Source organism: Arvicola amphibius, chromosome X (assembly GCF_903992535.2).
Source record: "Arvicola amphibius chromosome X, mArvAmp1.2, whole genome shotgun sequence".
NCBI classification, from domain to species: domain Eukaryota; kingdom Metazoa; phylum Chordata; class Mammalia; order Rodentia; family Cricetidae; genus Arvicola; species Arvicola amphibius.
In genome coordinates, this window is record NC_052065.1 from 111,765,537 (window position 1) to 111,909,715 (window position 144,179).

The 144,179-nt window shown below is 43.0% G+C and overlaps 2 protein-coding genes across 2 annotated transcripts; both read right to left on the reverse strand.

Moving 5' to 3' along the window:
- Positions 1–25,507: 25,507 nt before the first annotated feature.
- On the reverse strand, positions 25,508–28,550 carry Zcchc12 (zinc finger CCHC-type containing 12). Its single transcript, XM_042054387.1, is given in 5 exon segments — positions 25,508–26,455; positions 26,457–27,195; positions 27,589–27,722; positions 27,921–27,980; positions 28,340–28,550. Coding segments are annotated over 2 exon segments (1,266 nt in total). The 5' UTR covers positions 27,093–27,195; positions 27,589–27,722; positions 27,921–27,980; positions 28,340–28,550; the 3' UTR covers positions 25,508–25,825.
- Positions 28,551–49,264: 20,714 nt separating this feature from the next.
- On the reverse strand, positions 49,265–108,806 carry Il13ra1 (interleukin 13 receptor subunit alpha 1). The gene is made up of 11 exons (XM_038316580.2): positions 108,627–108,806; positions 94,463–94,602; positions 90,428–90,566; positions 87,573–87,693; positions 79,482–79,666; positions 76,793–76,944; positions 70,315–70,362; positions 69,907–70,039; positions 65,804–65,900; positions 63,279–63,363; positions 49,265–49,898 (listed from the first exon to the last, which is right to left on the reverse strand). The coding sequence occupies exons 1-11, from the start codon at positions 108,703–108,705 to the stop codon at positions 49,806–49,808; spliced, it is 1,272 nt and encodes a 423-aa protein (XP_038172508.1). The 5' UTR covers positions 108,706–108,806; the 3' UTR covers positions 49,265–49,805.
- Between the last annotated feature and the right edge of the window lie 35,373 nt (positions 108,807–144,179).

The following is a 144,179-nucleotide window of genomic DNA, read 5'->3' on the forward strand; positions in this document are numbered from 1 at the left end:
ATCTCTTTGGAGACAGGCTATCCTCAAAATCACAATACACCTGCCTCGGCCTCCAGAATGCTGAGATTAAAGGCATGTGCCACCACCTAGCAGGAGGTGGCCTTTTCTGTACCTGTATACTCCTAATATTTCTTCCTACTATAAGGCTCCACACTTATGAGCTCACTTAACTCTTTAAAGGTTCTACCTTCAAATACAGCTTCACTGGTGATTAGGACTTCAAGATATAAACTTTTGAAGGCACACAGTTCAGCCCATAGCACCCATATTTTGTCCTTCTACCCTTTCCTTGTGGCTGTAACCAGAAATGCAGTAATACATAAATAAGCATAGGAAAGTTCCTTTGTGCCTGGCTATATTCCATTTGAAATCTCTTTGTCTGTATTAATCCGAGCTGGTGGAAACATGTATATTCTTTAATTTGGTTATCCTTCTGATAACATGCCCCCAAGGGAGCTACTTAAAGGAAGAAGGATTGTCTTGGCTCACGGTTGTAGAGTTCTCAGTCCACAGTGGTGGAAACTCGTCCCATGGCTATCAGATTAAATGGCAGAAGTTCCTTCACTATGGTAGACCATGAAACAGATGATGGCTGTGATGTGGGAGAGTCTTCTGTTTGTGTTGATTTTATTCATTAATAAAGAAACTGCCTTGGCCCATTTAATAGGCCAGCCCTTAGGTGGGTGGAGTAGACAGAACAGGAAGAAGGAAGTGAGGTAGATGCCTTGGGCAATCACCATGCCTCTCCTCTCTGAGCCAGTCACCATGACTCTCCTCTCCAAGACAGATGCAGGCTAGAATCTTCCCGGTAAGACACCACTCGTGGTATTACACAGATTATTAGATATGGTTTAGTCAAGATGTGTGTAAGAGGTTGAAACTAATGGGCCAGGCAGTGTTTAAATGAATACAGTTTGTGTGCTGTTATTTCGGGTTTTAAGCTAGCTGTAGAGGAGCCAGGCGGCCGGGAGCCGGGCGGAACAAAAAGCAGGCGCGTGCCTGCTCGCCTCCTCACTACAGAATGGCGCCCACGTGGATAACTGGATCCACAGAAAGCCTGAGAAAGCTTGGGAAAGACTAGAGCAAAGCATGTTTTCTTGGTAGCAGCAATTTCTCGGGTCTGTTCTGCTTGGTAGAAACAAGCAAGTGCTCTCATCTAAGAGAAGCTTCCTGACTCAGCTTCAGCTACAAAACTCTGCAGCTTTTTAAGAGGTCCTGCCACAAAACACTTAAATGGTGTTGATAAAAAACTGAACACGTGTTTTTCAGTTTTCAGCTGTAGGGAAAAAAACTGTACCATTTTAAAATGCTGGCTTTCTGGGCCGTTTTGCCAGGACAAACTCTGATTCTTTCAAGCAGGCGGTCCTGGCTATGGAGCTTTTGATTGTTGTTTAACACTGGTGCAGCTTGCTTGCTGGCAGGGACCGTGAACCGCCACAGAGCTGTGGTGATAAACATGGCTACAGCGGGTACCTCTGCCATGAAGCTGGAAAGCTAAGGAATGGGCTGTATCTAGCTGTCAAAGTCACGGCTTTAGTCCTACCAATATTGTTTGGTAAATTAAAGACTCATGTGGTCACAAAAAGAGAGATATACAGTAAAAGAAAGATTCAAAGTCGAAGAAAATGTCTAAATGGTTTACAATGTGTTAAAAATATATGCAGGCTAAAGGTTAAAGTAAAAAAGAAAAAAAGGAAGTAGCTAGGGTGTGGTGGTACATACCTTTAATCCCAACACTTGGGAGGCAGAGGTAGATTGACCTCTGTGACTTCAAGGTGTGGTAGCACACACCTTTAATCCCAGTGCCTGAGAGGCAGAGACAGGAAGATCTCTGAATTCAAGGACAGCCTGGTCTACAGAGTTATTCTAGGTCAAAGATATAAAGAGAACCTGTTTCAAAAAGCAAAAAGTTAAAAGTAAAAGTAAATGAAATCGAGGTTAAAATAAAGCCACACAAAGATGGAAAATACACAGAAAATCTTGATACTGTATGCTATAACGCTCTTTTTGAATTGTTTGAATGCTGAGGAAGGAGCAATAGCTGCTAAAAATATTTGTTTATAAATGCTGCTGAACTAATACAACATAGATATTTTGAAAATACCTCGACTTCAGAATTTAGATCTAAGGACATGATACTTTGGAAAAGAGATTCTTCTTTTGTTTTTACAGAAAATAAGACCCTATGGATTGCTTCTATCCCAATATGGTATGATAGACCACGCCCTCCTGAAAGGTTGCTGTGAACACCTTCAGAAAATCACTTTGCTCAACTGCCGACTGAGAAGAACCTAGCATACAGGTTACACCATGAAAGATCTGATTAACAGTGCCCCCCATTCAGCAGGAAGCAGTTTGGAGAGAAATAACTGCACCCATGTCCCCAAATATTGTTTATGAATGTTCTTTTATATTTAAAGGGGGATATGATACAGATATGAATAATTTGCATTGGTATGGATTTTAAGGTCAATTTTGTTATATGTATATGTATTTCTGATCTTGATTAAGGTACTGTGATTGTGTAGTTCATTTTAAAATGTAATGTATAATTAGGAAATATAGGTTGTTAATGGATAATCATCGATAATAGTCAAGCTTGTTGTCATGTTAGTTAGATTTTTCTAGATATATATATATTTCAGTTAGATAGGCATTCTTCATATCTTCCAAAGACTATAAAATATAGCATTAAATGTTTTAATAACTTAGGGATTTTCATGACAATAAGACACATCTGCTACTGGCAGCACCAATCTACTTCAAGAGAAAGATGGGCATCAAAGAGGCTCCTTACGGAGTTTGATAACCATTTGGGCAAGAAACTGCTCTTGCCTGGACTGTTGCATAAACTGGACACAAAGAACCTGCAGAGAGAGGACTGCTGAACTTGCCTAAGGGTGAGATGATTCTTTGGGATTCCGGACTCATAAAAGAGTCTGCGAGACATTCTGCAGGACACAGCAGATAGTGACTGAACTGCCTTTGAAATTTCCTGCTTCATGGAAAAGTCTGCTGGATACTATGGGCCTGTAGGCCGAAGATGGATGCCCCAACAGTACAAAAGAACTTTGGGTGACTGTCCAGGCAGCAAGATGTCTCTGTCATTTCTAGAGTTTTGGAAGTAGCTTACTTCTTGTTCACCTAGGTAATATTGTGTCCTTCTGGAGTCTTTGATGGAGTTGAAGAATAGATAGTTATAGTTTTCCTTAGTTATGATAAAAGATAAAGTAGATATAAATACTGTAACTGTAATTCTTACTTGATAACTGTTTTGTTATATGTAATTTTGCTATGTTAAAGTTAAAGCCTTTTTTGTTTAAACAGAAAAAGGGGGAATGATGTGGGAGAGTCTTCTGTTTGTGTTGATTTCATTTGTTAATAAAGAAAATGCCTTGGCCCATTTAATAGGCCAGCCCTTAGGTGGATGGAGTAGACAGAACAGGAAGAAGGAAGTGAGGTAGATGGCTCAGACAGTCGCCATGCCTCTGCTCAGTGGGACAGTCGCCATGAAGCCAGCCACCAGGTCAGACATGCTGAATCTTTCCCAGTAAGCCACCCCTCATGGTATTATACAGATTATTCGATATGGGTTAGTCAAGATGTGAGTAAGAGGCTGAAACTAATGGACCAGGCAGTGTTTAAATAAATACAGTTTGTGTGTTGTTATTTCAGGGCATAAGCTAGCCAGGCGGCCAGGAGCAGGGCAGTGGGAACGCGGCCTGCAGATCCTCACTACACGGCTGGAACTGGAGAATGCAACAAGGGGTGAATGGGAACTTCAAAGTCCAACTGACTGACCTACCACGAACAGCAGGGACCTTTTCCTAAAGGCTGTGCAGCTTTTGTGCTGGCTAACTTTATGTCATCTTCACCCATGCTAAAGTCATTTGAGAGAAGAAAACCGCAATTGAGACAAAGCCTCCAGAAGATTGGGTCATAGGCAAGCCTGTAGGGCATTTTCTTAATTAGTTCTTGATAGGGGGGACAGCTCATTGTGTATTGTGCCATCCCTAGGCTGATGATCCTGGGTTCTATAAGAAAGCTGGCCAAGCAAGCCATGGGGAGGAAGTCTGAAAACAGCACCCCTCCATGGCCTCTGCATCAGCTCCTGCCTCCAGGATCCTGCCCTGTTTGAATTCCTGTCCTGACTCCCTTCAATAATGAACAGTGAGTGATACGGAAGCATAAGCCAAAGAAGCTCTTTCCTCCCCAACTTGCTTTTGGTCATGGTATTGTGGTGATATGTACACTCAAAAATGTATACTCAAAGTATATACTCAGAAACGCTGTCATTAGGAAGCTGGAGTGATGTCTCAGTAGTTGAGAGGATGGGATGTGCTTGCAGAGCCCCCGAGTTTGACTCCTGGAACCCTTACCAGGCACCTCACAACCGCCCGTAACTCCAGCTCCGGAGAATCCGACACCCCTGGCCTCCAAAAGCACCTGCACACACACACACACACACACACACACACACACACACACACACACACACACACATAATTAAAACTAAGAAGACCTTCTCCCATTCAGTAGGATGCATTTTTGTCTTAATGACTGTGTCCTTTGTTTTACAAAAGCTTCTCAGTTTCAGGAGGTCCCATTTATTCATTGTTGCTCTTATTGTCTGTGCTACTGGGGTTATACGTAGGAAGTGGTCTCCTGTGCCCATGTGTTGTAGAGTACTTCCCATGTTCTCTTCTATCAGGTTCAGTGTGGTCAGATTTATATTGAGGTCTTTAAAACATTTGGACTTGAGTTTTGTGCATGGTGATAGATATGGATCTATTTTCATTCTTAAACAGGTTGACATCCAGTTATGCCAGCACCATTTGTTAAAGATGCTTTCTTTCTTCCATTGTATAATTTAAGCTTCTTTGTCAAAAATCAGGTGTTCATAGGCTTGTGGATTAATATCCGGGTTTTCGATTCGATTCCATTGGTCAATGTCTCTGTTTTTATGCCAATACCAAGCTGTTTTCATTACTGTAGCTCTGTAATAGAGCTTGAAGTCAGGGATGGTAATGCCTCCGGAAGTTCCTTTATTGTATAGGATTGTTTTGGCTATCCTGGGTTTTTTGTTTTCCCATATAAAGTTGATTATTGTTCTCTCAAGGTTTGTGAAGAATTTTGTTGGGATTTTGATGGGGATTGCATTGAATCTCTAGATTGCCTTTGGTAGAATTGGCATTTTTACTATGTTGATTCTACCAAGCCAAGAGCATAGGAGATCCTTCCATTTTCTAGCATCCTCTTCAATTTCTTTCTTCAAAGCCTTAAAGTTCCTGTCAAATAGATCTTTCACTTCCTTGGTTAGTGTTACCCCAAGATACTTTATGCTATTTGTGGCTATTATGAAAGGTGATGCTTCTCTGATTTCCCTCTCTGCTTCTCCATCCTTTATGTATAGGAGCCATTTTGGGGTTGGCAAGAGGCTTGGCTCTAGATGGGTTCCCAGGTGTCCATGGGGATGTCCCCAGCTAGGACCCTGGGCAGTGGAGGAGAGGGTGCCTGAACTGGCCTTGTCCCATAGTCAGACTGATGACTAACTTGAATATTACCATAGAACCTTTGTCCGGCAACAGATGGAGATAGAGACAGACCCACATAGGAGCACTGGGCTAAGCTCCCAAGGTCCAGTTGAAGAGCAAAAGGAGGGAGAAGATGAGCAAAGAGGTCAGGACCACGAGGGGTTGGTCCACCCACTGAGACGGTGTGACTGATTTAATGGGAGCTCACCAAGGCCAGCTGGACTGGGACTAACTGAGCATGTGATCAAACTGGACCCTCTGAATGTGGCTCACAATTGGGGTTGACTGAGAAACCAATGATAATGGCACTGGGATTTGTCTCTACTGCATGTACTGGCTTTGGGGGATCCTAGTCTATTTGGATGCACACCTTCCTAAGCCTGGATGGAGGGGGGAGGGCCTTGGACTTCCCACAGGGCAGGGTACCCTGACTGCTCTTAGGACTGGAGAGCGAGGAGGAGAGGGAGGGGGGAATGGGAAAGAAATGGGAGGAGGGGATGAAGTAGAAATTTTGAATGGTATTATTTATAAAGTAATTAAAAAAGAAAAAAAATAACAGGACAAAAAGAAAAAATAAGAAGACTATTGTTGTTAACTGCCACTGGAGGGGGCTAGAGAGCTATCCCAACGGTTAAGAGCACATTCTGTTCTTCCAGAGAACCCTGTTTTGCTTCCCAGTAACCACAGCTCCAGCTCCAGGGGATTCAATGCACCTGGTCTCCGTGATCTTGTTAATACACACACACACACACACACACACACACACACACGCACGCACGCACGCACACTAAAAATAAATATTTTGGATTGTTTTCTATCCCTCGGTTCCACTTCTACCCTGCCCCTCGGCTCTCCACTCCTCTAATTCGCCCTTTGGGTTGATAATCACAGCAGGTTTGGGTTTCTCTTTCCACATTGAGCTTCTGTAACAGATCGCCCCAAGGTTAGAGACTCAAAAGAGCAAAGACTATTCTATTTGAGCCCAGAGGGTCAGACATCTGAATGGATGTCACAATGCCTAGCATCAAGATGTCAGTCGGGCTGTATGCCTTATGAGGGCTACACTGGAGAATGTCGCACTTTGCCACCAAGATGTTAGCAGGGCTGAAGCCTTTGCCATTCTCGGAAGGTTAAGTACATGCCCCAGCTTATAATGCCTTCATCCATCTCCAAATTTGTCTCAAGCGTTCACCTTTGCTTCCGTCATCCCATTGCTTTCTCTGACCCTGGACTCTTCCACCTTCCTCTTATACTATGCCCACCAGAACAATCCAGATTTTTCCCAGCTCATGATCCTTAATCAGATCCACAAAGGCCTTTAAGTCTTGAAAGGTAATGTATTTATGCCTTCTGGGAGATCAGGACATGGGCATCTTTTATGGCCCTTGGTCTATCTGCCACTTACTATGTAGATCAGGCTAGCCTTAAGCCCACAGTACTCAGGCCTCTGCCTTTGTAGTACTATAATCATAGCTGTATATTTCTATTGTTATAAACAGTATATCCAGATGTAGTGACACTCGCATATAACCTAGGAGCTGAGACAGCAGGATCACAGCAAGTTTGGGGATAGTCTGGTTTACATTAGTTAGTTCCAGGCCAGCCATGGCTACACAGTGAAGCCATGGCTCAAATTAACTAAACAACAATACCAAAATGTCCACAGTCATGCCCATAACACTATCCCGCTCAAAAGTCATAAATGGATTTCCCATTGCATCTAGAATAAATCCAGTATCTGTAGTCTTTGAGCTTCCCTTACCTTCCTTCATCCATTGAGCGTGTCAAGTCCTTCCTGACTCCAAGGCATCTACACTTCATCATTCTGTCTAAGACATCCCTTTTCCAGCTCCTTGAATAGCTGGCTCGTTCTTTGAACCACATCCCAAAATTTCACCTCTTCCAAGAGGCTGTGTGTCACACGAGGTGGTCTCTTCCCTAAATAAGAAGCATTGGTAGGACTGAATAAGTAAAATACACTCACTGCCAACTTGAAGAACAGAGATTGATCCCCATAGCTCATGTGGCAGAAGGACAAACCAACTCTCACAAGCTGCCCTATGATGACCACACCACACACACACACACACACACACACACACACACACTGTGACACATGTACTTTCATTAAGATGCATTCTTGCATACACATACACAACACATATATAATAACTGTTTTAAAGGCATAAGTAGATTTTGGCTAGATGAAAGGAACATCAAATTGTCAATTACTGATAAGGCTCATGAGGTAACACACACCTTGATGGGTTTTCTAACCCTTGGCATAGTCTGGCCTTTTCCTAGGCCTTGCAGGACAATTAAATGCAAATTGCAATGAGAATACAGAATAGGAAAGAAGGAAGCTTAGAAATCAGAGCATCAGTTTGCTCAGAGAAACAAAGGCAGGCAGTCATTCCCTTTGGGAGTGGCAATTGGGGTCTGAGAATTTTTTTCTTTAAAGTCACATAGTAAATGTTTTGTACTTTGTAGGTTTTATCCGATCTGCATCATAGAGATTAAAGTCTACAAAGTCAGTGGCACACAGTATGCAAACTAGTAAGTATAGCTGTGCCCCAACCAACCAACTTACTGATGCTGAGCCAGATATGGTCCATGCTGTGGTTTATTAATCCATAGCCTAGAATAAGAATGAGAAAAGTAAGTTGGGTGGTGGTGGTGCACACCCTTAATCCCAGCACCTGAGAGGCAGAGGCAGGCAGATCTCTGTGAGTTTGAGGCCAGCCTGGTCTACAGAGTGAGTTGCAGGACAGCCAGGGCTACACAGAGAAAAGCTGTCTCAAAACAGTTTTTGAAAAAGAATGAGAAGAGTAGAAACTCAGACAACGGCTCAGTCAGTTCATGCTAGGCAAGCGTGAGGACCTGACATGGATCCTTAGATCCAACCTAAAAGGTCAGGCATGGTGCCGCATACCTACAAGGCCAGCACTGGGAGGCAAAGACAAGTCCATCTCCAGAGCTCCCCAGCCAGCCAGCCTACTAACTCCGCTGGGCTTCAGATTCAGTGAGAGAACTTACCTCAAAAATAAAGGTGGAGAGCAACCGAGGAAGACACCAAACAGTCTGGTCTCTGGCCTACACACACGCATGCATGCGCACAAGCACTAATGCTTGTGCAAATTGATACCTCCATACCTACACCCATAGCAAGTACACACAGCACACTGACACGCAACATAACACACATACAGGCATGTGAACCGGCATGCCTACATGTCCACTGCAATACTCAAAAGCACACACTCACAACACAGAAGTGAGAATGAGATTCACGTGGTTAATTCATGTGATTCACGTTAATCACATGTGATTCATGTGATTCACATGGTTAATTCATGTGATTCACGTGTTATTCACATGTGATTCATGTGATTCACGTGGTTAACTGCATCAGGTGTTGGAAGCCTGATATGTCCTCAAGACCACACAGAGATACATAGTGCCGGTAGCAGAGCAGGGATCCTTTCCTCAGCATTGTTTTAGATGGACACTATTGACTCCCTCTAAGGTCCTCCTCTGTGACTCTGGCCCCCACAAAAACACACCCAAGTTAAAGTTCTGCTTCCCACCAACAGCACCAGCACCACCACCACTACCACCAGCACCATCAGAACCACAAGCAGCAGCAGAACCATCACCAGCACCACCAGCAGCACCAGCAGTACCAGCACCAGCAGCACCACCATTACCACCTGCACCAGCATCAGCACCACCAGCACCACCAGCACCACAAACACCAGCACCACCAGCACCACCAGTACCACCAGCAACAGCAACAGCAGCACCACCACCAGCAGCACCAGCACCACCAGCAGCAGCACCACAACTAGCACAAGCAAAACCAGCAGTACCACCTGCACCAGCACCAGCACCAGCAGCACCATTAGCACCTGCACCACCACCACCACCAACAGCAGCAGCAGCACCACCACCACCAGCAGCAGCAACACCACCACCACCAACAGCAGCAGCACCACTAGCACCAGCACCACCAGCACAAGCAACAGCAGAGCCACCAGCAGCAGCACCAGTACTACCAACAGTATCAACATCAGCATTACGAGCTGCAGTAGACCCAGTGTCTCCACTAGCAGAAGCAGTACCACCACAACCAGAAGCACCCACAGCAGCACCAGCACCACCAGCACCACCAGCAGCACCACCAGCACCACCAGCACCACCAGCACCAGCACCACCAGCACCACCAGTACCACCAGCACCACCAGCACCAGCACCACCAGCACCACCAGCACCACCACTACCACCAGCACCATCAGAACCACAAGCAGCAACAGAACCATCACCACCACCACCAGCAGCACAAGCAGAACCAGCACCAGCACCAGCAGCAACACCAGCACCAGCACCACCAGCACCACCAGCAGCACCAGCAGCACCACCAGCACCACCAGCACCACCAGCACCACCAGCACCACCAGCACCACCAGCACCAGCACCAGCACCAGCAGCACCACCAGCACCACCAGCACCACCAGAACCACCAGCACCACCAGCACCACCAGAACCACCAGCACCACCAGCACCACCAGCACCACCAGCACCAGCACCAGCACCAGCAGCACCAGCAGCACCAGCAGCACCAGCAGCACCAGTACCACCAGCAACACCACCACTACCACCAGCACCATCAGAACCACAAGCAGCAGCAGAACCATCACCAGCACCACCAGCAGCACCAGCAGTACCAGCACCAGCACCAGCAGCACCACCAGCAGCACCACCAGCACCACCAGCACCACCAGCACCACCAGCACCACCAGCACCAGCACCAGCACCAGCAGCACCACCAGCACCACCAGCACCACCAGAACCACCAGCACCACCAGCACCACCAGAACCACCAGCACCACCAGCACCACCAGCACCACCAGCACCAGCACCAGCACCAGCAGCACCAGCACCAGCAGCAACACCAGCACCAGCACCACCAGCACCACCAGCAACACCAGCAGCACCACCAGCACCACCAGCACCACCAGCACCACCAGCACCACCAGCAGCACCAGCAGTACCAGCACCAGCACCAGCAGCACCACCAGCAGCACCACCAGCACCACCAGCACCACCAGCACCCCGAGCAGCACCACCAGCACCAGCCGCACCAGCACCAGCAGCACCACCAGCACCAGCAGCACCAGCACCAGCAGCACCACCAGCAGTAACACCTGCACCAGCACCAGCACAAGCACCAGCAGCATCATTACCACATGCACCAGCACCAGCAGAACTACCATTACCACCTGCACCACCACCACCACCACCAGCACCACCACCACCAGCAGCAGCAGCAGCAGCAACAACAGCAACAGCAACAGCATCAGTTGAGCAAACAATCTATAGCTACTTTACAGGTAATGATGACCCTTCATCACCTGCATTGAGGAGTTGATAAGAGGTAGAACCTGAGAGGAGAAGGAGAGGGAGGGGAGAAAGGGTGTACTAATATTTTAAACAAAAAATCTTTATAAAAGTCACTGCCATATAAGTTCATGAAGAGAGGATTCTTTTTAATTGGAAATAACTCTTTATCTATGTGTTCATTTATTTGCTTACTTACTCAACTACAAAACTAGTATAGCATTGTCATCATTAGGGTCTCTACTGCTGTGAAGAGCCACCATGACCAGGGCAACTCTTATAAGGAAAACATTGTATTGTGACTGGCTTACAGTTCAGAGGCTTAGTCTATTATTGGTCGTGGCAGGAAGCAAGGCAGCGTGACCATAGACATGGTGCTGGAGAAGGAACTGAGGGCTCTTCTGTCTTGATCTTGAAGGCAACAGGAAGTGATGTCTCACTGGGTGTGACTTGAGAATATATGCGACCTCAAAGACCGCCTCCACCGTGACACACCTACTCCAACAAGGCCGTACCTCCTAATAGAGCCACAGCCTTTGGGGGGGGGGGCATTTTCTTTCCAAACACCACAAGGTTTATTTTAGGAAATCTGAAAATAAACCAGGCACAGTGGCACATGGCAATAACTTTAGTGATTGGGAGGTAGAGGCAGCAAGGTCATCCTCAACTACACAGGGTTTTCAGGCCAGCCTGGGCTATATGAGACCTTGTCAAGAAAGAAACAGGGAGGAAGGGGAAGAGAAAGGGATGAGGGAAGGAGGAGAAGAAGAAGGAAGTGTAAGAGGGGAAGAGAGGGAAGGAGAAAGGAGAAACGAAATAAAGCCAAGACAATAGAACCACCACCATGCTCCTAGTGCCCACAAAGCACCCTCAAGCAGTTTACTATACATGCTTCCAAATCTTTTTTCAAGTACTTTTTAAAATGAGGTTTTGCAGTTGCTTCTCAATTAATGACCTTTGCCATTTCTTACCAGTTTCTACTTTGTCTGATACACACTCATATTAAACTATGCCTAATTTTCTCCCAAACATTCAAACTAGTGAGCTTGTTGAAGCCCAGATCCAATCTCAGGCTGCATCTTACAACTTACGTCATCTTACATTTGAGCTCCTCCTTTTGAAAATTAATTTAGTCTTAGGAAAATGTTTCCTTACAATGTATTTTGATCATATTCCTTCCCCTTCTCTAGCTCCTCCCCAATCCTTCCTACCCCCTTATCGATCCAATTTCAAGTTTATTTTCTCCCTCCCCTTCCACCTTCTCTGTTCCTTCTCTCTCTAAAAAACGAAAAAACCAAAATTAAAATCAATCAGTAAGACAGAAAAAAAAATAAAGCACACACAAAAACCATGGACAGACAGACTCCTCTTCTTTCTGAGAGCAGGAACTTTGTTTCTTATTTGTGAGTTACTATTATCACAATGCCTTTAAGATGGCGTAGCACATAATAGAAGTGAAATAAATATTTTGATAACTAATTAGTTAAAAACTTAGGGGAGATCTGGAGAAGTGGCTCAGTGGTTAAGACACTGGCTGGACCTACAGAAGGCTCAGGTTCAAATTCAAACACGCACATGGCAGCTCAAGATCATCTGTAACTCCAGCTCCAGGAGGTCCTCTGACATCCAAGGGTACCTGCGCCCACATGCACATATGCCTGATTTTAAAATATACTGGCCAGGTGTGGGGGTACATTCCTTTAATCCCAGCACTCGGGACACAGAATTGGGTGGGTCTCTGTGAGCTCGAGGCCAGCCTACAGAGTGAGTTCCAGAACAGCCAGGGCCACACAGAAAGACCCCGTCTAAAAGTAAGTAAGTAAATAAATAAATAGAAAATAAAACGCCCCTAGAATCTATTGCGTTGACCTATCATCTCAGCTCCATTTTATAAGTAATAAACACAAAAGCTTGGCAATGCTCTCCATTGTTCCTTTCATTCTATTAAGCAAAAGCCAGTAAATCTTTCTGTGAAGGCCAGAGTAGTTTAGCACTTCGAGGCCAAAAGGCAGAAGCACTGGCATAATGCAGGGATTCAGACACTGGGAAAGTCACCCAACCCCTTGGCACCTCTGATTCCTTGTTGCAAATAGCCCTCCAGTCTATTTTCCTGTCGTACATATTCTATTACTTTCTTTTTTGTTATCTTTCCTCCCTTGAGATTACGTCCTCCTATTTCATGGTCCTTTTCTACTTTCATTATACACACACACACATACACACACACACACACACACGAATGCATGTACACATGTGAGTGCACACATACATTTTCTTCATGAACCTGTTGGTGGGCATCTAGGCTGGCTTTATTTCCTGCTTCCTGGCCACTGTGAATAGCTCAGCGCTAACTGTAGGGCACACATGCACACTGCTGTGGGAATGCAATTACTATAAAGGTCACTGGAGATGTTCGAGAGAATAAAATGTAAAACTACCAAAAGAGATTCTTTCAAATGAACAAAAAAGACTAATGTTATAGAACGGTTGAACTTAATATGGATGGTTATACCACATCGCATCGAACACCCTGGAGGCTGGATCAGGAAGGTCACAAGTTTAGGGCTAGCCTGGGCTACATAACAAAACCCTGTCTCCAAAGAGGGAGTTATATTTGAATAGCTTTGATTAAAATAAAATTTTAAAATCATAGGCAGATTAAGACTCTTTCTAGAAAAGGCTTACTTAATACTACTTAATACTGTGGTCTCCCCAAGCTGGGCTGTGTGTCTGTTTCCCACAACATCCCTTCTCTGTTCTATGAGAGTACTTACCAAGCAGAGTCCTTGTTTCTGTCTCCCTGGTGCGTCCATAGTACTCCTTGCAACCAGGGACAATTTCAGCTCCTAATGTGCAGAATGTTAGAAATGGCATTCATGAAAATGGAGTGCAACAAGACAAACCAAACGACCAAAAATGACTCCGTCTAGACAAATAAATATCCCACTGAAAACATGTCGGAAGGATTAGGAGAAATTGGAATGTATGTCCACTTACTCATGAGAACAGAAAATACTGTGGCCACATAAGCAAACAGTGTGGAAGTGCTCAAAAGAGCTAACCATATAGCTCCTGTATGAGACTACAACATGATTTTATATATATATATATATATATATATATATATATCCACCTACATCAATGTTCACACATTCCACAATAACCAAAAAGTGACAAAATTCAGATGTCTTTCAATTGATGAATGGAAAAAAACCAAATTCAGTATTTTTCATATAGTCGAATATTAGTATGCCAGATAAAGGAACAGATAATCGGTGATACTATAATATGAATGAACCTTGAAAATCATGCTATGGATCCTACTGGGAAAAGGAAGTAGACAAGATCACTTGAGTAAATTGAGAGTGCTGGGGAGAGGGGGAGGGGGAAAGGGAGGGGTGAAGAGAACATGAAGGAACGAAGGAATGGGATGGACAAGTTGGGGAGAAGGACAGAGAGGGGGAGAACAATGAAAGAGCTATCTTGATAGAGGGAGCCATTTTGGGGTTAGAGAGAAAGCTGGCACTAGGGAAATTGCCAGGAATCCACAAGGATGACCCCAGCTAAGACTCTAAGCAATAGTGGAGAGGATTCCTGAACTGGCCTTCCAGTGTAATCAGATTGAGAAGTACCTTAATTATCATCATAGAACCTTCATCCTGTAACTGATGGAAACAGATACAGAGGTCCACAGATAAGTACTGGGCTGAGCTCCCAGAGTTTCGTCAAAGAGAGGGAGGAGTGATAATACGAGCAAAGGGATCAAGACCATGATGGAGAAACCCACAGAAACAGCTCACCTGAGCTAGTGGGAGCTCACTGACTCTGGACTGATAGCTGGGGAACTTGCATAGAACCAAACTAGGCCCTCAGAATGTGGGTGACAGTTGTGAGACTTGGGCAATCTGTGGGGCCACTGGCAGTGGGGCAAGGACTTATCTCTAGAGCTTGAACTAGCTTTTTGGAGCCCATTCCCTATGAAGGGATGGATCCCTTGCTCAGCCTAGTACGGGGGGAGGGGGCTTCGTCCTGCCTCAAGTGATGTGATAGACTTTGTTGACTTCCCATGGGAGGCCTCACCCTCTCTGAGGAGTGGATGGCAGGAGAAGCGGAAGGAGGGGAGGAAGGAAAGAAGGAGGAACTGGGACTGGCATGTAAAATAAAAAGATTGGTTTTAAAAAATAAAAATAGAATAAAAACCACAGTGGTGGATGACAGAAAGCCCAACACAAAAGACTACATTTTTTATCAGTTTGCTCTAGTGAGGCATGCCCCTGGAAATGTTGAGACTTACACACTGCCAGATCAGCCAAGAGATAGAAGTCCACACAGGAACACCAATTCCTCGACAGAGGGAAGTCCTGCACTTTGAGGGTGATGGAGAGGTGCCAAAAGATGCAAGCGCAGCTCTCTGACCTAGGAGAAAGGCAGAGAGAGACTTCTTTGTCTTAGGGGAAGCATAAAAGGCACCACAACCTCCAGGGTTGGTGTCTCCTTCATGGTGTCCAGAAACTGGTGCAGTCGCTCCTGGAATTGTCGTTGCTTTCTCCGCTGTAGTGTTATCCTCCTGCCACCACAGTGTAGGGGGCGAGGTCGATTAATAAATAACCAGACCAGCTCTATTCAAAAGATTTTAATAATTGAGGAAAAACTTACACGACCAAAGATCCCGCGAACGCCAGGAGTGCAGGAAATCAAAGAGAGAGCAGAAAGCACACTCGCAAGTTTTATAAGTAATTCTTAGCCTCAGGGGAACACACCCCACAAACAAGGTGATTGGCTAAGGATCCCCCTCACCACAGAGCTACAGAGACTTATGGTGGGGGACAAAAAACCTGCCTGTGTCAGCGGGACAATGCCTGGCCATTCTCTCTCAAAACAGCTCTCGATTATCTCAAATCTTATTCCATGATCCTCAGCGAGCTGAGAGCGACTGAACTGAGCACACCGATCCTAGCCTAGTCTAGCCCAGTAAGGTCAAGTCCAACCTAGTACATCAGAGCCTTTCTGGCCTCAGGCGAACCTATCCCAGCACTGTTAAAGGCAGCCGAGGCAACCCAGTGAAAGGCCAGCAAAGCCAAAGCCAGCCAAGTCCCTTTTGAGACCAGCCAAATCACAGTCCTGACCCGCCCAGACGAACCAAGTGGAGCTTTGCCGAGCGTAACTGAATTTAACTGAGCCTCAGCCAAATCTAAACTAGCACAACCAAGTCTAGTTGAACTGAGCTAAGTTCCAGCCCAGCCAAGCCAAAGCCAACTGAATCCAAAGTAGGCTAGCTGCACTTTGCTGAGAATAGTCGAACGTATCGCCAAGTCCCAGACAAGCTGAGTCAAGGCCAGACTAGGCTAGCCAAGTTTTGCCAAGCCGAGCCGAGCCAGGCCGAATCTAGTCAAACACAGCTAGAGCTTTCCTTCAAAACAAGCTGAGACATGAAGGAGGCCAGTCAAATCCTACTAAGGAAAGTGTTTGGTAACCTAGCCGAGTCCAACCTGGGCTTAGAAGAACTAAGTGAGCAGCTGAGCAGAGTCCAGCCAAGCACAGCAGAGCCATTTTGATCCTGGGTCCCAGCTCCTTGCAGGAGAGAAAAAGTGTTTTGTTGGATCTTTCTGAAAACGTGTGCGCTCTGAGCCTCTCCGTCTTCTCTCAGGCTCTTCTTGGCCTTCCTGTTTGAGATTCTCTGCCACAGAGACATTATGTGTGCTTCACTGTGATTTGAGCTCAGATTTCTCTCTTGCAGCTCCCAGTTGCTAAGGACAGTAGCAACTATGCGATGGCCCCACATATGAAAATCGAGACTTCCTAGTTTCCAGACCTCTACGCTCCACTGTCCCACGGGATCATCTGCTCCAGGGCTCTTACGTACTTGCTTTAGTCCCTTGGCTACTGGACACAATGGTAACCCTAATGGGGGAAGGGATCTCTGAACTGTCCTTGTGAGGTGGCTAGCACCTGGAGATTCTAGAGCGATGTCATCCCCTCTGTTCTGGCTAGCACAACCACGGCTTCCAATTAAGATGGCTTTTTGTTCTATTCACGCAAGCACTTGTGTACATTTCAGAAGGGTTTTTTTAAAAAATTTTCTTTCCCTAAGTTATTCAGATTTCGCCTTAATGCCTTATTCTTGTATCTTTAGACATATTTCCATCAGTTCTCTTGTTTTTTTCTAGAAAACAAAAAATATAATTTATGACCAGCGTGTGCCTATAAATAAGTTTATTTCTGGTAGTTTTTGTTGATATGCTCTATATTTCCTAGAACTTTTAACCTTGTAACTCCTTTTGCTAAATTATCTTTTCATTTTGTTCTAGAAATTATTACACTTATTAGCAAAAGAATAAAAATAATTTTTCACATGCAAAAAACTGTATAGGGAGTACAATCTCAGCAAAGCAAATTCTACATGTATCTGCACTCATAGAGTTAGAAATACATGTTAAAAGAAATGTGTTAAAGTATATAACATTTACCTACAGCTTGTTTTTTCTATTTCTGCATACTTTTCTGACTATTTAAATATATAATATATATATATAATATTTTCTTGCTTTGCAACCTTTCAAACTACTGCTTATATAACAACTAATCTTATTTAATAAATAATTTTATTTACTAAACAGAGGTTAATTTTATTTAATAAATAGAGGTTTCACAAAATACCCTAGCAAAGAAGAAAAAATTTACTTATCACTTTTGAAAAAAGTATTTCTGTATATGTGTGTTCCTTTTTATCTGTACCGTGTCCCGTGTGTCTGCAGGTGCTCAGAGAGGACAAAAAGGTACATTAGGTTCTCTGGAACTAGATGCCTGATGTATGTGATGGGACCCAAACCCAGGTTCTCTGAAAGAGCCGCAACTGCTTTTAACTATTGAGCCATCTCTCCATCTCCTTACGTTTTCCCCACAATATCTTGTGTATACCAGACTGGCCTCAAACTTGCTAGGTAGCTGAGAAGGACCTGGGCTTCTGATCCTGCTGCCTCCTGAGCACTGAGATTACAGGTATGTGCCACTGTGCCCAGTTTATATGATGCTGAGAACAGGGGATCCAGGGCTGTATGCATGTTAGCCAAGTGCTCCATCAACCGAACTCTATCTCCAGCCCTATGCATCATTTCTTTAGTTTCAAAAATCAGTTATGCTAAGCAGTCTATTTTTTATTATATTTTCTTGGATTTAGATCATTCCATTGAGAAAATACCCATGGTATTTTAAGTCAATTCTGGGTTTTTATTGCTACCAGTAAAAAAGCAAGGCTGGTAGCTGGGAACATAACTTAGTTGGTAAAGTTCTTGTCATGCATGCATGAACCTCTGAGTTTGGGTTCCCGGAACTATATAAAAGCTGACTGAAATGTATCATCCTTGTAGTTCTAGTGTTGAAGAGGTAAGACAGACAGATTCCTAGGACTCACTGGACAGACAGCGTCACCTACTGATGCGCTCCACTCAAGTAAGAGATCCTGTCCCCAAAACAAGATGGATGTTACTTGAGGAACAAGGGCCAATGTTATATTTGGTTGACATGCATACAAACTCACCAATACAAACACACTTTCACAAACACACACTTGAGACATAAACATGTACACACATAAAATTGTGGGTAGAAATCTGTTTTTATAAATTGTTTATATTGTTCAAGTAGTTTATCTGCACCAATTCAATTTTTGGAACTTATGTTGCTGGATCCAGAGGTTTTCCTATTTTAACCATTGCTGCATTCCATAACTGGTCTGTCAGCAAGAGTATGCCAGTGCCCATCCAGTCTTACCAGTGGGAGAGAGAGAGAGAGAGAGAGAGAGAGAGAGAGAGAGAGAGAGACTATTCCCAGAAATCATATTCACATTTAGGAATGAATATGAGATAAAGATGTTTTCAGATTCCAATAAGGGACTTTCTGAAACAGATCACTTTTTTTCTGTCTTGTTTAATGACAGAAATGAGACTGGGACCATGCTACTGACTGACTTGATATGTAAAAATTAGCACAATGATAATATGACCAATAGAATGATTACAGATTTGAGCTCATTGACCTAGAAGAAACATCCACAATGATTCTTTTGAAAATATGTATGGGTATCTTGCCTGCAAGTACATCTGTTAACTTTATATGTACCTGGAAACCTTGGGGATGAGAAGAGGCCATCAGATCCCCTAAATTTGTAGTCACCGGTGTCTGTGAGCCGTCATGTAGGTGCTGGGAATTAATCTGGGTCCCCTGGAAGAACATCTGCTGCTCTTAAGCACGGAACCATCTCTCCAACCCTGTGATGACTTTGGACTCCAGAGAGGCAGATCTGAAGTTCAGGTTCAGCTGTAGCCCATACTGGTTGTGTGACGTTCCAAACCTTGATGTCCTTGACTGTAAAGTAGAGCTCCAAACAGAGTAGCTATCTAAGGGCAGAGCTGTGGGAGCCATAGTGGTGGGAGCCATAGTTGACAGCCAAGAAGCTGTCAGCCCTGGTCAGAGATGAACTGCTGCAGGAGGCAATCCATATATCCTTTCAGGATGAGGCCCAAGACCCAGATCTGCATCCTCTGTCACACCCAGCCCCACTTTCAAATTCTCTTTTTATTTCTTCTTTGTGTCTTTCACATCATGTATCTGTATTCATTTCCCCCCTTTGTTCACATCTGCCCTCTGCCCTCTCAATGTCCAAAAATAAAATAAATTTAAGAGAAAAAAGGAAAAATCTAATTATGGAAGCTGCAGTGTGACCCAGTGAGTCAGGCAGAAAACCCTTTTGTCCATATATTTTTACTTGTAAGTGTTCATTGCAAAGAGTCATTGGCCTGGTTCGAGGCCTCTGGTTTCTGCTTTACACTATTGATGCTGGGCCCTCAGATATCCTGCTGTTGCCATGAGTCATGGAGATCCTGCAGCTTTAGGTCTGCAGGAACAGCCCCTTCCTGTGCTCCAGCAGATGATAGTTGGGGTGCACCAACTGGTAATCCTGGTTCTGTGGCTTGGTAGTTGCAGGGTTAGTCAGCCTGCCAGCTCTTCCCCATTCTTACCACAAGAGTGAGCTCTTCAGCTTTGCCTGGCTAGTTCACTCCTTACAGCTTGAGCAAGGGCGAGTCCTACCCCTTTTAATGGCATGCAAGGTATAATTAATTTGTTCTACCGAAGTTTTCAACAAAACAGGACAGAAGAACAATAGCCAAGCAGTGGTGATGCACACCTTTAATCCCAGCACTCGGGAGGCAGAGGTGGTGTGGGAAGTCCTCCTGTATATGTGTTGCTTTTATTGGTTAATGAATAAAGAATCTGCTTTCAGACAATGACTTAACAGAATATAGCCAGGCTGGAAAAGTTATATATACAGATAGTAGGCAGAGTCAGGGACATGAGATGCCAGCAGGAACCTTCCCGGTATGCCACGAACCTAGTGGTAAAATATAAAGTAATAGATATGGGTTAATTGAAGATATAAGAGCTAGCTAGCAATATGTTTAAGTGATTGGCCAAGCAGTAATTTAAATAATATAGCTTCTGTGTGATTATTTCAAGTCAGAGCAGTCAGGAAATGAATAGTAGCCTCCCCCAACATAGAGGCAGGTGGATCTCTGTGAGTTCGAGGCCAGTCTGGTCTACAGAGTGAGTTACAAAACAGGCTCCAAAAGTTATACAGGAAAACCCTGCCTTGAAAAGCCAAAAAGAAAAAGAAAAATCAAAAAGAGGAGGGGGACAATGGCATACTATAAACACCTAGTATAAAATGTAACCTACGAGGACACCATCATTTCCAGGTGGGTGTTTATAAATTAAAACACAACTCTCTCAGTGTGCAGACGACTGCTTTACTACTCTCTTCTACTCCTTGATGCTTCCTTAGTTAAGGCCTACAAGAGAAGGACTCTTTGCACTTCATCAGGCCATGTATGCCTGCAAAATCTTTTAGCCCTAGCTAGCTAGGATTCTGCACTGTCTTAGCCTGTCCCTGGGATCCCTGGTTGTGACAACACATACTTAGCTGGTTAGTAAGGACCCATCAGACCCCAGCCATGCCTCCTTCCTGCCATGCACTGGGGAAGTTCTGGGTCACTCTAATATCAGTCCCCCCCACCCCTGCCCCCATCTCACACTGCTGAGAGTAACGGCTTCAATGGCTTAAGCAGTCTAAAAGTACACGGGAAGCCTTTAACATGCAAGAAAAGGAGAATTCACCCACGGATGCACAAAACACACCTCCTGTCATGCATGGAGTGGGGGGCTAGTGTTGGTTTGGCCCAGGAAATCCACCCTGTGGCAGTCAATCAATACCATCTTATCCTCCTACCATGCTCAGCAAACCTTAGGCATTCCTGAACAGACTATCAGTGTAGCTTGAGGAGCCTGACTGTTACACCCTCAAATGAACAGTAAGCAAGCACGAGTGGATAACAGGGGCAACTTTTCATTTCTTATGTCCTTCCTTCGATAGCAGATTAAGTATGTATTCGAACCCAGCAGGTTGTCATTTCTCTAGAGCCTGCCCATGGGTTAACCCTGTGTTTAATTTCATGGTCAAAGCACAGGTGCTAACAGCAGGCCTTACAGACCTACATTTCCTTGTATGTAAAAGACACACCACATGCCAGTGTGCTGCGGGTCCCACAAGTCAAGAAAGGGTCCAGGCTTTGGATGTCAGCCACCCTAGAGCCGAGATTCTCAACCTTCCTGAGGCTGTGAAGCACAGTCCCCTCATGCTGAGGTTGACCCCAACCATTTCCATTGCGACTTCATAACTGTAAATTTTGCTACTGTAGGAACTATAATGTAAATACCTGTGTTTTCCAGTGGCCTAGAAAGGCTCATTCGACTCCCAAGTTTCCCAACTTGCAAGCCCCACAGTTCCAGGTGAGTTTCTGTGATGTTCCGCCTGTTTTTGTCATTAAAGAAATGAGATCACAGCCTTGATTGTTTTATAAGATTGGTGTGAGATTGCATCGAGTGGATGTAGTTTAAAGGACTTGAAATTGCTTTGCCATGGCAACTCTAAAATTGCCAGTGGTCATGGTGATTCAATTTTTATTGCAATTATGTAAAGGTCAGGAAGAGGGAAAAAAAGCAAAAGAAACAGAGAAGAGAGCACCCAGAAAGCCAGAGAGGAGGGAGCTAGGAAAGAAGGGTACCATGGAAACCAAGGGAAAGATTCCGGGAAGGAGTGAGACCATATAAAGGCCACTTAGAGGCCAGGTGCTTCTGACAAGACAAAAGCCATTTTCAGCCTGTGCTGACTGGTGAGGGTAGTAGATTTCTTACATAAAGGAAAGGATGGTGTATATAAGATGAAAAGAGAGAGAGGGGGGAGGGAGGGAGGGAGGGAGGGAGGGAGGGAGGGGAGAGAGGGAGGGAGGGAGGGAGGGGAAAGGAAGGAAGGAAGGAAGGAAGGAAGGAAGGAAGGAAGGGAAGCAAGAGTGGGAGGGAGGAGCAAAATGAAAAAATTAAGCAGTTGCACAACAGAGCCTGGGAAGTGCATTCTATGAGAAAGGACAAAGGATCGCAGAGCAGATTTCTTTTTTTTTTTTTCAGTTTTTCAAGACAGGGTTTCTCTGTGTAGCTTTGGAGCCTGTCCTGGGCTGTGCTCTGTAGACCAGGCTGGCCTCGGAACTCACAGAGGACCTGCCTGCTCCTGCGTGTGCCATCCACCACTCAGCGCACAGCGGATTTTTTTTTAAAGCACTGCTCTAGCTGCAGTGCGGAGGGTCATGAGGAGCCAGGACTTGTTTCTTTTCCTTTTCTGGTTTTTACCCTGCCTGGGGCCCAAAACAATGCTGGCCAGCATAAGCTATGCCTTTGGACCAATCATTCAACAAGTATTTGAAGAGCGGAGTTGAAAAAAGTTGATCTGCAGCATAGAACTATTTTGGAACTGTGCTAGACATTGGGGACAGGTAGGTATTCAGCAAGGGACAATGTCATGCTTAGGCTTCATTGTCAACCTGACTGGATTTAGAATCACCATGGAAACACACGTCTAGTTATGTCTCTGACTGGGTTTCCAGAAAAGTTCAGCTGCAGAGGGAAGACCCATCCTGCTGGTGGGCATCGCCATCCATCCCATGGGCTAAAGTCCCAAATTAAAAAAGAAAATCAGAGGAGTGACAGTCATCACCTCTCTCTCTGCTTCCTGACTGAAGGTGCAGTGGGACCAATTGCCTCGGGCTCCTGCTGCCATGTCTTCTGCACTGTGGTGGACTGCACTGCCACACTGTGAGCCAAGACAAAGTATTCCGCAAGTTCCTTTGATCGAGTGTCTTGGTACATCATTAAGGGAAGTAATACAGCAAGTGTCCAGTGGGGCAGGTGGAAAATGAGTTAAAACTTGTGCAAACTGGAGGACATTGGAAGCTCCAGTGGCTTAAGGAGCAACTTTCTCCTAGGAGCACAGGAAGTCATCTCTCTGGCTCTGAAGACTATAGTGGCTTCCAGGAACTCATGTGTGCTTTGGAGGGAGGCAAATGCTGGCCCTCTTTGTTCAAAACTGACTTCTAAACCAAAGGGTCAGAAGCAGTAGTGAACCAGAGTGCCCGAGGCTCAAGGATTTTGTTTGTTTGTTTGTAATGAATGCTGGGGAACATGGCTCCAGGGGCACAGGACAGTAGTGATTGTAAGAACAGACTGTGGGGTCATGAAATGGAGCAAGGGTGAGAAACTAGGAGGTCGGTGGTGAGGTGGCCATTCTAGAAAAAGTCAGATTCTGGACAAAACCTCTTATAGGCAGCCCTTGGTGCCGGCTGCATCCTCCAGGTCTCAGCTGGGACCTCTTGCCACATCTAAGTGGACCATCAAATGCTAGCAAATGGCATGCCTGATCCCTGCCCTCAGAGACAAATCTGGGCCATCTTGGTTCAGCGAGGACCAGGTTTCTAAATGAACCCCCATGTCTGCTATTCCTACCAAGAGTTCTGTCACTACCAATCTCCACATGAGTTCTTCCTAGCCCCCTTCCCTCACCCCTGTTCCCTGGCCCATAAAGCACTGTGCATACTTTTATTCTCTCAGTTCTGTGGGACCCTTATTTGAGTCCTCCCGGGACTCAAATGCATGAATCCATTTCACTCTCTCCATACTGCCTTGCCCTGACAAGGAGATTGCTGACCTTTGACCTTTGCTCTGTATGAATGAATTGGATTGAAAGTGATCTACGTTGAATTGGGGTTTGGGGCTCTTGAGCTCCTATGTCCTATAGTTCACAGGATAAGGATTGGGCTTACTGTCAAGGGCAGACCCTGCTGATGCTAAGCTAAGATCAAATGCTCTCTTTTTTTCCCTTAATCAGGGAGGAAGCAGGGAGTAGTACCAGCCCACAGAAGAGAGCAGGATTCCAGCAATAGAAATTCAAAGATGCCACCCACAGGGAGAAATGCCCTTCCGGACCTGAGCAGGATCTGAATCACTAGAACTCCCACGTTAGGCTCCTCCTGAGCTCAGCACTGGACTTCTCCTCCTGCAGCCATCTCTGGAGTATTCGAGAAGAAAGCAGTGGAGACTTGTCAGTCAGTATAGGCCATCATTTGGCTCCACGGGGAAGGGGGAAACCTGGTCAGCTGTGGCAAAGGGATCCTTTATTTTAGGGGATTTATTTAGCCTATTTCCTTTTCTTCTTTCTTCGTGTGAGTGTACACACACACACACACAACACACACACACACACACACACGCTGGTATTGAGCCCGAGCTGTATGCTTCTGTAAACAAGTGCTCTGCATTTATTGCATGGTTTGTTATCTTTCTTTGTGTGTCCGCGTTATGTGTCTGTGTGTCTGTGTGCAGTGGGAATTAAACCTAGAGCTTTATGCAGCTAAACGTGTTCTGTATTTTTTCTTTCTTCGTGTGTTCGTGTGTGTGTGTGTGTGTGTGTGTGTGTGTGTGTGTGTGTGGTGGGTATTGAGCCTGGAGCTTTATGCTTGCTAAACAGTTCAGTCCTCTGTATTTAGTTTTCTTTCTTCGTGTGTGTGTGTGTGTGTGTGTGTGTGTATGTGTGTGTGTGTATGTGTGTGTGTGTTTGTTGGGGATTAAGCCTATATCTTTATGATTGCTCATTAAGTGCTCTGTCATTGAGTTACAGCCCCAACTCGTTTCTTTTAATTTTAAGACAGCTCTAAGTGACTTTCCCAGTCTGACTTTTGAGCTTCACTCTATTGCTCAAGGAGACCTTGAACTCCAAATGGCCTGCCTCAGGCTCCCAGATAGCTGCCACTACAGAGCTAGGCCACCAAGCCTGGACTTTTTTCTCATCTGCAAGTCAAAAGTTTATTAGAACAGAACACTTCAGACTATGATTCCGCCCTTGTATACCTTCTCACTATATTTTTCCTTTTTTCCTTGGCTTCCTAAAATAATACCGCCAGAGACATTAAAGTAGATGCTGACACAATGTATATATTTATTGACAAAGAAGGCCACACAACATACACTTTGTGTGAAAAAATACAGCATATAGAACAACACTTCTATTCTGATCACTTTTGTCTATGCACATATCTATCTAGGAATATAGAGGTACAGAGAAGTATCTAGCAGGATAGTCACCAACAGGGCTGACAATTGTTACACAGCGGTAGCAGAGTTATGGGTAAGTTTAGGTTGTTAAATAGCTTTTCTTTCTTACTTGACGATTTGAGCAGAGGACAATAGCATTTTCACAAAGAGACGAATAAGTTCACCAAGGGGATCGTGCACACAGAAAGTAGATTCAGGCAGTGGGGAAAGGGAACACGACCCATACATAGATCAGGCCCATTTCTCTCTACCTGTCCTGGTGTTGAAGATCCTTCTCTCCACCCCCAAAAGAAAGCCACTTTGTGGATTTCTTCATGTATTTAGAAGTCTGTCCCCCCCCCAACTTTTCCATCATTGAACTCTGAATACAGGTAAGGGTTAATTCGAGGCTGGAGGAGAGCATCTTACTGTGGTTCATAGAAGAAAAAGGGTCCTAAAATGGCCTCTCTTGGCCTCTGTTCCCCATTGTGTGCCACCTCCTGCAGGTTGAAGACCAGATTCTCATAAACCTGGGCTCTTTGGGCCTCACACGTTTCTCTGGTGTGGCCCTCCTCGCCACAAATGGAGCAGTGAAGTGCGTGTTTTCGCTTCCTGGTTCTACGCAGCTCCACAAAACTATTGTTCGGACGCCCAGAACCACTGCTGGTGGAAGGAGACTGAATCTCAGAAATGTCGGGGGACTCAATGACCAGCACTTGGTCCTCGGATATAGCCCTGCCTACGAAGGGGGCGGCACTTGAGGACGGCAGTGGTGGGTCCTCGGGCTCCACCAAGATCACATCCTCATCTGAATCATCCTGAGAGTCTTCTATCTCCTATCACATTGCGAGTCATTATTGTTGATCAGTATTCGGATGGGGCCGGGCCTGAAATGACCACTGTGGCACTGGGTAGCCCTACTCCAACACCTGTACTTCGATCTTTCGTGGGCCGCACTTCTGTTTAATTAAAGTGTCCTCCCATTCCTCCTCCTCCCTTATCATCCCTGATATTAGCTCCAGGAACTCGGGGACGCGCTCCTCTGGCTCATTTGCCATAGATCCTGAGAAGCCCCTTAAGCCTGCGTCGAAGCGGTCACTACTGAGCTCAGCCCTCTACCAGGAGCCTGCGCCTTGCACGCCTTCCCGTGCTTCTGTTATGCCCCTCCGCCTCAGCAAAGACCCCTGCCTTGGGATAGCACTTCTGCAATCTGCCCGCCTCCCAACGGTATCATAAACATGGATGGTTTCTCTCCAAGTGTCTTGAAACAGTGTTTAAACATTTACCATAGCCGGCCTGCCTCACACTGCTCTCAGTCTGTCCCAAAGACCAGTTTTCATCGCCTGCCAAAAATTCTACCACAAGTTAGGCTGGGATTGGGCCATCATGAAGTAAACGCATGACCTCACGAGCAGGGCCCATAAGGGTTTTCATTAGGCGCCCGACCTTCTCCTCCTCAGACATATGCCAATCAGGCAGGACCCCAGTGACTTGGCTCAGCCAGTTTTCAAAGGTTTCTTCTCCCTGGGCTAGCTCTGCCCTCCCAGAGAAAAACCTCATGTTTCTCTCTGCCATGCTGGCCATTAACGGACCGATACTCCTGCCCAGGGACCTAAGCATGGAATGAGCCCAAGGGGGCAAGGGTGGGTTCTGCCCCCGGATGTGACCCAAACGAGCAAGGATGCTAGTCATGCCTGACAACGGCGATAGGATATCTTAATATGTGATGCACAGGGCGTTTTAGAAAAATCGCTTTATCTTCAGTCACGCAGCAGTCTCCAATCTCAGTAGGGGGCTGCAAGAAATAAAATGAGAGTGGGATTAATAAAGGAACAGGCTATAGTTGTAATTATCGTACCTCAATAGCCCATATATATCTCCACTGTCCTTAAAATACTGGGGAGGAGACCAATTGCAGAGCCCTGGAGCTAGCTGATTTTTCTGTACTGACGGAGTGCTTTTTACAGTCACGTCATCCGTACCCTCCTGCCAGTCCTGGAAGAGGGAGGGCAACTGTTGCTTCAACTCTAGATTTAACGGTGTGTGGAACTGAGGTTGGGCTCTCAAAATAAAGCAAATTCACAGGGGTTAAAATGAGATCTCATGATCTTAACCACACTGCCCCTCTCAAAGCTCCCAAACCATTACTCCCACCCTCCACCCCGTGATTTCTCAGATGCTTACATACTAGCTAGGACACTGGAGTGAGTCTGTATTTCCGGCCTCTGCAACCTGTGTCCTTCCAGGAGAAAGCTGGCCTCCAGCGTACGGTAGATCTCGGTCCACAGGGGCTCAGAGATCCTGGAGCTCAGGACATCAAGACTGCGCCACATCAGAGAAGGGAAGTGTCAGAAACAGACTCCATCGTCATCGTCATCCAGATGCACCCTCCCCCTCCCTCTTCTCCCGCCCCCTTCTGCTATCACCAGGCAGAAAATTCCCTCTCCCATTTCTGAATACAATCTAAAACGATACCCCCTCCCCAGACATGCATTGCACCCCAAGACACCATTAGCCTACCCAGCTCTAACAATACAGCTGCCCACCGAATTCAAGTCAGATTTCTGCTTTGATGAGCTGCTACTGAGAAAGGGAACATGAATTGGACACCACCCACCCCCACAGTGCCAGGGAAATTAGAGGAGATGAATAAGGGGTTCGAGGCAAACATAATTCCTCCCCCCCCTCATCTTCCAGGTGGCCCTCTTCCCTCAACGCCCTTCCCCAGCCAGACAAATCCTACCAAGTGTCCATACTATCCAGGTGTCTCCCAAAGCACTCAGGCCATGCAAATGCACCTTCCCAGGCTTCGCAATTGCTGATTCTCCAAGGCAGGAGCCACCTAGGACCCGCGGGCTTCCCCGCCCCCCTTTCTCCCACCTCCTTACTAAGGACTCGCGTACCCCCCCCCCAACACCCCGGTTTTTTTTTTTTTTTACCTGCGATCTGCTGCTGGCCAGCAGCTGTTGCAACGTCTTCAGCTGCGGAATCGGCCTTTCAGTCGGGTTACCCTGCAGGAAAAAAGGGCTGGCGCTTCCAGAGCCGCTAAGCGACCCGAAGCTACCAGAAAGAGCAGCTTCACCCAGCCACCTACCCAGAGGTAACCGGATTCAAGTGGCGCAGTTCCGAGGTCCGCTGCAGCGCTTTTATCAGCTGCCTACCGACACACAAAAGAGTGTGACGAGCGGGCCAACAGAGCCAATCAGTGGAATGTGGGGGCGGTTCTTAGCCCAAGGGTCGGGCTGGTGGGGCGGGGCGGGGAGGGAGCGGGGGCGGGGGAGAAGAGAGGAGAAAAGACGCAACAGGCCTAGGCAGCCAGTGCTGCCGGGCTAGTTTAGAGAGCCAATTTGCATTGTACCCCAGAGTTTGTGACTCCCTCCACCCTTGCCTTCTGCCTCTTCCTTTCTCCCTTGGCTCAGTATTGTGTCTTGAGGCCAGATGTGTATGTATGACAAGGTAGAACCCAAATCAGGTAAACATTAAAAGGGGGTTGGTATGAGGTTCCTTAGCTGGCTGCCTCAGAATTGCTTGGGGAGTTGTGTAGGGTGACGTACATCTGTAGTCCAGCTCTCTAGGGAGGGAGGGGCAAGCGAGCCAGAAATTCGAGGCCAGTCTGAGCTACATAAGACCCTGTTGAAAGAGCTGTTTTGAAGCTACCTGTGGTGGTTAGTGCTTGCTATTGCCGCACTTGGGTGGGGGGGGGGGAGCTAGGAGGATCAGGAATTTAAGCCCAGCCTGCGATGTACATGAGACCCTGGTTCAATGTATATGGGAAACAAAACAAAACATTGCTTTGGATCTTGATAGAAACTCAGGCAGATTCTTGGATCCAGTCTCTGGGGATTGTGGTTTACTTAGAAGCGTGGGGCATGCTTTTGTGTTTTATAATTTTAACCCATGATGTAGCTGATTCTAAGGTTTAAATTATCAGAAGGGCCCAGCTCTCCCTAAGGGCACGTGGTTAGAGTTAGTTATCGTTTTATTTTTATTTTGTTTGTTTGCTTTGCCGTTGTTGTTGTTTTGAGACAGGGTCTTCCTCATACTATATCCCAGGCTGGTCTGGAACTTCCATCAGAGCCCAGGCTGATCTGAAACTAGAAACAATCCTCCTATCTCAGCCCTCCCAATTATCGCTATTACAGGGCCAATGGGCTACGATGTCGCAGTTAAACATTGCTTGCGATATTACTACAGAAATGTTAATATTCTTTGATCTGTATCAATAAGCATCTTTTAAAGTTTGCTTGGTGCAGCTATCAGTTCCCTGGGATGACAATTGTCAGATCCTTCCCTTCTACCTGTCTGCCTTAATGAGGGAGCTCTCAGCCAACTGGTCCCTTTGACAACAGCCAGCCTACACCAAGGCAATTCATCTACTTTGAACAGCCATGGCCGTCCGTGGAAACCTCACTCCAGTTGCAAGGATGCTGCAGGCCATAAGGTACTTGGGGGGAAAGTCACTTCTCCTGCCTCTGTAACCACAGCTTAACTCCCGAGACACCGGCTGGCAGGGATTCGGAGGGCTTGCATCCCTTCTGTGAGCAAGAATACTTCACTCTGCATTTGTTTTAACTTCAGGGGTGGGGAGTGGAAATACCCTGTGATTGCCTATACTACAAAGTTTTTAATAGTTTCCTAAACAGATCCTGCGGTCATTGCCTATGTCATGAATGGTAGAACTGAGAGCTTTGAATATGCAAGGCTGTGGTTGGTTAGAATTATACTTCAGGCAGGGTGTGTCATGTGCCTTTTCTACCAATAGCATCAGGCCTTCTCTGTTTTGTCAGCGTAACCCCGGACCTTTCTCTGGGGTACTTTTCCTGGTTTGGCAGCATCAAGTCTAATAAATGTTTCCCCGGGTGGTCTTGTATTGCCGACTTAAGGTCTTTGTCACAGATACCAGACTGAGCTGGTAACACCAAGGGCTGCTAAAACCTGGGCTTCTGGGCCCAGACACCCAGCTGCTGTTGCAGCTACAGCAGCTGGAAGCGATTCCTGATACTGTAAGCCCTCAGAATCCTGGAGTTATGAGCCCTTGTCCCACTAAGGAACCATGACGTGGCCTAAGAGCTCTAGAGACTGGTCAGGAACCAGAAATGCAGACTATGAAGGACTGTAGAAATATTACTATAGGCTGCATATTTTTCTAAGGCATACATTTTTTAAACTGGTCTGGGTCACATGATGTGCATGTGTGTACCTGTGTGTGAGGCACATGATTGCGGGTGTCCTCAAAAGGCAGAGGTGTCGGAGCCCTGAGAGCTGGAGTTACCGGCAGTTGTGGTTGCTGGAAATCAGACTCAGGTCCTCTGCAACAGCAGGAAGCACTCTCGAACCGCAGAGTTTTGGCTCTCACACCTCTAATCTGCTCTTTTTTTAAAAGTAAGCTTTCATAAAATGAAGATGTCAACAAGAAGGGCAGAAAGAGAATTCAAGTTTTTTTTTTAAGAACCTTGTATCAGAAATGTCTTTGGCATTTATAGGCATCACAGTCTCATAAGGTAACAATGAATAATTCAGAATATGGCTATTAACATGTAATTATGTGGATAGCAAAAGGATATAGATTTCCAAACAGGTAGATAGGGGAAATTTTTGGAAAATTAACAACAAATCCTGCCAATTGGGCTGAAGAGATGGCTCAGTGGTTAGGAGCACTGCCTGCTCCTCCAACGGTCCTGAGTTCAGTTCCCAGCAACCACATGGTGGCTCACAACCTTCTGTAATGAGATCTAGTGCCCTCTTCTGTCCTGCAGGCCTACATGCAGACAGCATATTAAGAATACTGTATACATAATAAATAAATAAATCTTAAAAAAATCCAGCCAATCCTTAGGCCATTGGTTGCTTGTTTTAGTGCTGGTGATTGAAGCCAAGGCCTCACTGCACAAGCTAAGCAAGCAAGCGACTGCCCAACTACAGCCACAGTTCAGTTCCTTCTATGGGTTTGGTTAGGAAACGTGAAAAGGAATATAGACAGATTATGAAGCAGAGATACTGAAAACTTTGAACATGCAGGACTCATAGCTAAAGCTATAGCTAATGCACCAAACACGTGTAGACCAGCAGTACAGGGACACACATACAGAACATTCACAAAACATGACCATTTATGAAGGCCAAAAAGGAAGGCTCACAACTTGGTGATATGAGTTGTGATCATAAAGTGTAAATAATTTCAAATTAGATTAATAACAGAAAGCTAACAGGGGAATCTTGGTATATCATTGGAAATCAAGACACATACTCAGAAATAACTGGTGAGTCAAAGAATAATAGTAGAATTTCCAAATATTGTTTTTTCAACAGAACAGCAATCAAGAGCTTGGGAAAGAGCTGTTAACACTGGGGGCTTAGGTGGAGGAAGTCTTAACGTGTGAAAACAGGCCAAAGAAGTGTCAAATATCCATCTCAGATGCAATGAGAGGAACAGGAAAGAAGGATAACCTATCCTATTTAAGAAGGATAGAAAGTAATAAAATGCAAAGGAATGAAAATAACAAAAATGTCCTCCTTTGGGCCTGTGAGCTGGGTTAGTGGGTGGGAGCACTTATTGCATTTTAGGTATTAGGATTAATAATTTCATCCTTAACTTGACCTTAAAGTCCATCTTCATAATAAATGGCTATTTTGAGGGGGGGGGCATGTTAGTGGCTCGACTCCTCAGCTTTTCTAATCTAGATTGTAAGGCAAATCCTACGGTAGAAACTGGCATGATTTTTTTTTTTTTGGAGTTTCTGTTCTCAGGACTGAAACCCTGCAGCATGCGGTTGCCATGACAATGTTTATCAGTGCATTTAGCTAGGGCAGATGAAGGGTAAGTGCTGTAGCAGGACAGGAACTGGGGCCCTGGGTCGGAGGCATTGGCTGGACTTCTGATGATTGAGTCCAGCCTCCCCCAAGGCACCAAGTTTACTCTTTCTTCCTTCGCAGTAATATCTCTGGGACACAGCAGCTGTCATTCAAACCCAGGCAATCTCTTTCCAGAGCGCTGTGACATTTAAGAGAGCAGACAGAACAACTTGTTAAATGCTTGTGCAGGCTTCCGTGCCCTTCCTCTCCGCTAAAGGCTTTTCATAAAGGAGTGTTCGTCTCTTTGGCTCGCTGCCCTTTGTATTATTGTAACTGTGGATTGGGGGGCCATTTGACAGTTCCGGAAATGTCAGCTAAGCACTCTCAAACCACCTCCCCTCACATCCATTCTTCCTCCATAGGGGTATCATTTATTAGCATAAAATATTTTTTGAATAATTGGATTGTCCACAGGTAACTGCGGTGATATTTTATTTATAATCTAACAAATAAAGCTTGCCTGAAGATCAGAGTGAAGAGCTAAGCCACTGGTTAGCCATAGAGGCCAGGCAGTGGTGGCACACACCTTTAATCCCAGTACTTGGGAGTCACACACCTTTAATCCCCACACTAGGGAGATGGAGACAGGAAGGGATATGGCTGGGTGGAGAGAGGAATACAAGGTAGGAGGAGACAGGAAGTCACCACATTCAGTCTGAGGATTCGTAGAGACAGGATCTTGCCTATTGAGCATTGGTAGAGGTAAGAACTAGTGGCTAGATGCTCTGTTTCTCTGATCTTTCCGTTTTCAACCCCTCATATATGTCTCCGGGTTTTTATTATTAAGATCAATTAGAAATTCATGCTACAGGTAGTTCCAGGAGACACAAGCATAGACAGACGAGCTTCTTCTGGGACATATCCACAGTGCTCAGCTCTGGCCCTGGCATGGAGCACTCTCAGCCAATATTGGTTAAGAAGTGAAAGACAAGGAAAAAGTGAGTCCGTGAGAGAAACAGAACAGTTAAGTAGTCTTAACTCATAGTCAGGCAGAGTCTTTATAACATTGGACTTAGGAATTAATTTCAAAATTACTGATGAGCTTCAAGATGAGAACAACGAACCTCCACGTGTCTGTCCAAACCTCATCAATTTTGAGCAAGCTGATAGATTTATCGCTCCGTCTCCCTATTTTCATATCAAGGATTTACTCAAAGCGGTGCATAGATCAGTTTCATATATCATGCTGCTTCAGTTCTTGGCATGTCTGTATACCTCCTAGGTAAAGGGATATGTTTGTAGGTGACTCCAGGATGATGATCAAATCCAGGAAATTTAGCTGAGAGATATTGCGATCTCCAGTCCTTCCTCCGATTTGAGCTGTCACGGGCAGGGGGTGTTCCGTTTGCTTCTCCAGGGCAGAAGGAAGATTAATGGGCAAGCATATGAGAAATATGATAGATTGATCAAGAAAATTAAAGCTGTCTACTGCTGCATACATTAGCTTTTATTTAAAAAACAGGGGACGCTGTTTTAGTGAGGCAGGGACGAGATAATTTCCTGTGTGTGGTGGCGCACACCTGAAGTCCTGGCACTGAGAAGTCTTGGGTAAAATGATCGGGAATTTGAGGTCAGCCTGGGCTAGACAGCAAGACCTTAGAGAGATGGGGAGGGGAGAATCTTTTACATGTATGGGCTACAGAGACAGTTTCTTTGTGTTTGCGTGGGTATTCTACAATCCAGGCAATTTGTAAGGCATTTATGGAGCACAATTCTTCCATTTCTCATTTTGCTAACCATTTCTAATGTCAGGGTGAGCATCTGAAGTGTCACCTTCGTCATGACACACTGTATTGAAAAACCTCATGGTTCTATCAGTCTGATGCAAATTTCCCTAGCTCCTTATATAAGTGGGTAAGAAGAGTGATATATATTATGTGCTTTCTGTGCACCAGACTCTAATTGAAATGTTTTTCAAGTGGTAACGCAAAAATGCTCTCTATGGATGGAGCTATTATTTTTTTTTCTGCTGCTGCTGGGTCATGTGCATATGAGAGAAGCACTCTAGCACTGAGCTACATTCCCAGTCTCTGAGCCTAATCTTCTCATCTGTTCACTAGTGAAGAATCTGAAAGGCAGATGTTGGTATTTTGATTTTTATCCAGAATTAATGTGTTAGAAGATTTAAGGAACTGTGTTCAAGCTGTTCAAATGAATATGCAGGACAACAATCAACTGGTCCACTTCAAAACAAACATGGTTAGGCAGGCTTGTAATCCCAGTACTTGGAAAGCTGAGACAAGGGGATCATAAATTTGAGGCCAGCCTAGGATATAAGGTAAAATTTCTGGAAAGAAAAAACAGAAAAAAATGGCTTTATTCTTTCAAATAATAAATGAATTAAAGCATAGTGTTTTGAGTTCATCGTCTTTGTTTGTTTATTTGCATTTCTCCTGTTCTGAATGGGCAGTCTAATTTCTAGATATAAGATGTCCTTTCAGGAGATGGTTTCCTAATTTCTGTGGTTGTTCTAATTGCTATTTTTATTTTATTTATTTTGTTATCCTTCTTTTAGAGATGCGCTTTCCATTTTAGTTTACAAGGCGATGCAGAAGTGAAGACCTTCGGAGGAACTCCCCATGCGAAGGGGTTAGTCTCTCTAATGCCTTGTATCTTAGAGGGCAGAAGACTCAGAAAGATGGATTCTCCTTTACCTGGACTTGGGCTGTTTGGATTCTTCAGAACAGCTAGCTTCTGCCTAATTCCCACCAAACCTTCACATTTTGGTTTAAGAACTCCATCTCTGAAAACTTTTTGCTTTCCTCCGTAACCAGTGAGACTCCCCATGACCTGCTCTTGCTGCATCATCCAACTTCCCCTAATGACAGCGTCTGCACTGAAAATGATTGGAGGTCGGACGTGCCAGTGGTAGAGCATTGCTCCTGGCAGGTGCAAGACCCTTGTTCAAGCCCTCCCTCCAACACCACCTCTACAGTTACACTGAATACAGCTTGCTTGAGGGATGCATGTGGCTTTGCTCATTAAAGTATCCCTGGTAGCTCAGCACACTATAGCTACTAAACCAAAGTTTCTTGAATGAATATAGGAATGAATATGAACAAATGAACAAAGGCCTACCTAGTTTCCACTTCACAACAGGATGTTCGTGAAAGGAAACATAACTGAGACATAAAATCATCCTAGTATTTGAAGAGCTAAAAGTAAGAGTCAAGAGTACTATAAAAGGCTCTTGAGAGGAGGAGGGGTCATGTCCTCTCGATTATGTCCTTTCCAAATAGGTTTTCATAAAGCTGCCATCACAGTTTAGAGGCACAGCCCCCAGGTGGCAGTAATGTGCTACTCTTGAGCAGCAAGTGCCTGCTAAGCTCTGCACTATCCCACTTCCCTCCCCAGGCTGTGCAGCAAGCTGGGTTTGGGGTTTCCTGAACCTGAGCTAGAAGCCATGCAAAGGGAATTCCTGGGTAGTTACCTCCTTGGTATTACTCTGGGGAGTAGCTCCCAGAGCCTCTCTTCTCAATGGTATGTGTTGCAGATTATAATAAAAATACGGTCCATACTAGCTCAGGATGGAGTATAATAAAGGTTCTTTATTTAAGGGTAGACTCACAGAGCAGAAGTCCTCTGTGTGAGCGGGGAACTGGAACCGAATCCAGCAGTCCAGGGGCCGTGCATGCTTTTACATCTGCATATATAGTACATGTGACCACACCCAAAGTGGTCAGTAGGTTAAAGGCTCTTGGCCGAAGGAGCGCCCCCCCCCCCAGCAGTTATATTTATTCGTTTATTTGTTTGTTTATCCTGGGGAGGAGTACATGGGTGCCATGGGGTGCCTGTGGACGTCAGAGGACAACTTGTGAGAGTTGATCCTCTCATTCCATCCAGTGGATCCTGGAAATGGAACTCAAGTTGTCCTTCTTGGCAGCAAGTACTCAACAGCCTCCCTGCCCCTCCTCCCCCATGTATGTGTGTGTGTGTGTGTGTGTGTGTGTTTGTATGTATGTAAATATGTATGTATGTATGTGTTTGTATGTAAAACAATAGAATACATTGTGACATTTCATATATGTATATATTAAATCATATAAGGTAATTATACTTTGCTCTCATACCTCTCTCTGCCCCTTGCTGTTTCTCCTCCTCCCCTCAAATAGTCCCCTCTTCTGCTTTCATAGCACGTAGATTCCAGCACTCTCTCTTGCTATTCCCTTCTTTTTCCCTTTAGGCTTCTTCTTCACCTCTCTTGTTCTGTTCCACCCTCCACACAGTCACACTTACATCTGGACTCCACACACCAGAGAAAACACGGGCTGCTTGCCCTTGGCTTTTGAAGTTGCTCTGCTCACAACCATCCCTGAGTGCCTGAACCGTGCTGGAAAATCGTGCCTAAATGATTCTCTCTAGGGCCCTACAACACAACCGTCTGAAATAGAATTCGGGTTTGCATCCACTTCCCAACTCAAGCCCGTGGGTTTTATATCTGCACTTGTTTAGACAGCGCCTCAGTATGTAGCCCAGATTCTAATGTGTGGCCCTCCTGCCTCATCCTCCAGAGAGCTGGGATCCCAGGTGTGTGCCTCCAGATCCTGCTCCATTATTTGGAGCCCCTCTACCTCCTGTGCATTAAGTCCTGAAGAAACCATCTGTGCTGGCTCCTTTTTATGTCAACTTGGCACAAGTTGAGAGTCATTTCGGAAGAAGGAACCTCAGTTGAGGAAACAGCCCCATGAGATTGGCCTGTGGGCAAGCCTGTGGTACATCTTCTTAATAATGGATTGGTGTAGGAGTGCCCAGTCTATTGTGGGTAGTGCCATCCCTGGGCTGGTCATCCTGGGTCCTGTGAGAAGGCAGGATGAGAGTGAGGTGCAAAGCAGGAACAGCACACACCCATAGGGCCTCTGTGCGAGTTCCTGCATCCAGGTTCCTGCTCCGACTCCACGGTTGACTGTGAGGGGGGATAGGGGGACATGTAAGCAAAAATAAACCCTTTCTTCCCCAAGTTGCTTTGCTTTAGAGTGTTTTATCACAGCACTAGAAGTCAAAGACACCATCTCTGAACTATCTCAGATCTGTGCCTCCTCCTCCACAATGCGGGCCAAGGCAGATTGTTTGGAAAGAATTCCTGAAGTTGAACAAGTTGGAAGGGCAAAAGGGAGTGACTTTGGGGGGGGAGGGTCACCTCTTTTCAAATCTCCTACTTTATCTGTGCACCTTCATCATCTTTCTTTCGCAGTCTACACTGCCAACAGGGCCCAGGCCCTTGCACAAACTCCTCCTTTTAAAAACCAGCGATAACTTCCTTTCATGTATCTGTTCAAACGATTCTAGTGCATCGTGGTGCATTTTAACCAGCTCCTCCCCGAAGACCACTTTCTCGGTCTTTTGTCTGGTCCCAGCAGCCACATTTGTAAACAGCACTTACCTGGGCCCTCTTTTTCATGGTTGTAGTTTTAATTCATGATATTCTCTCTGTAGTTTTTCATATATATATATATATATATATATATATATATATATATATAATGTAATATATATTATATCTAGATTGCATCTCTTTTGATTCACAGGTTTTGATTAGTATTTCTCAGCTGCATCTGAGGCAGCAACTTACTGCAAACTTCATTATCAAGTGGAAATGCAGCAGACTGAAGTTGTGCACACATAAACTATATGTCATTCCTGCCAACCTAGATCTCGTTTTTCCACTTGGTTTCAAGTTTTTCTGCACACTTCAAAAAATATGTGTTGAAAGGCTGAAAGTCTTTGGCTTTGATAATTCATGCATAAGTGTGCTGTCCTTCACTAGCACATGTCCAACTACTTATGCTGATCCTTACCCTATGGGGTGATGATAAGAACAGATGTGTTCTCTGCTTCCTTTGCCAAAGCAGTCCCTGGACATACCAAAGTTGGCATTTGTGCGTATGGGTGGGCATTCGTGCGGATGAGTCATTTTGTCTTGGTTTGAGTCTTGATGCTGGGGGTAGAACCCGGGGTCTCTCACACACACTAAACCCATGCGCCAGAGATAGACCCACAGCCCAGGTTGGTTTATTTTGAGACTATGTCTTTAGTGTGTACACATTTTAAAATTTCAGAACCAAGCTTTGTTTTTTCACTTCTTTCCTACTCTTCCAGATGGCTTACCGTGTTTGGGAAGAATTCCTGAAACGAAACAAGCTGGAAGGGCAAAAGGGAGTGACTTTGTGCTAAGAGGGTCATATTCATTACTCGATGCTGACATAGTATGCTTTTGAAAGCCAAATAATTCTTTTCATCAAATTCTTGCCTTTTTAATCATAAAGTATTAGTAGTTTTTTAAGCCAGCATGAGCTTCATTAGATCTTGATTTAAGAAAATTGTAGGAAAACCAGTCATGAGACAATTGAGGAAATGTGAGCACGAACCTGATATTTGTCAATGTTCAGTATTTTTTGTTATTTTAAACAGTGTTACAATGGTACTGAAGGTATACATACATATTTTTATTTGCCTATTGACTTTAGAATTTGCAAAAAAGTCTATGTTGCCCAGGCTGATCCTAAACTCCTGGGTTCAACCAATCCTCCCTCTTCAGTCTGCCAAGTATCTGAGACTGCGGATGAAATAAGCTTTTTAAAGTTGTGTGTTTTTCTTTAATAAAAAAATGTTACTTTGTAGAGATATGCATTGAAGTATTGGCAGATGACAGTATATGATGGCTGGGATTTGTCTCAAATTATTCCATTCTGTGGGAAATAGACAATAGATGAAGGCAAACAGGATACAAGAGAAAACAAATTGATAATTATTGACACTGGGTGATGAATACGTGGTCATATATTGTAATAAAATCTCTAGTTTTTTATGTATTTCCATTTTTTCCCCAAAGAAAAGATGTTTAAACATCCTCCATGAAAATGGTAACAGGGTTTGGGGAGGCTGCTTATAAAAGGAATCTTATCCAAGAATGGTAACCCACAATCTTCTTTTGTCTTTTTTGATACAGGAATTAACTGAGGTTATACATTATGAGGAGGCAGATGCTGAAAGAGCAGGAAAAGAGGCAGTAAGGGAAGTGTAGAACATAAACTCTAGCAAGACTTACCAATCCACTGTTAGCCAATCAGCAAGAGGCTTTGGAGTGGCAGCAGCTGGAGAGAAAATGCTAAAAGAAAGTCGTGCGCACCGAAGGGGGTCAGTATGTGTATATAGAGACTGGAGTGCGCTTTGTATGTGTCCCTTATTCCACCATATCTGTCTGTATATTTCTGTGTGACAGGAAACATGGGAGTTGCACATACATGTGGGGTTCAAAGAACGGCCTTGAATGTCAGTTCTTAGGCAGTCGCCTACCTTGTCATTAAGACAGAGCCTCTCACTGGCCCTAGTGCACTCCAAGCTAGGCTGGATGGCCAGTGAGCCCCAGGGATTCACTTGGCTCTGCTTCCCCGGCACTCAGATTATAAGTGTGCACCGCCACCAGGCTTTTTTTGTGGATTCTTGTGATCAAACTCCTATGCTCACGAATTCTGAAATCAAATTCAGGTCCTCAATGCTTTCATGGCAAGCACCTTACCAACCAACCAAGCCAGCCCTCTAGGCTCAAACTCAGCTTCGGATTAGAGCAATTTCTGTCCTGTCTCTAGTGCCTCTGACAGGATTATGGGGAAATCATGTAGAATTCATCCTTATCTCAGTTTTTATGTCAAACAACAACACATAGAAATGGTTTTGTGTTTCTCTTCCTCTACATTTTAAAACCTGTGATTCTTGGGTCATCTGCAATTTTTCCATTAGCTGCTTCCATTACTTTCCTAAAAATAATCAAAACTCATCATTTGGTTTACTGTGACTACTGGACCTGTAGGGGTTCCTGTTTCCCACTCTGCTTATCACAGATGAGAAAATTGAATCTCAGAGGAAATGAAACCACGCCAAACAGCATGCAGTGCCGAGCAGAGATCTGACACACAATAAGCAAGAAATATCGGCTCTGAGTGATGCTGGGGATTGAACCTAGGAATGTATACACATGAGGCAGGAGCTTGATTACTAGGCTACATTCACATCCCAATAAAAAGCTGCTACACCCAAGACTGCAACATGCATACCAAGGAACAGGAACTGGAATCCAGTCTGATTGCTTGGTGCCCACGTCATTTGAATGAATGAATAAAGTGGCCAGACTAAATTTTGCATGTTCTTCTTCTCTGATTTTAATTCTGGTCTCAATTGGCTCCTAAATACAGGGAGGACCACATTTGTACCAAACCTAGGTCTTCTCTGAGTCGTGAGCTTTATGAGCTGCTCCTTAGCTTCTTTGGTACCCCAGGTACTGGCTATATGACAGAGTATGTGGCAACTTTCACATATTAAAAGTTTAAACTGTCATCTCATCCTGAAAAATTAGTGCATTTGCACCCCCAAACTAATTTTTTTTTTCAATCAAAGACCAGCTACTCGGCATCTGTTTTCCAGTTCACATCTATTTCTCAGGGGTGGGGGAAGGTGGAAAGAAAGAAAAGAATTTAAAAAAAACTTTTGATTTCAAGAGTCTTTAGAAAGAGAGTTAATAATGATAATTTGATTTATGCTATTCAAGTTTTCCAAAAGCAGTGCAATTGAAAACTGTCATTATAAATTTGGTACCACAAAGGAAGAAAATACTATAGTATGGTGCTGTGAGAGCCAGATGTGGGTTCCACTCAGATGGGCATGTTCATGTACCAAGGGACAAGGAACTGGCTCCTAACTATTGCTCATGGCAGCTCACCATATTAAGCACTCTCGACGTGTCATTCGAACCCTCGCTACAATCCTAAAATGTAGGACCTATTGTAAACTTCTACCGATAAGAACTGAAGTTCAAGCTGCATGAAGGTAATTTCTCAGAAACTAAAATCAAAGGCCAAAAATAAGTGGAAAATGTAAGAAAAATATAGAAGTTAGGAAATCAGTCCAGTACAACCGATAGCTAAGTAATAGGTGTTCTAGAGACACAGACAATAGAAGAGGAGATGGTTGTAATTTTACAAAAAGCAGCATGCGAGAGAAAGATGCCGTGCAACAGAATTTACATGGAGGGGTATTGATTAGAGGAAAGGGAACATAAAAAATGGAAGGGGAGGGAGGAGACAGACCTCTGGGGATAGGAGCAATAGAAGAGAAGAGAGAGGCAGAGAGAGAGAGAGAGAGGAGAGAGAGAGAGAGAGAGAGGGAGAGGGAGAGGGAGAGGGAGGGGAGGGAGGGAGGGAGGGAGGCAGAGAAGCAGAGAGAGAGACAGAGACAGAGAGAGACAGAGAGAGAAAAGAACAGAGGGAAGAAGAGAAGGAGATGGGAGGGGCAGGGCCCTTTTAAAAGGGAATGTAGCTAATATGCACAGAAGGTGCTCTTAGTGGCTGCATCTGAGGATATAGCCCGTCAGAACCCCAAGGGTAGGCCGGTACAGATGCCTGAATCCTAACAGAGATACAGGTGAGTTATAACTCGATATGCAACAAATGAAGAGCTAGTTCTTACACTGAACAGTGCACACCAAATCCCAGCTTACTAATGAAAGCTCTGCACCGAGGCATATCATTAGATTATAAGACACTATGGACCAACAGACAGTCTTGAAGAGAAAAACAATTACATGCAGGATGATGGAAATCATGGAGGGCTGATTCTATTTTGGAAGCAAGAACATATTGGAAGAATATGCTCAATTTGAAGAATGCATTCCACATCCCGAGAGGAGATTGTTTCCAATGAAGACTTATTCACCTAGCAGAAACTTAATCATGTGTGAGGATATAATCAGACACAGAAAGGTTTTTATTGAAATCACCTCTGGAAGGGCACACCGTTAGAAAAATAATCAAATAAAAATCACCTCTGATGAGGACATCTTTCTAAGGAAGTTAGCAAAGGGTGTGGTCCAGAAAGGCTAGAGGGTAAACCAAAAGAACCTCGGGTCTACAGAATGGATGCTAATACAGAAGAGGAATTCCCAGGATGACAGCTTGGTAACAAGCCTAGAAAATAACCGTTCCAGAATGAATCAGAAGGGAGAAAACTCCCAAGAGCGAATTCTCCAAGAAAAATAAATGGAACGCATGAATTACTTAGTGTTTGATAATACTGTGTAGAATTTTATGGCTTTGTCAGAAAAATTGATGGTACGGAGAAAAATAAATTTTAAAAAAGAGGGTTTTTGAGAATAAAATAAAAATATGAGTTGCAGTCTGCATGCATCAACTATGAGCAATACTTACATGATATAATACAGCTAGTGAATATTGTCATTAAAACTTTTATACTTGTAGAAGTGTGGGCATGTGTGTGAGAAACAGAGAAAGACAGAAAAGTGTGTGTGTGTGTGTGTGCGTGTGTGTGTGTGTGTGTGTGTGAGAGAGAGAGAGAGAGAGAGAGAGAGAGAGAGAGAGAGAGAGAGAGAGAGAGAACTAGCATTTAGTCATGGGTTCAATCTCTAGCATCCAAGAAAAAAATGCGAATTTCTTATCTTACATAACAGAAATAAATAATAAATCTCTAAATTTAAAAATGAGAAGTAACATTAGCTACTGTGTTATTCCACAGTAAGTATACTCTATAACAAAAGAAGGAACTAAAAATGTTTTTAAAGCTATTTAAAACAACATAAATTTATGAGCTCACACTTCTGTTGGTGAGAAGTTCAACACTGTATGGCTGAATTTTCTCTCCTGAGTCCTCTAAGACCCAAATCATGGTATATGCCATGTCTTACTCTTCTATGTGGGCTCTTGGGGAGAAGCTGCTTCCGGGCTTGCTCAATTTATTGGCAGTAATTAGTTCCATCCCACCCTTTCAACGTGGACCCTTAAATCCTCAAGCTGGCAACAGAACTTTGAGTCTTTTTTACTTTGACATGCTCTTGCTCTTCTGCTTCCAGGAAAGCAAATTCTCACTTCTGAGAGCTCAAGCTTCCACAGTATTTTCTTGTACTGGGGATTGAACCCAGAACTCATGCACACTAGATAAGCACTCTTCTCATGTGGCCAAACTCAATCATTTAACCCAGGAAAATCCTCTCTATTCTAAAGCCTGTGGCCTTAACCACATTCACAAATGTCTTTTGTGTAAAGTTACACATTCCTGGATTCTGTTCTGAAAGTAGAAACCAGGGGTAAAGGGGTAAGGCAGAGGAATACGTGGTTCTACATTATGAGCCGTGTGTTAGTCGGCTTTCTGTTATTATAACAAATGCCTAAGATAAGTTATGAAGAGAAAAGGCTTATTTTGGCTCATAGAAATTTCAGGTCATGGGGCTGGAGACATGGCTCAGTGGTTAAGAGCATTGCCTGCTCTTCAAAGGTCCTGAGTTCAATTCCCGGAAACCACATGGTGGCTCACAACCATCTGTAAATGAGGTCTGCTGCCCTCTTCTGGCCTGCAGACATACACACAGACAGAATATTGAATGCATAATAAATAAATAAATATTTTAGTAAAAAACGAAAGAAATTTCAGTTCACGAATAGCTGGCCCTATTACTTTGGGTTTATGGTGGCACATTATGGTAGGAGCACCTTGCTGGGAAGAGAACAGGAGAAATGGGCTGGGGTCCCATTTATTGCCTCCTTTGACATACTCTGAAGTAACCCTCATTAACACAGAGGCTTCCAATAAGTCCCCAGCTCTTAAAATGCTTCCATCACATCCTGATGACACCATGATAGGAATGAATCCACATGTACCTTTGAGGAACACAAATACAGACCACAGCATCCTCTATAATAAGCCATGAGTTTAGACGTTTTGTGCATGCATGCATTATTTTGTGCAAATAAAAAAAATAAGATGGCTGGAGATGTAGTCTAGTGGTAGAACACTTGCTTGGCATGGGTGAAGCCATGGGTTCAATCCCCAGCACTGTCCAAAGAAATAAAAAACTTAAGCTCATCTCCCAAATTTTGCTATAATCGAATCGAAATGGACCCTGTTTTAGATACTATGTCAAATCAAGTTATTATGGAAACAATGTGTATTATACATAGTCAGCTTTGTGCTTCGAAGAAATATGCTCTAGAATCATCTGACGGCTTTAAGAAATATTTGCTAGTCACAACCTTGGCTGGGCCCCAGCGAAAAGGCTTGACTTGGATAAACAACAGAGATCCTCCAAGGTATCAATTCCTTTGTTCTTCACATTCCATTAAAGGGCCTGCTCCTCTGGTTGCTTTTGGCATTTACCACTTATAGCAAGCTAGAGTAAATGATGATAAACATGTTTTCTTGATTTATAAGGCTAAAATTGTATTAGTCCCTATTGCGTGTCAGAAGTAATATACTAAATGTAGTGCAACCTCTTAATTTCACAGACGAAAACACTGACTCCTCAGAAAGGAAGCAGATCCAGAAAGGGAACGCTATCTGCCCAGCATCCTTGGGAACTCCAAAACATTAATTCAGTTTATTTTTTTTTCTCACAGAAAGTAGCCTGTCCTTGACTAATCAGCTATGGACTACAGAGCCAAACATTATTCACTTCCAAATTCCTTTTCTTCAGCACACCCTACCTGGCACAATGATAAATGATTGCACAATGAAGCTTGAGATCTTGCAAATGATCACTTTATAATGGAATGATCTGAATTCTCAAAGTCTTACAGTTAAAAAGCAATCAGGCAGTAACGTGAAATAAGGTGTCTCTTCTTTTAGTAGCTGCTGCTTAGGGACAAATAAATGCACCACTGCTGGCACCACACAGCCTTACAAGACGGGTGGACTTGTTTTCTTCTTCTGCTTCACGACCCCACAACCGTATGCGTTTCCAGAACTCAATCAGCCTCGACTGTCTGCGTTTGTAAAGGGCAGGTAACGCAGCCAATCTCAGGAGACTGGTATGGGGAATCAGGGAAACAGCACTTGCGTTTGTAACTTGAAACAAAGTAGAAACTACCGATTTTCTCTTTTCTTTTACTAGGCTACCGTACAAATGTTGAGAACCAGCAGTGAGATAGCTTCCTGTTGCTGAAGATGCAACCACTGGGAAAGATGGTTAGAGGCCAGAGAAGTTAAGGAAAAAAATCATCTTAAGAATTGATGTACAAAACAAATAGCATATCAACATCAATGAAATTTCTCCCTTAATGAAACTAAAAGCATTCCAAGATTTTAATTTTAGTTGAGATATATATATAGCGAGAGATATATCTATATCTATCTATCTATATCTATATCTATATCTATCTTTACACACACACACACACACACACACACACACACACCATAAGTGTGGAAGAAAAACATTTCTGAAATAAAAGGGTCTTTAAATTTTATTATTCTTGCTGGGCAGTGGTGGTCCACGCCTTTAATTCCAGCACTCATGAGGCAGAGGGAGGTAGATGAATCACTGTGAGTTCGATGCCAGCATGGTCTATGAGAGCTAGTTCCAGGACAGACACCAAAACTACACAGAGAACCCCTGTCTCGAAAAAAACAAAACAAAACAAAATATCATTGGGTGGGTGGGGTGAGCGCGCATGCACACGGGCACATGTGCAGAATGTGGGTATGGACATGCATACTACAACATGTGTGGCAGTCAGAGAAAAATTTTACGGAGCCAGTTTTCTCCTTCCACTTTTGATTGGGCTCTGGGAAGAGAACTCAGGTCTTCAAGTCTACAGGCACCTTCATTTTACATGCCGAGTTGTCTTTCCAGGCGAAAGAAAAGTGTGTGTTTCCTTATTTTCCTCTCAAAGTGCTAATACTCACTTTCTAGTGAGTCTGCCATGGTAGTGCATGTCCGTAATTCCAGCGATCGGGAGGCTGAGCTAGGCGGATTGAGAGCTCTGGGCAAGGCTGGGCTATGTAATAAACTCAAGCCACCCTGGGTAATATAACAAGATCTAATCTCACAAAAAAACACCCCCCCCAATTAAAGAAAAAAAAATAAAATCACCAAACAAAGCAAAACGAAACCAAAAGCCTAGTAACACAATTCACAATTCACGTAAGCATGACGGTGCACTGTTCAAAGAGCAGTTCATAGTCACGATGAGATGGCAAACAAGCTGAAAAGCAACCACGCATAGGTCATTCTGGCTTCTCTCTTTCTGAGATGAGGTGAGCATGCTTGTGGCTACAGGAATTTATGATTTCCATGGATCTCATATAGATTTACAATCTCAACTTCAAATCGCCAGCCGTCATTTTAGAAAGCTAGGAAGAGTGGTGCCCCATACCTCTAACCCCAGCAACGTGAAGGCAGAGACAGGAGGATCCCTGCAGCCCATGGACAAGTTAGTCTTGCCCAATTGGTGAGTTCTAGATTCAATGAGACCTAACAACAAAGGAGGAGGGCAGTAGAGAAAGACTCCCAGCACCTGACTTCTGGTCTCCATATACATGTACACACAAGTACACCCTTGCCCTAAGCATGCAGACATACATAAGCATGTACACACACACACACACACACACACACACACACATCACAATACAAATAAAAGTTTAAAAACGAAATTATGAAGCTTATAACTAAGCGGCTAGATAGATCTTTAGAGGTTCGCTATTGAAAAACAGTTTTCTTGGTCTCAAAAATAAGCAAATATTCATAACGTAACTAGAGGTCTACTATGACAAAGGCAATGATAGCTGTGTATAATATCATGTGCACATTACATATATGATGACAGTAAGTGCACTGTGTTCTATTTCCTGGCTGGATATCGCAAAAGATCAGATCGGTTTCCCTTAATTTTTTTAGATAGCTTTTTATTTGTGTATGAGTGCACACATCCAGCTGTATGTGTGGGCACTCTATGTGTGGAGGTAAAGTTAGAATAACTTGAGGGAGTTGGCTCTCTCCTTCTACCATGTGGGTCTCGGGGAATGACACTCAGGCCATTAGGCTTGGCAGCAAGCATCTTTACCTGGTGAGTCATCTTGCTGGACCACCATTCATCTTTGTAGTTACAGTTTATCAAATACTTCAGTCTTTTCCAAGCTGATGCCTGGAAAGGCTGCCCTAACGTAAAACCAATTTTATATGTGTGTCCTCTTCAGAAGACTGACACAACCAGACAACAGGGAAACTCGTAACAAATGTTGGTTAAGATGAAATAGCTGCCTTGGAATTAATTGTACAATGTTTATTGTTTCAAATGTCATTTTCTCTACCATCCACTCCCAACAACACGCTCCCAAAAACAAGGTCAAAAGAACGCATTTAGGTGACATACAAAAAAAAAAAACAATATTTATTTTACTTTCTTATAAGAAGTTAAACAGAAAGACTCCTAGTTGAAGACATTGCCAAAAACATTAACATTATTTCATGTATCCCTTCAGTGCCCAGATTCAGAAAAAGGTTATCTGAATGGAAGAAAAGAAATGGTCCTCCTTACACTGGGTTTACTTATATATGTAGGTGAAAACAATCCATATACCTTAGTCAAAATAATATATGAACCTACAAGTTTCCAATAAGCAATGTACTGATTAAGAGTTCCTAAGTCCTGGAGATTACTCTTGTTCATTAAAACAAAGGTATTCCTATCATTTAACATCCTCTTTCCCCTCTGCTATTGCACCTGCTGAAAGAGGAGGTTGGAAGGAAAATATGATGTCCTTGTTCCCAGGCTGCATGACTAGCAGAATGGGTGCTCTCGGGGCATTTCAAAGCACCCTCTTCATCACCATCCAAATAGGCCAGCAGTAAAAGTGGCCCTGTGCAAGGCATTTAGGTGCTTTCCTTCCCAGAACTATGAAATCCTGGGTAAGGAGTGGTTTCACTCTTCTACAGGAAGCTAGGTCTTCATTCTAGTGAACAGTAGGAGAAACTGGAACACCTCCAAGGCCTGTAGCCCAGCAGCAATCTGACACCCAAAATAAGAGCACCAGGAGATGACACCCATGAGTCAATCACATCATGCACCCTCATTTCCTAAACTGCAAGGGCACAGTGCTCCTCTCCTGCCACTACTGCTACGGAAGCAAGACTCACTTTGTCCCAGCCCGTGGAGAGCAGGGGTCTCCTATCTTCCCTGCTTAAGGACAAGAGATGCAAGAAGCATCATTTTATTGATATGAACTGGTAAATGCCTGAAGAATTTGTGATATAAAGTTCTTCAGTCCTTGCTAGTGATCTGTAGGTATGAGTAAGAGAAGTGGGGTACCTCTTACTGTTTTGAATTTACCGGAAGCAGGCGGGATGGGGGGATACACATATGCATATATTGTGGGAATGGGGCAGAATGGAAACCCAACATATGCAAAAATCTAGTACATAGTTGGAGCCCCACTTGGTTCCCTCTCAATAAAACACAGAACATTTGAGTGGACAGAACCATTTGCAGCATGGAAAATAGCCATCCTAAGGCCTATCTTACAAACAAAGAAAAACAGACACTAATCTTTTTTTTTTTCCACTCAAGCAAATGGAGCCTAAATTCTAAGCGAAGAAAAGACATCATCTCTCTTAGAAAATACACAAAGAAACACCAATTGCTCGAAACCCTCAACTAATTGCAGGCTGGCTCACAGGGAAGTGGCAAAACCTGTATAAATTAGTCATTGTTGTTCAGAATACTCATCTTTTACCTGAGATGCAAATTATTCCCTGCTCCACTAGATAGTCTAAGCAAATTTGTACCCTCACTTTCGCCGAAAGTCGAAAGGCTATACGAAAGAGAATGCGGGAGTAGGCATAGCAGGGAATAAGCATGGGCAATGAGAAGTTCAAAAGTTGGGGAAATGGCTGGCTTTATCTGAAGATAAAGAAAGTACTAAGAAATAAGGAGTCCCAAAATTATATAAACCCAGGAGTGGGGTCCCATCCCTCACACTAGATACAAGTACAAGCTAGATGCATAGTCCATACTTGGTTTGAGTAGCAGAAATGATGTGGGGCAGCCATCTTTCCAGACTCCCTGACTCCAACTCTAATACTAGGTCATTCTGCCTCCACTATCCTACAAAATCCTGCAAGGACATAAAACAGCCTTGGTGGAGAAGTTGCCTCTGTGTTTTTGTTTTTTTTCTACATGTCATCACCGTGGCCAAGATGACTTCTGGGAAATTCAAGGCAGAGGGAAATGCTATTGAAGTGGATAATGATAGCGCATTTTAATAGCCACAAACATTACTCAGTAGGTTCCCAAACAATAGGCAGCAGATTGTATCAGTTTTGTTTGCTAGATGTTCTCTGGGAATCATGTTCAGCACTAGCATACACACCCCAAGTGAGTTTCCTCACAAGTAAAATTTCTTGGTGTTATTCCACACAAAGAATACAGAGCAAGCAGAGATTCCTTAAGGAAGTCATCACGACTCCTGATAAGATGAATCCATGCTCATTGTCCCCTGTTCTTTGTCCTTTAGTTTGGACACTTGGCAAAGGACATCTGCTTTTAAGATTCAGCGAGAACGAGAAAGGCTCTGCTCTCGTCTTGAAGAGCTCCATTAGTTTGGGTTTTTCGGTGCAAAACTGACATGAAAAAGCCGTGGCTCTTAGAAGCTGCCTGTGCTTCAAGGGTCCAGTAGTTTCGATTTCTATTTAACAAGCCCTCGGATAACAAACGGAGAGTGCAGTGAATCTTCACAGGGTCACATTGAAGGAAAACCAGAAGTCAGTTCTCCCCATCACTGAGCAGCTTTCTTCAGATTTTCGATCAGCACTACAGAATCCGTTTCCTCTTTGGATTGCTTCTCATAGATGTCGTACTTCTTCCAGTGCTGCAAGGAAGAACAAGAATACGCCCGGTGACTTCACAGCCACATTCTCTCCCTGGGTACTGGGAGTCAGCGCTTGTTTGTAAGTTTGTATGCACAAGAACCGTAAGTGCAATGCTTTCCTGCTTTGGGTCTTCTGATCTAAGAATACTCATCAAGTGGGACAATTAAAGAAGCCAAATAATCAAGAATGAACATTAAAGACAGGAAAAGCATGGGATTGTTACATAACGGTTAGTGCCTGTTTGAAGAGATATACAAATTGAGATATCTGCCAAACTAGAAACAGTCTTTGGGAAATAAACTAAAGGGTGGGCCACTTTTCCAACTGTCTCACTTGGGATTTTACTTTCTTACCACTCAAATTGGACCACTGCTCCAGAAACATCACAGGCTCCCAAAAGTTAATTACCATCTAGTTAACAAGACACTGAATGTCTTGAAAGTCATAGTCCTAGAAGCTGTGAACATCTCTATACTAATCCTTCATTTAACATCATTTGCCAGACGGACCGATTTGTTAGACATTATGTGTAATGGACTCATTATACAGAGCTTCTCCTGAATGGGAGTCAAGCATATTTTCATAGTAAAAAGCCAACATTCTGGTCCTATGGCTATCTTTGTCAGTCTGGGGAAAGGGTGAACTCTAAACTCAGTTCTGTCACCTGTAAAAAAGCTGCCAGAGAAAAGTATAGGCATAGTATGAGGCACAGACGAGCCTAGCTAACTGCCTGCCTGCGTGAGGAAATCAAGTTTTATTGAGAGAGAATCATGTGTTTCTGTATTGCCTATAGCTGTTTTCATGCTGTAAGCTTTAAATTGTTGCAGAGAGTGAATGACTTTATAAATAAAACAAGAACCCTTTGCAGAAATAAAGTCACACCACTCCCTGCCCAAGCTTGGGGCTGGGCTCCCTTTCTCCTTTGTGCTCTACAGTTCATTAAGCTTGCAGGAAGACGGGGAAGTCAGAGAGACAGAAACAAGAACAGCCTGTTTAGCTGTGGCGGGCTGCGGCACTGAGGAAATAGGACCGTCTAGCAGTAGTGTATGGAGCTAAAAACTGGGAGATGCTGTTTAAAATAGCCATTTTTTCCTAAATAAAATATTTAACCCTAGCATACCTGACAGAGTTGTGAAAGTTAAAAATATCGATAAGTGCAAGCTCTGCCGAGGATGCGGAGGAATCGGATCGGTCATGTATTTCTGGCGGGAATGTAAAATAGTAGTTACTCTGTGAAACAGCCTAGTTATTGTGTAACTCTGAGCATACACTTAACACAGGACCCTAAAGTCCTGCTCCTGTCTATTTACCCTGAAGAAAGGAAAACATGGCCATACAGAGACTTTATTTACAGCACCTTAACTCCTAACAACCCAACGAGATCTAGTCCTGATGTCCTTATACAAGAGAATGTTAAATAAACTATGGAGTATTTCTTAGCAATAAAGAGAAGTAAACTGTTGTTGGCATATGCAATGATACGAATATTTTCTTACTACATCATTACTAAGTGAAAGAAGCCAGACTCAGAAATCTATGTATCCTAGGATTCCATTTGTTTGGCACTATGGAAAAAGAAAGATTCTGGGGACAGAAAAAAAATCAGTGGTTGCAAGGGACATGACCCGTGGTTTTCAACTTTCCTCGTGCTGCAACCCTTTAGTACAGTTCCTCAAGTTGTAGTAACCCAAATATTTTTCTTTGCTACTTCATAACTGTAATTCTGCTACTGTTATGAATCATAATGTAGATATATAATATGCAGGATATTTGATATGGGACCCCTGTGAAAGGGTTGTTTGACTCCCAAAGGGGCTGAGACCCACAATTTGAGAACCACTGGTCTCAAGTGAGGGCTGGAGCTGACTCCAGAGGGACACATAAGGAAATGACAGAAATAGTCTATATTTCTACTGGAGTGGTGGCCACAAAATTGCATCTGTTTGCTAAAATTCTTCTAAGTGAACACTTAAAAAAAGGAAACATTTTGTTATTTGTAAATTGGACTTGAAAAATTCTATATTTTAAAACATGTGAAATGTTTGGACTTCTAAGAAAAACCATCCAAAAAGTTAAGATAGCCTTAAAACAATGGTTTACTCAATAAATGGCACCATGCCAACTGGCGAAGCATTTGAAAAACAAAGCTCAACACTCCCTCATAGACTCCACCAATAAAGCCCCAAGCATGAAACACAAAGTCAACTAAACACACAGGGAAACAACTTTATAAGTTTCCCATGTATAGACTTTCTGCACATAAAATATCATTTTTGAGAGGTAGTTTTACTGCAGAAAAAAAAGAAAAAAATCATTTGTATTTAGATAATCACCATAAACACAATAAAAGGCAACAATGGCTACCAAGCCAAAGGATGATTATTTAATATATGAAGCTAGAGAAATTGTTTAGTTGGTGGAGTGTTTGCCTTGCATGAATCAGGCCCTGGGTCCTATCATCAATGATGATACCAGAAAAGAAAATCTGGTATATGCAGAACCTTGTAAACTACCAAGGAAAAGAAAAATACTGTAGGGGATAAAAGGGCAAGGAACAGGAATTTCACAAAATAAAAGGTTTAAGCCAATGTACTGATAAAAACATATAAAATGCGTTGTGTAAAAATTCCTCACCTATTAAAACACCCATTGATTTTCAAAACATTACTTACCAACATGTTTGCAAAAGTGTGTCCAAACAAGTATTTGAACCCTGCTACTGGTAAATCTAGAAATTTGTACACCTTAGTTTTAATATATACTTCCTGTGAATATAATTATTTGAATTCTCATGCTTTGCCTAAGTAATATGGATGTTTTGTTTAGCAACATATGTTATAAATTCTCATAAACTGGCCAAACAGAGCTATTTCACTTCCTTTAACTTCCAAAAGCAATTTCACGCATGGATAAGCATAATTTATTCAAGCCATACAAGCTCCTTGGATAATAATTTGTCACTTCAAATCCGAAAATTTCTAAACTAAAAGCTACTTGGGGAGCAGGTCAGTAGTATAGCATGTGAAAAGTTCCATCAATAGTATTAAAAGAAAGAGAGCGAGAGATATCCAAAGGTCTATTTTTAGATCAAAGGGTGTACAAAAAACAAGTGGCAGCCAGCAGGATTTGGCTCATGGTTTGTAATTCGCAGAGATATGAAGGCAGGAAGGTAGTTTGTGGCAGCATGGGCTGGTATTTGCCTCTCTATATAAATGCAATCATTAAAAAAATAAGAAAGGCAAACAGCGTGATTGGTAAAGCAAACAAATAAATAATAACCCAAATAAGTGTTTATGGGGACGAAAAAGTGACGGTTATGGGGAAGAGGTCACAGAAAGAATCCGCATGTATCCAAGAGGCCTAAGAAGTTGGTGGGATCTCAAACATCAGTGAGCGAATTTCTGAACATTTTAAGGGTCTGCTAAGTCACAAAATGTCCAAGACACAAGCTCTCTAAACTGAGTCTCCCTCGCAGGATGAAGCTGCACTCCGAGGAGAAACTAGGGGAAATAGACTCCAAAGGATTTGCATGGCAGGAAAAAGAAATGGATAAAGAAGAAAAGAAAATCCAGATAAATGTAGAGATGGACGTGAGGGAAGGAGAGCTGGAGGAAGAAGTTATAAAAAGAAAAGGCCAGGTATATTGGCACATGCCTGGAATCCCAGCACTTGGGAAGCAGAGGCAGAAGGATAACTACAAGTTCAAGGGAAGCCAGGATTACAGAGGAAGTTGCAGGCAAGTCAGGACTACCTAGAGAGACTGAGTCTCACCACTAAAGAGAAATAAAAGGACGCAGAGGGGAAGGCAGGTCCTTCCAAAGCCATTTTTTATAATTTTCAAAACTTCTCAAAGTGATAGAAGAGAGGGCTGTATAATCATGAAATTAGTAAAGCGGACCTGAGTAAAGCCTCTTTTTTTTTAAAGTTTAGGAAACCAAATTCACATACAAATAAACAACAGAATAATAATATCTCCACAGAAGTAAAAGTCGACAGAAATACGTCCATGAAAACAATACCCTAATATATGAAAACTTGATGAAGAAAAATTTACACAGAATGAGAAATTATAAATCCCATGAAGGAATGTATAAATATTCAGAACAGGATTCAGAAAATTAGATGAGAAGAATTCAAAAATTAAAGGAGAAAACTCAGTAAAGAATTAGAAATAAAGGAAAATAATTATTTCATTTCAGAAATGAAGACTAAGCTGGGGGGACCATGGGTGAGTAAGCACATCAGATCGTTAGATGATGTCTTCAGAGAACAAGCGCCTGAGATGGGGATTTAGACAATTATCTCAGAGGGCACGACAAATGGAGAAGGAAGGCAAAAGCCAAGCGTAGACTAGGTTAAACATCCCTTACACAAAATGCTCAAGAGTAAAAACGTTTGTGGTTTGGGAAAGTTTTTCAAAATTTGGAGATATATTGCAGATGGGACCCAAGTCTTAACTCAAAATTCTTTCATGCTTCACATATAGTAAATAGTCATAACTCAAGAGAAGGCTGCATAGCACATTGAAGTTTTGAGCACAAAACAAAATCCTAGGAAGCAGAATTTTCCATTTGTGGCATTATATTAGCCCTTAAAATAGTTCAACTATTCCAGCATTCGGGACTTCAGATGTTTACTTTAGAGGTATTCAACCTGTACCTGACAAAAACCAACCCAAAATGGCCAACATCAAGAATGGGTCTGGTAAGATTATTGGATTTTGTGAAGAAAATATTTTTGAAAATCCCAGGAGGGAAACTCAAATATTTTAATATGGAACAATATTATATGGTCAGATGTCTTTAACAATATTTTATACCAGAATGAACACATTTAAGATAGTCAAAGCAGGACATATGTGTGTCTCTGTGTCTGTGTGTGCGTGCACGTGCGCATGCACACGCTGTGTTGCTTTTGACATCTTGTTTTGTTTTAAGGTCACTGCGAGTTCACGTGTGCAGCAGGCCTGCTGTATCTGGAAGGCAGGTTTTCCTTTGATCACCATCAGCTCTTACACTCTTGCTGCGGCCACCTCTGCAATCATCCTTGAGCATTGGTAACCGTGCGCCAGAAAGACACATGTCACATGCGTGTTTCACTTGGAATACCCATAAGGGCAGGAACTTACTAAAATCCCATGGGAAACAATACTAAAGGGAAAGGAGACAGAATGCACTAATATAAAGCGTTCAAAATTAATAATGGGACAGAAAGGGTTAATGCAGGTAGGGGATGGGAAAACAGGCTAACGGAAGGGGTACATGGAAGGAAAATTAACACTAAAGACATTTAGAAATGGTTATAACCTACTACTGTAGAAGCTTCCTAAAATATATACATACACAATGCTATGTTGGATAAGAAAAAAAAAGTGATTTGTAAGCCACTAGTGATGGTTCATGCCTATAATCCCAATGCTCAGGGAGCTGAGGCAGGAGGATTGCTAGGAATTCTAGGTTACCCTGGGCTACCTAGGGAGCTAAAGGTCAGCTGGGGCTGAGGATGAAATCCTGTTTTACACACACACACACACACACACACACACACACACACACACACACACACAAAACTTTAATTGTTTCATACGGGGTCAGTAACAACCTGTAAGGACAATCTTTACAAATAACATTTTTATTCCAAAATAAAACTTGGATTACTCTTTTAAAATGATTTTTAGACTCATTTTATCTTATGTGTCTGTTTTTCTTGCATATATGTTGCCTATGGAAGCCAGAAGAGGATATGGGATCACCTGGAACTGGAGTTTCAGAGAGTTGTGAGATTATGCCATGTGGGTGCTGGGCACCAAATCCATATTCTCTGCAAGAGCAGTGCTCTCAACCTTTGAGCCATCTCTCCAGTCCCAACACTCTTAATTTTTTTATTGACTAATTTTATTCTTTGACAGTTTCATACATGTATACATGAAGGAAGGACTCAGGGGTTCTTACCCCCCCCCCATGGCTTACCATTTCCTACTGATAGATTCACGGAGAGGGGAGAGTCATTGCTTTTAATTGGCCACTCACAGGTGACCCTACCATGCGCTAATGAACAGTCCCAATCCACTGATCACACGGATGGCACTGGTTAATTCAAATGGGTCACAAGACAAACCCCAAACTTACAAATCCAGGAAAGGGAATGGTAGGAAAAGGGGGGAGTGTAGTTGACTGAGATGGGAAGAAACATGGGAGGATGTAGGGGGCTAACTGTAATACAGAGCACATGGGGCCATTGTAATATAGACTATATTATATACTCTTTTCTAAACCCTTTATCAGAACCATGGCCTTTCTCTCAGCACAGCATGGAATATGCCCACATAAAGGAGAAAGAATGAACACAAAGCCTTAGTATTCAATCTTACGAATTTTCTGCCAGCCTAATTTTAAAACCCCCCAAATCACCAGTCCACAATTCAATCCTTAATCTGTCATTTAAAATAAAAGAAATGGTCCATCATCAACAATAGAATAGTGGACAGAGAGCAAAAAAACCATCACGGGTTTTTATATTGTAAAGCAAAAAATACAGGAACATTATGGAAAATCAAGTCTCAATTTAACATTTTTTTCAAGTTTGATTACAGTATTCCCCACAGTGTCTAAAAGCGAAGTAAATTTCATGCAGCTAAGCACCATGCAAAACCACTGGTCTTTTGGACACAAATCAACCTATTTCTTGCCCCAGTCTTCGTCAGAATAGTAAAAAACAAAAGGCTGGACAGAACAAATTGGAGAGCCCCACATCTAAGAGCCCTGTCGTGCGTGTCACAAAAGGGACTAATTTGAAACCATTTGTGGTGGTCATTAACCCAACGCCTCATTTTATAAGCCAATAAAGAAAAAAAATAAGCATGCATTCTGTCCTGTTAGCAGGAATTGAATTTCGGAACAGCCAAAAAGCCGAGCTGACAACCAAAAAGCAATGCTTCACAGAAAGGTGCAGATTTATACACGGAACTGAAAGGACAAAAGGAGAAAGGAGAAAACTGTCCTTTAACAACACCTCAAGGCTGAAGAAGGCAATCCACTGGTGTAAAAGCATTAGCTGAAGGTTTGGCAGGGTGCTACACGATACCCAACTAAGTATCTCCAGTGGCACGGGTCGTGGGTGGAGGGAGGAAGTTAAGTAACCAGAGGGAGTATGCTGTTAGCGTCTTAAACACAGGGATCATTCTTAGCCTCACCAATGGTGGGCTCATTGGATGGTATCTATCTCTAAAGAACTGGGACTACTGGCAAAATTCAGGCAGGGCCTGAGCCGTAGATCATATTAGGAATTCTTAATCTTTCAATCACCGTGATGTGATGGTGTCTCGGTTGCAGAGGAAAGCATAAATACTGAAGTTAAAAAAAAAATCAAAAAACCCCAAAAAACCCATATATATATATATATGGATGCAAGAAATACAGATACAGAAGAGAAGCAATTGCCTTTCCAGTCCCCTCCCCCACCCCTGAATGTGGCCAGCAGCCCAATTAGTCACATGGAAAAGGCAAAAAGCAAAGCAACAGGAAGAAACACGGGTGGCCAAACTGTTACCATGGTGACGAACAAAACAACATCAAAACACTAGAAACCTTAAGGAAAACTACGCCGAAGATTTATTTGTGGCCGCATCTAAATGCATTTTTAAAGCAGTACTATGGATGGCGTTGGTGTGGAAATAACAGGTGTTTCAAAAACACATGGCTTCTGTCTTCAGATTAGGATGTGACATCTTTGGGATACTGGGATCTAGTCCAAGTAGTTTTGTAGTCACCTCTCTACCTCTGGAGACTTCTCAGTGCCCCTCCCCCCAAAGTCCCCATCTCTGAAGTGACGATGTTAGGAAGAGCATCTAGGATTTTGCAAATTTGTAATTAAAGGCAAGAATTTGGCACATAACCCTGTGTCTCCTCAGCAGCATCCAAGATGACGCTCATTCTGTGACTGAAGGATTCTAGAAGGGAATTGCTGTCTCTAGTGCAGGTACATCACTTTCTGAGGACTACTTCTGTGTAAAGAAAGCAGACAACGGGGCCTATGAGATGGGCTCAGGGGGTGCAGGCTCGTGCTACTCAAGCCCCCAGACCTGGGTTCAACCACCTAGAACCTACAGACTACTAAAGGAAATAACTGACTCCCCAAAGTTGTGCACTCCCACATGCACGTCCTCTCCCAACACACGGAGAATACTTTTTTAAAAAGTGGATTATTCATCTGCTTAAAAGCACCCAGAAAATTGTTCCCTGACCCTTGCCCACCGACGGCATTATTTTATTATACTTTTATTTTGAAAGACCTGGTTTTGTTTAATGATCTGCAGCCATCATGGGCGAAAATGTCCCATGCTTTCAGCGGCCCATCTTGTCAATATATCCAGCTCACGAAATTACAGAATTATCTGACTCATTGGGACAAAAAAACAACATATTATCCTCTAGACAGCAAATTGAAAAATCCCCCGCAATTTTCCCGTCTCTGAGAAAGATAATTGATCTGATTTTTGCCGTCAGTGTTGCCATTATTCACTCTATCACCCAGAGCTGAAAACTCACAATTATTTTCTATTCTCCCTACCTTTCCTCACCCACACAGAGTCACCAAGTCAGAGTGCATTCCTTTAACAATGCGCCCTATTATCAGTCTCCTCTGCCACCATGTAAGTCCAAATCTCCAATATCTCCCAGACCTGGACGACTACAATAGTCCTTCTTCCTTGTTAATGATTTGTACATGGCTTCTTTCATTGTAAAAGTAATGCGTGCTTATTACAGGCAATTTGGAAATTTCAGGGAGATAGACAGAGAATATCAGCTACCCATAATTCCTCTGACCCAGTTTCTTCTACTCATTGTTCTATGTGTATCTAACATAGTTCTCTAAAAATTGGGATTGTGATTTACTAGATATTTATAATTTGTTTTGTACTCTTATAAGTGAGGTTTTCTTTCTTCTTCTTCTTGAGATACTATTCTTTGAAACCTAACTTTTTAAAAAAAAATCAATTCAAGATGTTATTCTCTAAGTGCTGTAGATAAAAAGTCTGACTACAGCAGTCTTATTTTATAAGTAAACTATTATTCTGTCTGAAAGCTGTTAACTTTTTACTTTCCTTAGATGTGAGATACCCCCAGTTCACTTTAGATGCTTTATCAAACTTTTCTGACACTTGGACAGTCATATATGAGATTCAGATAGTTTCATCTGCTCATGGAAAATTCTATTACTTCATTAATTTTGCTTCTCACTTATCTGTTAATTTTTAATAAGTCACTATTCATATGTTGACTCAATTTATCTACTAATTGTCTTACAATTTTCCTCATAGCATATTTTTGTTCTAGAAAATAAAATCAATTCTTAATTGTTGGTAACTCATTGTTTTCTAGTTTTCATATTAGAACAAAATGAGACATGGGTCAATCTTGTGCCATTGTTTGGTTATTTCCTGAATGTTTATTTCCAAGAGCATGCTTTTCATGATCAAAGATGTTTATTATATTGTTGTTAAGAAAGGACATATAGGTTAAATACTCCTGATCCAAAAAAAATAAAAAAAAAAACAGTTCTGAAATGCGCCAAAATCTGAAGCTGCTTGCGCAGTGATAAGGTGCTTTAAAATTTCAGAATCTTGTCTGGGTGTGGTATTATATGCCTTTAATCCTAACACTAAGGAGATAGGGCAGATGGATCTATATGAGTTCAAGAGTAGCTTGGTCTACCTAGTGAGTTCCAGGATAGTCAAGGACCAGACCCTGTCAAAAAAAAAAAAAAAAAAAAAAAAAGAGTTCTGAAGTTTGGATTTCCGATTTTCAGATCAAACAGTAAAATCTATGTAATATTCTAAAGTCTGAAAAAATACTTTTGTTCTCAAGCATTTTAGATAAGGGACACTCAACCTGTATGGAGGGCCACCAGCACTGCATGACAAGTGCCAATTTCTTAGCTACTTGTTAAGAACTAGTTATTGTTTCTTTTTAGAAATGCATTAGATAGGCAGATAATACCTTGTCTTAGTTACCTTCCTATTGCTGCAAAGAGACACCATGACCAAGGCAACTTACAGAAGAAAGTTTCGAGGAGGCTTACAGTTCCAGAGATCAGAGTCATTTCCCATCATGTGGGGGAGCACAGCAGCAGACAGATAGGCAGGCATGGCACTAGAGCAGTAGCTAAGAGCTCATATCTCATCCACAAACATAAGGCAGAGAGTTAACAGAGCCCAGTGTGGGCTTAGAAAACCCAATACACTCCCCCAATAAGGCCATACCTCATAATCCTTCCCAAGCAGTTGCACCATCTGGGGGCTGACTATACATTTGAGCCTATAGGGACCATTTTCATTCAAACTACCACATGGCTCATCAATGCTTGGTTGGCATGTGCATTTGGCCTTTGCCCACAGACACTGGGCATTTGCATTGCGGCATTTTAGGTAGTCTCCATCCTGCTGAAAAGAGAAGTAAACTCAAATGCCTTCCCGTGGCTTGGCCTTGAGGCCAATGTGTGACAGCATGGTGGAACTGGAAATGGCAGAGTGCAGGTGAATTGGAGAATGCACACCCTGCTACTATTCCAAATGGAACGATTGTAAGTCACACTGGACAAACAAAGGCATCTACGGTTGCAAAGCAGGCCTACTTCCAGTTTGATGGCAGGCATGGTCCTCCTTTCTCGAACACAACCCCTAGGATGAGAATGCCATTCCTCATTGCCAATACTGTCTCACTGCATGCTAATCGTAATAGGATCCCGAGTCCTTTACTCATAACTCCTCCATCCCAACCCTCTCTTGTCAAAGCAACCTTGTAGAAGACAATAAGGTACTGGAGGATGAGCATCCTATCATACAAGAAGCAATGAAGCACAGGGGGGAAAAGCAAGGAAGCTTTAAAATCTCACTCCCCACCAGATGTGTGACTATGGCCAAGTTTCTAAACCTCACTGAGTCTCTGTTACCTCATCTGGAAAAAACTATACCAACAGCACCGTCTTAATTGCTTTCTCACTGCTCTGATATAATACTCTGGACGCAAGCAATTTAATGGAGAAAGGGTAATTTCAGCACAAGGTACAGTCCATCATAGCAGGGAAATCAAGGCAATCGGGGCTTGCAGCAGCTGATCACCTCGCATCTGCAGACAGAAAGCAGATGAACACATGCTAACACTCGCTCGGCTTGCTATCTCTACCCAATACAGTCCAGGATCCACGGCCTAGGAAATGGTCTCACCCACAATTAACAGGAGCCTTCTCACATCAATTAACATAATCAAGGGCATGCCCACAGGCATGTCCAAAGGCCCATCTCCCAGGGGACTCTAGATTCCATCAGGTTGACTGAACTGACCATCCCAAGCACTTACACTATGTGGTGGGGGTGGGGGGTTGGGGGTTGGGGAATGGGGGGGTTCTTAAGACTCAATAAGGTAACACAGGCCAAGCACTCACTGCCCTCCCTGACATACCCTAGATGCTCAGCAGCTGCTTCCAGCATCAATTGGAGTAGTTGCTGAAATGAAGAACAGCATGCTATACAGGTTGTTTTACCAGGACAGGAATCACCTCTGGCCTCTTTTTAGATATGCAGATTTATAGGATCCACTCCTGACTTGCTGCCAGAAGTTCTGGAGACAGAGCCCAGGAACCTGTACTGCTTGCAAGAATTCTAGTTGATTATGACTCAACTAGAGTTAAAAGACCACACTAACCTTACCTAAGTTACACAATATCTGTTGTATAGTGCTGGATCTACCTGCCCCGTGGTACCCTGGCCTGGGCATTACCACACTCTACTAAAGTGATCTGCTTTTAAAAATTAAAGTGCTCTACCAGAATCCTTCCTACTTCTTATCCCTAGCTGAATCGCATCACTGCCAGTATGAGCAATCCGTTATTAGGAGAGTCAACAATAAATGTATATTATTGTCCAAAGCACTACTCCCTGCTAACATGAAATGAACATGTCTGAAGTGTGAGGTATGTTAACTAGTTTTTATTATTACTGTGCTCTGTATGAATTTAATCCACATGAGACAGGTGCTACTCCTACTACTACTTTAGAAATGGAAAACCAAGTTACAGAAAGGCTAAGCAAGCGACCTAAGGTCAAAAAGACAGTAAACGACACAGTGGATATCTGAGTCCAGACATCGTGACTCCAGAAGTCAGACTATTATCTAGTACACTACAGTGCGTCTCTAAATGAACCGCCCCATGCCTGGTAGTACTAATTTAAGCTATCTACAGTGCTATTAATATTTATTTCATACATGTTCTTCATTATCTTATTACAGCGAAGGCATTTATCACAGAGATCTCAAACTCTTGTGTTCCATTGTCTTAAGTCTCCAGCCACAGCATGAAAGTCTGCAGGAGACCAACAGCTGGGTGGGTGTGGTCTCTTTTTATGTGCTTAGGGCCCATCTTTCTAGAGAAACAAAGGGCATCTTAACTGTTAATTCCTCATCAACATTTGAAAGGTAACTAAAAGTTCAAGGCCCCTCCATTAGGTTAATTTCCCAAAGGAGGCTCTTTCTGCTATGTGTTTAGACATGATATCTCATTCCTCAGAAAGAGGATGGAGTCCAGTGACCCGAGACAGACAGGGTATTCTGAGAATTTCTTAGCTGGTATGCTTGGCCAGATACCTGACATTTTAAATCAACTCTTTCATCTTTTAGATCAAGTGTAGGCTAAAATAACCAATTTTGGCCTGGGGCAGGTGGCTCATTAGATGAGACCATTTGCTGTGTAAACGTGAGGATGTGAGTTTGAAATATCAGCATCTATTTTAAAAAATGGCCATGGCTGTTGATATATGTAACCCCAGAGCTCCGGGGGACAAGAACGGGGGATCACCTACTGCCCACCCACCTCACTTCAGGCTCAGTGGTGATCCCTTTTGCAAAGTAATAAGGCAGAGATTGACAGTGCAAGCCCCCCCCCATACATCCTCCTTTGGTCTCAACATGTGTAATCCCCCCACATGCATGTATACATACAGTAACCAATCTGAAGAATTCTGATACATGCTACAGTATGATATACCTTGAAAACATGATGCCAAATAAAACAAGCCAAAATCAATGAGGCAAATATTGCATGATCCCATATACATGAGATAACCTAGAATAGACAAATACACAGAGCAGAACATAGAGTAGTAGTTGCTGGGGGAAGGGATAAGAGAGCAAGAAGTTAGAGTTTGGTGAAGTACAGTTTCTACTGAGGATGGTCGCTGTAAAACACGGAAAATGTGTTGGGTATTGAACTATATACGTAAAATGGTTGGAATAGTTAATTTCATGTTATGTGTATCATGCCCTAAGTTTTCCAGTCTCATACCCTACACACCCCATTTCAATCCCCATGGAGGTAGTGCTTACCAGGGTATCATCATTCTGGTCTCCAAACATTTCTTTAAAAATCTTGCCAGGATCAGGAATTGGAGGAAATATAATGATCTTGAGCCTTTAAGAAAAGAGAGATTTGTTTGGATCAAACTTTTCAGTGCACAGGAGTCTCTCACATAAAGACAGCTCTATCAAAAATAGGCACACAAAAGCCACAGCACACAAGTCACTTTTAGAAAGTCACCTTTAGTAATAAGGGAATTGCAAAAGATATGTTTAAATGGCTACGAGAAATCAGTGTCCCAAGACCACCACATCTGGATAGAGGAAAAAAGGCACCAACTTAAATTACTTACATCATTCAGAAATAATGAGGGCCAGACATGATGACACCCATCTCTAATCTCAGCACTCAAGAGGCAGAGGTAGGTGGATCTCTGTGAGTTCAAGGTCAGCCTGGTTTACATAGGGAATTCCAGGCCAGCTATGGCTACATTGTGAGGCTTGTCTCAAAAATAAAATAAAATAATGGGGCATAATTTTAGCAAATAAGAAGCTTGCTTTTATAATTTTGAGAAATATATATATACATATATATACATATATATATATATATATATATATATATATATATATATATATGTCTAATGGCACAGGCCTGTAATCTGAGTTAGTCAGGATCTTGGGGGCAAGATGGTTGTAAGTTCAAATCCTGGCTGAGCTATAGAGTAATTTTAAGGCCAGTCTAAAAAACTTAGAGCCTGTCTTAAAAAGTGAAAAGTGGGTTGGGGGATTATGGCTTAGTGGTTTTAACGCTTGCCTATAGCATGTGCAAGAGCTCAGGGTCAATGCTCAGCACTGTTTTTTGTTGGTGTTTTGTTTGTTTATTTGTTTGTTTGGTTGGTTGGTTTTTGTGTTTAAACAGCATATTATGTTGCTCAAGCTGTCCACAAACTTGTTATACAGTTAAGGATGGCCTTGAACTCCTTATTCTTTTGCCTCTACCTCCCAAGTGCTAGGATTACAGGCACGCGCCGCTTCACACAGCCAAAAGCTGATCATTTCTCCTTTCTTCCTGCTGCTCTCCCATTGTACTCAATCCTAGTGATACACACACCCACGCCATACTTGATCCTATCTGCCAGCTTCTCCAGCCTTATCTCTGGCCACTCTCCCTCACCCCATCTCTTCCAGGCACACACCACAAGCTCATTTTAGCCCCCGAGCCTTGGTACTTGCTTTTTCCTTAGTCTGGGAAAATAGCTGAATAGCTCAATGCCTTTATTTTATGAGTCTCTAATCAAATTATCATCTTCTTGGAGAGGACTTCCCTGGCCTCCTTATGTGAAATGAGGCTTCTATCATTGCCTTCCTCTACCTCCTGCCTACCTGAATTCCTGCTATGGATGTGTATTATCCCCTCTAAAAATATAGATAGGGCCTGTGTTCTATCCGCGCCATAAGCCTGGCACTTTGAATACGAGCTAGCATATAAATAGATATCTAACATCTAATGTTGAAATAATGCTAAAGCATTGGTTTGGGGCCCAGAACAATACTTTCATTCCAATCTTGAGCATTTACTAGAAGAGCAGCAACTACCTCTATACTGCTAAAGAGAAATAAAGCGTCCTTTCTCTTTTTTGACACATGGTCTCCTGGAACTGAAGGTGGCCATGAGTTTGGTGTGCAGTTGAGACTATTTCAACTCCTGCCTCTCCTTTTCTCCACCTCTCAAGTGTTGGGATTACAGGTGTGTGGCACCATGCTCAGCAATAAAAGCATCCTTAAAGAATGAGTAGCATATATTAGTGATAATCTGGCAAAGAGAGTTCTCTTTCCTGTGGCATCGAGTAGTGGCCTGCCTTGCATTAACACCAGGTAAGTCATTTTATTAGCAATAGATTTCTTTTCTTATTTTCCTTTTCTGTTGGTGCTGGAAATTGAACCAGAACTTCAAACATGCTAACTATTTGTCCTACCACCAAGCTCCACTCCCAGACCCAACTTCTTCTTTTTTTTTTTAAATTGTGCATGGGGTTTGGTAGGAGCACACACGTGGATGCCACTTTATACGTGCCACTTGTGCCCTTTATATGTGCACAGGACAATGCTGTGGACATGATTCTTTCCTTAAACACTGACATCGGTTCCAGGGATCCAACTTACATCACCAAGCTTATTCAGGAAGTGCCTTTACCCAATGAGATGTCTTGCGAGCCCCCTTAACCCCCTACTTCTAAAAGCTCATTCCAAGAGTTGCCAACTAACTGTGGATAAAGAAGGTACTGAAAAGAGTCAATGAAAATAGCACAGGGTCTCTTTAGCAATGCTAGTAATGTACACAGAAAGCCATGCCAAAGCAGTACTGTGGGAAATTCACTTGATGCTTCCTTTACTACAAAATGGGCACAATGATTTGCCCATCATTTCAGCATAAGTCATGTCTGAATGCAATTGTGCAAAAAGTTGCGGCCAACAATACACCAGCATGAAGAGTAATAAGCATAACACACAGGCTAGCAGGGACTGTAAAATCTGCCTGGGCAGCAGCTTACCTTTTCAGGTAAAGAAGAAGGACAATGATCGCACCTGCAACAATGACCGGAATGATGAGTAACATCGTTATGTAGAATGTGGAGTTCGACTCCTTGCCTACAGAATAAAAAGTTAAGCACAAAGACATGAGAACTACAAATTCTTTTTTTGTAATGAGCCAGGCAACAGTTCTATTTGTTAGTAAGATCACAGTGATTTCTTTCCTATGTCACAACCCATTTTCCCCAAATTCTCCAATTATCTTAATAGTTTGAAAAATTATCCTGTTCTGGTGCCTGAGCTTTCAAGATGAGTAAGTACCTTAAGGGCTGTTAGCAACCAGGGCATCTTAACCTGTTTTAGACAGTATTAAATAAAAGATTGCATATCTGACAATGACTGTCCTTTCTTTTTTCTTCCTTCTTTTTCTTCTCTCTTCTTTCTTTCTTTTTCTTTTTTTTGGGGGGGGGGGGGATTTTCAAGACAGGGTTTCTCTGTGTAGCCCTGGCTGTCCTGGAACTCACTTCGTAGACCAGGCCAGCCTTGAATTCACAAAGATCTGCTTGTCTCTGCCTCCCAAGTGCTGGGAAGAGGTGTGTACCACTACCACCAAGCTTGACTGCCCTTTATTATTATTAACTTAAAGGCTTACTATCATTCTTTCTTACTGCCACTATTGAATACTTAAATAAATCCTAACAACTACCACCATTATGATTCTTAAAGAGTGCCTCCTGTATATGTCTAGTACCATATCAGGCGCTCTGACATATTTATCTCTGAGCTATGCTATCTGTTAGACAATATTATTGCAGAACTATGCAGGGATAAGGCTCAGGCAGGCTTCAAACAGAACTGTCCAATTCCAAACTTTGTTTTTCTACACCTAAAACATGGAAGGCTAATTATATATTTCTATGTTCAACACAAGGGCATGGGGTTCTAGAAAACATCATCAGGACCTAATGACCTTGTCTTAGGGAACTTCAAATGTGACCCTAAATGATTCCTGCCTCCCAGTGATCATACTCTTGTATAATTCCCTGTCTAGACATGGGCTGCACTGATTGACTTTCTTCTAAATAACAAAACAGCACCAGTTCTGGCCTCTCATTTCCAAGATAAGTGATGGTGGACCATGGTTTTTACAAGGCTGTTCTTGTAATGGACTGTCCTATCCCTTTAAGAGATAAGCCCCTCCCACTACCTTCCCCACCTCTACCGCTGAGGCAGGTGGATCTTCCTTCTGCTTCCAGTCTTAGCCCCTTCCTTTCTGTCTCTCTCCCAAGAAGTAGCTGCTGCTGTGGCTCCTCTCCCCCGTCTCTCCTCCTCTTCTTCCTCCTCCTCCTCCTTTTCCTCCTCGTCCTCCTCCTCCTCTCTCTCTCCCTTTCTGCTCTTTCCCCTTCCCCCTTTCCCTTTCCTTCCATAACCCACTAGATAAATGCCCACTTTCTCTGCATGGCGTGCCTATCCATCTCAGTCTCCCTGCCTGGGACTGACTGCTTCTGTGGCCCACCACGGTCTTGGGATCCACTGCCCACTGCTGCCACTCAGGGACCTGCAGCGTTTCTGACACTGTGCCCCTCGGGGAAACCACAGCTTTTATGTTTACCATAACAGTTCTCTGATAAAGCCTTTCTTGCTAGGATTGCTCACCTGGGGAAGCCGATTTCTGTGTCAGAAGGGAGCCCTGTAGAAAGGCCTAAGGGGACAGGGAACTAAAAACATATATTTCTATTAGATTCCCACTGCAGATTACAGAAAGCTAGATGCTTGAAAAAAACAAAACTTTTCTTTCATGGTCCTGGAGGTAAGAAGTTCAAATTCAAGATACCAGCAAGGCCATGCTCCTTCTGAAGGCTATAGAAAACAGTCTCCCACTTTTCCCCAGCTTCTCGTAGCTCCCACAGTCTTTGGAGTTCCTTGGTTGTGGCTACCTTACTCCAGTATCTTCCTTCATCTTCATATGACTTTCCCCCTAGCAGCTCTCTGCACATCCTCTTCCTTTTACCCCTTCAGTATACCTAGAAGTGGACTCTTCAGTCCCTGCCAAGCCTTTGGATGAGATTACAGTACCACTTGCGGTCCTGATGCAACCCTTGTGAAGCCTCTAGCTAAACTCCACTAGACTCTTAGCCGGGTGGTGGTGGCGCATGCCTTTAATCCCAGCACTCGGGAGGCAGAGGCAGGAGGATCTCTGTGAGTTCGAGACCAGCCTGGTCTATAAGAGCTAGTTCCAGGACAGGCTCCAAAGCCACAGAGAAATCCTGTCTCAAAAAAACCAAAAACCAAACAAACAAACTAAAACTACACTAGTCTCCTGACCTTGAGAAACTGGTGTGTGGTAGGTAGGTGTCTGCTATTATAAGCTATTGAACTTTGGTGTCATTCATTTTGTTTTTATGGTTTTTTTTTTATTACTGAGACAGAGTTTCACACTGTAGCCCAGGCTGATTAATGATTCACTATGCAGCCACGGTTGGCGGCAAACATGCCAATCTTCTTGCCCCAAGCCCTTGAGTACTGGAATTATAGGTCTTAGCCACCATTCTTAGATAATGTTGGTGTACTTTGTTCTGTAACAGCAGATAACTAATTCGACCCTATCTGACACACAGCTTGTTCAGTCTCTCAATGAATAGGGGATGACATTCTTCAAAATCCCATTCCTCTGACTCTTTTAACAGCTGTTTAAAAGCCGGGCAGTGGTGGTGCACGCCTTTAATCCCAGCACTTGGGAGGCAGAGGCAGGCGAATCTCTGTGAGTTCGAGGCCAGCCTCGTCTACACAAGAGCTAGTTCCAGGACAGGCTCCAAAGCTACAGAGAAACCCTGTCTCGAAACACCAAAAAACCAAAACAACAACAACAACAAACAACAAAACAACAACAACAAAATCAGCCTTTGAAAAAGTCTCATGTTGGTTTTATATTGCCCCTAGTGGCCAACAAAAGAAAAGCCAATTTCCTCTTCTACCCAGCAATGCCTTAAATTTAAAAATTTAACAGTTCTATCTTCTCAAATTTACTCCATGTACAGTTCCCTATTGAGTTTGAGGTTCTTCAGTATCAATGACAGATTCCAGGCAGTCACTGTATCTCTTACAATGTGATGTTCCACACACAAACTGGGAAAGGTGTTGCCACAAACTCTCTCTGTCTCTCTCTGTCTTTCTCTCTCTCTCTCTCTCTCTCTCTCTCTCTCTCTCTCTCTCTCTCTCTCTCTCTCTCTCTCTCTCTCTCTGTGTGTGTGTGTGTGTGTGTGTGTGTGTGTGTGTGTTTGCATGTAAATAAGTAAAAACCAGAATTAATGTCAGGTATCTTCCTCTGTTTCTTTCTGTCTTATTTTTAAAGACAGAGTCCCTTCCTAAACCTGGAGTTCACCAATTCAACTAGATTAGCTGGCAAGCAAACTTCAGAAATCCTCTTGCCCCTACCCCCTGAGTACTGGGATTACACGTGTATACCCCATGCTAAACTTTCTCTAAGGAGGTGCTAGGGAATGAACTTAGGTCCTCGTGCTTACAGGGCAAGCACTTTACCAGATGAGCTATGTCCTTAGCCTGACTTCATATTTCCAATGGGGATGAACCACGGATGCCCTACCCTGCAACACTATCTTGACCTGTGAGCTATACCAGCACTGTTAGCCAAGACTGTGCATGCATTTTTCTCTGGCACCCAACACAAACAGGTCTTTCTCATGCTTTATTTGAGCATGGCTCACTCAGCATAGCTACTAACAAGGCTTACCTCTATTAAATACCACCAAGCTCATTGCTACCCTCCTGAGCCTATCAACCAGCATACAGGACAGTCCTCTGGCCTGGTACAACCTGAAGATTTGATGGTGCTTGGCTTCTGTGTTTTTGTTTGGGTTTCTGATAAAGATGGAGATGGGGCAGAGGTGAGGATAACACCCTATGGATTGTGGTCTTCCAAAGAACTGTATGCTGCCTATCAACCCTGGGCGATTTGATAACAATTAGATGGAAAGGAAACGTGCATTTTAAATGTTCTCTGGCATCAAGAAAGAATGGCAGCCCCTTTCCCAATCTATTTTGTGCTTCAAGTTAGTTTCCCGCCATCAGTGGTTTACCCTATAATGGCACTGTGTTCTCTTACCGATGCTCAGGGCTTCGCTCCAGTTACTCCACAGGTAGTTGTCATCAAAGCATAACCTGTTTGTTTTGACTCTTACTCTGACGGTGTAGACAGTGTCAGCGAGAACACCAGGGAGGATGAAACAGCCTGCGCCCTTTGAGACAAAGCAGAAATGCACAAAAATATCATCAGTTAATTCCTCTTAGCTCTGCTGTTGAATTATAATCATTGGTCATATTCTGTATGTGATTAAGACTTGGATTACAATTCAGATTATCTGATTTTTGACCCCTGAAAAACATTGGCAATAATCCACAGAAGAAAACAGTTTGCTTTTCACTAAGCATTTCAAATTTACGCTGTGCCTGACCTGCCCCACCCCTGTTACTTGGTGTCTAAGCCCAAATAACAAAAGCTGAATTAACTGACCTCCATGTTTTGATCGAATTCTGAATTCTGGCATTTGTCCTCTTCAACCTTGAAAAAAAATAGTTCCAAAATTAAAAAAAAATGTTTTATGTCTTTTAGCCACTTCTAACAAGCTTTCCTCGCATCCTATTAAAAGAACATGTGGGCTGGAGCGATGTGTCAGCAGCTAAGAGAGCTCGCTTCTCTTCCAGAGGACCAAAGTTTGATTTTCAGCATCCATGTTAGTTAGGCAGGTCACAACAGTCTACAACTCCAGTTACAGGAAATCTAACACCTCTGGCTTTCTCTGTCACCTTCGTTCATATGCACATACCCGTACACACATACACACACACACACACCCCCCAAACATAAATAAAAATGATGCAAAATTTAAAGAAATAAAAGAGAAACATTCAGTGGAGAAATAAGCAGTGTTGTGTATATTACATATCCCTGCGAATAAAAAAAGTCTTTCCCTCTACTTCACACTGTTCACAAGACCAATCTCAAGTGTGCTGCAAATGGAACTCTGGAAAGTCAAGTAAATGAACAAAGGGACCGTGGAGATGGCTCAGTGGCTAAGTGCCAACCGTGCAGGCACAAGGACTAGAGTTCAGAGCAGTAGGACACATGTAATACTGCGTGGGTGGGTGTGGCATTCACCTGTAAATCCAGCTCCAGAAAGATGGAGACGAGAGCATTGCCCACAACAATCTGGAGACTAGCTGTATCAGGGAGGCAGAGGATTGCCCATAGAAATCTGAAGGCTAGCTATATCAATGGGTTCTATGTTTGATAGAGAGATCGTTTTCAGTGAATAAAGTCGAAGCATGATCATGGCGGATTCTCAAAGTCAACCTCGAGCCTCCGCACACATGTAAACACGCCCACACCACACATAAGTGAGGGGAAAAATAAATGAACAGACATAAACACATAAATATAGCAAGCCATCAGAGGACCCATCTTTATAGCTTTGAAAGAGAAAAAGACGTGTCAAGCAGCACCTATGAACCATAAAGAAATATTTTATAAAATGTTAACACTGAAAAAAACCCCACAACCTATTAGGGAAATAAGCAGGCAATGTAAAGAAGAAGAAAACATATTGTATAATCCCTAACGAAGGCTGTGAATACATTCATCCTCTAAATATTAGTGAAAGACAGCTCAATAATTGGAAAATGACCTGAAGAGGGAATTCATGAGAAAATATGTACATGGGCAATAAATAAGAAAAAGTTCTTAACTTCATTGGACATTCAAATGAAGTAGAAATAACAACACACACACCTCCCAGAAACTATTAAATGTTGATGGGTCACAAGGTGCCTGCAACTCTCAATTTCTGCTAAATGTGCAAATTGGCACAAACATTTGGGAAAATTGTCATTTTCTATAGAGGCAGTCATCTGTAACCTCTGGACATCCCACCCCCCACATAAATGGAGGCATGCCCACAGAGAGTTATGCACTTACGCACCAGGAGACAGGTATGCAAATGTTTGTAAACCGCTATTCATTGTAGCTTAAACTGGAAATTTGCCCAGTCAATGAGAAAATCCATTAGTAGAAAGTGATACAGTTACACAATGGGATGCAGATAATGAAAATTAACCATCTACATGTATTGGAAAAGTCTTGTAAACTTTATGTTGAATCAAAGATGACAAACCCACAGAAAATATGCTGTGGCATTGATGGTATAATGGTGAACATAGCTGCTGTCCAAATATTCATTGATTGAGAGAGAGAAAGAGACATATGGAAACATAAACTTGTTCCATTTCCTGGGGTGATCCCAACCCCCCTGGGTAAGCTAGTCTTCTCTCAGCCCTCTAGACTAGAAAGGCTAGAATGCCTGAGAAAGTTTAAATAGTAGCAACAAAACCAATCTACATGATTAGAAGTCCTTATCACAGTTTTCCCTTTGGGGTATAGCGCCTAGAATAGATAATGAGGGGCTTCTGCGGTGTTGGCTATACAGGTGAAAGGTAATTTGTAAAATTCATTTCTAAAGCTGTTTGCAGAAGTACATGCCTATAATTTCAGCACTTGGAAGGCAGAGGCTGGAGGGCCAGGAGTTCAAGGCCAGCTTCAGCTACACAGTGAGCTTGAGACAAGCTCTATGAGACTCTCTTTCCTAAAAACAAAAACAAAACAAAAACTCAAATAAATTAAAATCACTCATAAAAAATTCACCGACATGTACATTATGACTTACGCAATTTTTTTCTAGAGTGAATTATAGTCTATTACAAAATATTTAAAGTTATTTATTTAATGTGTTTATCTGAGTGGATGTATGTGCACATATATAGGCACAAGTCAGAAGAGAGCATTGGATTCTCTAGAAGTTTCGACAGTTCTGATCCCTACCATGTGGGTGGTGGAAACTGAACACAGGTTCTCTACAAGAGCAATAGGTGGGCTGTATCACTGAGACATTTCTTTAGCCCTCCACCACTAATTTTTTTTAATATTTATTTATTATGTATACAATATTGTTTGTGTATGCCTGCAGGTCAGAAGTGGGCATCAGACCTCATTACAGATGGTTGTGAGCCACCATGTGGTTGCTGGGAATTGAACTCAGGAACTCGAGAAGAAGAGTAAGTGCTCTTAACCACTGAGCCATCTCTCCAGCCAACCCACCACTAATTTTTAAGAGACTCATCTTCCTTGTTGAATAAATTTGAATTGTTCAACAACAGTCAAACAAATCAAGCATGAAAATCTGTTGCTTAGTCTTAACAGTCAAACTTACATCAACAAACATTTTAAAAATTTCCAATAATTTACTTCATTTTGTGTGCAATGGTGTTTTGTCTGCATGTGTGTCTATGTGAGGGTGTGGGATTTCCTGGAACCGGAGTTACAGACGGTTGTGAGCTATGGCTGCTAGAATTTGAACCCCAGGCCTCTGCAAGAGTAGCCAGTACTCTTAATCGCTGTGAGCCATCTCTCCAGCCCCTGTCAAAGAAACGTTTAAACATGGAGCAAGGACCACAACATACCTCCATTAATTTTGGCACTCAATGTCATTCACTAAATAGTCCATACGAGCATTTCTGAAGAGCTAAAAGGCCAACAGAACGAGAAAAGCCTATCGTTCCAGTAGTACATACACAGGCAGAGAAAAAGCAGGTAGCCTCGGTGTCCTATTTCTGGAACCAATGGCCTTCTGGGAAATCACAAGTGTCAAGTGCCACTTGAGGGATCAAGCTGTAGACTGATGTCACTTCTTTCCTGGACCATTTCCCAAACATACAAATGCTAAAGTCAGCAAATCACTGTGTAGATTAAGTCTAGGCTCTCATTCCACTGGGAATCCTCACGTATGGGTCAGCAGCTGCTGCTGTCTCTGAGACGAGGAAAACGAGGGCACAGAACACCAAGCAGACAGTTGTCTGGGAAGGACTGGGGATAAGAAAACAATTCCTATCTTATTTCATGATTCTGTCCCAAGCTGTCTCTGAATATAACGCCCCCCAGTATGATGGTAGGAGCCCATGATCCAGTTTACCCATTGCCAGACCTGCAACTCCAACAAACAACTATGACTCCTCAAGTAGTCTGTCCGAAAGGAAAAGAAGGGTCTCATTAGCAAAGCTCAAACTTAGCACATGAAGAGCTGATGGCATTTTAGGGTGGAAGCAGCTGGTGAACATCTGCTTGAAGGAAGCATTAAACTCAAGCACATAAACAGTCATTCCAGAGAGACTACAGTCCGGTCTATGTATATAACATCCACAGCATACATGGTTTCTTTAGTTCAGAAGCGATATATTTGTTAATATTTATTAATTCAACAAGACTTTAATTAGTATGTTTTTTAAGGACTGGGGATTGAACCTAGGCCCTCAAGCATGCTAGGCAAGGGTTCTAACACTGAGATACAGACTTAGCCCTCATTTATTGATGATTTGCATATAGTATTGTACCAAGTAATCTTGGTCTAAGTCGAAGACACAGAGACTGGCCTCTGAGTTCATACTGACTTACAAGTTGTGTGAAAGTTCTTCAACCTTGGTTTCTCAAAAATATGGGTTCCCATACTACCAGCTTCATGGGTTATTACGAACTAGTCCATCAGACGCCCTTAGACGAGCGTCTCTGTAGTATGTTCTAGACAGCTAATAAATGGTAGGCATTAGTGTTAAGAGAGGTAGTAAGGTGGTCTCCAGGGGCTAAAAACACAAACTTGGGTTCAAGACTTTTGCTTCGGCCAGGCGGTAGTGGCGCATGCCTTTAATCCCAGCACTCGGGAGGCAGAGGCAGGCGGATCTCTGAGTTCGAGGCCAGCCTGGTCTACAAGAGCTAGCTCCAGGACAGGCACTAGAAACTACAGGGAAACCCTGTCTCGAAAAACCAAAAAAAAAAAAAGACTTTTGCTTCAATCTCTTTGAGTTTTTATATTACACATGAACATTTTGCTGGCATGTATGCTACATGGTGCCCTCAGAGGCCAGAAGATGGCATCAGATCCCTAGAACTGAAGTTACAGTCAGTCTTGGGCCACCATGTAGGAACTGAGAATCAAAGCCAAGTCTTCCAGCAAAGCAGCCAGTTCTCTTAACAACTGGACCATCTCTCTAGCCCCGTTTGCTTAAATCGTGATTCTTTTACTAGAAATATGGCCTTAGGTGTAACGAAACTTTCCCAATGTAAGGCAGGGATCAAATAACGGGACATAGGTCCCTAGGCTTAGTGTGATCTCTAAATGAGAGAACTGAGAGAGAGTACTTAGTAATAAATCTAAATAGTCGCCATTTGGTGGATATAAGTTGTTAGCACCAAGGACAGAATGAAGTCGACATGACCTACTGCCTGTTACCTACTTGCAACAGAGAGAAGAGGCCTAAGTGTGATCAGGCTTTAGAAAGCAAATGAGCTCAGAGAAGCAGTACCTGTTTTGGCATTTCCCACAGAAGCACCAGGGGAGAGTAAAGGCTGGAGTGTTTGAAATTCTGACTTTGCTTTCAATCCCAACATTCTCCCCTCCCCACCTCCAGAAATAATTTCTTTTTGCATGGGGACATGATGCTTTCTAACACTCACAAGGACTGAACATTATTACATGGCTTCATTTGCAAACGCCCTGAAGGGCTCTGTTCTGCTGAGGAGCTGGGCTCTCCCTGTGGAGTTAGAGAATGTCAACATTGACTTATTTTAGTAAGCATTTGGAGAGTTCCATATTGAGTGAAAACAAGTGGACCCAGGACTTTTAGCCACATGCAAGATACTGGGCTCCTCTAAAAGCAATCTAACACAGTTTAGTACAGACCTTCTAAAATAAAAATGCACAAAGGACCCCAACCAGTAGCAAATAAGAGAGCAAGGTACTGTCGTGGTCTTTAGGCGCCACCTTATGGAAACACACACCTAGGATGGTCTGACTTTAAATCTGGACCTACAAAGGGTTTTTAGTTATTACATGTAGTGTGTACCTGGGCATGTATGCATGTGTGTGGATGTGTGACTGCTATGGCACACATGTGGAGGTCAGAGGAAAACTTTGCAGGAATTGCTTCTCTCCTTCCACCCCTGTGGATCCCAAAGACTTGAACGCAGCTCATAAGGCTTAGCAGCAAACCACTGAGCAATCACGCCAGCCTCCCCACTCCAACTGAAATTTACTAAGCAAAGCAACAAAGTCCTCACAAGAATCTATAAAACAAATAATGGGACCGATGCCCTAACGTTACACCATATTTCGGTGAAGGCCCCACAGAGACTTTCAATTTGTATGTTTTGCATCGGTTTTTGGATGGCAGATATGTGTATAATCCAACAAGCACTGACTATTCCAATTTGACTACATTCCCGCCACAAACTCCAAGACAACAGCGTGTCCTTCCTAGGGCCTCTACACACCTGCACAGTTTTGTCTCTGCCTATTGCTGAAACACTGCTCCTGGCTTGTTCTGGCTATACCTGCACCCTCCATTCTCAAGCACATCCAGCCCACTCTTGACTCAGGTTTTCTCTCATCTGCTGCCCCTTCTAACCCCAATTCCTCACACGGCTAGCTCCTGCTAAGCATTCCGCTCTCATCTCCAATACTATTATTCCGTGTGACTTCCCTACCTAATATTCCTCAGGCCCTTCTACTCCTTCTACTTATCAGCCCATTTGCTTTTCCTTCATAATACACTGGGAAATGAGTTGACTATGTCACATACTTATTTTCAACCAGCAATATCCATGAGGAGAGAGAGAGAGAGAGAGAGAGAGAGAGAGAGAGAGAGAGGTGTTAGTCAGCTCTTATTTTCATTGCTGTAACAAGCAAAAGTGTCTGGTACATGGCAGACAATAGCAATGTTTTAAGCAATTTAAACCCTGCACCCAATACTACTGTAAGCCTTAAAAACTTGCACTATGCCTTATTTTTAATTTTTTTATTATCTGCTGACAAATTTTAAGAGCTACATTTCATTATTATTGTAGTAAAAGAACATACTCCACAAAAGACCTACCATCTAACAAAACTTACAGAGAAAGGAGAATGTAGTCTATTTTGACTGTTCTTGACATCCACTTCAGAAGATAAGCATCTGCTGCTAAAATTCTGAGGATTCTTCCACTGCACAAATAAGACATCATTTTTGAAGAAAAGATGTTTAATACGTGGAGGACCAGGTTTCACTGAAAGATAGAAGAAAGAAAATTAGTTTCTACAAGTTCATTTAATTATGTGCATATAAGATATGATTATATATGTAAACTGGATAATGAAGGTCCACAAGTGAAATCAAAATAGGGCTGATGGCTTTTAATGGCCTCACATGATCTGATATAGAGTTTGAGAATTTCTGATTACCCACAATTAGCAGAGGAAGTGTATTTAAAACTGCCCAGTAAAACGGATTTAAAGAGAGCCTTTGGGGTTATCTGGTAAATGGCATGAACTCTGATCTGAGTCTGGTCAGAAAGTGGTCAAAGCAGAATCAGGACATCTAGATACCACACAGAGGATAGCAAAAATGAGTTCTTGGATGCACAGGTACTTCGGCCACATGGGTAAGAAAATACTGGCTACCAGAGGCTTCTCTAGCTCTCCCTCACTGATGCCACTCCAAGATCATGATTTAAAAAAAAAATACCCTGCTCTCCACTTACAGGCGGTAACGTGTCTGTACTTTGAGAACATTTTGTTAAGAGAAGCAAGCTGACCTCAAACAAGAGGAGTACAGTGATCCTGCTCGTGTGAAATACTAATGGAGCTGCAGTCAAAGGAACCGACTGCAGAGGGATGCTGCCAAGGGCTGGAGGGAAGCAGAACTCATGCTTAATAGGTAGAATTTCACTTGTGCGTGATAAAAAACGTATAGATGCTGGGCAGTGGTGGCACACACCTTTAATCCCAGCACTGTGGAAGCGGAGGCAAGTGGGTCTCTGCGAGTTTGAGGCCAGCCTGGTCTACAGACCGAGTTCCAGGACAGCCAGGACTTTTATATAGAGAAATTCTGTCTCAAAACAAGAAAAGAAAAGAAAAAAAATCTCTTATAGAGATCTGCTGTACAACAATATGAATGTACTTAGCACTACTGTGCATGTACGATGATAATGATGATTAGAATCCCAATTAAGAATAAAATACTTTCAAAGCATTAGCTTTCAAAGGTCATATTACTTTTGCAGGAATGAACTGTACTTAAGAATAAGGAACAGAAAATAATGGGTAATTAACAGAAAACATATAGAGGCCAACTTCTTGTCAAGAAGAATTATTCTTTACAGTACCATTAATTCCAAAACGACCAGTAAAATAAACCTTAAAACCTTACCTAAGATAGTCTGCCAAAGAAGTAAGAGGGAAAAGGAGGACTTTACTTCAGCCAACCCCATGTGATAAACTATACTGACCTCACTCTCTTGGCCTACAAACTAGGCTGCCTTTGGTCCCCTGCTACAGTTGACTTCCAAGATAATCTGGTGGAGTGGTAAGTAGTGTTTTGCTTACAGATTTAGATAAGCCTTTGTCAAAAGATGCCTCTTTTCTATTAATCATTTAGCCAGAATCTGAGTTCCCGACATGCTGACATTATTTTCCTTTGGAGATTTACAAAATGCCTTTTGATACCTCATGCCCTTTGGCTCTTACAATTCTTTGTGGTCAAAGTGGACTATATATTCCATTTTACAAATAAGGAAACACTCAAAAAGGGTCTATATGCTTTGGCAAGAGGAGGCACTAGGTCCTCAACCAAATATTGGTTGTTCAAGTTAAGGCCTTGTGCTGGTTAGTTTTGTCATTGAAACAAGCTGGAGTCCTGGGAAGAGCAAGCCTCAACTGAGGATCTGTCTCTATCAGATAGACCTGCAGCCATATCTGAAGGGCACTTTGTTGGTTGATGATTGATGTGCCAGGACCTAGCCAACTGTGAGCAATTCCACCTCCAAATAGGCTGAGCAAGCCAAAGGGAGCAGCCGGTAATCAGCCTTCATCCACTGTCTCTGCGTCAGTCCCTTCCTCCAGTCTCCTGCCTTGAGCTCCTTCCTCAGCTTCCTTCAACAATGGTCCGTGACGTGGAACTAAAAGACAAATAAACCCTTTCCTCCCCAAGTTGATTTTGACCAGTGTTTTATCAAAGTAACAGAGAAGTAAACTACTACTTTCCACTCTAACAAGTTGACACTTAGCCAATATGGCCAGATCTGGGTGTCCTAGACATTATGACTGATCCATACATGTTCTCTGTGGAGTTACGCAATTCGAATACAGTGGTAAGTGCATATGTTTAGCGGTAGAGCACTGCTCAGCATTCGCAAGGTCCAGCACTCCACCCCCAGCACTGTATCCCAACCAAGGCTTTCTAGCCAAAAGATTATTCAGAGACTATAACATCTGAAGAGCATCTCTCCAGAGTACCAAAGTGAAATGAGATCTCTGAGTCAGAGAGCCCAGGTTCCAGTCTTGGCCGCACAACTGGCTGCCCTAATAAATCTCTGCCTGTTTCTAAGTCAACAAGGAGAAAGCATGTGGTACTCATGTTCCAGAAATACCATTTCTAATCTGCTTCTTAAAGCATCAATCAAAGAAAAGCTCGTGTGCATGCAGTTTCTTGGTTCAGGAAGATCTTCAGACTGAAAATTATCATCTTCAAAAATTATTTGCTTTAACCATTCAAAGATAGAACGACCTTTTATCTATGCTGTCCAAGAGGGCGTTGCAAACTTACCACGGGAAATTAAAGACACTATTTTGAAGGATGGCCTGATTTTCCCAGCAGTGTCCTTGACCATTATTTGAATGTTGTGCTGCTCAAAACTCGAATCTACTTTAGTCAGTTTAAAGGAACAGCCCATGCGTTGACCATCTCTATAGATGTTTTCACACTGAAGAACTTTCCCCAGGCTGCTGTACCTACAAGATAAAATGAGACAATGCTCCGAGTTATTTTGAAGAAGGTCAAGAGACAAAGGGTAATCATTTAAAAAAGTGGCAGAAAGAAATCTCCATGAAAAACAATATATGCAATAAAGCATGATGGTTTTTAAGAGCCTGCTTTCTAACGTGGCTCATTTCATATTCTAGGAGAAAAGATTGTCCTTTGATGATGGGCATTAGTACTCACGATAGCCATAGGCACTGGAACTCTCCCATTGCTCTTCTGTGTGAGGGGAGAAGTTCTGAAGCCAGAATGAGAAGGTTTACCCCTTCTGAAACGGCATATATACTGAACCTCAGTGGCTTCCCTCTGCTCCACTCTGTCTCTTTTTTCCTTGCTTTCTTTGATTGTTCCCTCATTCTTCCCTGTTCCGGCAAGGGGGGGGGGAATAGTCATAATGACATTCTTCTCTACTTCTGTTTTATGTGTGGATGTATCCATGTGTGTCCGCACATATGCATATAGAGGCAAGAGGGAAGTGTTGAGGTTTTCCTCCATGGCTCTCCACTTTGTATCTTGAGACAGGGTGGCTCACTGATATTTTGCTTACATTTACTGATCAGCAAGCCGCAGGGATCCTTCATTTGTCTCTATGTCAGTACTAGGATCAAAAGCCTACACCACTACACCCAGCTTTTTTTTTAAATATGGGTGCTAAAGATGTGAATGAAGATCCTCATGGTTACAAAGTAAGCAGCATATGTACCAAGAAGGTCATCTCCTCAGCCCCTCCCTTTCTGATTTCCTTATCCACACATTCTGCTGGTTACCCCATCCTTCTACTTTAATATGTATTCTGGGCAATTCCTAAACTTGACCATTCACCTCAGAATTCCTCCAAGATTTTGTAGGCTTTGTTGGTTTGTTTGTTTATTCCAGACAGGGTCTGGGTGGCCTGGAATTCACCAGGCTTGCCTGGAAATCACAGATACCCACCTGCCTGGGATTAAAGGTGTGCGCCAGCACCCTGCTCATCCCAGACTTTAATGATTCTTCCCGTTTGCCTCAGTCATTGACTAAAGATACCATATGTACCCACCCTATCCCTCACCAAACTGCCATTTCTGCCATCTTCCCATTTCTCCCACTCCGAGATCATTTTCTTGACGTTCCTCAGATACTTTGAAATAATGAACCATTTTTTTTTCTTTTTTCTCCATATCCTATCACCAAATTCTGTTTGCCAACTCTCTCGGAGTCTCATCTTCTGCAATATTCCCACTGGTCACCCCCTAATCCATGACCTCACAGGTTCAGACTTCATACTTGACCTCTCTGATCCTCATTATTAATGCCTTCTCATTACCGCCAGATCAGCATTTGAGCACACGGTGACTTTCGAAGTGTTCACTCTACGGTCCAGCTTTAAGAATTAGTGCTGCTGGCATTCTAAATCCCATTTCATCTCTACCCACACCTTCCCAAGTGACCGTGAGCACGTAGACAATGGATACGATGTGTTTATTACTCTCTGTCTCTCTTTCACACCAGCTATCAGAGAAGCCTGTGTTTTAGGAACTGGAACAAGACAAGGTCAAGTCTTACATCATCTGCTACAGTTGGAGTTGTGCAAAGGTTCTGTAGAAAAAATGAGCAAAGAGCAGAGAGTCTCGAACCCTTGACCTGTAACCTCAGGATTATCTGTAGTTCTTCCTGAGCTCAGAAAACGTAAAATCCTGCTGCAAACCAGGTTTGTTTGTTGGTTTGTTTTAAATGAAAATGTAATATATTTACTCCTACAAATACTACAAATAAGTGTTTGGATACAGAATGTCTGTCGAGAGAAAGTTCATCTCTTCATGTTGCTGTGGTTGAGAAACGGGGTCTTGATGGCCAGACTGGCCTCAAACTCACTCTGTTGTCAAAAGATAAACTTGAACTCCTAGGATCGTCCCGTCTCCACCTCCAAAGTGCTACTATGATCATTTAAAAGCACGGAATCTTTCCTCTTAGTTCTAAGTCTCTATGGATCATAAAAGAAAACTTCCAGAATCTTAAATTACGGCCATGAGCAGTTTTGGGATTAGACAGTCCTGGAATGTTTTCCAACCAAAACAGAAACTAACACTACTAATGACATTGTTTTCTTACATAACAAAAGCTAGTGATAAATGTGACTTTTAAAATATAATGAAAGGAACTCCTGTTATGTACAGTCTTCTGGGTTCATCGTTCATTTTGTCTTCCCCCACAACAGTTCATAGATAACCCGTGGACTCTGAAGGTGATTAATGTGTGGGGGAAATCCCTACAATTCATCAAGTTGACCGGACTGGAGCTGTTCAGGTCAGGCTTCTTCCAATCCCAAACTACCCTGCTATGATACAAGTCACCGCTCTGGCTTTACAAACCATGATTTTGAATAAAAAAAAATAATCTCCCCATTTTCTGACTGGGGACTAGGGCAAACAGTCTGGCAATTAGTGCAATGTGATCTACATGGATACCTAGGCCATTGTTCATGTTTGCTAACCAATAACATGTCTGGACTCCCTTGCCTTTGGAGTTTTGATTGAAAAGAATCCATCTAGGGAAGTGAAGGGGAAGAGGAAGCATGGGCTTGATGCCAATTCCAAGTGGAAGGAGAAGCGAGCATCACTGAGTGGGGACTGTATCTGCAAGGGAGCACAAATAACCAACAAACATCGGTATCTCCAGCCCTCATGAGCTGTCATGCTGACCGTCAATCACAATTCCAAGCACTTTTTGTATAACAGCCCCCAACTTCAGAAGTAGTTGTCATCACTATCCCCATTTCACAGATGATAAAACCCAGGCTCAGAGATAAGAAAGGCTCATTGCAAGTAAGGATTTGAGCACACACACAGTCTGGCAAACGAAGGAGTGGTGGAGTGGTGAGAGCAGACAACACGGGACAACACTGTACAACAGAAATGGGCCGTCCAATACAGCAGTCACTTGCAACCTCTGGAACTGGCTGGTCAGACGGAGTCACCAAGGTTTTAATTTTGTTTAAATTAAATTGTAAACAGCCTGTGGTGGTTTGAATGAGAATAGCCCCCATGCGTCATATATTTGAATGCTCCGTCCCTAGTTGGTAGAAATGTTTGGGAAGGATTCAGAGAGGTGGCCCTGCTGGAGAAGGTGTCACTGGAGGTGGATTGTGAGTTTTGGAAAACCCATGCCATTCCCAGTTAGCTATCTTTCTGTCTCGTAGTTGAGGGTCAAGATGTGGGCTCTCAGCTACTGTTCCAATGCCATGCCTGTCTGGCTGCTGTCTCATCATGATAGTCATGAACTCTAACCCCCTGGAACTGTTAGCCCCAAATTAAACACTTTATTTTATAAGCTGTCTTGGTCATGAAGTCTTAGTACAGCAACAGAAAAGTAACTAAGGCACAGGCATACATAGCTAGCATCTCCTGTACTGAGCAGCCAAGTCCACACTAAGTAAACCATGGCAAGAGCCTCTGTCAAATGACCAGCACTGGAAATACACTGACAAGAAGTAGTATCTTTGATAACTGACCACTGGGGTGTCAGCAAACCACCACTTTCCAGATGACTCCTTGAGCCATGTCCAGTTACAGATTGTGCTCTGTCAGAATGCTTCAACTTGGGGCCAAAGGCCAACTCAAACACTGTCTGTTGTCAACTGTGACAAGAGCCTGCATCATCTCAGAGAAGAAGAATGCTTTCCCAGATTAATCCCAAGGAGGCTGTCTTAGTTACTTAGGGTTTTTATTGCTGTGAAGAGACACCATGACCATGTCAACTCTGATAAAGGAAAACATTTAATTGGGGCTAGCTTATAGTCCAGAGGTTTAGTCCTTTATCATCATGGCAGGACATGGCAGAGTGTAGGCAGACAGGGTGCTGGAGAAGGAGCTGAGAGTTCTACATCTGGATCCTCAGGCAGGCAGAAGCAAATATGTGTCATACTGAGTATAGTTTGAGCAAGGAGACCTCAAAGCCCACCCCCACAGTGACACACTTCCTCTAACAAAGCCACACCTCTAAAAGTGCCACTCCCTATGGGAGCATTTTCTTTCAAACTGCCACAGGGACACTGCATGGCTTGCACTGAGTCTTGGTTTTTGCTAGCCTATCTCCAGGGCGTGCGCACCTCCCATTTTTTACTTAATAGATCCTTAAGGACTAGTTCACCCCAATTGTAAAACTGGATTGCTTTCCTTCAGTCTGTTGTAAAATGAGGTAATTTTAAGACTCCCCCTCACTCTCTTTCTAATCCCCTCCTATAGACATATTTCTAAAGGATTTCCCTGTGTTTCCAATCATGATAACTCTGGGGTTAACAGCATAATAGACACAGGCATGTTACCAATTCCTAAGGTATCTTTCAAGCCTATACTAACATCTCTCTATGCTTTTCACTGCAGCACAGAGCCAGGCGACTCCTAAAGGCTTAATTCTGTTTGTTTCCCTGCTACCAAGTCTTGGAGAGCCAGATGTACTCAACCCTTCTTTTTTACTCCCGGACTATAGAGATCCTGCGCCACTTATACTGCTACGTCCTCATCCTATCCCCGACTGTTCTGTAGTTTTGGATCCTACCAAGAATTTCACAACTGATTTATGGAACACGTACCCCAAGTGTCAAGTGCTGGGGGAAGCACAACACTGCCTCTGCTTGCAAAGGAGATTGCAGCCTGGAGAAGGGAACTTCCACCAAGTAAACAGGAAATGATGCTACACTGTGCAGAGCATCGTGACACTCAAAGGTACTACTGGGGATATGTCTCCAGTCTCAAGAGGTTCAGGAAGACAGTCTGAAGAGGAAATTGCATCTTAGCAGAGCGGAGGACAAACAGGACGCGTTAGGTCAAAAGGAAAGGTACAGACTGCGAGAGAAGGTAGAATATGTTCCCACTGGTCTGAGTAAATAGCCCTGTTTGAGTACCATTATTCTGGGTATTGAAGAGACTGTGTAAAGAATGGAAATAAATTCAGTGTAGGCTGTAAGAGGGGCAGAGGTCCAAGGAGGGGGGACGAGACACGCTAGACAGGTTGCCAATAGCCAGGTGATAAGGGGCTTTGTCTGTCAGGTTGAAGAGTATGGGCTTTACCATAAAGGTACAAGAGCGCCACACGATGCTTAAGAAAAGGTGATCCAGTGGGTACCAAGAATGAACAAAGGGAACTTTTACATGGAGATGGAGGATTGGGAAAAAGAAGCCTACAGAGTTGACCACATGATCTTAGGACCACCTGGCTTTACCTGTGGTGTGTCTCAACCTTATCAGGCTAACCCTCCCACCCAATAGGGAGGAGGGTGATTGCAATGCCCCGGGACATTTAGGAGGATCTCATTCAACAATTCAAGTGATTTGAGGGGGCTGACCTGCCGAGCCTGGTTTATATATAGTACACACATGCACGCACTTAGATATTGAAATATCACGTGGTAGCCCATAAGTATGCAAGATTTTTATGCCTCATTAAAAAATAAATTTAAATGAAAATCCCATATGGGGGGGGTTTGGGTTTGCACTCTGCTTCATAATCTACCCATACCCATGAGTGTTTTAATAAAGTATGAATATCTTCCATGATGTAAGCAGGCAAAATGGTCACTCTAAGATGACTTTGTTTTCTTTCCCTAAGATCTGGTGCATGTTGGGCAAATCCTCTACCCCTGAGCCACAGGCACAATCTGATATTCCAGAACATACATTTTCAGAGCTGTTAGACATGGTCCCACTCTCAGAGATGCTTTATGAGACAAGTGAGGAGAGCAAGGCCATGCAGAGGACAGATTCCCAAGGTTGGACTCCTTTCTCCAGCCAGCTGTCACGGTGTATCAGTATCGGTGCCCTGGTTAGATTTTGCTTTTGTCAACTTGACATAAACCTAGACATATCTGGAAAGAGGGAAGGAGTCTCTGTTGAAGTATTGTTTCCATCGGGTTGCTCTGTGGGCAAGGCTGTGAAGAAGCATTTTCTTCATTAGTGACTGGTGTGAGCGAGCCCATCCCATGGCGAGCGGGACCACCTCAGGGAGGGTAGTCCTAGCCTGGGGAAGAAAACTGAGTATACCGGGGGGTGGGGGGGAGCAAGTAATTAGCGCTCCTCCATGGCCTCTCCTTCAGTTCCTGCCTCCAGGTTCCTGCTTGAGTTCCAGCCCTGAATTCTGCTCAAGAGGAGCTATAAACTTTAGGTTAAAAAAAACCCTCTCATCCCCTGGATGTTTTTTTTTATCATTTTATATAGAAATATAACCATGACTAATGCAATCTTCATGACTGGTAGAGAGATAGATAGAGGAAGGTGGGCAGTAGGTACGGTAAGGGGGTAAGGAGTAAGTTCAGTGTTCTACAGCTAGCAGGGCTATTAGCGCCCATAACAGCTAATTACGAAGACAGGAAATGAGTTTGAAGACTTTCAGAATACAGAAACAACAGGTTGTGAGGAGAAAGATATGGTATTTAGCATGACTTGGTCACGGCATATAGCTTATAAAAACCAAATTATAATATAATATTCCACAAATATTTACAAATATCAAGTCAATAAAGTCTTTTGGGCCTTTATAAAGCATAAATAAACCTGCTTATAAAAATCCCCCAGTTTCAGGCAGGCATGATGATCCCAGGAGTATTGCCACAGTTTGGGGCCAGCCTGGGATACACAGTGAGCTCCAGTCTAGCCTAAGCTACAGTGTGAGAACCTGTTTCAAAAACAGAGAAAGGAATGTAGTGTGTGTGTGTGTGTGGGGGGGTGTGTGTGTGTATTATGGCTCTTGGGAATTGTGCTGCTTTTTTGAAACCCATTTTATATGGTATGTGCTGTAGAATTTCATTCCAGTGACATTCGTGAAATAACAAAATCATATCGACAGAGGACAGATCAGTGAGTGGCTGCCAGAGGTTCGAGACTTGGGCGAGAGGAATGAAAAGGAGGATGGGACGGCAGAGGCTGTGAAAGAGCAACTGGCGGGAACGTTGTCATGGTGGAGCCATGTGGTGTGATAAAGCTACATAGAACTCTACACACAAATACACCCGAAACTGGTGTCATATGACAAGGCCACAGACTGTCAATACCAATTTCCTGGTTTTTAGATTGCTCTAGAGTTGACCACTGAGAGGAAAGGAGTGAAAGGAGTGTGGGGTCTTCCCAGATACATGTTGCACTAGTGTGTGAATGGGCATATCAAAACAGGAAGTGCTTTTAAGTTGATGTATTTTCTAATCAGCTGTCACTTCTTCTTTTTATTTTATTTTTGGTTTGCTTTTTATTTTTGTTCTTTGTTTTTTTTTAAGGGTGGGCATTCTTTTTTCCTTTTTATACTTTTTAAATATTGTATTACATTTATTTATTCATATGTATTTATTTAGTGGGAGGTACACATGTCATCGAGCATGTGAAGAGGTCAGAGAACAACTTACCAGACTCACCATGTGGGTTCCAGAGATCAAATTCAGGTCCCAGGCCTGGCAGCAAATGCCTTTTACCTGCTGGGCTTTCTTAATGTGTCTTTCCTTTTCTATTTTTTCCCAGATTAGTTTTTAAGTTATCATACCAAATAATGTGTTTCATTATTAATTACTCGTCTACTGCCTTCAGAGATAAAGAATAGCCTCATCAGGCATTTGCAAGGCTCTGGTGGTTTGTTGTTTTTTTGTTTTGGAGACAGGGTTTCTCTGTGATGCCCAGGCTGTCTTGGAACTCACTCGTAGACCAGGCTGGCCACGAACCCACAGAGATCCACCTGCCTCTGCCTCCCAAGTGCTGGATTTAAATGTGTGTGCCACAACTGCCAGGCCAAGGCCCTGAGTTTTATCCCCACCATCATATATAAAGAATAGGCTATTCTTCTTTCAAATAAGGCTGACCTCAAAGGCTCCCAACACAACCACAATGTTCCAGTTAGTCTGTTGCACCTGCAGTGCACACTCACCAGTAGTAAAGAGTATAGTTTGTGTCAGGGCTTGTATTCCTTCCAGGAAGCCAGGAACACTTCATATAGCTCAGGTTGTGCGAAATGCACTGAAGCTCAGTCACCGCAGACTCGGGATCACCTAGAATGTCCAGGCAAGAGTCCTTGTCATGGAAAGTCGTTATCGACCTAACCCCTAATCTCACCCCATTTTACCCCGAAGTCACTTAGGAGAGTAAAAATCCAAATGTAATTCAGCCACAGCTTTCCTTCTCACCTCTTTACACAACAAAAGCATCTTTTGTGGGGCTTTTGTTTCTTTGTTTTTTTTTCCTTTGTCTTAAAATTATTCATTCATTTATGTTTACATGCCAATTCCAGATCCCCATCCTCTCCTCCCACTTCCCCCCACCCCACTCCTATCCACTCCTCAGAGAGGGTAAGACCTCCCCTGGGAAGTCAGCTTAGCTTGTCCCATCCCCTTGTTGAGACAGGACCAAGCCCCTCCACCCCCACGCCTAGGCTGAGCAAGGCATCTCTCCATAGAGAACGGGCTCCACAAAGTCAGTTCATGCATTAAGAAACCATCTTTTGTGTCTCTAAAGGAGCTTTACTTTTCTTCTAACTAGAGAAATTGGTGAACTGTCAAATAATATTTCAGCCATATTCAGTGACTACGGAATAACTGAATAAATGTAAAAATACAAACAGCCCCTATAGTCTATCATTTTTATTAGTTGTTTTAATTAAAATATAATTATGTCACTCCCCTCTTCTTTTTCTTCCCCCCCTCATCACCCTCACATCCCCTTTTCTTCCCTTCGAATTGGTGGCCTTTTTTAAGATGGCATATGTATGCAGAGATGTATAAATTCAACCAGATGAGTCTGTTTTTGTCGTTTGCTGCGTGTACGATTTCAGGGCTGACCAGCTGCTATTGTGTGTCTGTATATGGGTATGTGCATGAGGGACCAGGTGCCTGCAGAGGTCAGAAGCATCCAGCACCCTGGAGCTGGAGTGAGAGGTGGCTGTGAGCAATGTGACACGGATGCTCAGAAATAAGTAGGGTCCTCTGGAAGAGGCAAGGCTTTTTATAAAGACAATTTACCTGCCTTTCTTCTCGTCAGTACTGACATCTAGGGAAGTTCTAGGGGATCATAAGCATAAGCTAAGCTTGTTGTATGCTGCGTTTTTAGGGGCTCTCCTCCTATCCCCCTTCTCTGACATAGTTTCCTAGGATGACCTGGAACTTGGCATGGAGCACAAACTGGCTCTGAACTTATAATCTTCTTACCTCATTCCCCTGAGTACTTGGATTAGAGGTGTGGATCCCTAAGATGGCCATCTTTACCTTTTGTTATTCTTTATGTTGTTACTCCTTGTTATTCTCGCTGGATTTTTTTTTCAAGAAACTGGCTCAACCTCCTGGCTCCAAACAATTCTTCCTGTCTCACTCTCACAAGGAATGTGACTACCGGCACTTGCCACCGCATGTGGCCTGAAATCATCCTGATATGACATTTCTCTTGATAAAGAGGTTTCATTTATCATGTCCCTACATTAATTTAATGCCCGTGTTTAAAATGTCAGCCTTTAACCTTCATGCTCCTTGAAGGAATACTCTACTGAGCCATCATGAACCATTTTATGTCACAATATAACTGCTTTTCAAGTTAGTGAACTTCCAAAATTACAAATATGGTAGGCCAAGCTGGTTTTGTTTTGGTTTTGCAAGACAAGTTTTCTCTGTGTTGCCGTGGCTGTCCTGGGACTCACTCTATAGACCAGGCTGGCCTTGAACTCACAGAGATCTGCCTGCCTCTGACTCCTGAGTGCTGGAATTAAAGGCGTGTGTCACCCACTGTCCATCATGGTCACACTGGTTTAAATCATGATCTCAGTTATCTGAGTTATCTCAGTAACTTTTATACCTTTAAGAGCAGTGCCTCATACCGTTTTTCTTTTGATCAGTGCAAATCAGAGAATGCCTTAAATAACAAGCCATGCAGTGCTAAGGTTTAGAGGCTGGAGATGGGGCCTGGCTCTGCCTAACAAAGGGCGAGGATAATATGAAAAGACAAAATGTGCAAAAATATTTATTTATGTCATCCTCTCAATCATTGTAGGAGGTAGGTGCTCCCATTTTATAGATGAGGAAAATAGGTGGGGGCAGTAATCTAACCAAGGTCACACAATCAGTAACTGGCAGAACTGGGATTTTTAAATGTTGATGGCTGGGGTCGGGGAGCATTTCTTGTAATTAATGTAGGCTCCTCCCTGGACATAATATAAGACACAGAAGGATTGTGGGTAAAGTGCAATAGGGGACCAATGATCCTCACCACCCAAGAGCTTTTCCTTTGACTGAAACTAAGCCAGCATACTTATTCTCCTTTGGCATCCCCCCATATATATTCTGCATAGCAGACTAATTTCCATATGGCATAACCACAACAGTGCTATAGGTTCCCTAAAGTGCTGAGCCTGAAACCTAGAGCACGCCCCTTCAGCCTCTTCTCCATTGTGCAGCACTTCCGGAGAACAATGCATGCCTTGCTTCCTTCAGATCAGTTTGTAAAGCACATTTTAGGGAGGGAGGGATGGGAGAGGGAGTGCGTGTCAATGTGTGTGTGTGTTCATTTTTCAAATTATAGAAGAAAGCATTCTAACTATGTAAACATTACTATTATTTAAACTGTCTGAGCTACTTGAAGCAGCAACATCCTCAAACTTATCAGCATCCAGTTACAGGGCCTGACCGTTATTTGACTCAGCAAAACTCTGAGAATGAAATGAAGCCACCACCCATGAATGTGAGCACACCAAGCAACTGGCTACGCTCTTCACTGGCAAGGGAGAACATCTGGATCTGTTACCTTCAGGGGGCGAGATGCACTTTCTCCTCACCACACTAGGCTTCTCGCTTTCATTGGTACTACATTGGGATGCCACTTGCAGACAGATCTTTTCATTTAGGGGTACTTCCTTTAAACGACGAGTTTCTGGAGCAATTATCTGAGATTAGGAAGGTTAAAAAAAAGTAACTTCTACAGCAAACAAACAAAAAAAGGACACTTAAATCACAAAGTCTTAACAGACCCAAGTGTATATAAGAAAAATAATACGTTCTTAGATAGTGTGGGTGAGTGGTTTTGAAAGGGTTATTCTGCTCTTCTGCCATGTCTGTAGACCTACAATAAGGTCTCAGTCCTAGTTTCGGTTGTCAGAACTTTGAAGCGGGGAAGCAAGACACTATTGACATTTAATAGACAGAGGCCAGGAATGATACCTGACACCCTGTAATGAACAGGTTAGCCCACCTTTCTCCTACAATAAATAATACGCCTGCAGTAGGCACTAGTAGTACCACCTGCCACTGAAAACCTCTAGTATAGATAAAGAGATTCCCACATTTAAAGGTATAACCATCATAAAATTTACTTAGACGTCTACCATGATAGCTAGCATCAACTCTCTACAAGGAAACTGACAGGAAGCAATTATCAAAATTCCATCAAGACCTAGCTTTAAATGGCCACATCAAAACTCCAGTCATTGTGGTGATCTCTAGGGATCGAGGGCCAAAGAGACCCTTTTCATTCAACACTTTTCTGTAGTGTCTGAGCAAGTTTCGACCATTGCTATATGCACTTACACACTTCATCTGGAACACAGAAAAGGATAAATAAGCTTTGTGAAACCACAGATTCCCAGACACTGCAGAAATCTAAGACTAAATCACAGGGCTGCTTATTATGACTTGGAGCAACGCTCTTAAAGGGCTCTCTGGGAAATTAACATTTCCAGAGGTGAGAGGAATAAGTCAGAATGAAGCGAAGTTTAATCAGAGTTCCAAAGAGCACTTCCTGTTTTGCAATAGTTTCTGACTCAAGTTTCCCATAGTATTTCCTTTCATAATTTCCTGGTAGCCATGAAAAGAGGGGAAATGGTCACGTCGCTTAATCTACCACCTCATACGACTAGTGTGACATTTTGCATGCCTGCTGCTGGCTGGGCATGAGGGAAACTCCAGTCACCTCTGAAACAAGGACATGAGGATGCTCTCAGGAAGTCGTCAACAAACCAGTGATGAATATACCAGAGAAAAGATGTATATGGACACAGAGTAGTTCTTAGCCACAATTAGGATAGGACTCCGAAAAAGTGGGGCCAGTAGGTCAGAAAAAAAAAAGTTTCTCTTCAAGTAAAATCCCGGCTCAGAGAAAGGAGGTGTTGACTTGATGGCGTGGACATGGAGAATCCAGCAAAATTATGGTTATCCTCAGCGGGGCCTCCGGCTATGCCTAGCCAAGGACATTTTTTTTTTCCACAAGGAATTCTTGATTCCTTGCCAAGCAATCTACTTATCATTTGGCTTCCCATATAAGCTGTCCCTACTGGGATGAAGAGTACAGTGCTGACAGAAGTCTTCCTGGAATGCATCATCAGTTAGGATTGTCCCTTTAGGAACGAGTGCAGGCTGAGGAAGCGAGGTCTCTGACCCGGCCCACGGAGCTCAAGCCCAGCTCTCGAAAGTGCAATAAAGGTGGCAGGAGGACTTCCAATGTAACTCTCACCAACTTCACTCCCTTACTAAGTCCAAGTTGCTGGATGAGCCTGGCCAACTCGAGGATTCTTCCTAATTCTCACCTGGGAGATGTGGTCCCTCTCTGAGGATGCCAAGGGACAATGGATTGGCAAACATCATAAATGAGGGCACAGTACTTATCTCAAAAGTGTGACACTGGGTTCGGTCCCCAGTATCTTAAGTTTTGATGTTTTTTGTTTAAAATAATTTTTCTAGTTTAAAAAGAATTTCTTAGAAATCATAAATTAGGATCATGGGCGGGTGGGAGATCTCCATTGCCTCATTATCTTTAGATACTGCTCCAGCTAGAGAGCTAATGAGTTTTATCAGCCAGGCGGTGGTGGCACATGCCTTTAATCCCAACACTCAGGAGACAGAAGCAGGAGGATTTCTGTGAGTTCGAGGCCAGTCTGGTCTACAAGAGGTAGTTCCAGGACAGGCTCTAAAACTACAGTGAAACCCTGTCTCCAAAAACAAACAAAAAAAAAAGAGTTTTAGTATACTGGCATTTTTAAATTAAAAAATGCTTTCAAACATAGATTTGAATCTTATCTTCTAGGCATATGAATAATAAAACAGATATTTAAAGATAATAGTTTTGAATTCTCTTTCTATGGTGGTGCATGCCTGGATTCCCAGCACTTCGGATACAGAGGCTGAGGAATCGGGAGTTCAAGGCTAGCCTCAGCTCCATAATAATGCTGAGACACAAAAGACCCTGCCTCAAAAAGAAAAGCTCCAATTCCAAGCTATGTAATAGCAAATTGCTATGAATAAAATAGGAGGCTTAATTAGTAATGATCACCAAGTGAAACATTCGTCCCTGTACCAGACAGGAAACGCAGTTCTTCCCAGCAGAATCCCTGCACTCTGGTAGCTGCTATGACAGTATGCTCCACCCCTCTGGGAATCTGGCCTTCTTGTAAACCGTATCCAAGCCCAAGGCTGCAGTCCTGGATTTGTCCATCTCCCTGACAACGAACACCCTCTTGGCTCCATCACACCTTTCCCTGCTAAAGAGTTCTTTCTGAGCAGGAAAGGGAGCCAGCCTCAGCTTAGGCCTCCGTGCATGCCTGGACCGAAGAGCCTTTGATTTATTCTTCCAGCGGGACTTCCCTATCCTTCGGTGATGAAAGATAACCTAAAATGCATTGCCAGAGCTGCCTTCTACTTGCCAGATTGGAGACTTAATGGACATGGACAAAACAATGGTAGAGGGATACTAGTGATATCTATCTTCTGCTTTTTTTATATAAAAAACCCCTGTCTGCATATCTCTCTTGTCTCAATAAGCCTCTCTGTGAAGACTAAATGCAACCTGCAGACTTGATATCATTTAGCAACTTGGAAACACTGGGCTTCTGTGTACACTACCCGCTGTTCAATATGTCGAGTGGCTACATACAGCCCTATAGATGTACTGAGGTCGCACCCAAAGGACAGGAAGAGAGGCACTGCTCTCTCCACTCATTTGCAGCCTCATGGTGGCAAAGCCCAAACACGTCTCTCACCAGACACAATGCAAAAAGGTATAGACTCACAAGACTATTGAACAGATGTGCCACCAAGAACCTAATTATCCCACCCGGCCATCCAAAGCTGATTACTTCTAACAGGCAAGGTGTAATTGTTCCCCTGTTGTTTTCCTCAGGCACCAGCAAATGTAAACCCACTGACCACTAACATCTCATCCTTCCATTCCCCGTGGCATTGACTTTTAGACCCAAAGCTCATGCATATCTATCGGTAGACATGAGCGAGGAGATGCTCAATGTGAAAATGCTCTGTGAAGGAGGCTCATATAAATACAAGAAGAGCTGGGCGGTGGTGGCGCACGCCTTTAATCCCAGCCTTCAGAAGGCAGAGGCAGGCGGATCTCTGTGGGTTCGAGGCCAGCCTGGTCTACAGTGCAGGTTCCAGGACAGGCTCCATAGTTACTGGGAAACCTTGTCTCAAAGAAATCAAAAAACAAGTAAGTAAGTAAGTAAGTAAATAAATAAATTCAAGAAGATAGAGCTATAGACAAGAACATATGAGCAAACATCAATAATGGAACTGATTACTTATTGGGTGTCGAATACATAAGGCTATCCGGTATTTTCTATCAGGACAATTAATTCTATTCAATCATCAAGAATTAGCCAATATTTTCAAATGTTCGATTTTGTCGATGGTTGTTTCTATAGGTCTTCCCCAAGAGACATCTGGGAACAACGTAAAGTAACATTGCCATTTTGGAGATGAGAATTTGACTCATTCTTTGCTTTGATCACAGTATTTGCCCACTTCGCCACAACCGTGGCACAGGCTCTAGAACACTTACCTTATCCTGTTTGTCATCGAAATGACTAAGGTACCTGAGAGTACAGTTTGGGTTGGCTCCCTCAGGAGGACTCCACGTCCATATTATTGTGCAGAGGTTTTCGACAGAGACACTCAAATTCGTCACAGGTGGCTGAACTTCTGTTCAAATCAAACATAAGACAAACATAGATCAACGCCAGCCAGACTTTTTTGATGGCTCATTTAATCCATTCTCTCACACCCTAGGGCCAAGACCAATACCAAGCTGGATTAACAACATCTAACATTTGCTGAGACAAACAAGGTTACACTTCACACATACTAATGAAAATGTGCACAGACCGTTTTGAAACAGGGACACTGTTGGCGTCATTTGAAAGATGCAGTGGCTAGTTTGGAATGGTAGCTCACCTGTGCAACCCCGGCACCTGGGAGCCCAAGGCAAGATGATTGCTCTGAGTTTAAGGTCAGCCTGGGCTACATAGTAAGTTCCAGGCACACATGAGCTACAGACTCAGGCCGTAAGGAAAAAACGAAAGAAAAGAAAAAGAAAGGAAGGAAGGAAAGAAGGGAGAAAGGAAAGGAAAAGGGGAAATCAGGCTGTCAAGGTAACCCAGTGGGTAAAGTCACCTGCACACAAGCCTGGTAACCTCAGGTTCAATCCCCAGGGTCTACATGGTGGAAGGAGAGAACACACCCTTGAAGGTGCCTTCTGACTTCCACAAACGTTCAGTGGCATGCGTGTGAAGGCAAACACATGTACCTACATTTTTAAAATTCAAAAGAATAGTAACAGCAAAAGTGACTGCGGCACAAGGAAGCCAGTCCCATAACCTCATACCCCATGATCAGTGACATAGCTGAGATTGCGACCTGGATAATGTGGCTTTAAAGTCACATTCGTTTTTGAGATTGTTTCCTCTCAGATTGACCCCAAGCATCCTAGTATAGCCGGCCTCCCCCTGTTGATCTACCTCCACCTCTCAACTGGTATGGAAATAGATATGCACCAGTGTGGCCTGTATCTTTTCTTCCTAGGGATAGAAAATAGGGCCCTGAGCATAGAAAGTATCTCTGTCACTAACCTACATTCCAAAGCCATATACTTAATTAAATATTGCTAATATAAATATAATATATTCCTTCCATAGTATCCACAGGAGGCCTGTTTCAGAAGACTGTGTGAATAATAAAATTTGCAAAAACCCCTTGCAGGATCTGCATATAGTCCATGTACATCCTTCCATATACTTTAATGGTACATAGAGCAACATTGTATTATATTGTTTGGAAAAATAATGACAAGAAAAACAAACCTATAACATGTTCAGCACAGGTGTAATGGTTTTAGATTTTTTCTTTTCTTCTTTTTTTAATCTACATGCAATTTACCAGCAAACACAGAGCCTATGAAGGAGAAACCTATGGACCTTTTGTTGAGATAGAATCTCACTATGTACCCTTGGCTGGCCTGGAACTTGCTATGGCTATTTGGACCAGGCTGGTCTTGAACTCACAAATACCTACCTGCTTCTGCTCCCAAAAGCAGGCATCACCATGTCTGGACTACGGACTCTTAAATACTAGTATCCCCACACTCAATCCAGCCAGTTTATTCAGCTGTTTTCTGAGTTTGCAAACCTCCTTTTCAATTGCGCTCTCTTCAGTTGAGCTCAGGAACGTGTTCTAGTCCTTGATGTTTGTTTGTTTGTTTTTATAGCTTTTCCAAAGAAGCACTGGGAGAAATTTAGCACCCCAATTCCCCCTGGGATCTGACACTAAGCAGCTGGAGCTGGAGAGGGAAGAAAAAGTAGAGAAACAAAAAGTGTCTTGAACTTTCCCGAGAACTTCTAAGGCCAGGATTATCAAAGGCCCACTCGGGAAGCAGGGCGGGCATGGAGGGGAATTCTCTGCCCTTCTTTACAAAGCTTCTGCAAACATTGCAAAACAAAGTTTCCCAAAGCCACTTTAAAAGTCCAACCAGACACGGTAGACCTACCTGCAATCCTAGAACTGGGGAAGTGGAGGCAGAAGGGCGCTGAATTACTATTAGCCTGCACAGCATACGGAGACTTCCATGTCAAAAACAAGACCAAGGCCAACAACAACAAAACTAACAAACTAAAGCAAAAATCGCCCTCTAGGAGCTAAGGGTGCCATTCAGTGGTAGAGTATTTGCCTATAATTTGCCAAGCCCTAGGTTCTAATTCAGCACTGCAAATAATAACTGGTGTGATTAAAATGATGGTTCAAGAAACATGGAGTGTTTTATTTGACTATTACAAAAAACTCCATCAGTCCCAAACATCAACCCCATGGGCGCTATGTAGGTGAGGTTTTCCCAACAGTCAATTTCATGCACAGCCACTAATTGGGCAGCAGTCTACAAAAGCCCTTAAATTTTAACACTCCCTCCCCCCTGACAACTACTGATAAGCTTTTCCCATGGCCCAGTCTGGGGAGGGTTCAGACCTGAGCATGCCAAGGCCTTTAGAAGCAGGGACTTCCTGGCCCAATGTATTAAAGTGAGCTCGTAGCTGGCTGTGGTGAATCATAGATAGAATTCCAGTTCTCAGAAGACTGGGGCAGAAGGATCACTTTTGAGTTTGAGGTCAGTCTGAGCTGCATGCTAAATTCCATCAATTAGGATTTTCGAGACCACAATCTACTTCAGGACTATCTCCCTCATTCCGCAGTTTCCAGAAAACAAAGTTTAGCAGAAATCGTGGATACCTGGCTTAGCAGGTTCCTGACACTTTAGTTACCCAGTTACCTACTCCCCAAAATTAAAGCCTTATAATAAAAACAACAAAACTATTACTTATTTTTGCTTCGGTTGGATTCTAAAATCTAAGGTAATTTAAGATGTTTAAACTCCACCCGCTATTGCTGCTTTTTCTATTTGTTTTTGAGATAGTGTCTCACTCCAGTTCAGGCGCCTTGAACTCACTATGCAGCCTAGGATGACCTAAAACTCACACCAATCCTTCTACCTCGGCCTCTTATTTATACTCGAAATTAATCAAAAGTCTTCCCTAGTTCTAATTTCCCAAATAAGATTCAATTTTCCCATCTGTTTGGAAATGCTATTTAGCCAGATGCAATTGGTTTGCACAGAAGCTACTTGGGGATATCAGGTATCTTTCCTTTTCTTTTCTTTTTGTTTTTTCCCTGGTGGCTGCTTCATAACTGTTGAAATTTTTGTACTCCCTATAATTGAAAAACTATACGTGGCTGCTGGTGGGGGGGATGCTGCAGTATAGGAAACATCTTACTTCGATAGAAACTCTCCAGAAGCTGATAAACTGTAATCCCAGCACTCAGAAAGCTATGGTAAGAAAACTGCCATGATTTTGAGACCACACTGGGCTATGAAATCCAGGCGAGCCTGGGCTAAGAGCTAGATCCTGTCTAAAGCATATGTGCCCCCCCACACACACAGAAACCATCATGTTGACAGCCTGCTGAATGGCAGAGTCCAGGCATACGAAGCCACAGCCTAACTAGGCATGGTGGTTCATGCACAGCACCTCAGCACTTGAGGGGCTGAGGGATGGGAATTTTCACAAATCCAAGGCCAGCTTGGATTACAGAATGAATCCTTCTCAGAAAGAAAGAAGGGAAGAAAAGAGGGAGGGAGAGAGAGAAATAAAAAGGAGTGGAAAACATGAGCTAATAAGAAAGAATATTGACAAACATAATAACGGTATTCTCTAATTGAATTATAAAATTAAGAAATATAACAAATTTTGTCATTTTTTCCCACGGTAACTGAAATTTAGTTCAATTACCATGTGAAGGACCATTGCTTAGTGTTCAATATTATTTTTCTAGGGAAAGAATATCTAGGTCAAACCATTACATCTCCTGGTAAAGTTGCTCTTCATGCTGGCTAATCAGATAAACCATCTGATTTTATTTTTAATGACTGATTTAAGCTTAATAATAAAATCAAGACCCTAAAAATAAAGAAAAGGAAAAAAAAGAATCTGTTTGATGTGACTATTTAGAGACCCTGGAGGTAACTGAAAGCTTCACAATTTCCAGATAAAGGAATTGAGCAGGAAAAATGGTAACCGTCCACACAACAATGGTTGGTGAAAGTCAACCCTGGGCAGGAAAATGCGACTGTGTCCCTGGGATAGTGGGCATAAAGCTTGTCGGAGTAGGCAAAGAGATCCCTGCCCTACAAATATTTGAGACTGTATTCTGATCACTGGTTGCTACTTCCAACGAAAGAGGCAAAAGCAGATAGGCCAGGACCAAGTTGTTGCATTGACTCTATCACTGCAAGTCCTTCCTCTCCTAGCAGACGTGGCTTTCAGGAAATTTACATTACTGGCACCCTTCTTCTCTTCCTGTTTTCTTCCCTTATTTTTTTTCCCTTTGCACATTAAAGAGTCAAAACTTTTAAAAATAACTGCATACGGGAGGAAGATTAAAGAGAAAGCTTCCAAAAGACCTAAGAAAATCTCAAGTGAGAGACAGTCTCAATAATAAAAATAAACAGACACAGATGATCAAAACAGAAATCCCTGGATGAATACAAGGAAATAGTGTCCTCAGGACACAAGCCTGTAGCTGCACATATGAAGCTGCAGTAGTTGGGACAACGTGCACAAGCCCCAAGCTTAAACCAGCCCAAATCGAAGCATGGAGAGTACAGGTGGCCATGGATTCCCATCCCTGGCTGGGGCACTATTGCTAGTTTCGGGCACAGGGAAGTCTTTAAGAATGTTGCCCTGATATGCTGATCACAGTTTAGTGGAAGGCCGAACATCCATGTATGTATGAGCAGCAACAATTGGACTTGATGGGGGAAAAAAAAAAGACACAAAACCGGTTAGGGAAAGGCGTGGATCTTGAAGGAGTTGAGGGGGAGAAGTAAATACAATCAAAACGCATAGCACAAAACTCTCAAAGAAACTAATAGAAAGGTGGGGGCAGAAAAAACCCGGAGCCAGGAAATAATCTGCTTTCTGGAATTACTACATCACTTACTCACTCTATTTTTGATAAAAGCCAATCACAATTCATAAATAGTAAAGTATGGGTATTCTTTTTTTTTTCTGACTTGGCGATGCTGAGGACAGAACCCAGAGCCTTGTATATGCTAGGCAAGTGCTTCATCACCAAGCAACATCCCAGCAAGTACGAGCCAGTCAAAGGAAAAACCATCAGGATAAACTCATCCTGAGAAGGGTGAGCGTGCCAGACAAAGGCTACAAAACAAAATGTCTTAAAGATGCTGAACGAACCAAAGAGAGATAAACAAACCAGAAACAGCAGTAACCTAAAAAGAAACTAAAATCAAATTCTGGAGATGTGAAATAAAATAACTGAACCAGGCATGGTGGTTCTTAGCTGAAATCCCAGTGTCAAGAAGACAGAGGCAGGAGAATGACTAGGAATTTGAGGTAGCCTGGGTTAGAGTGGGTTCTGGGATCATCAGAGCTACATGAGTGAGGTAACCAAAAACCAAAAATAAATAAAGAAATAAATAAAACCTAAGTAAACAACTGAAATGAGGTATTTAAAAACAGATTGGATCAAGCAAATGAAATAATCAGCAAACTCAAATATAATGCAATGAAAATTACTGAGTCTAAATTACAGAGAGATAAGGCTAAAGAAACTTGTAGATTTGTGTGTTTGACTTGGAGTGTCTATAAAGAACAAGACTTCAGAAAGGACCTAGGATACAGAAGAGGGGAAGAGTTCTGAAGGTGAAAGCGGATTATAGAACATATATAATATAAAAGTAAGTTGGGCAGGGGAATAGTGGGGGTTGAAGGCTTAACTAGAGACGGGAGCAAAGAGGGAAGAATTAACAAAAACTTGGGATGTATGAAAAAACACTCCTGAAACCCACTGTTTCATAAGCAAGATATATATATATATATATATATATATATATATATATATACGCATATATATAACTTTTTATATAACTATATATATAACGTATATATATACATATATATGTTTTTATATGACTTTTTTAAAGGAGGAGGGCTGGCAAGATGGCTCGGCAGGATAAGGTACTTGTTGTCAAGTCTGACAACCTAAGTTCAAGCCCCAGAATCAACGTGGTGGATGGAGAGAACTAATTCTTGCAAGTTGTCCTTTGACCTCCCTCACACGCTGCTTGCCCCCCTCAATAAATAAATGTAAAAAATAACATTTTTAAAAGGAGTCTGAGCAGAGGTGCTCTGCACAGTGCTCCTCCCCAGAAGACGAGGGTTATTAAATTAAATTTCAGTCCCATTTATGGGACACCTCTCTGAGTTATTGGTCAAGGAAGCGTCAGAGCCCACCAACCACCCAATAACACAGAATATCACCATTGCTTTTCAGTGCCCACTGCAGAGAGATGGTAAGACACAACATATATTGATCACAGCACATAGAGAAATCGAGATGGGAGTAATCTGGATACTTCCTTGGGAATGATAGCCAGGTTTCAAAGAAAGCTGTTATGAAAGGTGTCATGTGGGCTGCCGGGGGAGAAAATTCATCAGCTAACTTACACAGCACTGGACTCTGCATGCTATAGTACCAACCTTTCAGGCAAGGTATTCCCACTGGTGCAAAACCAGCATGATCATTTTGGGAGTAACCAACTCTTCTCTGATGGGATTTGAGGCCTGTTTCAGGGGAGGGAATTCATACCTAATACTGTAAAACTCGTCAAAAGCCCATAGCTAGGAAATCATATGCCCTCGGAATAAGGTACTCCTGTTGTTTTGCTAGACAGATTGTAGAACGGGGTCCTAAATACTTATGTTTATAGCTATCGATAGGTCCTGCTCTCAATCTTTTTTTCCTAGATGCTTCTTTTTGCAGCCATCCGCAGTCAACAAGACGACTCCTAACTGGTCAAAGCGCTGAGAAGGACTGTTGGGTGTTCAGCCCTAAATGAGACAGCTCTATCCACCCTCTGGCACCTCAGGGGATAAGGGCAAAGGCATGGAAAGAATTTTAAAGATGGAGGATGAGGAGAAAAGCCGTGAAATGCTTCTAGACGCAGTACAGGCATTAAACTCATGAGCTCACCGTAGCTATGGTTACTTGCAGGGAGCAGAGAAAGCCCTGAATATGTGACATTCTGAGTGGCTGTGTGCTGTTGACATGGGCACAGCCATGCCACGGACCCAAGCCTCAGAGAGAAACGGCAAAGCCGTCCCTTCTGGCTCATGTGTAGATGCTGACAATGTGGACAGAAAATGTTCCCCGGAGCTTTCTCCTGCCAGATATTCATGGCCTGAAGCCTGCTCTCCTACAGAGCTCTTCTGTACTATACTGTACTTTTACTGCTCCTGCTGAGATCAGCTAATCCTGTCTCCTTGATCTAGCTGCATGCCATAAACCCTGACTTCTTGGTTATCTCTATAGAATAACTGCACCTCCCTGTTTAAGATGTATGTAATAACTCTGCCTCCTTCCTCAGCTGTGTGCAGTAACTCCACCTTCCTATTCAACTCTATAATAAACAGCTTCTGGGATACCGTGGCTTCTCCAGAGAGCCCAGACCACTGATTTCTAGCTTTCTGTCCATGTATCTGTCTGTCTTTTCTTCATTCCCTCAAAGTCCCAGTCAGGTCTGTCCCTGGGGCTGCACACAAGAATTTACCTGTACAATGTTAAGCCAATCAAATATTTTCAACATGGGTGGTGGAGGGGCTCGTGGGGCTCCACCCCTTGGCCACTGATAGCTGCTAGTGTAGGGAGAGCCATTTTTTTTGGCGGTATGGCCGTTGGTAGGTTGTTTATGTTCCTGCAGACAACACTAACAGGACTTAGTGGGTCATTTTTTTTAAGACAAAAGAAAAAAATCAAGAGAATCTCAGGAACCTGTGGGGTTATCATTAGACTAGTGGCTGCATTGGGGGAGGTGATAAAGGAGAACAGAAAAAGGAAGAAAGAGAAATTTTAAAAATAACAAGGAGCTGGGGAAATGGCTCAGATGGCAAAGGAAGCATGATTGTAATCCTGGCACCGAGGAAGTGGACACAAGCGGCTCTCTGCACCTCACTGGCCAGCCAACCTAGCCTACTTGGCAAGCTATAGGCAAGTAAGAGACCCACAAAAACAAATGGACAGTACCTGAGGACCAACTCTCTAAGGCTGAGTAAAGGAGCAGGAGGAGGAATGGGAGGGATAGAGGAGGAAGGAGAGGGAAGACGGATCAGGAGTTCGAGGTTCCTCGGCGATGTTCCTCAGTTCAGGTTTCTTAGCTATGTTACATAACAAATTCGAAACCAGCCTGAGCTACACGAGACCTTGTCTGAAAATCAGATACAGACAAAGAAGTAATAACTGAAAGCTCCTTAAATTTATGAAAGATAGGATTACAAACATCCAAACACAATCTAACTTCACAATTTACGGGACTTATAAAAAGAAAAGGACAGATCCAAATTTAGAAAAATCAAGGAAATCATGAAGAAGATTAGCATAGAGATAAATGAAATAAGAAGCAGAAAAGTAAAGTAGTATTAATAAAACAAAGGGCTTTGATAAGGGCAATAACATTTCTAAATCCTTTTGTTAGTAAAGAAGACTGCACTTACTAAAATCAGAAATGAAAATGGGTATATTACTACTTATTCTAAGACATAAAAAAAGAATTTTAAGAAAGAAGTATGAACAACTCAATATAACAAATTTGATGCTTTAGATTAAATGCACAAATTCCTGGAAACACAAAACTTACTGAAACTAAATCAGAAAGAAATATATAATCTGAATAGATCTGTAATCAATAAGGATATTAAATCAGTATTCAAATTTATCTCCTGACCAAAAAAAAAATCCAAACTTGATGGCTTTATGGGCAAATTGAACCAAGTGTCTAACAAGCCAATACTATACATTTCCAAACATTTTCAAAGCCCTTAAATAATAAAAATGCTTCCTAATTTTTTCTATGAGCTCTGTACTACCTGTTCCTAAATCCTAACAGACAAGTTATCCTCAATAAAATGCTGACACGGGGCCTTCAGTTACACACCAAAAGGATTGTACACCATGACCGAGTGGGATTTATTCCTGGAAGGATGACTCAACCTACGAAAATTAATCCATATAATATATCACATTAACACAATGAAAGGGGGAAACTTGGCATTATTTCTCTTGATGCAGAACAAAACACCTGACAAAACTCAACAACTGGAGCTAGAGCATGTAGCATGTACAGGACCCTGGGTTCAATGTTCTGCAGGCGTTGCCACCCAAATAAATGCCTTTTCATAACAAAAACATTCAAGTTTGGGCATGGTGTCACATGCCTACAATCTTATCTACTCAGGAGACAGATGCATGGGGAGTGGATATTAGGGGCCAGGTTGGGTTACAGAGCAAATTTCAGCTCATCTGGGCTACTTAGCAAAATGCTGTCTCAAAATTAAAAAAAAATAATTAAATAGGTTGGAAACACGGTCGTAGAAAATTTGTCTTACATTTGTGAGGGCCTGGGTCCAATCCCTAGTTTTGAAAGAAGACATTGCCGAGAAAGCATGATTCTTATAAATGGGAAAAATGCATCTCCTAACCTAACATTGAAGGCCAAGGCTGAAGCAGGTTCAGAGATCTCACCTTAGCACAACATCTAACGCACAGCTTGTTGCCTGAATTCCTAGAGTTCCCAAGGCCTTGGGTTCAACCCCAAACATAGCAGAGTGCATATGCTTTCTAAAAGATAAAACATAATCTCCAGATTGTAAGCACATATTAATACATATGAATTTTGTAGTACGCATTGTAAGGCATATACATAAATAAGTGCTGTCTATATTTGAACTGTCTCTAGGGGCTCGGAGTGACTGACTTCACCACAGTGGAGAGATTAAGAACATCAGCTGCCGACCCTAGCTCCAATCCTAGCGCTGAAACTACTTTAACCTCCCTGCTCCTCCTCAGCTTGCTCATCCATAACGTTAAGGATGAGAATCATAACCTAGCGCAAAGTGTGGCTATACGTATTAAACAAGTTAAAATAGATAATGTCTCACACCTGCAATCCCAGCACTCAAGATGCTGGGGAAGGAGGGCTGCCAAGAGTTTGGAGTCAAGCTGGACTAAGTAACAAACACGAGGCAAACGGGGGCTATGTAATAAGACTTTGTCTCAAAAAAAAGCAAAAAACTAGGTAAAGCGCTATACCAGTTCCCGCACAGAGCAAGTATTTAGACCTGTTAAGAAAATCGGCAGTTGCATTGGTTTTCTGGGAAAATGGCCCTATGGGCTCTGAGGCCTAACACATGCTTCTTCTGCCTTCCTTCAGCATCAACTTCCAACAGTTGCTGGGAGACGAACACTGCCTTTAGATGAGGAGTGAAGAAGAGGAGAAGACCTAAGAAGCAGCTTGTTGAGCTAAACCCCAAGTGTGCCTGCCTGTTGTTTATCCTCACATTCTGTGTGAATCAGTGGGTAATACCACCAGTAATTGTTTTACTCTAAGGTGCTTCATTTGACTGATTGCTTTTGCTTTCTCTTTTCCAATCTCGGGAGTTGGCAGAGGCATGCAGATTTCGGGAAAAGTGAAGGAAATCGCAAGAGTCATACGTGAGTCATCTGTCTTTTTTTCTTCACATGCAGTCATCAACTCCTGCCCCCCCTCCTTTTGCTACATCTTTCATAATCATCCCCAGCTCTCCTAAACCCAACAAGGAGGAAAGACACCACTAAGCCATGATCCTCATTAGGACGTGCACACACACTGTGCATCTTTCTAATAGAGACTGGGGTCTGCCACCTTCCATTCCACTGAGCTCCACACGCCAAGGACTCCCTCTACCCAGACAAGTCTACTTGCTTGCGTTTCTTCAGACTGTGCCCCATCAGGATGTTTACGAGCAAATCAAGCTTCTTTGCACAGATTGATTTGCCACTCTTTCTTCAGACCACACAAGAATCTTGACCGGCCACTTCCTCATCGCTGCTCCTGTTTAACCTCCACTACACATGTTCTCCAGTAAAATCCCACCTTTTCTGAGGTCTAGCTCAAGTTTTTTTTCCTATTCTGTGAAACTGCCAGCCTTCAGTTTCCTCTCTTCTGAATGCCTATTGTTTGGACTACATGGTCTAACCATTATGAAGCCAGTCTCCAATATAAGACTAGTCTGCCTCTACTTTCACGGATGCCAACTAGTCTCTATACTGGTACCTTGGGAGGTAGCTTACTAGCTCTTCTGAATGCCAAGGACTCCCTCTTACTTCTTTTGAAAGAGGTACTGAATACAGTAATAGTGGTTAAGGGCATAGCCTCTATAATCAAGTTGCTAGGGTTGGAAGCCTAGCTCCTCGACTTTATTTGGGTAAGAATTTCAGCCTCAGTGGGCCTCGACTTCCTTGTATACAAAAGGGACCCAATATTAACACCTGAAGTTTAGGCTGCTTGTAAAGGTTAAATGATATAGAAGCAAAACACTTAAAATTGGGGAAGGCAGCACACTTCTATAGTCTGAGCAAGGAGGAGGCTGAAACATGAGGATTTCCGGGAGTTCATTCAAGGGTAGCCTGGGCTACAGAGCAAGACTCCAATTATGTGTCAAACTACAAGCCAGTCTCCAATATACTATTTTGTTTTGTTTTGTTTTGTTTTTTAAGACAGGGTTTCTCTGTAGCTTTGGCGCCTGTCCTGGAACTCACTCTTGCAGACCAGGCTGGCATCGAACTCACAGAGATCTGCCTGCCTCTGCCTCCCAAGTGCTGGGATTAAAGGAGTGCGCCACCACCACCCAGCAATATACTATTCTTACTCTACTGCCTAGTCTGTATATACTTTCATGGATCTCAACTAGTCTTATACTGGCACCCTGAAAGGTACCTACCTAGCTCTTCTGCATGCCAGGAGTTCAAGACTAGCTGTTATTACACCATACCACAATGTAGGCTATCAAGATAAACAGACTGAACTAAACTAGTAAGTAAACTTGTAACCCCCTACCCTGCCTTGTTTCTCTCCATAGTACTTTAGAAGTATTGAAATACTATATTTTACTCAACACAAAGAAATGCACAGCTTCTGCCAATAATATAAACTAGCTTCATGGGACGGAGACTTGTCAAATACAACTTTAAATTAAACGAAGTAAAGTACTTAGAAAACTGCTGGACAGACAATAGACAGGGAAATGCTAGCTGTTATTAAGCAATGCCACAGCTTAGCTGCTGTGCTAAAGAGACTGAACTCAACTAGAAAGCTAACCGTTTTTAAAATATTCAGCAGGATCAAAACGAAAGAAGCACTTAAGATGAATGGAGTTCTCAACACCCAAACACAGACGTTGCAATGAAAACAGTTGTTTGAAACACACACAGCTCAATCTCTTCATTTCACCCATGAGAAAACCATCACCCAGGGAGGGGATAATGACAAAGCCTGAGTCTCACAGCCAGTCCATGTCAGCGTCATACGAATGTCAACCTCTGAGTAACTCGAGATAGCAAATGGCTTTTTACACCACCCCACAAATGCAGTTCTTTCGGCATTTCTAAAAGGGAGAGAAGTGTCTGTAGTCTAAGGTTCCAACAAATGACGGCAACAAAAGTAAGCCCAGAAGTTGAGGGTTGACAGTCTTGTCTAAAGGGCCAGCTGTTGTTTCAGGTGTGTGCGTGGGAAGAAACCTGGAGGAGGGAGTCGTGTTGGAATGACACTGTGAAAATCAGGACACTCGAGAGATAGGTGACCTTAGGTAAGTCTGTGGTCTTCAGCTTTCCTATATACCTACAGAGACTTGGTGTCCTTGACGGAAGTAGCGATGTTTCGCAGACAGAGATTATTCTGTGTACTCTAAGATCCTAAGTCAACCTTCCAGAGCCTGGCTCAGCGTAAAACAAACAAGGCCAACATTCGAATAATTATCAAAGGCTGGAGGTGTGACACAGCCCCAGAGCCCACATGAAGCCCTCAGGTACCCTCTCCAGGAACCCAGGAAAAAAGGGTAATTACTGTCCAACAGACCTAAGTGTACCTCAGGTCTCACTCAAATGCCAATTTTTCAGGAAAGTCTTTCTGCTGTGTGCCATTTACAATGCTAACCCTCTATCCTGTCTTGTTTCTCTCCATAGTACCTTAGTGGTATTTCACATACCATATTTTACTCAATACACAGAAACACACACCCTCTGCCAGTGGTGTAACTAGCTTCAGAGCTCAGGGACTTGATCCGTTCTGCTCACTGTGACAGCCTCGGCCCCTAGAAATACCGCCCTTCACAGATACAACATATATTGTGTATTGTATATGGGAGTTTCCTAATTACCATTTCAGCTTTCGTTTCAAAGCACAACAGACTCAGTAAACATTCGCTAAACAAATTGGTTTTCGTGTCTGTGGATGTGATAATAAAACCTATTCTAAAAGGCTCAGATCTCTACCCTTGCCAGGCCCAGTCCATGAGGAAATAAATCATTCACCTTCGATTTTCGCGACAACTCTGCCAAGTTCATTAGTTAAAAGTTGCTCACAAGCACAAGGGCAATGGAGCAACTTCCGAAGCAATGTACAACTTTTTTTTTATAAATTTGAGATTTTCCCCCATGATATACCGGTTTATTAAAGATGGGAGGCATCGGATGCCGGTCAGGCCTTCTCAATGGATTTCTTAACGCCAGAGGAGGTCTTGACCATTGTACCCTTTTACTACTAAGTCTATGATCTATTTTCAGAGACTCCCTTTAACTTCCACCGCCAAATCCACACTTCCAAACTAAGCATCTGCGAGGCTCCGGGCAAGGAGCCCTGGGAAGTTCCCAGCTCACCAGGACTTGGTCGCCACCCCCGGATCCCTCATCCCTTCACGGGCAAAGCCACTTATATGGGGTCATTTCGGCAAAATTAGAATCCCTTTAGTCCCCTTCCTCCAGCCTCCAGCCTCCTTGGCTCTTCCCTAGAGCGCAAGGGAAGTGAGAGGGTCAGTCAGTCCGGCTTCCCCACCACCTCGCCTGGGAAATCCCCAGCACAGGAGTCCCCCCAAATTTAGCAGGATCCGGGAGCCCCAGCACTGGGGGAGAAGGCTGACGGCCAGTACAGGGCGTCCAAGCAACAACCACTTCAGCGCGCACCCAGGCCACGACGAACAAGCCCCCTCCGCCCCAGGCTCCCTGCCCACCGATCCACATCCCTACCCGCCACGTCCCCTGGGTGGCTGTCTCCAACCCGGGGCCACACTCACCTGTGGCCGCGGCTCCTGGGCTCACGGCGGCGCACAACAGCAGCACCCACAGCCCACACAGCCGCGCTGGCCGCGCCATGCAGCCCCTCGGCTCGGAGCGCGGCCGGGCTCGAGCCGCCGCAGTCTCCGCCTCCTCGCTTCTTGCTCCCACTTCCCGGCCGTGGCGCCCTGGAGGCCAGAGCAGGCGTAGACGGGAAGGGCCGCCCCGCCCACGGCCGCAGGTAACCCGAGCGCGCGGGGGCGCCAGGGCGCGGGCAGCCGACGGGGCGGGGCACGCGGCTCCCTGGCTCCCACCGAATGACACCTGGCCTCCCTCCGCGCCACCACCTGTCACAGCTACAGAAACGTCCTGTTTAGGACCCAAGTCGACTTCCTCTGAAGCTTTGTGGCAAGGCTCCAGTCACTGCCTCTCCCTGCTCCCACTTCTATGAAGATGCCCGGTTGTCCCAGGTGCCAAAGGCTGCACCCTGCTTAGATACTAGGGCAGGGTCATGTAGGGAAAGAACCTTGGCCTGGGAGCTTGGAAACCTGGCTTCCAACCTTAGGTCTCTGAGCCCTTGTTTCCTAAGCCGTGACTCCTAAATTAGTAATACCTTATTTATTTCTCTGGGAGGACTTGGTAGTCCAAATAGGGGACTTTAGTGGCACCCTGTTTTGTGCAAGGGAGCAACAATGGTATATTTGAAAGCTGGTAATAACATTGAATGGGATTTGTAAAGTGACAGTCCCCAAACAATGGACAGTGCCATTATCCTATGTACCCGTATTTGTTTAAACACACAGTAAACTACTATAGATTCCGTTCTCAAGTTCCGTATTGTAGATAGGTATGATGTTTCACAGTGGCTTAGACTGAACAAGTTATTAACAATTCTGGGACTGAAGTACAAGTGCTGTCACCAATTCCACATCAGGCCTGCTGGCAGTGTAAGACCATGTCTCAAATGATGGACACAATTAACATGAAACAGCAGGAGAGAGAGGAAGGAGTAAAGGAGGAGAGAGAGATAGAAAAACTCAGTGAGTAACAGGATGATTGCTCCAAAGCCTGACAACCTGAGTTCGATACCCAAAACTCACATGGAGGAAGAAGAAAACTGAGTCCTGCGAGTTGACCTCTGACCTCCATACAAGCACCATGGCATGTCCACACACGCACAAATGCATGCGGTGAAAATGGAAACAATGTGCATTGAGAAGATCTCGAGTTGTGGGAGTCACAATGCTGGGTGCTAATGAGGCTTCCTGAGACTGGGAAAGGAGAGAAAGGAGCTTTTTAAGTTTTGCTGCGCTGCTGTGAGAATCACCATGAATTTGGTGACTTAAGTTTGCTTTAGTTCTGGAAATCAGAAGTTGCACTGTGCTGAACCTAAGTGGGGGCAGAGCCGCTTTCCTCTTGGAGACTGTAGAACATAAACTGTTTGCTTGACCTTTAATGCTGTGAGGCATGCCCACATTGCTTGCTTTGTTGCTATAACACGCAACCCTCTGTTTCCATGGTCAAAATACATCTCTTTCTCTTACTCTGACCAACCCATCTTCATGTTCTTCTTACGAAGATCCTGGTGATAGAGCAATAGTCCACAATAATAATCCAAACATTTCACAGGGCTTGCTTTGGGGATTAGGGGGATAGCTCAGTTGGTAAAGTGCTTGCCACATAAGCATGAGGACCTGAGTTCAGATCCCCAGAAGCCACATAAAAAGCCAAGTACAGAAGAGTGAACCTTAATCCCAACCCTGGGGAAATAGAGACAGGAATAGTCTTTGGATTGTTGGACTCTCTAATCTGTCAGTATAGCTAAATTGGTGAGCTCCAGGTCCAGCGAGATACTCTGTCTCAAGGAATGTGGTGGAGAGCAATTAGGAAAAACAAATGATAATTGATCTCTGACCTACACACACACACACACACACACACACACACACACACACAATCTATTGTTTTAATCACTTCTGCAAAGTCAAAATCATTTTTACTGTGTAAGGCAAGCTACTTATAAGTGTTAATTAAGTATTAGAGCATGGCTGGAAAAAATCTCTCTTTTTCTAATAAAGATGTCTGAGTGGATGGTGAGGCCCATTGAGATTATTTTCATCAGATTAAGTCGATACCTGAAAGTAGCTATAAAAAGTTATTAATAACCTATACCTAGTTATACTATATCCAGTCTCGACCTCACCCAGAGGCCATCAGAATGTTTGATCTAGCTAAACAAAGGCTCCACTCTGGAATGAAGGCTCTTGAGTTCAGTAAATATTTGTGAAGTCCAAGAACTGTGGAAGAAAATCATTGAAGACAGACCTTGGCTGGAAGTGTCTGATTCTGTGGTTAAATTTATGCTTAGCACGCACAACACTCTTGAGTTCTGTTCTCAGGCCCAAGCAACGGCATTTTTTGAAAAAGTAGGAAAGGTAGAACTTGTCAACAAAGCGCTGCAAACAGTTTCTGGGATCATCACCAGAAACATGAACGTGGAACTATGGGGTGATGTAAAGGAACAGGTGTTATGATAGGGAAGGGGCAAGGAAGGTTTCTAGGAGGGGGGAATTGCTTGCAGTGAATCTTGAGACACTGATTCTTACTGTCGAAGGTTCAGTACAAAGCCACACCTATATATGTATTATCAAATAAAATAATGATTATGAAGACAATACCATCAAAGCCCATGGAACTAGTAGCTGGTTCTGCCCTTTTAAAATCTCTCTGTAAGTAGGTTGGCACTCTCTAGCCCAAGGCTCCCCTTTCCTCATCACCGCAAACATACACACTTGTTGACATGTTCTATAAACATTATACAATAAGTTTATGATAGCATTTCCAAAATGATTATGCCACCTGCCTTTTAAGGAGTCTCCAGTTGGAAAGAGCGTCCCTGGGGACTGGCTGTGTGCCATCGTGGGCACTGCCTAGCCTAGATTGAATGAGTGCTTTAAAATTTGCACAGCAATGGCAAAAAAAAAATGATTCTACAAAGTTAAAGCAGTCATTTTCATTAATCTCCAGAAATGGCCTTGAGAGTTTGAACATCGCAAGAGAAAAGGCAAAGGGTGGAACAGGCGAGGGGAGGGAACGGGTTTCCTCTCACCCAGCTGACCCTGCTTTACTGTCCATGAGTGAATCTAGGAAGCCAGTTCCCTTTCTTTCTGACTCTAAACATTCATCAACATTTTTTTCAATCTGAGGGGTGGAGTAAGAGAAGGTCTAGGGATGTTGCGTCTTCAAAATCCAACCCTTCTTTAGAGATTCTGCGTGCTCGATTTCAAAGGACACATTAGATTCAATGAGGCCACTCCTCTGGTGTGCAAGAAGAACAAGGACAAATGGAAAGCTTTCCAGGAACTGCAGTTAAAAAGAAACTCTCAGTTTGGCTTTGAACGATCCAAGTCATGATGAGGCAACACCGAGTTTCGTTTTGACCCTTCCAGCCTATGTGGACTTGAGCCTGAGACTACTATCTACCTCTTTTGCACTTTGACCCCGGGGGTGGCTGGAGCTCTGAGCTGATCTATGAACCTCATCCACTCTGGATGGGGCGGGAGTGAGGCCTGGTTTTTTTTTTTGTTTTTTTTTTTCTATTCTTCCTCCTCTCCCTCCTACTTTTGGACATTGTCTTCCTGTGGAGCAGCCTCCACAATGTTACTCTCCCATCTCATCCTCCCGAATATTGGGATTGGCAGTGGGGCCCACCTCCGGTTCAGTTAGTTTATTTTGTCTTATTTTCTGTAAAGGAGAGGATGGTTTTTCTAGACAGAGTCATGCACTGTAGCCCAGACTTCCAGACTGGTCTGGAAGTCACCAGCTACTCTGTAGACTGGCCTCAAACCATCAGCCATTCTTCCGCTGAAGCCTCCAGAGTTCTAGAAAGACAGGCACAGCCTTTATGCCTAGCTTCAGTTAACTGTTTTCATTTTCACTTTCTCACGGAGGCACTCCTCCTACAGGAGTGGAAAAGGAGCAGACAAGACACCTCAGGGGAAAGAATTATGTCCCTCCTTTCCCTAAATCAGGCCTCCCTGGAGCCAGCCAGAAAGAACCTCACAAATTTGAAAAGGACATGGACAGCAGAGTATGTTATGGGCTTAGCTAAAAGTGCCCATCTCTTAGGAAAATATTCCACAGCATGTCCTCAACCTTTTATTAAGGAAGATCCAAACAGATAGAGTATGATGTACAAGGGAAGAGGGGAAGTCACAAGGAATTTCCCTCTAATGATTAGAGTGATGGCTTCTAATCAGGGCCATTTGGCATCCCAGATGACATGTTTTCAGGACATTTCTGGTTGTCATGGCTGTCAGAGATGGTTGGGGAGAGAACATTCTGGACTTATACTAGATAAGGCCAGGGATGCTGCTAGTCATCCTTCAATGGACTGGATAAGCCACCACTGAGATTTAGCCTGTTCAGAGTGACACATTTGTGCCAGAACTGATAAATCCCAGACTAGGGGTTCTTTCTCTCCCTTGTCTTTTAAACTTGGTTTTCATTCACCCGTTTTCCGGTGCTTGCCTGTATCAGATGAATGCTACAATTGCCTGGTCTTGACAGACTCCTTCCCTACGTTACATGCAGCTCCTCCATCATACTGTCTAGCCAGGCAGTCAATTACTACATTAGGATAAGCATTTCTCAGATTCGATCCTGCCTAGACACGCAGGGTCCTATTTCCTGTCCTTATCAGCTGGCCTTGGAAACTAACACAGAGGATCTCAGTGCTCAAATCTGACCACTATACTCTTGCACATAACCTTTCTAAGTGACACCCTTTTTCAAAGTGTCACATGAGCCTCCCATTTCTTTGCCTAGAGGTTTTCCTCATCGGGGCAGGTTGATCCTCCAGACTTCCATCCAGCTACATAAGCAGCCCAGCTCCTCGCAGGGCACTTAGATCCCTGCCACTGTCAACCAGCTAAAAGGTGGTTAGTTACCTTTAAGCTGGATGTCCCCTGAAGAAAATTTGGCCTTTTTTTCTGTTCAGGGAATTGAACCTATTGTTTCACTCCTGCCACCCAAGTGTTCCCACAGGGGATTGCTCAGTGTCTGGGGATGTTTCTGGCTATCTTGACTGTCAGGTAGATAGGAAGAAAATACTCCTGGCAAGGAGTAGATATGCACATAATGAGTACCAAGCCAGCCAAGAATGCATAACAAAATTGTCTTCTAAAAGGGGGGGGGGGAGATCTCTGGGGTTGGCAGGTCAGCCAGCCCAATCAATGAGTTCCAGGCTAAGTGAAAGATCTTATTTCAACCAATGGAATGGGTTCTAGAGAGACAGCTCAGTCATCAAGATCACTGGCTGTTCTTGCAGAGGACCTGACTTTGGTTCTCAGCACCTACATGATGGCTCAAAATTATCTGTAACTCCAGTTCCAAGGGATTCAGTTTCCCCTTGTGATCACTAGGGGCACCAGACATGTATGTGACACACATGTATACATGTTGACAGAACATTCATACACATAAAATTAAATAAAATAATCTAAAAGAGGAAAAACAAACAAAAATCAAAAATCAGATCAGGGCGGGGAGGGCTGGTGGAGAACAAAACCCATTCATGGCACAATACCAAATGTTGACCACTGGCACACACATGCACACAAATGCCCCTCCAGATCTACAGTCCCCTGCTACCCTCCCCTTAAAAAAATAAACTGGTTCATGTAGTCGAGATTGTCTTCCAAATGGCTATGTAAACAAGACATGGCAGCACACACCTTTAATCCCAGCAGTCACGACCACAGAGAGAAACCCTATCTCAAAAAACCAAAAACAATACAAAACAAACAAAAACCCCAAGCCAAAAAAGGGCTACGGAGACAAAAAAATGACCTTGAACTCCCAATCCTGCTGCTGCCACTTCCCAAGTGCTGGGATTGCGGGTCATCATATGCCATTTATTCTGAGTGGGGAATCTTCTGCCTTCTTCGTCTCACTGCACAGCCCTGGCTGTCCTGGAACTGACTCTGTAAACCAGGCTTTCCTTGAACTACCAAAGGTCTGCCTACCTCTGCCTCCCGAGTGCTGGGATAGAGGCTATGAGCCACCATGCTTAGTGAGCGCATGGTTTCTTTCATTAAGTTAGGCAAGCACTCTGTTGACTGAATTGCAGTTCCCCATCCTACAGCTTCTTTAAAGAAACCAAAAATACTGTCGTTTTATTAGACCTACAGCCAATTGTAGCAAGACTCAGGCCTCCTGAGTAGCAGTCTTTGTGTCCTTGTGTTGCTCCTGCTCCAGTCGGCAGGCAGCGGCAGCGCTGCACTCACCATTGCTCCCTGGCCAGGCCAGCTCCTGCCACTGCCTGGCTCCTGTTTGTTGTCTCCACACAAATGCTTTCCCTGGCTCCTGTTTGTTGTCTCCACACAAATGCTTTCCCTTCGCTTTTCTCCTTTTGTCAGGTGTCACATTTGTTGGTAACTACTTTGCTCCCCCAAAGCAAAATTCCTTCCTGCCCCTCATAGCATTCAGTAAGTTCTGCAGTCATAGTTATAGAGGGGTGCGGAGGGGGGAGCATTATTTCTGCCATAAGATTCGAGTCCATCCAAGTGTATCTAGAGAGGCTAGGAGAAGATTGACTGAGAAGAGACAATCATGGGGGGAGGAGTGGAGGGTTTCTCCTTAAGCCATACCAATAGAGCAAGCGGCCTGTTCTTGCTTAGATTCTGGGTTTCTCTGAGGTGGCTTCCAGAAGACATCCCCTGGCACCACAGAAAATACAGAGATGACTGTAATGCGGTTAGCAGCACATGTAGTGCCCTCATTGCTCATGTTTAATTGGATCGAAAGGGCTTGCTCCTTAGCAAGTGTTCTTCTGCTACAGGTTTGGTGAAGGGGCTGCTGTTTGCAAATGAGGCGTGACAGGACCCTTTTGGGGAAACCTAAGGCATAGGAGGCATGTCATAGCAGGTGCTGCTGGGTCCATGTCCTGAAGCCCAGAGACTTCTAAGCCTCCAAACTGAGATCAGATTTTAATTTATGAATAAATCACTCATTTTAGGTGCTGTAAAGGATACTAACCAACAAATGAAAGGCAACAGTTCCTGTGCTCCTAGCCTAAGCTTTGGAAGGTTACACGAAACAAAGATGAAATATTATTAATAACAATTAATAATAATAATAAACAATAATAAGCCAATGACAAAAGTCTTTGCCTGTGGGTCAAGTTCAGAAAAAGTTGGGGCAGACAAACGTAGTCAGGTTTGCTTCCGAAGACCTCATAAATTAGACAGGATTTTTTTTAGGTCTCAAACCTGGGACAAATTCCTGAGGTGACATTAGTGTATATCAAAGCAGACACTGGTTGCCAGGTTCTCCCAGCATCCCTCAGTCTCTACTTGTCACAGGGCCTTCCTGGCTGGCATACCCCCTGCCTTACCCTAAACTCTCCAGCCAAGTTATTGGGCTATGCATTCCTTTTTCTAGCTCTTCTGGCCAGTACATAACTCAGCCATTTTGGCTATGCCGATCTCTTGGCCCAGGCCTCCCCTCCTGGTAAGCAGCTCCTCTCCCCTCTCTCCTCACATGACCCGCTCAGTCTAGTCATGTCCACTCTGGACTCTCCCAGATGTCCCTGCCTCTGGCTATGTTCTCCCTTTCATCTCAATGAACCTTCTTCTCCACCATACCTAGGAGCAGTCATGGCCTTCCTGTTTTTTGGTTTGGTTTGGTTTGGTTTGGTTTTTGGTTTTTCTAGGCATGGTTTCTTCCATGTAACCCTAGCTATCCCACTGTTCTGGAACTTTCTGTAGACCAGGCTGGGCTCAAATTCACAGAGATCTCCCTGTCTTTGCCCTTGAATGCTGGAATTAAAGGCATGTACCACTGCCCACCTCTTTCCTTTTCTATTTCTTTTTTTTTATTCAGAGCTGAACTAGACCTTCAAGAATGGAGGAGAGGGGAGGGGGGACAGGAAAGAGAGGAAAGGAGGAGCTCAGCTTCCGTGGCTGGATCTGATAAGCAAAGCTTTCCAAACAAAGCGCTGATGTAACAAAGACTTGTTTAAGATGAGTTACTAATATCTACAGGTCTGAAAGTCTGGGGGTAACTGAGGGCTTGGCCACCAGGCACTAATGTCAAAGTCAACATGGTGACCTCCAGGGAAGCAAGCAGTGCTATTTTATATAAGAGTATGCCCCAGGGCCAGGAATCCCTCACCCCACAAGAAAACAGAACATTCCTGGCTCCCTGGCCTCCATTTCTCAGGCTTTGAACACTGTTTCCCTATATCCAGCCCTATTCTGCTTTCCAACCCTCAGTGGCCGAAAGAGGAAGGACCTTGGAGTGTTAGCATATCAAGAACTTCCTTTGGCTTCTGGTAGCAGCATCTCTGCCAGGACCCCTACAAGCCTGCTCAGTGTCCTCTCTCCACTATAAATCAAAATCCTCTCCAGGCCCCACCCCCTTCCCTGGCCCAGGCAAGGCTGCCCAATCTTTTTATTTTACTTTATTATTTTTTTTAAAAAATATATTTTCTCATTTTACATGCTAAATCCATTTCCCACTCCCTCTCCTTCCTGCTCCCTCCACCTTCTTGCCCCACCACCCCATCCACTCCTCAGAGAGGGTAAGGATTTCAATGGGAGTCAGCAAAGTCTAGCACATTGGTTTGAGACAGGACCAAAGCCCTCCCCCCTATATCTAGGCTGAGCAAGGTATCCTTCTAGAGAGAATGGGTTCCAAAAAGTCAGAACAAGCAGTAGGGATAAATCTTAGTCTCACTACCAGTGGCCCCACAGTCTGCCCCAAGGATCTTCACCAACCCCACATCAGACAGAGGGCTAATCTCCAAAATATGTAAATAACTCAAGAAATTAGAAGTCAAACTATCATTATAAATTATAAAAATGGGGTACAGATCTAAACAGGATTCTCAACAGAATTTCAAATGGTTGAAAGATAAGAAAATGTTCAACATCCTTAGCCATCAGGGAAATGCAAATCAAAAGGAGTCTTCCACAAGTCAGAATGGCTAAGATCAAAAACACCAACGATAGCTTATGCTGGAGAGGATGCGGAGTAAAGGGACCACTTTTGCATTGCTGGTGGGAATACAAACCTGTACAACCACTCTGGAAATCAGTGTGGTGGTTTCTCAGGAAATCGGGCACCAACCTACCTCAAGGCTGGCCCAATCTCACTACTGTTATATAAAGCATTTTTTCTTTTATTAGTGAAACCTTTTTATTTAGAGCCTGGGGTTAGCCTTGAACTCCAGGCAATCCTCCTTCCTCAGCTTTCCAAGTGGTGGGAAGTGCCAGGCCTGAACTACCATCCCTAGTTCAAGAGCAGCTTTTAACAGCCAAGTTAGTGCAGTGGTGTATCCTCATTGATCTCTAGCGTTACCTTATTATTCTAGTCTCAGGGCCTTGAGTTCAAATATTCAAATATACCATTTGCACATTTGAGTCCAACCCCTGCACCTTGAAAGTTGTCCATTGTTTGCTTTGAAAGGGAAGGATAATATTATTTCCATCTAACCAAATCAAAGTCGAGTTTCAGACCTCAGTCCACAAAGGTTCTCTGAATAGGAGGCTCTTGGTATAGCAGTATCTCTTCCCCAAGAGCCAGGGCTCTGACTTGTATATCACCCTAACTGTATCCCCATGGGCCACTTTGCCTATCTGCCTTTTGGATAGGTCCCTATGCAAACATGGAGTTGAGGCTTCACTTTTCACTTGAAAAACAACAGGCTTGGAGAGAGAGAGAGAGAGAGAGAGAGAGAGAGAGAGAGAGAGAGAGAGAGAGAGAGAGAGAGAGAGAGAGAGAGCACCCCTCCCAGTGCAGCTGCTGCCTTACTCCCTCTCGCCCACACCCCTTCAACGCATTGCCTCTTGGGATCCTGGGTAATAGAATGAAAAGACTTCCTCAACGGCACCCGTGGCACAGTGCTGTGGCTGCACCTGCTTAGCTAAAAGAACTTCCAGTTCTCGCTCAGAAGCAAGGTTCAGTTATTCCACTCCTTTGCATCTGCAGCATCCATGATGGTGCCAGTCCTTGTGAATTTCATGACGTCTGCTTCATGGCACAACAAATAACCCATGAGTGTTTGAGGAAAGTATCTACTCTTCACTCCTTGAGCCCAATATTCTGCTTGCCTCCATTAAATCAAGTTCCTGGATTGTACAGACCAAAACAGCAGTGTACTTGCTGATTCTTTTTGTTTCTGTTTTCTTTTCTTTTTTCTTTTTCCTCTCTCTCTCTCTCTCTCTCTCTCTCTCTCTCTCTCTCTCTCTCTCTCTCTCTCTCTCTCTCTCTCTCTCTCTCTGGTTTTCTGAGACAGGGACTCTCTATATAGCCCTAGCTCTCCTGAAACTCATGACGTGTAGACCAATCTGGCTTCAAACTCACAGTGCCCCCACCTGCCTCTGTTTTTGTTTTCTTATGACAGAGTCTTCACATGTGTAGCCCAAGGCCACCTCAAACATATCATGTATCCCAGAATGGTCTTTAACTCAAAGTCCTCCTGCCTTGGCGTCTGGTGAGGGCTAAGATTATAGATTTCTGCCACTACATCTGGTTACTTGTGATTTTTATTTATTTATTTATTGTGTCTGCCGGACTTACTAATTATGAGGACGCAAGTATTTTAAAATACCCTACTGTGATAGTATAGTTATTTTTTCTTTTAAATGTGTACTTTGATGTTATTTCCTCAGATACATACAAATCTTTAGAATTGTTATTCTCCTTAGTGAACCAGACCTTCATCATTTAGTTAAGTATTTTTTTTTTTTTGCCTTAAAGTCGGTTTCGACTAATCTGAATAGACCTTCATAAGCTTTCTTTTGGCTAGTGTGTGCCAGGGATATTTCTTTTCCATATTGTCACAATATAGGTTTGCTCTAAGAAACAGCATGAAGTGCAAAGTGTCTTTCTGTTTCCAGTAGGAAACCATTGCCATTTAACTACGGAGTTTAGTTTGTTTACAATTAGCCTAACAATTTTTATTTCAGTCATCTGATTTTATGCTAGTTGGCTCATCTTTCTATTTATTTCCATCCTTTCCTCTCTTGACTTCTTTTAAATGTGAGGGATTTTGTTACTTTTTACAAGATTTCATTGCTTTACAATAGGCATACTAGTAATACCTTCCAAAAGGTTTGTTGTATTAAATAAAGTTTGGAAGAAAATAGATTCTCAAATAAATGTTTACCCAGTACCTAGTATGTCAAGGATATTCAAATGGGAACTATTATTCGAATTTTTAGCACTCCTTCATATTTCACTTTATAGTTCCCTCATTGCTTATGGTTCCCCATCTGGTGTTCTCCTTTCTGCTGGCATTGTCTTATGTGTTCTCGGTCCTTTTTCTTTCATTTCTCCTTTGCTGCCACTCAGTTTCCTGTTTCTTCTTACCCTTCTATCCCCAGACCAGCTTATGTGTTCAGGCTGTTGTGATGAAGCCCTCTGGGAAAAGAGTCCCTGTGGTCCTGCACAGGAATGGGCAGGCCCTAGTCCAGTGGTTCTCAGGCCACAGGTTGGCAGAGATTGGCCATCACACACTCAACTGTGGAGGACGCTCTCAGTTGGCCATGGTAAAGCTGGTTTAGTAGGGATCTTCAGTCTCTGCAAAGAACTAGAAAGGCAGTAGGGCTTCCTCCACAGGGATGCAGTTCAGTTCCCTAGTGTGTTCCCCCACTTAATGGAGGACAGCTCCACCCTTACTCTGCACTCCTAAGGAGTCCTGTTGCGGGAGAGTGGGTGTCACCCCACTGCCAGTTTATTTATGCTCAGACCTGGGCCTGAAAAGAGGAACCATTTGGGCTCAAACACATTGTGGTCAGAGGAAAATTTCGTCATCACTATTATAACAATGCTACAACTAAACTTAGCAAGCTGCATAAATATGAATGTGTGTGTGTATGTGCATGCACGCATGTGTGTGTATGTGCATGTGCACGTGTGTGAATTCATGTCAATTAGAGGAAACATCATGTTTTCTTTGCTAAAAGGCAAAAAGTTTCCAAGCTGAAAAAGGGTCTCGTCTCATTTGACATTTTTTGTTGTAGAGATTCCTTACATGAGTTGCTTCAAGTCTTGTGTCCCGTGTAGCATGACATTCTTCTAAGACCTACCGTGCCACTGTAGGAGCACTGGCGCTGTGGTGGAGTTTTGGGTACTTTTCTGGTCTCTGGTGGTTTCCCCAATCAGACTGAAATAAATAGAGGCGCCGAACTTCCATATTTCTAGTGGGTCTTACTCAGATTGGACAACCTAACCTTCTGCTGGCAACTATTTTATTCTTCGGGACAAATTTTAAGTAGGTGCTGTTGATATTTTTGAAGCTTTCTGGATTACAAAGTGCAATGTCACCTTACAGTGTAGGCAAATGATTGTCAGAACAGTGAGCAACACAGTGCCTCTCTACGTTTAGAAGTCCGAGAAATCAAATTGAATCTAAACTCTCCTAGCTGTCTTCATCATACTGCCTACAAATTTATGGAAATTTCCGGAACGGTCCATAGAAAAGATGCAAGCATAGAACAGGAGATGATACACGAATCTCGGAAGTGGTAGAGAAAGAAATAGATCTGGGAAGGTAAGAGAGTCTGGGGAAAATTCATGGAGGAAAGGGAGAGAGAAAGGGAGTGAATATGAAAGGGGGAGATGAGACCAGAGAGTGGGTCTTTTGGTCTCACTAGCTTGAGAACTATTTGATTTGAAGTGACTCAGAGTTTTACTTCTCCTAGTACGCTCTACTAGTCATTCTTAAGTGTTCTGATCCCAGGGTCAGAATGCCTAAAAAAAACGTTCAGGGCTGGGGAGATGGTTCAGTGGGTAAGAGCCCTTGCTGTGTAAGTGTAAGGACCTGAGTTCGAATCCCTAGCACCAACACAAAACAATTGGCCATGTCTGCTTGTGCCTGTAACTCCAGTGTTGGCAAGTGAAAACCGGCAGATGAGAGAAGCTCACTGGCTGGCCAGCCTAGCTTCTGGTTCAGTGGGGGACCCTGTCTCAAGGAAATAGGGAGACAGTGATAGAGGAAGGCACTGAATGTCCTTCTTTGGACTCTGCATATGCAGTGCAGGGGTGTGAGCCCACAAACTCACATGCATGCAATATGCTGCAGCACACATACTCACAAACATGCCCATGTGCACACACATGTACACTCACGACCATGCACATGTGCATGCACATGTACATTCACGACCATGCATGTGTGCACACACATACATACACACTCATGACTATGCCCATGTGCGCACACATGCACACTCACGACTGTGCACATGTGCACAGAAACATACACACACACTCATGACCATGTGCACATGCACACTCATGACCATGCATATGTGCACACACACATGCACACTCATGACCATGCACACGTGTGCACTCACACACGCATACACACAATGTTGAGCCCCTAAATACTGCCTTCTTTTCTTCCCTCTCATAGGACTTTGTCCTCTGGTCACTTCTTAACAACTCGCCAGGGAGTAGACTTCTGGTTAACCTAACCTGTGACAAGTGTTTGGCAGTGTCTGCCATAGTAATGTTTAAAGTTTGGAAGCAATTCGTTTCTTCAGCCACAGGTGCACTTGACATTAAACAAGCTAAGTTTAGAAACTTGTAGATACTTGGGGGTATCTATTTCATAAACAGAGTCTTTCATTCTTATAAGGCATTTATTGATTATTTAAAATAAGAAAAAGCAGACAAACTGGGCGGGAGTGGTCCATGCCTTTAATCCCAGCCCTTGGGAGGCAGAGGCAGGTGGATCTCTGTGAGTTCAAGGCCAACTTGGTCTACAAAACGAGTTTCAGGACAGCCAGAGTTGTTACATAGAGAAACCCTGTCTCAAAACTAAAATAAAATAAAATAAACCCCAAAAGCAAGCAAACTATAAGGAATAAATCTTAAGGCAGTGAAAATAAAGACTATAATAAGATACTACTTAATTTTTAGTATTCTTACTGTTTAAACAGTGTATTGAAGGCAAGCCTGGGCTACATGAGACTCTGTCTCAAGAACAACAAACCAGAAATAATAAGTGTTCTCTGAACTTGATAGTATACATATGTAATTCTACGACCTAGAAGGCAGAGCCAAGATGATCTCAGCAAGTTAAAGGCCAGCCGTTTCGACATAGCAAGTTCTAGGATATTGAGGGCTGCATAGTAAGACCTTGCCCAAAAGGTCTCCTGCAAATGACCCCCTCCCCTAAAAAAAACCCAAGTGTTGGCAAAGACAAGGAGGTATGGGATCTTATTATTCACTACTGACAGGGATGTAAATGGTATAAATTTTATGGAAAACAGTATGGAGATTACTCTAAATAGTGGGCACATTGAAAGGGATGTAATTCAATTGCCATACACCTGTTTTACATGTGTAAAGTGTTGAGCTCAATCCCTGGCACTGGAAATACGCTAGATGTGTTACTGTTCTGCTATCTAACAAGTGTACTCCCAGGTATACACTCAAAAGAATTAAAAACAGGCAATCAGAAATGTATTTGAACCAATGTTCTCAGCAGCACTGTTCATAATAGCTCAATTGTAGGAACAACCCAAATGTTCAGAAGTGGATGAACGGATGAAAAAACCATGGCTTGAAATTAAACAATGCTCACCTGAATCATCAATGGGTCAAGGAAGAAATAAAGGGAGAAATTAAAGGCTTCCTGAAATTCATTGAAAATGACCACACAACATACCCAAATTTATGGGGCACAATGAAAGCAGTGTTAAGAGGAAAGTTCATAGCACTAAATGCCTACATAAAGAAGCTGGAAAAATCCCACACTAGTGAATTAACAGAACATTTGAAAACTTTAGAACAAAAAGAAGCAAACTCACCCAGGAGAACTAGACGGCAGGAAATCATCAAATTGAGAGCTGAAATCAACAAAATAGAAACAAAGAAAATAATACAAAGAATCAATGAGACAAAGAGTTGGTTCCTCAAGAAAATCAACAAAATAGACAAAACTTTATCCAAACTAACCAAAAGGCAGAGAGAGAATATCAAATTAAACTCAGAAGTGGAAAAGGGGGACATAACAACAAATGTGGAGGAAATACAGAGACTCATGAGGTCATATTTTGAAAACCTGTATTCCACAAAATTGGAAAACTTAAAGGAAATGGACAATTTTCTAGATAAATACCACTTACCAAAATTAAATCAAGAACAGATAAGCAAATTAAACAGACCTATAACTGCAAAGGAATAGAAACAGTCATCAAAAGCCTCCCAACCAAAAAGAGCCTGGGACCAGATGGTTTCATCTCAGAATTCTACAAGATTTTCAAAGAAGAACTAATACCAATACTCTACAAATTATTCCACACAATAGAAACAGAAAGAACATTGCCAAACTCTTTTTATGAGGCTACAATTACCATGATATCCAAACCACATAAAGATATTACTAAGGAAGAGTCTCACTCATGAACATTGATGCAAAAATACTAAATAAAATACTGTCAAATCGAATCCAAGAACACATCAGAACCATCATCCACCATGATCAAGTCACATTAATCCCATAGATGTAGGGATGGCTCAACATATGAAAATCTGTCAACATAGTCCACCATATAAACAAACTGAAAAATAAAAACCATATGATCATCTCATTAGATGCTGAAAAAGCTTTTGACAAAATACAACATCCCTTCATGACAAAGGTCTTGGAGAGAGCAGGGATACAAGGAACATACCTAAACATAATTAAGGCAATATACAACAGGCCAACAGCTAACATCAAACTAAATGGAGAGAAACTCCCAGTGATTCCACTGAAATCAGGAACAAGACAAGGTTGCCCACTCTCTCTATACCTATTCAATATAGTTCTTGAGGCCCTAGCTAGAGCAATAAGTTATCAAAAGGAGATCAAGGGGATACAAATTGGAAAAGAAGAAGTTAAACTCTCGCTATTTGCTGATGATATGATAGTTTACATAAGCGACTCCAAAAATTCTACCAAGGAACTTCTGCAACTCATAAACACTTTCAGTAATGTAGCAGGATACAAGATTAACTCAAAAAAATCAGGAGCCTTCTTCTACACAGATGATAAGTGGGTTGAGAAAGAAATCAGAGAAACATCACCCTTCACAATAGCCACAGATAGCATAAAATATCTCAGAGCAACTCTAACCAATCACGTGGAAGACTTGTATGACTTGAACTTTAAATCTTTGAAGAAAGAAATTGAAGAAGACCCCAGAAAGTGGAAAGATCTCCCATGCTCTTGGTAGGTAGAATTAACATAGTAAAAATGGTGATTTTACCAAAAGCAATCTTTAGATTCAATGCAATGCCCATGAAAATACCAGCAAAATTCTTCACAGACCTCGAAAGAATGGTACACAACTTCATATGGAAAAGCAAAAAACCCAGGATATCCAAAACAATCCTGTACAATAAAAGAACTTCTATAGGCATCACAATCCCTGACTTCAAACTCTACTACAGAGGTACATACAGTATTGAAAACAGCCTGGTATTGGCATAAAAACAGACAGCAGGACCAATGGAACCTAATCAAAAACCCGGATATTAATCCACACACCTTTGAACACCTGATTTTTGGCAAAGAAGCAAAAAAAAATCAAATGGAAAAAAGAAAGCATATTTAACAAATGGTGCTGGCATAACTGGATATCAACATGTAGAAGAATGAAAATAGACCCATATCTATCACCATGCACAAAACTCAAGTCCAAATGGATCAAAGACCTCACCATAAAGCCAGCCACACTGAACCTCTTAGAAGAGAAAGTGGGAAGTACACTTGAACACATTGGCACAGGAGACCACTTCCTAAATATAACCCCAGCAGCACAGACACTGAGAGAAACAATTAATAAATGGGACCTCCTGAATCTGAAAAGCTTCTGTAAAGCAAAGGATATGGTCAACAAGACAAAACGACAGCCTACAGAAGGGGAAAAGATCTTCACTAACCCCACATCAGACAGAGGTCTGATCTCCAAAATATACAAAAAACTCAAGCAATTGGTCATCAAAAGAACAAATAATCCAATAAAAAAAATGGAGTACAGACCTAAGCAGAGAACTCTCAACAGAGGAATCTAAAATGGCTGAAAGACACTTAAGGAAATGTTCAACGTCCTTAGTCACCAGAGAAATTCAAATCAAAACAACTCTGAGATTCCATCTTACACCTGTAAGAATGGCCAAGATCAAAAACACTGATGACAACTTATGCTGGAGAGGTTGTGGGGTAAAGGGAACACTCCTGCATTGCTGGTGAGAGTGCAAGCTGGTACAGCCCCTTTGCATATCAGTGTGGTGATTTCTTAGAAACTTTCGAAACAACCGTCCTCAAGACCCAGTAAAACCATTTTTGGGTATATATCCAAAGGAAGCTCAATTGTGCCACAAGGACATGTGCTCAACTATGATCATAGCAGCATTGTTTGTCGTAGCCAGAACCTAAAAGCAATCTAAATGCTCCTCAACCAAAGAATGGATAAGGAAAATGTGGTACATTTACACAATGGAGTACTACACAGAAGAAAAAAAGGACATCTTGAACTTTGCAGACAAATGGATAGAACTAGAAAACATCATTTTGAGTGAGGTAACCCAGACCTAGAAAGACAAATATCATATGTACTCACTCATAAGTGGCTTTTAGACATAAAGCAAAGAAAACCAGCCTACAATTCACAATCCCAGAGAACTTAGACAACAATGAGGACCCTAAAAGAGACATGCATAGATCTAATCTACATGGGAAGTAGAAAACAACAAGATTTCCTGAGTAAACAGGGAGCATAGGGACCTTGGGAGAGGGTTGAAGGGAAGGGGAGAGGCAGGGAGGGGAGCAGACAAAAATATAGAGTGGTGTAGGAGGTCCTTTTGTTTATGTGTTGCTTTCATTGGTTAATCAATAAAGAAACTGCTTGGCCTGATAGGGCAGAACTTAGGTAGGCGGAGAAGACAGAACTTAATTCTGGGAAAAAGAAAGCAGAATCAGAGAGAGAACGGCCATGGAGCTGCCAGAATCAAACATGCTGAATCTTTCCGGGTAAGCCACGACCTCGTGGTGAACACAGATTAATAGAAATGGGTTAAATCAAGATGGGAGAGTTAGCCAATAGGCTAATCAGTGTTTTAATTGATACAGTTTCTGTGTGATTATTTTGGGTGTAAGTTAGCCAGGTGGTCAAAACAAAGGGACCCCCGCACTCCATACAACAGTAGAGCTCAATAAAATTAAAAAATAAAAATCAATAAAATTTAAAGAAAAGAAAAAACCCATGGCTTATACAAATAGTGGAACAGCATCCTGACCCATACTACAACATGGAGGGATTATGAAGTCACTGTGATACATAGTAGGACATTTGCTCAATACAATAAAAAGTGTCAAACTGGTCAATTTTGTCTTATTTGGTTTTATTACCATAAAATACAGGAGTTGGAGATGTAGCTCAGCTGGTAGAAAGAGCTTGGGCTATGCCTTGCCTAGCATGTACAAGGCCCTAGGTTGATTCCTTCAGCACTGCATAAACAGGGCGTGGTACACTCTAATCCCAGCACTTGGGAAGTGGAGGCAGGAGGAGCATAGGTTCAGCATGGTCCTTAACTGTATATAGTTGGAGGCCAGCCTGGGTTACATGAGACCCTGTCTCAAATAAAAAGTACAACAAAATGTATTTAGGAACTGGAGTGATAGTCCTGTCAGTAAAATGCTTGAGTTATATCTCTAATTCATGAAAAAAAATTCTGGACTTAGTGGCACATATTTATAATCCTAGTACTATGGAGGAGGCAGAGACAGGGGAATCTGTGGTTTTGAGGCTAGTCTAGTCTACATAGAGAGTTCCAGGCCAGCCAGGGCTACCTAGTGAGACTCTGTCTCAAAGAGGCAAAAAAACTTTAAAAAAGTAAGAAAATATGATAAATACGTTAGAATTAATTTTAAGAATGTTTTATGTGTATGGGTGTTTGCCTACATATATGTCTGAGTACCACTTGTTTGTCTGATGCTCATGCAAGGAAGAAGAGTGCTTCACATTCCCTGACAGTAGAGTTTTACATGGTTGCTGTGTGGGTGTTGGGAACTGAACCCGGGCTCTCTGAAACAAAAACCAGTGCTTTTAACTGCTGAGCCATATCTACAGCCCAATATGTCTGAATTCTTGTGATACATCAGTAAATCAGTTGCACTAAAGTATTAATGATGAGCCTGGTAGTGGTGGCATACACCTTTAATCCCAACACCTGGAAGGCAGAGGCAGAAAGATCTCTGTGAATTCAAGGTGTTATGATGCATACCTTTAATCCCAGCACTCAGGAGGCAGAGGCAGGTGGGAACTCTGTGAGTCCAAGGGCAGCCTGGTCTACAAGAGCTAGTTCCAGGACAGACTCCAAAGCTGCAGAGAAACCCTGACTCGAAAAACCAAAAAACTAAAAAACAAAAAACAAAAACAAACAAAAACAAAAAGAAAGAAAGAAAGAAAGAGAAAGAAAGAAAGAAAGAAAGAAATGCTAATGATGACTTTAGTTGTAACTTATAAGTTGAACGCTTACTTACCAACATGCCCAAGCTCTCAGGTTTCATCCCCCAGTGCCATAAAAATGGGTTAAATAATCATTTGCTTTTATTGTCCTACTATGAAAACATCATGTTAAGTAAAAGAAGCTATTCGAAAAAGGCTGCATACTATATTATTTCATTACAGAGATATTTAGAAAAGCTAATAAACAGAAAATAATTTAATAGTGACTTAAAGCTAAGTGAGGATAGTGGGAAGTGACTACCTGAGAGCACAAGAGCATACTGAAACCCCTTGAATTTACTGTAGCCACATTTCATAGGGCTGGTTCTGAAGCTAGAACCCAGTGCATCAGGCATGCTAAGCAATTGCTCTACCACTAAGCTCTATCTCCAGCTCTGAACTCACTATGAATGAGTAAATCATACTAAAGTAAATCTGCTATCACTGGCATGATAGCACAGTACCTATAATGCCAGAACTCAGGAGATGGAGGCAGGCAGGGCAGGAGTTCAAAGCCAGTCTTTGCTACATAGTTAACTTGAAGGCAGTCTGGGCTACCTGAACTCCAGCTTCAACCTTTATCCCTATCCTACTGACCAAGGTTGCTAATGATGAAAAGATTAAAGAAAATGAAAACCATAGACAAGACTCCCTTGGGGGACTGTCTTTCCTGATTGGTCTCAGAAAGTAACTGAAAAGCCTCAGTGTGGGGGATTATTAGTCCTGAAAAGCTTGGCCAGACAGCTCTACTAAAGTTATAATAATGACATACTGAAAATAGTGTCTATCAGCTTTCGGCTATTTCCTCATGCAAACAATCCCACTTATTGCAGAGCAGCAACTCAAAGTACCATTGCTATAAAATTACTGATACTGAAATAAGATTTCACCATAGTTAGAGCAAGGGCTCTGTAGCCAGAATGGCTGGTGGGAATCCTTACTCCAACACTTGCTGTTAGTTTGGCTGCATTCAAGTTCCTTGAATTCTCAGTGCTTCTGCATCCTCCTTCAGAAAATGGGGATGGTAGCCCAGCGGTGGCGCACATGCCTTTAATCACAGTACCTGGGAGCAGAGACAGGCAGATCTCTGAGTTCAAGGCCAGTCTGGCCTACAGAGTGAGTTCCAGGACAGCCAGGGCTACACAGAGAAACCCTGTCTCAAAAACCAAACAAACAATTTAAGAAGAGGTGGTGGTAGTGGAGGAGGAAGAGGAGGAGGAGGCAGAGGAGGGGGAGGAAGAGAAAGAAGAAGAAGGAGAAGGAGAAGGAGAAGAAGGAGGAGAAGGAGGAGGAGGAGAAGGAGGAGAAGGAGGAGAAGGAGGAGAAGGCGAAAAGAAGGAGAAAATGGGGATGGTTATGATGAGTATGGCCCTTACTTACTTCAGATGTTATTGGATCAAATGTGTTCAAACATGGGAAGTTTTCAGAACAGGACCTGGCACATAGCAAACAACCAATAAAAGTATCAGCTACTGTTCTTTGCAGAAAATGGTGGGCAATCTCTTTGTCAAATATTGATTTCCAGTTCATTGTAAAACCTTAAACATACATTTTAAAGGTAACAGCATGACCTCCATATGTACACACTCCTGAGTGCACGCACACACATAAGCACACATATTCGCACACACACACACACACCACACCAAATAAATAATAAAATGCATGTTTTTTAAAAAATGCAGGCCATTTTATAGTATTCTTGGTTTCAAACTCATAAGCGCCTCTCTCCATATGTGTATTGTATTGGTTAGTATTAGATTCATCCAAGAGCAACAATGTTCCAAAATAATAGTGGCATCAACAAGAAGAAAACCCATCTTTCCATAACCAGACTAAACCAGCCTGGGGCTGATATAAAGTGTTTGAGCTCCCAGTGATTTCAGACACCTACGCTTCTTCCATTTCATTAGTCCATTGCTCGTAGCTTCTATTTGTCAGGTAACCTCATGATCTAAGACAGCTGCTGTAGCTCTAGGTTTTATCTTCAAGGTCCAGCTCTCTGCTCTCCAACTCATGGTAATACTCTCTCTTTGAACCCCTGAGTATCGAGATTGCAAGAATCATGTCTGCCTGGCAGCTGGCTCTTAAGGAAGGGCCCAAGTAGCTTTCACATGGCATTTGCTTTTATAGCCCTTTGGTTAGAAATTAGTCATGGTAGTTGTTACTCTGAATGGTCTTGTGTCCAGTCAACAAAGAGGTAATCCATTACTTTGGCAGATGGGAATAGCCATTGAAAGGTAACCAAGTTTTGCATTGAATTTGAATCTCCCACCACTGAACCACAAGTCACTTACTTATTACTCCAAGGTTTGAAAAGTTTCCTCTTTATTTCTGACCTTAATTCCTGTAGTCTCACTTGTGCCTTTTATGCATGTATTTATTTTGCAAATATTTATTGTGCTAGAAATTTCTTTAGGAGAAGATCCAGCAGCTAACAAGAAAAATGTCTTGCCCTCATATTTTACATTTATTTCAGGGAGGGAGATCAGGCACCAAAAAATCCAATGCTATGGAGAAAAATGAAGTGGATTCAAAAGATGAGTAGTCTTTGTCAAAATGCTATATGAGCTGGCTGGGTCAGTCCATTATTATAATCCTAGCACACAGGAGGTGGAGGCAGGAGGATAAGGAGTTCAAGACTAGCCTCCTCAACTATCTAACAAGTTTGAAAGCAGCCTGGGTTACATGAGATCCTCTCTCAAAACTACATTTAAAAAATTCAATCCAGTGGGTGATGGTGGTATAAGCCTTATTCCTAGCATTTGGGAGGCAGATGGATCTCTGTAAGTTTGAATCCAGCCTGGTCTACAGAGGGAGTTCCAGGACAACCAGGGCTACACAAGAAAATTCTGTCTTGAAATACAAAAAAAAGGACTAGAAAAGAGATGGTGTAGTGGATCACAACTGCATGTCACTAGAGTACCAGGGGCTCCAAACCTTCTTTGGTTTCCCTGGGCATTCAGGCAAAACACTCATACACCTAAAATCAAATAAGGTGGAAAAAATACAGTTGACAGCTCCCAGGAACAATATCTGTGGCTTACCTGTGGCCTCCACATGCGTGTACAAATACACTCTCACATATGAATAATTTATACACACGTATATACACATGTTCAAAGATTTAAAATAAAATAAACAGATTATTTAACTGCCGAGTTGACTCAGGGCAGTAAAGGGTGGACACTTAAGGATATTGTGGTTTGACAGGCGTGATAGGAGAGCTGTTTCAGCTAGGATAGTAGCATGAAAACGGGCAGGTTAGGCATGGAGAATTTAAAGGTGGAGACCAAAACGTTTACTAAAGGATCAGAAGGTTCGAAAGAGAGGGGGAGGTCACACATGAGACATCTACAATTCTGGTCTACGGACATGTTTGAGTGTTGGTGCCACTTCTTCTGGGGACTCTTGGCAAACAATCTGCCTGGGAGACAGAAACTGAAGTTTGAGCTGGGCTTGGCTGCGCTGGGCTTGGCTGCATAGGCCTGTAATCCTAGCTTCTTGGAAAGCTACATCCTAGCTAGAGGAGGATCAAAATTTGCAGGCTACGATGGGTTAGAGAGTGACTTTAAGGCCATCGTGGGAAACTTAGTAAAGCCTTGTCTCAAAAATAAAACACAAGAAGGAAGAGGAAGAAGAAGGCGTCTCAGAGGCTGGCTGCTTCCTGACAACGGGTACAAAGTTGTCACGGAACTCCTTTGGTATTTCCTCAGCATCTTCACACTGGGAAGCAATGTAAACTCTGCCTTCTTCTGATTGCTTTTGGGAAATATTGTGTCACGTCACTGAGGATGATACAGCACTGCTTACTGCCCTAAACCACAGCCTGGGGCGACATAGCCAGATATAATCTCACAAATCCAAGAAACAGACACAAAATGAAAAGCTGGGAAGGACATGATCTTTGTGGATCTTTCCTTGCCGTCTGTATCTTTGCTTAGCTTGTCCATGTCAGAAAGAAAAACGAAAAAAGACATGTACTAAAATGGTATAAATGGGGGAAGGAGGGAGACAGATATAACAACTACGTAGGAAATGTGTACCTAGGGTTTGCATGACTAGATCTAAGGAAGGAAGGTGAGTGAGAATTCTAAGGCAGTGGTTCATGTGCCCAAACTGGGCCATCACTGTTTATTTGAGAGAGAGCCTTATGTAGCCCAGGTTGGCCACAAATATAATACATAGCCAAGCATGACCCTCAACTCTTGATCATCTTGCTTCTGTATCCCAAATACTGGGATTACAGGACTACTCCATGATACCCTCCTCACATTGCCTTTTATTGGAGCACAGCCCCATTCATTTGTTACATATTGTTTGTTTGTTTGTTGTTGTTTGTTTTTGATACAGGGTCCCTCTGTGTAGTCTTGGCTGTCCTGGAACTCACTCTGTAGACCAGTTGGCCTTGAACTCACAGAGATCCTCCTGCCTCTGCCTCCAGAGTGTGGGGATTAAAGGTGTTCACCACCATCACGCAGCCATTTGTTAGATATCGATATATATAGCGTTGATGGCAACTCTTATCCTGCCATAGCAGAACTGAATATTTGTGACAGATTTTTCTCATTATTCACTAAAGAATTAAGTAAAGCAACCATTTATATAGCTTTTCATTATAGGTAATTTAGAGATGATTTGACATATATATGGGGTATGAAGACATTTCTCGGTGGTTAAGAGCACTTATTCTTGTAGAAGACCTGAAGTGTGGTTTCTAGTGCTCACATGGTAGCTAACAACTGTATGTAAGTCCAGCTCTAGGTGATCTGGCACCCTCTTATAATGTCTGTGGGCACCAGGCATGCACATAGTACACAGACATATATGCAGACAAAATACTAATACAAAGAAATAAATAATTGATTGAAGAAAATGTATGAGGGCATATGTAGTTTATATACAAATAGTACAAATATTATATAAGGACATTGAGCTTCCCCAGATATCTGTAGGAAGTTCTGGAACCCATTTTGTGTGGATACTGAAAGAACCAGTATATTTTTATATTTGACCTTGTATTAGGTTTTTGTTACTATAAATGCAATACCTAACATCATCTACTTGTGAAGAAGAGGTTTACTTGGTTCAAAGTCTAAACAGTACCTAGCAGGCTCTGTAGTGTAGGGCTAACCCTTGGCTGATCACCTCATGGTACAGCTAGCAATGGCAGAAGCCCATTTGAGCAAGAGCCAGATTTCCCTTTAGTCAGGAAGCCGAGGAGATAGGAGAACTAGACTTGGTCTTTTATAATGCACCTCTCCTGAAAACTACCAAGGGATCACCAGAGAACTACTTCATGCCCCAATGACCTAATGACCTAATGACCTCCCTCTGGACTCTATCTCTTGAAGGCCCACACTGCCTCCCAACTCCATCACTTTGTTCCCAGCACATAAATTTATGCTGGAGCACAAACTAAGTTCAAACCATAGCAGACCCTTTAGGAAGAAAGGACATGGACTGCTCTTCTAGAGCACTTGTTGGCTTACTGCCTACAGAGCTGCATGAGAAGCATTGTGGCCACTGAGCTGGAGAGCACAGGAGGAAAAGCATGTGAAAAAGAAGAGACTTTGAGGCATAAGTGAGGACGGGGATGTGTGAAGAAGCTTTATGGAAATATACTAGCTTATATGCTAAAATCTATATCTATGTAATCTATCTATATCTATATCTATCTATATATATGGTCTGTGGAAATACCCTGCATTTGGAAGTAAACAAGGCTCCCAGAAGTCATTGGTCATTAAATAAAAAATTCAGCGCCAGGCCTGCGATGCATTCTTATAAGTTATTCATCAGGGAGGCTGCAGAGTCACCCAAAACAATAAAGGTATTGCCATTGCTCCTGGTTGTACCCTCCCCCAATATCTAATGAATAAATTATAAATAACTATTCTTAACAATTAATTATTATTAATGATTGCTATTACTTAATAAATAAGTATTTACTGCAAAAGGCAGATAAACACTGAGCCACCTAGTCTAATAAAAGATGGGTACAACTTATACCACCTTTCCCTGGTTTCCTGTTTTTCTTCTCTTTGCTTCTTACCACAGGTAACTACTTCTCCCAACAGCAGGCCCCTCCTAGACTTCTTGCCATCTTGATAGAGTAGATCAGAGTCTCACTAGGCATGCTAAGAAAGCCATTACTATTTTTATTATTTATTAACATTACTCAAACAGTTATTATTCTGGAATAAACATTTTATTCCAGTCATTTCGGATGCAGGACAGAGAAATCAACCTCATTTGACTAGGAAATCCCATATTAGCTAGCTTACATGGTGCTGGAAGATGTTCTTCAGGTTGTTGAGGGAGAATAGACAGCAATGTTTTCAACCAGCACTGTACTTTGAATGCTACTGTCCTGAATGCCCTTCCTGGTAAGATGTACCCACTCGTGCAATACTGGCATGACACTTATTGGGAGAACCAACTGCTTTCTGATTGACTATGAGACCTGCTCCATAGGAGGGAACTTCGTGCATGGCATTGTAAACCTGGTCAAAAGTTCATGACTTGGGAGATCATAGCCCCTAGGAGGAACCTACTGTTGTTATTCGTAGTTGGTTTTCTCTGTCCTCTTTGGAGGCCCACCACCCAGCTCCCAAACAAATACTACACAAAGGCTTATTCTTGCTTATGAATGTCCAGCCTTAGCTTCTTTCTTTCTTTCTTTCTTTCTTTCTTTCTTTCTTTCTTTCTTTCTTTCTTTCCTTCCTTCCTTCCTTCCTTTCTTTCTTTCTTTCTTTTTCTTCCTTCCTTTTTAGCTTTCTTTCTTTCTTTCTTTCTTTCTTTCTTTCTTTCCTTTTCAGGATAGGGTTTCTCTGTGTAGCCATAACTGTCCCAGAACTCACTTTGTAGATCAGACTACTGGCCTTGAACTCACAGAAGCTTGGCTTGTTTCTAGTTAGCTTTTCTAACTTAAATTATTCTATTTTTCTTTAACTACATTTTGACTTTGGACTTTTTACCTTATTTTATTCCATATATATTTCTTCCTTCTTACCTAGGGCTGGTTGTGCAGCTATGTGGCTGGCCCTGGCATCTTTCTCTCCTTCCTTTCTTGTCCCCCTTCTCTTTAGCCTAGATTTTGCCTCTTATTTATTTTCTCTGCCTGCCTGCCCCACCTATCCTTTCTCCTGCCCTGCTATTGGCCCAGCCCATTCAGCTCTTTATTAGACCAATCAAGTGTTTTAGGCAGGCAAAATAACAAAGCTTCACAGAGTTAAACAAATGCAACATAAAAGAATGTAACACATCTTTGCATTGTTAAACAAATATTTCACAGTATAAACAAATATAACACATCTTAAACTAATATCCCACAACAGTTGTTTTGCTAAATGGTCATTCTGTCAAATTGCTTTCTAAACATTTATTTTTGTAGCTATAGATTTATGTTGCTCCTAGTTTTGGTGAGAGAAGCCTGTATTTGGAATGGGTGACAATGCAGACACTGATAACTGGTCAAAGTGTGAAGAACTTTGGTGGATTAATTATCTATATTACCCTACCCCAGTCCAAGGCTCAGGGAACATCTTGGAAGAGTGGGCAGAAAGAACATACAAACTGGCAGATGAGTGGAGAGCTGTGAAATGCTGATTTCTGGATTGGACATTACTGTTGCACACCTTAACGCAGAGCAAATATGGTGACCTGCATAGTGATGGAGGACTCTCATTGGTTAATAAAGAAACTGCCTTGGCTTTTTGATAGGGCAGGATTTAGATAGGTGGAGTAGACAGAACAGAATGCTGGGAAGAAGGGAAGTTAGTCAGACGCTTCAGGCAATCACCATGCCTCTCCTCTCTGAGACAGACACCATGGAGCCAGCCACCAGGTCAGACATGCTGCATCTTTCCCGGTAAGACACCACCTCGTGGTGCTACACACATTACTAAATATGGGTTAAAGCAAGATGTGAGAATTAGCTAATAAGAGGCTGAAACTAATGGACCAGGCAGTGTTTAAATGAATACAGTTTGTGTGTTGTTATTTCCGGGACTAAGCTAGCCTTGCGGGAGTCGGGCGGGACGAAAAGCAGGCCTGCCTGCAGCTCTTCACTACAGCATAGTAGAAAGCCAGTGGAGATTCCAACAGGAGTCATGGGAAAAATGTCTCACCCTTGGCAGAGATGCTGTTGAGTTACTCTCCTTTGGGGACATGTCTGCTAGTAAGTTGTTCACACCTCAATGGATAGCTCTTCATCCACACACATATAGGCAGTGCTAATTTGACTTAGAGGTAAATAATAACAACAACCAAGTGGAGAACATGAAGCTGGGTAGAAGATGGGAAGGGAGACATTAAAGAGAGTTGGAGGGGGGTAATGATGTATACAATCAAAATGCAATCTACATGAAAATTTCAAAGAGTAAATAAAAATATTATTTTAAAGAGGGAAGAGGAGGAAGTTTGTGAGGGCATGTCATTGGCAAGTGTCCCTGGGCCACCTGAGGAGAACAACCCAGAAAACAGTTGGGTATGTGGCTTTGGGGCTCATGAGATTGGACCTGGCTGGAGACGGAGATAGTGGATATCGACACACTTCTCCTTCTCTGGAAATAAGAATATAAACATCCAGAGTATCTTCCCACTAACTGCATGAAGGGTCCACTTACATCTTAAGTTTTGATGTTTGACTTAGAAATAAAGGTTTGATGTCTCCAGAATTCCATGATGATTAATCTTGGTGGTTGACTTAACTGGATTTGGAGTCACCTAGGAGGTAGCTCTGGGAGTGTCTCTGTGGGAGTTTCCAGAGAAGTTTAACTGAGGATGGAATACTCACCCTAAATGGGGGTGACGCCTTTACATTGGCTGCAGTCTTAGACAGAATAAAAAGGGAAAGAGGAAAAAGTGAGCTGATCACTGGCATTTGCTTCTTTCTGCTTCTGAGGATACAATGTGACCAGCTGCCTCACCCTCCTGTTGCCATAGCAGAGAGTTGTGGTCTCCAACAGTTGGGCAAAAATAAACCCCAGCTCTCTTAACTTGCTTCTTCTCGGGTGTTTGGTCCTAGCAACGAGTAAAAGAACTAATACAAATCCTAAATTTGAGATACAAAGCGAATGAAGACTAGAGGACTCTTAAGGATTTATTTAAGGGGCTGGGAAAAAAAGAAAAGAGAGGTCTAGTAGGGTCTGGAATAAATCTAAATTGGTTTGTATTAATTATGTAAATCCTGTTGGGAGAGGGGAAGTGTTAGTCAAGCAGAACAAAGTTGTGGCTAGATGGGAAGAATGGAGCCTGCCGATCTTCCTGACAGTGATCATAGATTAATGCATTATGTATTTCAAAATTACTGAAAGTGTGACTATTAATCAATCTTATCACAAAGAAATGATGAGTATGTGGAATGATAATTAGGTAAGCTAATTTTTTATTCAGCTATAATAGCGTATATATATATATGTATATATATATATACATATATATATATATATATATATATATATATCTCAAAACATTGCATTGTACCACAAAGCATGTGTAACTTTTGTTAGTTGGAAATTTAAAAAAAATACATATACGTTCAGAAGAATGAAATCAGCCAATGTCCTAGTTAGCTTTAAATAGTAGATGACACATCACAGAATCATTTAAAAAGAGAAACAAATATCTCAATGGAAAAACTGTATAAACCGGGCAGTGGTGGACATGCTTTAATCCCAGAACTAGGGAGGCAGAGGCAGGCAGATCTCTATGAGTTCAAGGTCAGCTTGGCCTACAAAGGAATTCCAGGCTAGTCAGGGCCACACAGGGAGACCCTGTCTCAAAAAAGCAACAAAAATAAAACAAAAACAGAAAGCAAAGAAAACTGGATAAATAAGATTGACCTATGGGCATGTCTGTGGGGGATTTACTTGATTGTTAACTGATATAAAAAGCCCAGACCATTGTGGGCCACATCTTTCTTGGGCAGGTGGTCCTGGGGTGTATAAAAACCTAGCTAAGCTTTAGTCTGTGTGTGAACCAGCAAGCATCATTTTTCCATGGTTCCTGCCTCACGGGTCTGCTCTGACTTATCTCTGTGATGGGGTGTGATCTGTAAGTGTAGTCAAATAACCCCTTTCCTCTCCTAAATTGCTTTTGCTGAGTGTTGTGTCACAGCAACAGAAAGAATAGGACAGGCCTTACAGGCAATAACAGTGTTGAAAATTTTTGTGTAAGGTTCTGGGAGTGTATGGGGTAGCTTCAGGGGTAGAGCACTTACTTAGCATGTATAGGCCTGGGTTCCCTTGTCAGCACCATGGGGATAAACAAACACAATGGAGTAAAGAAACTAAACACATCTTCAGTTTACTAAGATGAAATGGTTTCTTACAGCTCGAAATCTGCAGTTTAGCCATGGTGTTGCCACGTGTAATCCCAGCACTCAGAAGGTATAGACAAGTCTCGATTACACAGAGAGTTCTAGGCCATCCTGGACTACAAAGAAGGATTCTGTCTCAAAGAGTCAACCAAATGACAAAGCCGCAATTTTATCCTTCCCTGTTAAATGTCAGCTAAATACTGGGGAGTAGGGCACAGGGGATCTTTTCAATGGTTGTTGTTTAGGTTCTGCTTAGGCAAACAGGAGGAAAAAGAACCCAAAGCCAGCACTTTCATGTTACTAAACTCAGTGGAATGCCTTCTGAAAACAACAGTTTTTCCTGGTGTGGAAACAGGGTTTATTTCTGTATGCAACATCTATTTCCCTAGATTGAAGCCCTCTGGCCAGATGGTTTCAGGAAGTTTTGGTTACAGCGACCAAGGTGGAACATTGCAAGGGTTTAGGTTAGTACTGCTAAGGAGAAGAGGCACCCTCTGACAACGGCCTTCCAGTGATTGAGAACTTGAGACTCCTCCACCTTCCTTCTGCTTGTTCTTTCATAGCTCTCTTTTCTCTTTGATTCGCCTCAGAAGGAACCCGAGTGAAACTGTCCCATCAGCTTGCCTAGACCCAGCCCCCAGCTCTGCTACTTAGTAATTAATCTCAAACAAGTTAGCGAGTTTCACGGCCTCTTAGGTTCTCCATTAATAACAAAGGAATGATTAATGAGTTACCTTACAAAGTGATATTGAACACTGAATCAGATACTTTACTCCAACTTAAGATAGGGTCAGGTGCTCTGTGTATTTCTGATGACATCTTCTTTCCACGCCCTTTTCTTCTTCCCTTTTTCCTTGCCCATCTGCAGTACTCCCGTGTGTATTGCTGCCTCAGCCTGAGTCCTCCCTCCCGAGTGCTGTGCTTGTGTTTGGTTCAGATGTTAATCTTGGGGGCCAATAGAAATGTGGAACCTTTGTGACTCAGGGGTGAGTCCTCACCTGGACAAGTTCAATCTTGGCATTAGTCATCTTGGTAAAAGGTCTGTCTCTCAAGTCAGAACAGGAAATCAACCAACTAATAAACCAGTCAAAAACAAACCACCACCACCACCAACAACAACAACAACAAAAACCTATGAAACAACAACATTTGAACAGATTTGTAATGGGAGTGAAAACCTTTCTTGGCATGTCTAGTGAGACTCTGGCCTACTTTGTCTTTATCAAGACGGCAAGAAGTCTAAGAGGAAGGAAAAGCAAGAAAGCAAGGGAGGTGATGCAGGTTGTACCCATCTCTTAAAAGGTTAGGTGACTCAACGTTTATTTGCATTTTGGTTTTTCTTAGATAAACCAAATAAATATGTCTCATTCTCTCAACACTGATGTTTTAATTACATTTCTTCATTTCTTGTAGTTTGCCTATGAGGCTTAGCCTTTAATGGCTGAGCTCTCTCCAGCCCCGTATTTCTTTAATAATAAAGTTAAACATCTGTTCATCAGTTCAGTGGCCATGTGTACTGTCCTGCAAATTGCCTAGTCATCTTTTCCTTTTACTAAGACTGTGACTTACATTTCTGCAAACTCACATTGTAGCTCAGGATGACTTTGCAGTTTGGATCCTACTGCCTCTGATTGCCAAGTGCTGAGATTACAGGTGTGAACCACGATAACTGGCCTTATGTGGTACTGGGGATAAAACTCGGGGCTTAAGCACCCTATCAACTGAGTCACAACTCCAGCCCCCACTTATTTTCTTTCTTGTGGATGGAATCTGGGGTCTCACATAGGCTGTGCAAGCACTGTACCCCTGAACTGTATATCCAGCTACACGTTACCTGTTTTCTTATTGAGAAATGTCACCTGATTGATTCATAAGGACCCTTGTATTTATGGTTTATCTAAGTTTTTTTAAATCTGTGATTAATTAAATCCTCAGATTTTGTGCAAATGCATAGTTAGTTGTTCTAGTGTTACTTACTCAGCATTTCTAATAATTTATTAAAACAGGGTCGTGTTCTAAAGCACAGGATTGCCCAGAATTTGGCTTCCTCTTGCCTCAGCCTTTCGAGTGGAATACAGTTATGCACCACCATACCTACCATCATTCATATATATATATATATATATACATACATACATATATATAAAACTTTAAATCACTTTGTCAACTTCAAATTTTTATTCTGGAACTTTTATTGGGATAATCTTGAAATCATAGACATTTGGGGGGGAAATTTCACCCTATGACTGACATACAAAGGGTTTGCATATCTCTTGATTCCAGACTCTATGCTTTTTGTTTCTTCCTTTTTCTTTCGTTCTTTCTTTCTTTTATTTTTATTTGTTTTTTCAAGACAGGGTTTCTCTGTGTAGCCCTGGCTTTCTTGGAACTTACTCTGTAGACCAGGCTGGCCTCTGAGTTCTCTGCCTGCCTCTGCTTCTGCTTCCCGAGTGCTGGGACCTCAGGCATGTGGCCCCACTGCCGTTAGACTTTATGTTTTCTTAGTTTTCAGTACATAGCTCTTTACCCTACCCCTACCTACTGCTTTTTGTTCAGGATTAAAAATCTTGGTTTTCTTTTTCATTTTGGGGGACAGAATTTCTCTGTGTAGCCTGACTGTCTTGGAACTCACTCTGTAGACCAGGCTGGTCTGGAACCCACAGAGATCCTTCTGCCTCTGCCTCCTGAGTACTGGGATTAAAGACATACATCACCATGCCTGGTTTATGATTAATAATCTTAGAGGCCCAGTTTTGTGTTTTTATTATTTTTATTAAAGAACTGCTTCTCAGGTGGCAACAAGGAATTGGAGTTGGTTGGCCTAGTTATTGCAATAATGGTTACTAGTAGTGAGAAAGACTTCACTCTCCTGGAGAGTGGAGGCGACAGCCATAGAGACTATGAAGCCAATCTTCAGAAGCCTCTGGTCCCCAAGTTTGGCTAACTTGAAAGTAAAGGACTGAGTTAAGAAGCAAGGTCAGGCAGACCATTACTGCTTGTGAGATGCAAGCATGTGACAGGATAGATAGCTGGAACAAGAGGCAGGAACAGCAATTAATGGGCAAGTGGGGCCTTGCATTGACTTCCTGGTGAATGACCAACAAAAGGGTCCTTAAAGTCCAGTGAGCTAGGCAGTCCTTCCTAGACAGTGTTTCTCATCTTCTGTATTGTTTACACCATCAATTATTCTAAAGATGTATTATTTTAAATTATGTGTAGGTGTGTGTGTGTGTGTGTGTGTGTGTGTGGTATGTTCACATTGAGTTAAGGTGCCTGCAGAGGCCAGAGGTCTCAGATCCTCTAGAATTGGAGTTAGACCGTTGTGAGCCACCTGTTGGGGATGCTGAGAACTTAACTTGTATCCCCTGGGAGAGCAGCCAGCGCTCTAAACCACTGTGCCATCTCTCCAGGCCCAAGTCAGTGTTTTTGTTGTTGTTGAGGGGGACTGCCTGTTAAATATAGTAGGATGTTTAATAGTATTCCTAGCCATTGCCTGTTAGATGTTGGTAGCAACTCCTCTGCTGAGTTATGGCAACAGAAAGTGTCTCTCTCTGGGTATTGCCAAATGCCTAGTGACTGGTAGTTAAGTACCACTGTTCCAAGATCTAAAGCAGTGGTTCTAAACCTTTATAATGCTGTGACCCTCTAATACAGTTAGTTCCTCATGCTGTGGTGACGTCCCCCAGCCATAAAATGATTTTCATTGCTATTTCGTAACTTTAATTTTGCCACTGTTACAAATCGTAATGTAAATATCTGTGGTTTTCGATGGACTTAGGTGACCCCTGCGAAAGGGTCATTTGACCCCCCAAAGTTGAGAACCACTGATCTAAAGTAACAATCATTACTGAGGAAAACCCATGAAAGTGAGCACTCCAGGTCAACTAGCAGGACGTTGGTGGGAAGGATGGAGCAATTTTACAGTCAGTTGGCTTCCTGGAAAGAGGAAGTGCAAGGTACCCCACCCCCTACTCAGCCACATCCTGGTAGCCCAGTGGGTGGTGACATAACTGGTGTCCTAGGGATGTGTCATGATCACAGCAGGAGGGGACAGAAATAGACCAGAGGCATAATTTGCTCAAAGCCATGTGAAAGAAATGCTTCTTGCAAAGCATGGGGCAGGTAGAGAAACTAAATCTTCACTGAAGGGGGACATTATAGTCACAACCACCTTAAGACCTCAACCCCAATCCTGTTAGGTGGTCCTAGTTGCAGCAGCTTTGGGGACTTGCTCAAATGCCATGATGTGTAATGGGCTTGGGGTAATGGAATTTCATTGTGGGACTGGGTTCAGCTGGACAGTGGAGGTTGAGGAGAACACACACAGCATGGGAATGTGGGAGTGGCCCTGGGGAGAAGAATGGGAGTGGTGGGAAAAATGCAGCTCAGCAATGTTCCGGGAGACAGGAGCTAGTGCTTCATCAGAAAGGGAAGGGGCAGGTATACCCCAACCCTGTGCACAGCACCTAAGGCTGGTACTACACCTCTGTGAACCACATTGTTAGGCTGAGTTGCTTCCAAAGTGCCTGTTATACAGAGAAATGAACTGGGTGTGGTTGCTCATGCCTGAGGCAGGAGGATTGCTGTGACTTTGACGCCAGCATTGGCTACACAATGAGACCCTTCTCAAAACAAGCAAAGAAAAAACAAGACAAAAAAAGACCCCAACCCCCCTAAACAAAACAACAACAAAACAAGCACAAAGAGGAATGGGCAGGCCGGGGTGGGGGAGAAGGGGAAGTCTGAAAACCCTTCCCTGATTCAATTCGAGGGAGCCACAGACCAGTTAACCGTGTGGGTCTTGGCACGGAAATCTAAACGAGAGGCATACATTCAACTCAGGACTGTCCGTGACAGTTTTCTATCCCAAACAGCTGCCGTATCTTCCTCCGAGTGGAAGGAAGCCAGCATAGGTTCCAGGAAGCAGTGAGGCAGGTAGAAGCGTGTCAGAGCAAATGAAAGATTCCTGACATTGAGAGGCACCGGACTGCTAGTCAGTTAGGATGTGCAGTGTGGCCGTGCTGGTTGGTAACAGCCGGTGCCCAACACACACGAAATTACGTGCCTCAGATGGTGGCAAAACACCTTCCCTCATCCGGTGAGAGTGAGAGAAGCCATAGGGGACCTATGGAATGTTAAAAATCAGAACAGCCTTACCTTGACCTAGTCATTGGCCGTTCCACCTAGAATGCAGTGGTTAGAACCAGACACAAGAGGGTGTGATGGATGACAAATTTTTCTTAAGCTTTGGGGACAAGATTAGAGTTACAGCTAACATATAATGCAATGATTATGTAGACATAGCGAGCATCATGCCTCTGTGTGTCCCTGCAATGTTCCTATGTGGGTGGGTATACCTATTACATCAGTTACTGTGAAGGTCAGAATATAACCAGGATGCGTAGGTGTCAGTTCCTTGGATACCTTCCACCTTTTGAGATGGGGGGGGGAGGTCTCTTGTTGGCTTTGAACATTTCCAAGAAGGGTATTCAGGGTAACCACTGAGCTCTAGGGATCTGGCTCTAGCCCTTTATCTCAGCATTCCTGGAATTACAAGCACACACCACCCTGCCTGGCTTTCTACGTGGGTCCTGGGGTTCCACACTCAGGTTGTTGTGCTTGCAAAGGGCTTTAGTGACTGAGCCATTGCCCTAGCGCCTTTAGACATTATTTTCTATGGATTATACATGTTAACTTATTGAGCTTTTAGGGGTCTAGGTATAATGAATATCTCC

Bases quoted from the DNA above. Each gene is read 5' to 3' on its own strand.
- Il13ra1 (XM_038316580.2), bottom strand. From the start codon at position 108,705: ATGGCGCGGCCAGCGCGGCTGTGTGGGCTGTGGGTGCTGCTGTTGTGC. The intron at 90,567-94,462 runs GTAAGTGTTCTA...TCCTAATCTCAG, and splicing joins TCGATGACAAACAGGATAAG to ATAATTGCTCCAGAAACTCG. The intron at 70,363-76,792 runs GTAAGTTTTGTT...TTTTTTTTCAAG, and splicing joins GACTACATTCTCCTTTCTCT to GTTGAAGAGGACAAATGCCA.